We start from the raw sequence: 135,799 nt of genomic DNA on the forward strand, positions 1-135,799 counted from the left end.
AAGGTACAGAATATACTTAGCTTGAATACATTAAATTGTGCGTAAGAATGTGGATGAACCGCTTTTGGGGAATATTAACAGCCATACAGTTTGTTCAAGGAGCCGAATGAACAGCAGGCTGTGGGGACTGGACAGGGAGGAAGGTCGGCACTATGCAGTCAAAAGGCTGCCATTAACTCCATGCTGATGAGGGTGCTGGGATTTAGTGAAGCCTCAGGGGTGTTGGTAGCTGCGTGTTTCTAAGAGCTGTGGCTCAGGGAGGCACAGAAGCAGTGGTTGCTCAGTGCAGCTAAAGGATGTGGCTCAGGTTAGTCCAGGAGCTGTATTTTCTTGGAGCAAATTGGGGCTCGGGAAAACATAGAAGCAGTGTGGCTAAGAAGCTGCCTGTGTTTAGACACTGGAGAGCACCCTGGCAAACACAGATATGCAGTCTCAGAATTAGGTCTTCTCAGCTGTAAAAGAAGGCCAGGATGGCTGGATCTGGGAATATATCTAAGCAAGTGCCTAGTGGTTGATGATTATACCTGTGAAACCCGGATGGTGTAGAACTATTGTTGTCACCTGGGGATCAGGAAATGAGCTGAAATTATTCATGTTTTAAGGAATTTTTGTGGCTGATGTCTGGGTTCCTGAAATATCTGGGGACCTTTCAAGGTGGTATCAGCCATTTAATATGCAGTTTGTAGTATAGCCAACCACAGTTTATCTGTTAATTTATGTTTACCTCATGTTACAGCACAAGATAGATAGGATTGGCTGTTTGCTTTGTTGGCTCTTCCATAGTAAAATTTCTTCTGTTTGTTTCAAATCATGGAATTGCAAGACTTTATTCTCTGAGTAAGTAACTGGGCTTTTAAATTTCACCTACTTTATAGAAAAAGTTCCTGGCCCCTAACCAGTTCTTTAGAAGTTTGAGGGTTTTATCTGACAATTCACCACTGTTAGAGATCCAGATGATAGCAACATGGGCAATTGCTGAGTTATTGCAAAAGTATGCAATTCAGTTTCTGGAGCTGGTTCCAACGTTCAATGAGATCATAGCTGACCTATATCCTGACTCCATCCGCTTGTCTTGATTTTTATATCCTTTAATATCCTTGTTTAGAAACAAAAAAAATCATGGTTTTGTGCAGAGTATGCAAAGTGGTGAATAGAATCTGATTTCCATACAGGAACCATTTACATATTGAGAGAGATTTCTGTTAAGTCCATGCATTCTGTTTAATTATGCTGTAGCTCTGTGACAGATAATTAACAGAGCATGCAAATACTGATGTATCAATTTGACTTCTTGTCAAGCGAAGACATAACATTTAAATGGGCAAAGGGGATTGAAAATCCCTAGCTCTGGGTTCGGATGAAACTGATATGAAGGAACTTGCGGATATGTCCGATTGAACCAAATTTATTGGCAATAACACTGGAGTTGTAAAATGCTGACTTTTAAAGCAATTTAAATATTCACCATATATAACTATCAGATTTTTACGATAAGAAAAAGCACCTCTTTGGATTGTGATAAAATGTAATCAAAATTATAAGACCCCAGTGAGGGTTGTACAGATGAAGCTCCTTCTGAATTTATTTTTAACATTGCCAGTTAAAATGGTTTCTACGAAACAGGCTTTTGCTTTTCTTATGTGACAGTGAAATGCATTTTGGATCACCTCAGAGACAAGTTCAAATATTGCTAAATGTCACACTTTTTCCCATTTGCAAATCCATTTCAATTTGGTGTAAAATGTCACAACAAAGACCAAATCAAAACATTTAATCAATTTATACAAAAACACTGCTTGAGATAATCCAGATCCCGCCTTCACTCTACAGGAATGCACCCGTAATATTGAAGTAAGAAAATCTCAATAGTGGAATTCTAAAACCAGGTTAAAAGAGGTAGGAAAAATATAAAGTGGATTCTAAAGATTAATACTTTGGCTCGGTGGTTAGTACTACTGCCTCACAGCTCCAGGGAGCTGGGTTTGGTTCCTGGCTTGAGTCACTGTCTGTGTGGAGCTTACACATTCTCCCGATGTCTGTGTGGATTTCCTCCGGGTGCTTCAATTTCCTCCCACTGTCGGAAAGACATGTTGGTTGGGTACATTGGCCATGCTAAATTCTCCCTCAGTGTACCCGAGCAGGTGCCGCAGTGTGGGACTAGGGGATTTTCACAGTAAATTCATTGCAGCGTTAATGTAAGCTTACTTGTGACACAAATAAATAAACTTTAAAATTTGTATATAATATTTTAAATATCTTATATTTCTATATATTTGCTGTTTACAAACACTTACTTTCTGCTAACTTTATGAGAATTTCATAGAAGTATCATAGAATTCTACTGTGCAGAAGGAGGGCGTGTGGTCCATCGAGTCTGCATTGACACTCTGACAGACAAATCTAACATATTAACCTGGCCCATCTTGGCCTCTTTCCTTTCACCCATGTATTTGCCCCGCTAATTCCCCTAACCAACACATCTTGGGACATTTGGGATGGCATGGTGGTGCAGTGGTTAGCACTTCGCCTCACAGCGCCAGAGACCTGGATTCAATTCCCAATTTGGGTCACTGTCTGTGTGGAGTTTGCACGTTCTCCCTGTGTCTGCATGGGTTTGCTCCAGGTGTTCCGGCTTCCTCCCACTCTCCAAAAAAATGCGGTTTAGGTTAATTGGCCATGTTAATTTGCCCCTGAATTTCAGGGATTAGCGGGGTAAATACATGGTGTTACGAGGATAGGACTTGGGTGAGATTGTTGAAGGTACAGGATCAATGGGCCGAATGGTCCCCTTCTGCACTGTAGGGATTCTATGATTCAATGACTAAGGGTCAATTCAGTATAGCAATCCACTTAATCTGCACATCTTTGGGGTGTGGGACGAAACCAGAGCATCAGAGGAAACCCACACAGGCACAAGGAGAATGTGCAAATCCACACAGACAGTTACCCAAGACCGGAACCCAGATCCCTGGTGCTGTGAGGCAGCATTGTTAACCACTGTGCCACCAGGCTGCCCAAAGGGTAGTAGTGTCTCATCATACATCCTACTAAATCATTGAATCAGTTTGATTACCTTCAAACTCGATAGAATACGGCCCAAATTTATGCAAACTGTCCATAAGCCCTGGTGTTTTTTTCGTGAATCTGCATTGTACTTGCTCTGAGACTTTGCGATGTCCAAAACATCACACTATTCCAGATGGCGTGTAACCTCCCTACCTCTGAGACTATCAGGAAAGACCTACCTACAACTGACTATAGGGTAATGGAATATGACTCTCCCTCTACCCCTAACTTTAAAGTTAATGTTTATTTATTTATCAGTCACAAGTAAGGATTACATTCACACTGCAATGAAGTTACTGTGAAATTCCACTAGTCGCCACACTCTGGCACCTGTTTGGGTCAATGCACCTAAGCAGCACGTCTTTCAGAATGTAGGAGGAAACCGGAGCAGCCGAAGGAAACCCACGCAGACATGGGGAGAACGTGCAAACTCCGCACAGACGGTGACCTAAGCCAGGAATCGGACCCAGGGCAGAGGGTCCCTGGCACTGTGAGGCAGCAGTGCTAACTTCTGTGCCACCGTGCCTCCCATCTATAACTATATAAACCTTTTCCATTATAAGTTCCCACGCACACAACAGCAAATGCCCACGTAAATTTGTGACATTTTAATCACATTCTGCAGCAGTGATGACATTGTAACAATAATCAGATATGAGGAAGAGTCATTTTCGACTCAAAATGTTAACTCTATTTTTCTCTCTCTATCAATGCTGCACAGACCTGGAGAGTATTTCAGTTTTTATTTCAGATTCCAGCATCCGGAGTATTTTACTTTTATTATTTTGTGGTGTTGTAACACCTCAGTCGGGCCTCTCTCAGCTCCTTAGCTCTGCACTGCAGAGAAACTCCGACGTCCAATTATATTTAATTCTCTTTCTCCCAACGTCCCAGAAGTTTTGCTATTTAAGAGTAAATTATCAGTTTATAAAATTGAACTGCTTTATGTAACATAAAAACAGATTATAATTCAAGATGTGGACAGGACTATAACTGTGCACCCTCATCTATTTCTTCCACATTGTCTTGAAATCCTGGAGTGGATTTTATGGGGTGCTGGATTACACAAGAAGTCCGACAGTGTGCCAACCAGAAACCTGGCTGCCCCGCAGCGATAATACATTTGGTGCAGCCTTAATCGAGCCACACAGGGAGTTGTGAATCAGTGAAATTCCCTGCCCAGTGAAGCAATTGAGGCCACCTCATTGGATGTATTTAGGGCAAGGATAGATAAATTTTTGAACAGTAAGGAAATTAAGGGTTATGGTGAACAGGCGGGTTAGTGGAACTGAGTCCACAAAAAGATCAGCCATGATTTTATTGAATGGCGGAGCAGGCTCGAGGGGCCAGGTGGCCTACTCCCGCTCCTAGTTCTTATGCTCTTACATTGACCCAAAGAGTGGTGAGGCTATGGAATTCATTAGCACAGGAAGTAGTTGAAGCCAAAACATTGAATGTATTCAAGAGGTGGCTGGATATAGCACTTAGGGTGAATGAGTTCAAAGATTAAGGGGAAAAAGCAGGATTAGGCTATTGAGTTGGATGATCAGCCATGATCATAATGAATGGTAGAGCAGGCTTGAAGGGCCAAATGGCCTCCTCCTGCTCCTATCTTCTATGTTTCTATCACTGGGACTTCGGCCTCCGCCTGGGTGGAAGTTCTGCCTGAGAGAGCTGCTGGTCAATTTAATTGGCCAGCGATTCTGTAGTGGTCAAGAGCTTCAGTTCTTAGGCATCCAGATCATCAATGACCTGCCCTGGTCCCTCCACACAGATGCTATAGCTAAGAAAGCCCACCTCTACTTTCTCAGGAGGTTAAGGAAATTCAGCATGTCCATTACGACTGTGAGCAATTTTTACAGATACACCATAGAAAGCATCCTTTCTGGATGTATCACAGCTTGGTATGGCTCCTGCTCTGACCAAAATCGCAAAAAATTACAAAAGGTCGTGAACGTAGCCCAGTCCATCATTCAAACCAGCCTCCCATCCATTGACTCTGTCTACATTTCCTGCTGCTTCAGAAAAACTGCCAGCTTTTCCGAGGCAGCGGGAAGTGTAGATGGAGTCAATAGATCTGAGGCTGGTTTGACTCCACACACCCCAGACACACTCTCTCCTACTTTCTTCTGTTGGGGAAATGATAGAAAAGCCTGATTCAAGAACAGCTTCTTCCCTGCTGCCATCAGACCTCTGAACTGACCTGCCTTATATTAAGTTGATCTTTGCCTACACCCTTGCTATGACTGTAACACTACATTCTGCACCAGCTCTTTTCCTTATCCCCTATGTACTCTATGAATGGTATGCTTTGTCTATAGTGTGCAAGAAACAATACCTTTCACTGTATCCAATACATGTGACAATAATAAATCAAATCAAATCAAATCAAATTGAATTGTGGCCATTGCCGGGACTACAGACTGTTCATGAAGAAGAGTCATGGATCCCCAACTTCCTAACATTCCCAAAGTCATGGATTTGGTCGAGCGTGGCTGGCAGATCCCAGTGAGAGTTTGGGGGCGGGGTGGGGGGGAGGGCTAGGGCATGTTTTAGAGACCATGGAAGAAGGCTTAAAGGTGGGGAAGGGTGCCTCCAATGGGCAAAGAAGACCTCCCAAGTGAGATAACCTCTCCTTCTTGCCTGTCTGTAGGCCATTCAATGAAAATTGCTAGGTTGCTCACCTTGTTCCTGCCTTCCCCAGCCAAATGCCATAAATTGGCTACGTAAAGGTCTCATTAGACCTAAGGGCTGTCTGATGCCTTAGCTGCCTACCACAGAATGGGAGACAAGTCAGAGGTAGGTGGGCAGTCCGCCGTTTTATGTTATGAACCCCAGCCTTGAAGTATACCAGCAGGGGGTCATAGACTTCAACCCCCATTGTTCAATAGGAGATTGATTAGCTCCCTATTGAAAGAATTCTGCCTGCATACTTTTCTTGTCAACAAACCTTACTTCCTCCTATTGCCAGCACTTTCCGTCACATGCTTTCCCACTCGAAATTATATGTTCACCTTTCCCATTTAATTTTCCTTTGCCAACCCACATCTATCACTGTTCAATTACAGGCTCTAACCACTAGGTATTATTAGCTGCAGCCAAGTATTATAAAGATATTTCCAAATTTAGTTTATTCACAGACTGAGACATTTATGGTAGCAAGCAGTAACAGTGATTGCTGCAACCTATCCAGCAAACACAGCAACTTGAACCAATTCAGGGAAGGATTGAACAGGCAAGTAGTCGATCTCGGAGGCTGATTTTCTTTCCAGGTCTCTCAAAACAAACAATTGGAAAGCACTTCTTAAAAGGGAACACCTACCCAACCCGAGTCTTTCTCAGAATCATGGGCGGTACGGTGGCACAATGATTGGCACTGCTGCCTCATGAGCCGGGGACCTGGGTTCGATTCTCGGCTCGGGTAACTGTCTGAGCAGAGTCTGCATGTTCACCCTGTGTTTGCATGGGATTTCTTTGGATTCTTCAGTTTTCTCCCACAGTCCAAAAGATATGCAGGTTAGGGTGCATTGGCTATGCTAAATTCTCCCTCAATCTACCCGAACAGGCGTCGGAGTGAAGCTACTAGGGGATTTTCACAGTAACTTCATTGCAGTGTTAATAAGCCTACTTAATTAATACTTTAAATGGAGCTGTGAATTGACCCTCTGATAGTTGGGGTTGGGGTATTAAAACATGGGCAAATATTCTTATAGTGTTCAATTTGTGTGCTCATGAAATCTTTTGAAGTAAGGTTTCACCTCTGAGAAGAGACTCTGTGAGATATTAGCACTCTGCTCCATAAATGGATAGCAAATTCCATGGCACAAAACTATACCAGTGGTAACCTGTGAAACTCCAGAAGTGCTGTCTGCGTTCAAATGATCCTGACCAGATGATATTATGGTCTAATAAGCCAGTGATAAACATTAATTGTCCTTAGCATCTGGAAATATTCACTGATTGTTTCACCAGATGTAAACATCTGTTCATAATCAACACAGTTTGTTTGAATGGCTACTTCTTGACATACTCCATGAAACTAATTTCCCAGTATGCAGGCACAGATTTAAAGGATATCCCTGCCTTCAAAACAACCTGTTCTTAAGCTGAGAAATGCAGTCCATTAACAATGGACAAAAAAGATCACACTTCAGCCACAGGGATGTTTCCATTATAGAACTGAGTGAGGGGTACTCTCCTGTTGAAGGCTACATCTGAAATATCTAGGCAGAAGTAGCCAAGTGAGCAATGCACGCCCATAGGTCTTAGCAATGAATAACCACAGGATGAATGGCAATGGAAAAGTATCGAGAATATGCTTCCTCAAAGTATATCAAAGTATGTAGGGTGGTACGGTGGCACATTGGTTAGCACTGCTGCCTCACAGCACCAGGGACCTGGGTTCGATTCCCAGCTTGGGTCATTGTCTGCGTGGAGTTTGCACATTCTCCCCGTGCCTGCGTGGGTCTCCTCCCTGGTTTTCTCCCACAGTCCAAAGATGTGCGGGTTAGTTGGATTGACCATGTTAAATTGTCCCTTACTATCAGGGGGAACTAGCTAGGGGAGATGCATGGGGACAGGGCCTATGGGGATTGGGGAGGGCGTGGCTCACAAAACAGAATTCTCCATTGGCCTCAGCTATGATTTTACAAGCCTTGCCTGAGCGAGGTCGTAAAATACCAGCTGCTGGCATTGAAATATGCTTTTATTGCCACTAAATAGACCTTTCAAATTGCACCTTCAAGATATGCACTCACGCAAGTTATATGCAGCATTCACGAACCTAACTTTCATGTCTCCCTTTGTCAGTCCATGAAAATGCGGCATGCATGTGTACAATTTGAATCGGTTTATAAAAAGAAGCAGAGGAACTCCTCCGTAATGCAAACCCCACTCAGGTGCCTGTCGCTGCACTGCTGGAGTTTGCGGGGGAATGCTGTGACAGTCCTTCCTGAGGCCCCTCATCTTCAGACATGCTTTGGGGGCTTGGAGAGCTGCTGGGCTGACTCGCTGGTGAACAAAAGCTCAGCCTTAGTGGATCAGCTGAAACTGATTCAGAGTTCATGGCACTCGGTGTAAATCATAGCATTGGGTGAAGTGGTGGAGCTGAGATCCATAATAGGTTGTTGCAAGAGGGCGGCACAGTGGTTAGCACTGCTGCCTCACAGTGCCAGGGACCCGGGTTCAATTCCAGCCTCGGGTGACTGTCCGTGTGGAGTTTGCACATTCTCTGTGTGGGCTTCCTCCCTAGATATTGACTGGGGGATTTTCACAGCAACATCATTGAGGTGTTACTAATTGTGACAGTAATAAATAAATTTTAAACTTTGATTTCCTTCCCTTAGGGAACTAGATGGGTTTGTCCAACAATCAATAACAGTTGTCAAGGTCACCATCGCTGAGAGAATCTTTATATTTCAGATATATTTAATATAAATTTCACCTGCTGTGATTTGAACCCCTTCCCCAGAGCATTAACCTGGATTGCTAATCCAGTGACATTACCATGGTGCCACCATCTCCTTGGGCACTGCCATCCTGACATGGTACCTCCGAAAGGGTTTTTGTTTTAACCGAGAACTGTTTTGTCAGTAATTGTGCCAAATGGGACTTCCCCTTTAACATCGCTTTCCATGACTTTCTTCCTTTGCCACATAACTTGTGCATTAAATCAGTCTATGAATTGGATCTTTGTGGATGCAAATCAAAAGTTTCATTCTGAAAGCACTTACATTGCTGTTTAATTGCATTTCACCAATTTGATTGTTGCAATTACGATACAGATTCTGCAACAATCAGAAGTTGCGCGTCTGGGAATTGGTGCTGCAATGTTACATTTGCTACAAAATGATGTATTTTATTGGTTCCATGATTGTTCTGTCGGTAAGTGTTCTTGACGTGTAATACTGGGCCAAGCAGGCCAAGAAGATATCAGGTTCAGTTCCTGCTTTGTGATGGGTGGGAGAGCTCCGTCTTAGCCAGAATACTGGGAGGGAGGGGATACTACAATCACCATCAGTGTCCTTGGGGCTGGGAGTCATAAGAAATCAGCCAGGACATTTAACTCTGCTTGCTATCCCGTGATTCCTTCTCATATGTGGCAAAAATAAGTATAAGATTTGCAACATATAAGCCACTTCCGTTCATCATGTTTTTAACAGTGAGCTACTCTCCCAGAAATCTTACTGGTATTGCACAGCCCAGGATTTCCCATCCATTAAATGGCTGCACATTCATGGGTTCCAATCCCTTCAAGGTGGATGCCCTTGGTAGAAATAGCCCCCATGTCCCCATTTATGCTTGAAACATGACCACTGAATGGGGGGATCTAAAGGAGGCAGCGAATATGACATTGGATTACAACCTGTCACTACTTTCAGCTCAGGAATGGAAAATCGAGAAAGTTGGAACAACAGCGTCGCACCCATTTGTTTCATTTTAACTTCATATTCTTTAGCCATGAATCTCACCGCCTGGAAACCTTCAACAAATGGAAACTACTACTTGGAGAGCTCCATCATCGCTTTGAAGTTTATTTATTAGTCACAAGTAGGCTTACATTAACACTGTAATGAAGGTACTGTGAAAATCCCCTAGTCGCCACACACCGGCACCTGTTCGGGTACACTGAAGGAGAATTTAACATGGCCAATGCACCTAACCAGCACGTCTTTCGGACTCTGGGAGGAAACTGGAGCACCCGGAGGAAGGCCACACAGATAGGCGGACAGTGTTCAAACTCCACACAGACAGTGACCCAAGCCAGGAATCGAACCTGGGTTCCTGGCACTGTGACTGCAGCACTAACTACTGTGCTAATTGCCGTTGAAAGGTCTATTGATCTTGGGCAGGATTTTACTGTTTCAGGACGAGCGAGGCTGCAAACTCCCAGTTGTATTTCATTTCAGTCCATGGAAACGTTTTAGACAATTTCTTTCAAATTCAATGCAGAAGTCATTCTGTCCCATTAACACCCTCATGCAAGTGTCCCCATCTTCTAGAAATGGCACCAAAATGTATTTTTCAAACAATACATTTTCATTTCCTAAAATGTGGGGAAAGTCCATCCTGATGATATACTTGGTGCGAGCCCTGCTTCGGATAAAACATGGTTTATATAATGTCCTAACTATGTTAGGGATTGCAGGCTCTAAACAAAAAGTAAAGTGCTTTACAGTTGTATTTCAAAATAACAACAACAGATTATTCTTGGAGCTGTTGCCTGTATAGAGGACAAACTGAAAGTAAAACAGCAGCTTCTTCAACGCCCTAATGACACCACCATCAAATTATGTGATCAACTCTTACACAGAAACATAGAAACTAGAAGCAAGAGGAGGCCATATGGCTCTTTGAGCCTGCTCTGCCATTTATTTTGATCATGACTGATCATCAAATTCAATATCCTGATCCTCCCTTCTCCTCATGTCTTTTGATCCCTTTAGCCCTAAGAGCTATATTTAATTTTTTCTTGAAATCAAACAATGTTTTGGTCTCAACTACTTTCTGTGGTAGTGAATTCCACACATTCACCACTCTCTGGGTGGAGAAATTTCTCCTCGCCTCAGTTTTCAAAGGTTTACCCCTTATCCTCAAACTATGACCCCTAGTTCTAGACTCCCCCATCATTGGAAACATTCTTTCTGAATCTACTCTGTCTAATCCTGTTAGAATTTTATAAGTTTCTATGAGATCCCCTTTCACTCTTCTAAACGCTAGTGGATGTAATCCTAACCAACTTAGTCTCTCCTCATATGATAGATTGCTATCCCAGCAATCAGTATGGTAAACCTTCACTGTACTCCCACTATAGCAAGGACATCTTTCCTCAGATAAGGACACCAAAACTGCACACAATACTCCAGGTGTGGCCTCACAATTGTGGGTCTATACAATTACACAAAACATCCTTATCCCTACATTCAAATCCTCTCCCTACGAAAGCCAACATATCATTTGCCTTCTTCACTGCCTGCTGTACCTGCGTACTTAGTTTCAGTGACTGATGCACAGGACACTAAGGTCTCACTGAGTAGCCACCTCTCTCAATTTGTCCCCATTCAACTAGCAATTTAACTCTTAAAGCAACCTGCAACCACTTAAATATATAACAGGATTTGGATGGGACTCTTCGGTTTGTGTTGATTGAGGTCAGTAACAATTGGCTTCAGCATCTCCAGTCTTGGAAAAATAAATCAACTCAGCTTCCTGCTTTGGTTACCTCCTATGCAAAGTAGGTATGTGCCGATCAGTATTGTGGTACCCCTTACATGCATACAGCTCGCCTACTGGTACCTACTCTGTAGGTTAGCACGTTGAATTTGGCCATTTGGTTGAGATACAGGATGGAGATAGGGTGGCTTCTCTACCTCAGCAAGAGAAGCAGAATATTCCTTAGAAGAGCATAGAGAAATTTGGGATGCAGGGGTAAGGGAATAGTTAAGGTTTTAACTTTAAAAAAACTTTTCTCATTGTTATTTCAAAAGTTACATTGGAATATTTGCCTTACCTAATTGTGTTTTGACAGGAAACGTAGGTTCTAGAATGTTTTACTGGACTGACATGAAATTGATTTTTTTATATTTATTCATTCATGGGACATGGGCATTGCTGGCTAGGCCAGCATTGATTGCCCATCCCTAGTTGTCCGTGAGCAGGTGGTGGTGAGCTGCCTTCTTAAAACATAACTGAGTGGCTTTCCAGGTCTTTTCAGAGGGCATATGTGAGTCAACCATGTTGCTGTGGCTCTGGAGTCACATGTAGGCCAGACCAGCAGATTTTTTCCCCTAAAGGACATTAGTGAACCAGCTGGGTTTATCCGACAATCGTTTCATGTCATCAGTAGATATTTAATTCCAGATTTTTTTAATGGAATTCAAATTTCACCTTCTGCTGTGGTGGGATTCGAACTCAGGTCCCCAGAACATTAACTGACTCTCTGGATTACTAATTCAGCGATAATGCTACTAAGCCATTGCCTCCCCTCAGTAAGCAATCTGTAGCATCATCGAGATCCCTTCACTAGGGGAGTCGTGAGAAGAAAGAAAATTGTTATAATGTAGATCTCCCAGTTCAGCCCTTCTGAACAGACCTGTGCCTTGTCAACGTTAATTTAATCCAATAAATCATACTGATCCTTCTTGATTCATAAGCCAACACCTCTGAGAAAAAAATTCTAAAATAACTAATTATTAAACATCTTGATAGGAAATCTGGTTGTAAAGTAGACTATTTCAATTTACCACCACTAATGTTGGTTTCCCAAAGGAGCTCATTTCGACATTAATGAAAGTCATTAAAAAAGGTTTGTTTTTGTAGTTATGTTAATGCCCTAAAATATCATTAATGTATAATGAACTGCAAATTCAGGCGGCTGAAAAAGCTTATTGTACTAATCCTCTTTCTTTAGAAAAACAGAAGACACTGTTCTATGCAGTATAGCACTTAATTTGAGGGTTCTAATAGGGTTCTAATATAAAGGTCATTCTTTTCTTCAGCTCCTAATGTACTCGCGTGCCATGCAAGTGCCATACCTTATTAACAAACCAGATTCCTGATTTTTATTGATGCCATGCTTGAATGAGACCATATACAAAGTGGGAAGCTGATCAGTGATCTTTGTTCCACCCCTTCACCAATCGAGGCTTGCTGTGTAAGGAATATGTTCCTGTATTTGAGCATTCCACAACATTGTACTATGTTGGAGTGGCTACAGCAGACCGATGGTGTCTTTACAGCCATCACTGAGATTTATTCTTTATTAATGTCACAAGTAGGTCTTTATTAACATTGCAATGAAGTTACTGTAAAAATCCCCTGGTTGCCAGACTCCGACGCTTATTCTGATACACTAACCTAACCAGCACGTCTTTTGGACTGTGGGAGGAAAGCCATGCAGACTCAGGAAGATCAGCAGACCATGCAGATCAGCACGGACAGGGAGCCAAGCTGGGAGTTGAACCCCGGTCCCTGGCATTGTGAGGCAGCAGTGCTAACCACTGTGCCACCCACATGGTGCGCCAGAGATTAAGTCTTATCAGACATTTTGATGTATTTCCTTTTTTTTCAATCACAGAATAGATTTGTATGAAGGCAACTACTTCGGTGCATTTAGTCTCATTCTTCCACATCACATACTGCTGTTTCATTCAGTGTTTTAATGTCCAGCTGAACAGATGGGATCTGGCTTTTGCATGTTATTGATAGAGGGACATTCGCTGTGATCCAGTTATTGTTCAATGCTGCACTGAGAACTCGGAAGAAACCCACGCAGACATGCGGAGTATGTGCAGACTCCACACAGACAGTGACCTGAGGCTGGAATTGAACCCGGGTCCCAGGTGCTGTGAGGCAGCATTGCTAACCACTGTGCCACTGTGCTGCCCACTTGTGTGAGGTTCTATGGCCCTTGAAGTCATTGATGAAGCAGATATTGCCAGGTGCCACCACTTATATATAGTCAGGAAACAGACCATTAAAAATTCGCTGGTGGGGTACTTAATTTGCCAGTAGAACGTAATTCCGGTGAATCAGCCTTTACACGAGATCCAGTTGCAGTTCACGATATGGATCAGTGGGAAACTAAGCCTGCCCCATCAAAGTCAGGAGAACAAAATTCCAAACTCCTTTCCTGCCAGGGGGAGACTTTTTCTATCGCGCCAAATTTAGTGCCCCCACCCACCATGATTCCCACTGCAGGCGGGAGAGGAAAATTCCACCCAAAGGATCAGAAAGCCACTAAACTTGGAATAGGAGAATAGATGTCAATCAGGAAACAATAATGAGGAGATGTCAAGTTTTAGTTTGAAATGTAATCGGTCTTTAGCAGAGATGGAAAGAGGGCAGAAGATTAATAGTTTTGAGGTTCTAGGAGAGAAGGAATTGGAATCGGGAGTAATGCTTTCTCTATTTCTACCTTCATTCTCAGCATCACTGACTGACATCCGCAATCCCGCCAACATCTCTTTGGGCAGCACTAACTAAATCAGGCATGGCCTGCTGGGATGGTAGCCCTGATAATGGAAACTTTTAAAAGGAAGATGGGTCTTGAAGATTTCCAGATGGGGCGGTGACTATCTCCTCTGGCCACTTACTCAGGAATCCTCCTTGGGAAGAGTCATAGAATCCCTACATTCGGCCTGGTTCATTGACCTGAACCAATAACAATCCCATCCAGACCCTATATCTGTAACCCCATGTATTTACTCTGCTAACCCCCCTGACACTAAGGGGCAATTTGGCATGGCTGAACATCATAATTCGCACATCTTTGGACTGTGGGAGGAAACCGGAGCACCCTGAGGAAACCCACGCAGACATGGGGAGAATGTGCAGACTCCACACAGACAGTGACCCAAGGCCGGAATTGAACCTGAGTCCCTGGTGCTGTGAGCCAGAAAGATTGCTGATGTACTGGGCCTTATTTTATCACTTTGATTCTAAGTGCTAAGTGGACTTGAAACTGGGAGTGTTTCAGATCCAACTTTTAGACCCCGTTCTCAGGCGCTCCCATATGCACTCTGCCTGAAAAAATATCAGCAACTCCAAACTGCGCTGCAGAAGCCAGTGGGCGGATCTTAATATGTCCGAAATCCTGCAGTTCCGATCACCGTCTCCAACTGCACATGCACAAGAAGAAAAATAGAATAACGCTCCCTTGCCACATCACTCCCGGGCCGGATAATGTCTCCCCTGGCCTCCACAAACATTGTCCCACCCCCACAACATTACCGACTCCCTTATCCCCCCACCCCCCACCACCCAGACCGATCACGGCCCCCTCCCCTTTTCCCCCCACTGATCACAAGCAGAGTGGCAGCAGAACCCCCCTTCCCCCCCCACCGATCATAGGCAGAATGGCAGCGGACCCACCCCTTCTCCCTCACTGATCACAGGCAGAATGGCAGAGGAACCCCATTGCCCCTCACCCATGATAGGCAGAATGGCAGCAGACACCCCTGCCCTTCCCCCTCACCGATCACAGGTAGAGGGGCAGCGGGCCCCCCTTTCCCTCCCACTGATCACAGGCAGAGTGGCAGTGGACCCCCCCCCCTTCCCCCGCCTCACTGATCTCAAGCAGAGAGCCATCGGATGGTCGGCATTTACCTCCTCATGAACTAAGAGTGCCCAAATTGGACTTTTGTGGAGCATGTTTGTTTTACATTGACTCTGGATGGGCAAACGGAAATGCCAATAAGGTTGGGCGCGCAGCCCATTAAGTCAACTTAGACACATGCAAATGCATTTAAATGGCCGTCACACCTGTTTTGGGCGCGGTCCCGATCGTGGCCATTTTCGGGCCTTGGTAAAGGGGGAACTGGTGCGGTGGCTGGCGCAGATCACACTACTCGCCTCACACCCGACTTTACCAAGTTTTCACACCCAAAAATGGGCGCAACATGATGGTAAAATTGGTCCTACCATCTTGGAAACAATTGGTCTTTGTAGTTTGTGTAGGTGACAACCTCGTGTTTTGTCATTGGCAGAGGACACCATAGGTTCTTATTTCTGTCAATCCCCACCAATCCATTCTACATTTTATAGACCAAGACCAGTCTCGTTTTCTCCCCCATTTCGCTGTAGCAATTCCCATTCCAAATCTTTGATCAAAGATGTGACACTGGGGCACATCCCACACCGATTCAGGCAGCTCAAGACTTGATTTCCTTTTTACACAATAAGGGAGGAGAAACGGCACAAAAGGATGGCATGTGTCAAAATGAAGATAATTTTATGAGACAGGAAATACGGCAGCAAGAATTTTAGATTTTTATTTGGCACAAGGAAAGTTCATTTGTAGTCTGCAAACTCTTATTTTTTTGAAAGTAGCGTGACAGACAAAAGCAATTGGCTTCCCGCACATCTTTTCACTTAACTCTCTGTCAGTCCACTTCAGCACAAAAAGAGAGATTTCACAGCTCAGCATCCACCTTTGACAGCGGTAGTTTTAAACTTTGCTGCGAGTTATAGTTGTAAGCATAGAATATAGATCAAGGGCCACAGCCTGGCTTCTTGCTGCTTGTGCCCAGAAAGAACATGGAGCCACATGTCATGATTTACAAGCTCTGCGCACAGATAAAATACAATGAACTTCTCGGCTGCTCGTAAATTGCTAGCATTGCATTACATTCAAAACCAAATATTACAGCCTATATTGGAAAAGGACCCGACACTCCCTGGACATACTCTCTTCCACCTTCTTCTTTGGGATAAAGATACAAAGAACTGAAATCATGTGCCAACAGATTCAAGAACAGCTTCTTTCCTGTTGCCATCAGACTTTTGAATGGATCTACCTCGCATTAAGTTGAACTTTCTTTACACTCTATCTATGATTGTAATACTACATTCTGCACTGTCTCCTTTCCTCCTCTATGAATGGTATGCTTTGTCTGTATAGCATGCAAAAAACAATACCTTTCACTGTATACTATCCATAATAAATCAAATTAGATCTTGCTTAAAAGGCCTGTTAGGGACAGCAGACAGTTTGTAGGCACTTTCTACTTTTGAGTCTTAAACTCAAGAACCAATGCCAAGCTTATCCCATGGCCAGACTGCATTGAGTGAAATCCATCTCAATGGATAGTCGAGCTCAGTAGTCAATCTGTAAGAATTGACCAATGTGCTTACAGTGAGAACTCCCCTCCTCCATCACCTCAGACTGCTAGACTCATTTAAACAAATCAATATGAATGACTGTAACTACTACAGCATGTGATTTTCCAGTTTCTCTTGAAACTCAGAGCCTCACCGCACATCAACAGACTCATGTGAATGATCACATCATAATACATGAGGTCTTGGCACACCCAGTGACAACTGAATTCCAAAAAAAAGTCATCAGAAGCATGAGTAAGGTGATAATGACTATTGCACTCACTGCACCACATGTTACACAATAACTGCATTTTTTTGGGGCAGATGTTGGAGTAATGATAATGTTACTCGACTAGTAATCCAGAGACCCAGGGTAATGCTCTGGGGACCCAAGTTTGAATCCCACCATGGCAGATGGTGAAATTTGTAATCAATAAAAATCTGGAATTAAAAGTCGAATGAAACCATTGTTGATCGCTGTAAAAACCCATCTGGTTCGCTAATACACTTTAGTGAATGAAATTGGCCATCCTTACCTCGTCTGGCCTATTGGTGATGCCAACATGTGACTCCATACCCACAACAATGTGGCTGACTCTTAACTGCCCTCTGAAATCACCTAGCCACTCTGTTCAAGGACAGTTAGGGATGGGCAACAAATGCTGGCCCAGCTAAAGGCACCCATGTTCCATGAACGAAAAGGGGGGGAAAAAAATCACTAAATCAGGGAGCTCAATCACAATAACCTTACACATCCTACAATAAGGCAAAGAGAGCCTGAAAACATTTAATGTAAATTTGTATTATCCAAAAAAATCATAAATAAACATTAGATTTTATACATTTATCTTGGCTGCCATATTTCTAAATAGAAAATATTGTTTCACTTTGGGACATGTAGAGTTGAGACCCACAATCAATAAAGAATTTGGTCTAAAGAAATACTTGCGTTTATAAGATGCTTTTGTGCCCCTTGGAGGTCCTAAAGTATTTTATAGCTAATTGATTACATTAGAAATGTGCTCATATTTATTTAATAAGGCAACATGGTATGGAATATGTGCATAGCAATGAGATCAATGAGCAGATAATATTTTGGCAGTGCGGTTTGAGGAATAGATGTTGGCCAGAATGTCAATTGCATGTTTTTTAACAAATGTGCCTTCAGATCTTTATGTCCATCTGAGAAGTTTAGCATTGCAGCCAAAAGCCATCAGGGTGGCACAGTGGTTAGCACTGCTGCCACACAGTGCCAGGGACCCGGGTTTGATTCCTAGCTTGGGTCACTGTCTATGTGGAGTCTGCACGTTCTCCCCGTGTCTGGGAAGGTTTCCTCCAGGTGCTCCAGTTTCTTCCCACAGCCCGAAAGACGTGCTGGTTAGGTACATAAATTCTCCCTCAGTGTACCCAAACAGGCGCTGGAATGTGGTCACTTGCAGATTTTCACAGTAACTTCATTGCAGTGTTAATGTAAGCCTACTTGAGACACTAATAAATAAACTTTAAATTTTTACTCAGCAATGCAGCAACCTTTCTCCTCTTGCTCCCTTGCCACCTTCCCCGTTGTACTACGATGAAGTGACACCTGAATAGATAATGTTCAAATTATAAAGAAAAGTTAGGATCCACAAACTTTGGACTCAAGATAGGAATTTATGTTATAAGAGGTCAAGTGGAGGTCTTGTGTGTAGTGTCCCTGCCTCTAAGCCTGAAGCTCTGCATTCGGGTCCCACTCCAGGACTTGAGGGCCTCAGAAGGTGCATTCATAACACAAACAGGTTGAGTGTTAACCTGCAAATCCATCCAAACAGACCAATGGCTGGTGGTAAGAGCAGGAGAGACTCCTGGTCAGTAAAGCTTGATGTGGAGTGCTGCCCCTCAAGCTATAAGGTGCTGGTGATAAGACTAGTGATCTGTTCTTGGAATTACTAAATAAGTGGAAGCCTGACTTAGCGCACAACTTGATGTGGGAAGAGGATTGGAATTGGAATATTGTCAACAAAAGGACTTTGATCACTTTTAAGTTCTCAAGGAAATAATGACCATGTATCCATTTTAATTGTCTCAACCAGTAGCAAGATATTTTAATGTCTGTCCTCAAGATGAATAGGGTATGGTTATAATCTAACTGGAGAACTCTTGGATCCCAATTACAGATGATCAGTTTTCCTCCATCTTATGATTTTCAGCAACAGTAATTCCTCATTTGTTTCATTGTAACCTTATTGACAGAAAAAGGGAAACATATCTTTTCAATACCACCGTCCCCTCTGCCTTCTGTCCTTCAGGTGAGGTGCAGCTGGCAGACACTGTCCTCCTCAAGCCACTGCCAGAATGGCCTAGTGCCCAAGTCTGGCAGTCTCAGCTGCTCCTGCTTTCCTCCCATATCCACTCTGCTCCTCCAACCCACTCCTTTCTCCCCCCAGCCTGCTCTTACCTCTGCATATCTGGTGTCCGCCCTCAGTACCAAGGAGAACTCCTTCAGTTCCTCCAACACTGAAACCATCTTCTGCAGTCAGATGTAGCCCAGTCACTCTGAAACCAAGCAGCTAGCTCATCTACATTTAAATCGCTTCTATCTTTATTCATTTATTTTATTTTAAAAGTTATTTCATTCCGGAATGGAGGAATTTAGGAATGTACAGTATTTCAGCTCACAGTATAGTGCTTTAATGTTTATTTTTCCTGAGGAGAATTGTGCAGAAGAACCTAGCTACAGTTTTTACATTGGTTGCCAAGGGAAAAACTGATTTGTTTAACGTTAATAAAGTCATATGTTTCAATGACATAAAAACAACGTTGAGTGGGGATTTAATGTACTGTTTGTCTCCGAGTACCTCAAGCTGCATGGATTTGAAGCAGGGTCCAAAACAATCAATATTATAGGAGAGGCAGTGTGGCGTCGTAGCATTATCACGAGATTAATAATCTAGAGGGCCAGGAAAATGCTTTGGGAACCCGGGTTCGAATCCCACCATGGCAGATGATAAAAATCTGGAATTCTCAGGAGACAATAAAACCATTGTCGACTGTCAGGAAAAACCCATCTGGTTCACGAATGCCCTTTAGGGAAGGAGATTTGCCGTCCTTACCTGGTCTGGCCTACACGTGATGCCAGACCCACAGCAATGTGGTTGACTCTTAAATGCCTTTGGCCCAGCCAGCAACCCCATATCCCATGAATGAATAAAAAGAATATCCAGACAAGATTGGGATATGGAGGTCATTTCATCCGGGATACTTCTGCTACAATTTTGCGGGGTAGATGTTCCAGCAGCACCAGTGGAATTGCGACAGAATACCCACCCAGAGGTTTCACATTGATCTAGCTGCATCTCAAATTAGATAGCACCAATGTATGTAACTAGCAAAGCCAGAGCACATGACTTCCTGGTTTCTGTTGCAACTCAGAACACCACTGCTCATCCACAGACTCATATACATGATCATAGCATAGTACACAAGATCTGGATATATCACATGACAATCAAAAGGAAATATTGTTAGAATTATGAGCAACAAGGTAATGGCTATTGTACCTCACCACTATAGGCCTCGCACTGGGGTGGGGGTGTTGGCAGCAGTGGAGCCTGATGATACTTATCTCTGTAGGAATAGCAATTTGTCCTTCTGGGGTTAAGAACATAAGAAATAGGAGCAGGAGTAGGCCATCTAGCCCTTCAAGCCTGCCCCGCCATTCAATAAGATCATGGCTGATCTGAAGTGGCTCAGTTCCACTTTCCCGCTTTCTCCCCATAACCCTTAATTCCCTTGCCTACCAGAAACCTATCGACCTGTGACTTAAATATATTTAGCGAGGTAGCCTCCACCACTTCAACGGGCAGAGAATTCCAGAGATTCACCACCCTTTGAGTGAAGAAGTTCCTCCTCAACTCCGTTCTAAACTGTCCCCCCCTTAACTTGAGGCTGTGCCCTCTAGTCCTGCTATCCTTTCTGAGCGGGAAGAATCTCTCTACCTCTACCCTATCCATCCCTTTCATTATCTTATACGTCTCTATAAGATCCCCCCTCATCCTTCTAAACTCCAACGAGTACAGACCCAATGTATTTAGTCTCTCTTCATAGTCCAACCCCCTCATCACCGGCATCAGCCTAGTAAACCTCCTCTGCACTCCCTCCGAGGCCAAAATATCCTTGCGCAAGTGCAGCGACCAAAACTGCACACAGTTCTCCAGCTGCAGCCTCACCAGTGCCCTGTATAGTTGCAGCAACACCTCCCTGCTTTTATATTCTATCCCCCTCGCTATAAAGGCCAGCATCCCATTCGCCTTCTTGATCACCTGCTGCACCTGCAGACTGGGTTTTTGCGACTCATATGAAATCTGTTCAACATTTCTACATCAAGCCACTCTAAGATCCCACAATGGAAGCCATTCCTGTTGTCAACTGCCATTGAATCATAGAATCCCTACAGTGCAGAAGGAGGCCATTCGGCCCATCAAGTCTGCATCGATCACAATCCCATCCATGCCCTATTCTGTAACCCCGTGCATTTACCCTGCTAATCCCCTGACAGTAGGGTCAATTTAGCATGGTCACTCAACCTAACCCACAAATCTTTGGATTGTGGGAGGAAACTGGAGCATCCAGAGGGAACCCACACAGCCACGGGGAGAAAGTGCAAACTCAACACAGTGACCCGAGGCCAGAATTGAACTGGGACCCTGGCGCTGTGAGGCAATAATGCCACTAACCACTCTGCCACTGTGCTGCCCAAGGGGTTATTTGGAGCACCTCTACAAAACATTCTCAGGATACCATCATGCCTAAGTGGTGGGGCAAAGAAAGCATCCATTTCGGCAGGACCTCTGAAGAATCATAGAATCCTTACAGTGCAGAAGGAAGCCATTTGGCCCTTATAGTCTGCGCTGATTCTCTTATCCAGGCCCTCTCTGCTGCCCTTCCCCCATAATTAATCCATCTAACCTACACATATTGGGACACGAAGGGGCAATTTAGCATGGCCAATCCACCTAACTTGCACATTTTTGGAATGAGGAGGGAACCAGGGTGTAGATACTTGGTGCGCTTGGGTTCTTCATCAGAAACTAAACCTTCCCACACTTCCAGCTTGCATGATTTTTCTCCAGTTTGTATCAAGTAATTGTGATTTATCCCAATATCATGTCCACGTGCTATCAAGAAATAGCTGAAGGCACTGGATACTGCAAAGGCTCTGGACCCTGGTAACATCCCGAAAATAGAACTGAAGATTTGTGCTCCAGAAGTAGCCAAGCCCCTGAGTCAAGCTGTTCCAGTACTGCTACAGCATTGGCATCTCCCCCACAATGTGGAAAGTTGCCCAGGAGTACGTCCTGTACATAAAAAGCAAGACTAATCTAATCCAGCCAATTCCTGCCCCATCTCCTCTCAATCAGCAACAAAGTGATGGTGTTGTCGACAGAGCTAGCAAGTGGTATTTACACAGCAATAACCTGCTCACTCAAGCACAGTTTGGTTATTGCCAGGGCTACTTGGCTCCTGACCTCCCTACTGCCTCGACCCAAACATGGACAAAATGGCTGAGCTACAGATTGTGAGGTGAGAGTGACTGCCCGTGACATCAAGGCAGCATTTGACTGAATGTGGTATCAAGGAGCCCTAGCAAAACAGGTCAGTGGAAATTGGGGGACAATTTCCACTGATTGGCATGGTGACACAGTGATTAGCACTGCTGCCTCACAGCTCCAGGGACCAGGGTTCAATTCCCAGCTTGGGTCAGTGTCTATGCGGAGTCTGCACGTTCTCCTCGTGTCTGTGTGGGTTTCCTCCGGGTGCTCTGGTTTCCTCCCAGTGCCCGAAAGACTGGTTAGATGGATTGGCCATGTTACATTCTCCCTCAGTGTGCCGAACAGACACCGGAGTGTGGCAATTAGGAGATTTTCACAGTAACTTCATTGCAGTGTTAATGTAAGCCTACTTGTGACTAATAAATAAACTTTACTTTACTGTGGAGTCGTACCTTGCAACTCGCCAAGGCTCTTTCCACCTGTGACCTTTGACACCTAGAAGAAGAGGACAGCAGACGCATGGGCGCACCACTACCTGCAAGTAGCCCTCCAAGCCACACACTATCCTGATTTGGAACAGTTCTTCACTGTCCTGGGATCAAAGTCCTGAAACTCTGATCCCTGCAGGTGTGTGCGAGTATCTGCAGCAGATGGACTGCAGTGGAGTGGTTGAGATGGTAACTCAATGCTATCCTGTCAAGGGTAATTAGGGAAGAGCAACAAATGCTGGCCTTGCTAGTGTCATCCATGAAAGAACAATAATAAAGTGATATTATGGAGACTTTCAAACATTAAGAACAAGATTTATTTTTCTCCCCCATCAGCAGCTGGCCAGCCCACCAACCCATTTTGCAGCCTTCACTAAAATAATTTAAGTTTGGCTTTTCAATCTTTTTCTTCTAATTCCTTTACTAAAGTGATTAAAAACAAAATAATTCAGATACCATTTAATCACAAGGAGATCAAAGTCCATTTCCTGCAACAGTAACATTGCAGAAATCAGAAAGCAGTACATACAAACAAATGTGGTATTAGCCTGTAGGTGCTCTCGGCAGGTGTTTGCTGTTGTAAGAGCACATTCCTCTACAAAAACCAAACTAGATCCCCACCCCCCGTATTCATAGTTTATGTGCCAGTTGCTTTTAAATTTAAGTTTATTTATTAGTGTCACAAGTAGGTGTACATTAGCACTGTGAAAATCCCCTAGTCGCCACACTCCAGTGCCTGTTCCGATACACTAAAGAAGAGACCACACACTTTAGAAACACATTTCTCTAGGAAAACACTATAGAAATGATCCCCAAGAGTACAATCTTCACACGGCCAATGCACCTAACCAGCACGTCTTTTGCACTTTGGGATGAAACCAGAGCACCCAGAGAAAACCTGCGCAGGCATGGGGAGAATGTGCAGACTCCACACAGGTAGTTGACCCAAACCGGGAATCAAACTGGGGTCTCTGGTGCTCTAACCACTGTGCCATCCCCAGTTGGGGAACCTTCTGGATTCAAGTAGATTTTCCACTCTTAAAATTGGTTCCTTTCATCAGCAGAATTTTAAATGAAATAAAATAATTAATGGTGGACATTGAAAAATATTCAAAAAATTCAAAAAACATTCAAACATTTGGAACTGTGCAAGAACATCATAATTTCTCCTCCAATCTCATGTACGTGTCTTTTTTATAGGTTTTCAGGAATTGGATGGACAAAAATTGTGAGCATAAATTGGAATTTGCAATTGTGACGAGCGAGAATCTGACTAATCAAAGACCCTCGCATTAGCTTCCTTGGATTTAGATTGACCTGGGTAAGAAATGTGTTAACACATATGCATGAAATTCCTTTTGTCTGATCTTTTTAAAAGAGTGTGTTAAGGAGTTTAATTTAAATGGTGTATTAGCCTTGTTAGAACAGCAGACAGTGTAATTACAGACATGACATTAATGCATTTGTGCTGATATCGCACAGTGAAATTTCAATGCACAAAGAGGTAAACCTTCCAGTGGTGGATTTTAGCGGAAAGATCAGCGCCGATACAAAATGAGAATCCTATTTTGAACTTGTGACCTTTGTGCCAACACTTCATTTGCACAAAAAAATCACTTTTACAGTGATTCTGCAGCCGTAGTTTAAACACAGCCTCGACCCAGAGCGAAGGCCTGACTGGCATTGTGCAAAAACCACCTGAAAGAGGGATTGCATACCATGCTTCAGTCAGCGCAAGACTTGTTTCACACCTGACTTACCCCTCTAAATTCAGCAGGAGCGCAAAGTGGATTTGGCTTCAAACCAGTGTGGAACGTGAACATGTAGCAGATAACCGTGTCATCTTGGCAGTGAAGCAAATCGAAAGATGGGATCATTTGAATAATGCAATGTAAATATCATGGCAAAGTGACAACACAGAACTAAAACAAAAATCAAATTGTCAAGATCATTTGTAATAAATGACTTTGAATTAAAAGGAAAAAGCTGCAACAGTAAAGGCAAGAGGAATTTAACCCTCCCCAAAGTTCAGACTTTGCTGAAAGATTAATGCTCAGATCGATTGGCTACTGTGAGTGAGGAATGAAGAAATGAAATTTCCTCCTTGACTGACCCATTACTAAATCAACCCTGAAGCTCACAACAGAAAGGACACACCCCTCGAATCGAATCCCTTCCATTCGAGAACCATTTCATTCCCATTTGAACTGATTCAGATTGGCAGTGTCTCCTGATTAAGTTCAAGGGAAAGCTTTCAATGTGGAGCAAGCCTTTTGTAATTCAGGCACTTTGTCAGTCCTGCAGAACTCAAAACAACAATGGATGCGAAATAGTGCAGCTTTTGAACTACACCTTGCTTGTGATCAAGCAAGGTCAATGGTCTGACTCACGTGTAACACAAGGTCAGGGTAACTCAGAGCACAAAGCCATGGCAAGATGCGACTTCTGTGCACTTACTGGGATTTTGTGAAATCAATTTTAAAACCCACAAATTGAATGAATGTATTTTGCCACAAAGACATGAAGCTGTTCATGAGGGTCTATCTCCTATTGAAGCATAGAATCCTACAGGGCAGTAGGAGGCCATTCAGCCCATCAAGTCTGCACGACCGCAATCCCACCCAGGCCCTATCCCCATAACCCCATGCATTTGCCCTAGCTAGCTTCCCAACACTAGGGGGCAACTTAGAATGGCCAATCCACTTAATATCTTTGGACTGTGTGAGGAAACCGGAGCACCCAGAGGGAACCCACACAGACATGGGGAGAATGTGCGAATTCCGCACAGAGCCAAGCGGGGATTCGAACCTGGGACTCTGGTGCTGTGAGGCAGCAATGCTAACCACTGTGTCATCATGTTTCCTGTAACATATTTGAGAATAGATTTCCACACTAATCCAAAAGGATATCAACTGAAAAATAAACTGCGGCGGGGGGAGCAGCGGAGTCTTGTTTGAAGAGCGGAAACTTGGGGCGAGATTTTTTTCAGCCCCATCATCTCCCCCCTTCAGGGTGTGCTCTGCAGCCATGGAGGCGGCCCATCATTGGCTGGCTGGTGGGATCTTCCAATCCCGCCACTGTCAATGGGTTTTCCGCTTTTCCTCACACACTGCAGCTGGCAGAGAAGGGGGTGGCACCATCAGCGGGCCAGGAAGATCCCACTGCTGGGAATTGCTGGGAAACTTTGCAGTAGGGTGGAATTTTACAGCCTTGCCATGGTGGGGACGAGGCCAGAAAATGCAACGAACCATTCAAACGTCCATTGTCTTCAGTAGAAAATCCCACCTATACACTTGTTCTTCAGGGACAGGTTTATGATTTCATTTCAATTACCTCATAGAAACAGAGACTCCCTACAATGCAGAAGGAGGCCACTTGGCCTGCACGGAGAACAATTCTACCCAGACTCTATCCCTGTAACCCCACGCATTTACCCTACTGATCCCCGGACACTAAGAGGCAATTTAGCATGGCCAATCAACCTAACCTGCACATCTTTTGGAGTGTGGGAGGAAGCCGGAGCACCCGGAGGAAACCCGTACAGACACAGGGAGACAGCGCAAACTCAACACAGAAGGCCAGAATTGAATCCAGGTCCCTGGGGCTGTGAGGCAGCAGTAGCAACAACAGTGCGCCACCTCAAAGATAACTCTTCTTAATGGGCAAAACCCCTTCCTCTACCTGGGAAAGACTTTTGTTTAAATTGTCCTAATTTGGCACATGTTGAATAGGCAGGTGTTAGCCACAGGTGCTCTCCTCTGCAAACTCTGAAAGGGCTTGCAGTCCAGTTCATTTATCTTAATTTAAAATGTGCTCCAATTTAAAGCAGTGCAAATATAAACAAGGAGATGTGCTCTGTTTTCCCACTGCAAGCGCCAACAAGTGACTGTTTCGTAAGCTTATAATGAGTGGTTACCATGGAATGTATGTGTAGATGAGTCGTCATGCGCCACGGCTAATCATCATTGTGCTAAAGGGGAATATTCAAGCATGCGAAGAATAATAAATACCGGGGAGTGGCTAGATGCAAATCAAAGCTAGATTTCCTGCATAAACTGGAGGTGAGAAAGGTCAATCAGGGTCCCTGCACCCATTTAAATCTTAGCTGCTGCTGTATTGGAAGCTGGTCTATGTGGCTAGGAGCAAACCTAAGTTGGATGCTTCTCACATCCACCCATGGTGGCAGTGGTTGGCACTGCTGCCTCACAGTGCCAGGGACCTGGGTTCAATTCTCGGCTTGTCACTGTCTGTGTGGAGTCTGCACGTTCTCCCCATGTCTGCATGGGTATATTCCAGGTGCTCTGATTTCCTCCCATCGTCCAAAGATGTGCGGGTTAGGTGGACTGGCCTTAATAAATTTTCCCTTAGTGTCAGGGGGTCTAGCTAGGATAAATTTATGGGGTTATGGGGATAGGTCCTGGGTGGGATTGCAGTCAGTTTGGACTCAATGGGCCGAATGGCTCCTTCTGCCCTGTAGGATTCTATCCTTCTATAGGAGCTAAACCGTCATGAACAGCTTCATGTCTAGTGTGAGGGGGGGCTAGCTAGGGTAAATGTATGGGGCTATGGGGATAGAGCCTGGGTGGGATTATGGTCGGTGCAAACTCGATTGGCCAAATGACCTCCTTCTACACTGTAGGGTATCTATGATTAAGCCAGTTTACCAAATCCCATTGTTCAGGCTCACACACACAGACAGTAGACCATTTGGATCAAGTGCACCTGGGATCATATTGCGAACTAAGTCAGCACTGCTGGCCACTCTAATCCCAATTCCAAAAAGGAGGTTGTAACTCACTTCAAAGTTATTTATTGTAAAGAGAGAAAATGCTGGATATGCTCAACTATTGGTTATTTTATTGAAGGTGCATTTTGTTTCAAATAAACGATAGCTTTTAGCTACCATGCAGTATACAGTGAATCAACAGCGTGATGACAATGCTGAAATGTAGCTCCAGCCCTGGGTTCAATTGCCCAGAAAAATGCCCAAACATGACAGGAACTGTGAGACTATTACAAGAATCCTTTAACTGTTCTCCAATTGGTAAACACAGATCAAACGTTATTTAGAGAGTTATTTATTGTCAAGTTGCAAACACCAATGCAGTTGGAGCAGGAGTGACAGCACTCAGTCCGATATCAGACCACTCTGAGCGCTGGCATGTGTAGTCAGCTCCACCTCACCACATGCCCTTGAGGAGGAATGACAAGGTGGTTCGATACTCAGCTCAAGTGCGATGTGAAATGATCATACAATTTCATCCCAGCGGAGCAAGTCTAGAGAAGACTGTCACAGGAAGCTTAGGTTACATGCAAGGGTCACCTTTGTTTTTTTTTCCTCCACTTGCAGTTGTGCTACAGAAGTGCCCGCGGGCAAATGATAAAAATGTCAGCTATTTTAACCAGGAATTGTCCATGGGCTAACTCTGACAAATAATGCATTGGCTACTTAAGAGCTTTGTCTTCAGGAGGGCCATTTATCAGTGCCAGTTGCTGATACAAATGCAACCTTACGCCCCTGAAACTCAGAGAGTCTCTCGAAGGTTTGGACGAGGGGACAAAGTCATCGACCCACTGACCAGTTAAACTAATTTATTAATGCGGTATGTTCTGAGGTACTTCAGCTGTCTGGGTTGGGGCGCTGAGCATACAATTGAGAAAGCACAACTTGCCACATCTCTAGGGTTAGCTATTCAACTGAGGATTCCCGAATGGAAATTTCAATCAGTAATATTTTTAGTGTGATGCATGGCTACAGGAAATCTACCCCGATCACTACACATTTGGAAAGAGAACTAATTTAGAAAGAAACGTTTAGTGCTTTATTTCTGTAACGGAGTGCTTCAGGGCCTTTCTTTAGCAAACACTAGGAGTAGGCCCCCACATGTTGTGTCTCTTTACCATACCACAGCGTAGCCTGGTACAGGATCAGTATTGAGCCCACCATTACAGGGTGATGAAGGCACAGTTACACTAGAGGGAATTTAAGATTTTTTTTGTAAGTTCTTTATCATTAAAAGGAATGTGGAGTTTCCTGATGAATTAGAACGATAAGTGTGCATAATAGGCTCTATTCGAGTCCACGAAAGTTCCATAGAAATAACGGCATAATGCTATAATTCTGAAGATAATGAATCAAAATATTATATTTGGTGCGTATTTGTTAGAGTCCAATAGAATTTGTTTTAAAAGGCAATACCCCAAAGTGACTATCATATATTTTTACTACACAACACAAAATCTATCACTGCCATCAATCGTTCGCATAGTCCCTGTAGAAATCCAACTTTCAATATAAACAGCCCACATCTCCCTTAGCAACACAGTATCACAAACATTCAAACACTTGGTTAGTCTTCCTCTTCATTAGTTCCTTTCCACAAGAAGCCAACACAGCAACAGTCAATCTGCAAGCCTCATAAATAAGCAACAGCTCTCTGGATTCAGAAATAGCCAGATTTGAGGCCTAGGCTGAAGGAAAAGCCTTGGATACCGACCTTGGACTAGGCAACAATCCTGTTGCTTCTGTGCCAGTTACTGTACAAAATGCACAATAAATACAAGTAATTATGAGTCCGTTCTTCACATCACTGAGCAACTTTTAGCACGGTCCTTTCTAATCTCGGAGTCGTCCACCAGTATGTCAGTCCGCCCAGGCATTTGCGACACCCTCTTTAATCCTCGCTTGGAATTGCTGCGTTTCAGATTTTTTTGCATCTTGTTTACAGAAGCCAGGGTTGTAACGTGAAAGACATCGCGGACACTGTTCTCAGAAACTTTGGATGAGCATTCCACGTAGGCCGTAGCTCCTATTTGACGGGCCACTGTGCTGCCCTGCAAAAAGGAAAAAGGGGAGGAGGGGGAGAAGAAAATGCCATAATGTCAACCTTCACTGCATAAGGAAAAGCATGAAATGTGTGCTTCACATTTAATTAACCTTCATCCATTATGTTGTCCAACACAAGTAATTTGAGCACAGCATGAAATGGCATCCAAGCAGCATTAATTCAAGAGCATGTCAAAATAGCTGAAGTAAAGCTTAGGCTCACTGTGTGTTTTTAACACTGCTTTTGGAATTGGGTGACCTTTGCATCTTTTTTCTTCAAGAGAACAGAAGCTCGCTTGTGAGAAACGTATTATGGTGAAAATCTAGATTAAGTCAAGCTTGGTCTTTCCCTCCCAGCGTCCCATCACTCTTGCCCCACCTTCTGCACAATAAGGAGCGCTGAGCATCCCATTTAACGTTCATACGTGAGCGTAATTCCATGCTCTTGGGTGGGGAGGGAGGGGGAGAAGAGGGCCTTTGTGAGGGTGAACACCCAATTAAAGGTTCAAAACAGAATCATTGCCTTTTCCACTCGATTGGGTAAACTTTTTAATGACCACATTTTGACAGAACAAGTGAAAAGAACGAACGTTTATACACGGGAATCACTCAGTTTGTCAACAGAGGTTTTATTTCTTCGACAAATCTTGCATCAATCCAAGTTATTGCTTGAATCCTTTACGGGGGGGGGGTTCATGGCTGTTAAGGGAACAGCTATTCCGGTTCATACTAACGGTATGCTTTCTCTGTGAAAGAGACAGGAACATACTTTAATCCAAACGATGGGTTTGTGAAAAGCTGGCTGGTATATAAATAAGGCCAGGCTTTTCTGCAGAGAGATTTGTGCAGGGCGTAACAATATTAGTATAATTAGTGACAACCAGCCACCTGTGGACTATCATGTACTGTTGCAGCTGCTGGAATTAAAAAGCTGGAATGCAAAATAGCCACATGCTTTGTTAATTGTGAGATGTGATAGACCGGTTCTACAGTCAGTTTTACTGGCTTCTTGTTTATTTTGACGCCTTACAGAGGGAGACGTGAAGCAGCGAAAATAAAAACCATATCAAATGTGAGTAGAGATGTCACTGCACAATGTTTTGAAACTTCAAGAATAACAGTTATTGAGATGGAGTATATCGGTGTTACTTGCCAGCTACCAGCTGCTGTTTAACACTCAGTACATCAGCAGTCATGAAATTCGAATAGTCAATACTTTATTAAGTGTGCTGAGATCCAAATTTTGATTTGGTTTGATTTTGATTCGATTTATTATTGTCACATGTATAAGTTTACAGTGAAAAGTATTGTTTCTCGCGTGCTAAACAGAGAAAGCATACCATTCATAGAGAGGGAAATGAGAGAGTGTAGAAAGTATTGTTACAGTTATAGCTAGGGTGTAGAGATAGATCACTCTGATGTGCGGTAGGTCCATTCAAAAGTCTGACAGCAGTAGGGAAGAAGCTGTTCTTGAGTCAGCTGGTATGTGACTCAGACTTTTGTATCTTTTTATGGACGGAAGAAGGTGGAAGAGAGAATGTCCGGGGTGTGTGGGGTCCTTAATTATACTGACTGCTTTGCCAAGGCAGCGGGAAGGGTAGACAGAGTCAATGGATGGGAGCCTGGCTTGCGTGATGAATTGGGCTACATTCATGACCTTTTGTAGTTTCTTGCAGTCTTGGGCAGAGCAGGAGCCATACCAAGCTGTGATCCAACCAGAAAGAATGCTTTCTATGGTGCATCTGTAAAAGTTGGCGAGAGTTGTAGCTGGCATGCCAGATTTCCTTAGTTTTTTGAGGAAGTAGAAGCATTGGTGGGCTTTCTTAACTGTAGTATCAGCTTGGGAGGACCAGGACAGGTTGTTGGTGAACTGGACACCTAAAAACTTGAAACTTGAAAAACTTGGAAATCGCACCATGCATAAAAAATAAATGAACTCCAAGAGTTCAGGGCAGCACAGTGGTTAGGATTCAATTCTGACACTGGGTGACTATAGGTACAGAGCCTGCACATTCTCCCTGTGTCTGCGTGGGTTTCCTCCAGGTGCTCTGGTTTCCTCCCACAGTCCAAAGATGTGCAGGTAAGGTTGATTGGCCATGCTACATTGCTCCCAAGCGTCAGGAGAATTAGCAGGCTAAATATGTGGGGTCAAGGGGATAGGGCCTTGATACAGTTGTGGTCGGTGCGGACTCGATGGGGCATATGACCTCGTTTGGCACTGTAGGAATTCAATGATAAAGACCTGTATAATAGAGGGAGTGGGAATAATTGGTTGGCGTTTTCAAAGAAGAGGCATTAACATAATGGGTTGAATGGCCTATGATGTAAGATACTTTTTTTATATAAAACTCGCCAAAGTGATTACAAGAAATAATCTAATCTTAGATATGTCTCTTTTTAAACAAAAGTCTGATGTGAAGGAAATTGAAAGGTAAGGGACTGAATTTAGCCAAAGGGCAGGGAATGTGAGTCATTCATTCCACAAAGTGCTTACTGGAGGTGGGATGGGAGGCGGGCATGGTTGAGAGCAGCATGCAGTTTTATCAAATGGAGCTAGATTCACAGGGATTGAAAAGGCTACAATGGCATTGTGTTTTCTGGGATTATTCATTCAGGAACACAGCCGGAATATGTGTAACAGTGCCTGCACATCAGCTCCAGAAACGTATACACAGTTCTGACGGAAAAGTGATTTCCATGTCCAGAGAACTATAAGTACATTGTAAAATAAAAATTTACAAGCACCAACTGGGAAATGTCACTGCGTTATGGATTAGCTCTCAGTGCACTCAAGGTCCTTCACAGTTTTCAAAAGACGCACGCATTTTCTATCACCCAGCAGCTGAAATGGGGATGATTTATAACGCATTTCAAATGGTGGTGAAGTGCAGAGAACCTACGCGGGCTTCACTGGACTCGAGCGGACAATCAGCTTTCCCATCCACTTGTACAAATGGCCAATTACTTAGAGGTACACCTCATTAAAACAGGTTCTGACATTCCTAACAACCTGCCCCTGCGCATCGTCCATATGCTGTTCCTTGCTGTTTCTCCAGTTTTTTTATTTAATCGCAGCGTAGCTGTCTGCAAGAGCAACTCACCCAGTCCCACACCCCTGCACCTTTTCTCTTTTCAGATTATGAACCAAATCTCTTTTGAATGCCTCAGCTGTATCTATCCTCACCACACTCCCAGCCAGAGCATTCCAGAGCCTGACCACTTGCTACACAAAAACATTTTTTTTCTTGTGGCTATTGCTTCTTTTTGCCATTCGCCTGGCATTAATGCCTTTTGTTTTTAATCCTCCTGCCAACTGGCATGTTTTCTTCCTCTCTACTCAGTCCAGACCTGACATTGATTTTGGGAAACATAGTGAGGACATGCCCCTGTCCACATCAACAGTGATGAAATGGAGATGGCTCAGAGCTTCAAGTTTCTAAGTGTTCAGATCCCTAACAATCTGTCCTAATCCCTCCACACCGATGCTATAGTTAAAAAACCCACCAATGCCTCTACTTTCTTAGGAGGCTAAGGAAATTTGGCATGTCCACTACAACTCTTGCTAATTTATACAGATTCACCATAGAAAGCATCTTCTCTGGATGCATCACAGCTTGGTATGGCTCCTGCTCTGACCAAGACCACAAGAAACTACAAAGTGTCATGAATATAGCGCAGTCCATCGCACAAACCAGACTCTCATCCAGTGATTCCATGTACACTTCCAACTGCCTCAGAAAAGCAGCCAGCACAATCAAGGATCCCAAGCACCCCGGACATACTCTCTTCCACCTTCTTCTGTCAGACAAAAGATACAAAAGTCTGAGACTACATGCCAACCAACTCAAGAACAGCTCCCTCCCGGCTGCCATCAGACTTTTGAATGGACCTATCACATATTAAGCTGATCTTTCTCTTCCGCTTACCTGTAACTACAACACTATATTAAGCACCCTCTCCTTTTCCACTATGTACTCTATGTACAGTATGCTTTGTATAGCACACAAGAAACAATTGTATCCTAATACAATTGACAGTAATAAATCAAATCAAATTTTGAGCATCTCTATAGCAAATCCCCTAATAACCTTCTCTTTTCCAAGCTTCTTCAATGTACCCACGTTGCTGAATTTCTCATCCTTGGGACATTCTTGTGAGTTGTTTCTGCATTCTCTCTTGCCTTAGTGTGTGGGCCACACTTTTCCCTGGATGACCAACCTCAGACAGACAAATGTTGCCAGCTTGCCGCAAAAGTTCGGTCAACTTTATGTATAGGAAGATGGGGAGAAATAACTACTCCTGTACCTGTTCATGTGTAACTGGAATAAGCCGCTGCTTTGAAAGTTCCCGCAGCACATTCAGATCTGTCCTCATGTCGATCTTACACCCAACCACCAGCACTTTAGCACTGGGACAGAACTCTTGAGTTTCACTTTGCCACTGGAAAAGAAGAAACAAAATGGTTACATCAGACTGTTTAGTGCTGAGATGAAGTAAGCTCATCTCAAATCATTCACAAATTAAACTATTACAGTGCTCCAGATTGTTAATTGCTGATTTTTTTTTTGAAACGCCTCATTTTCAGAAAGGGGGTAATCTGATACTTGCAAGATGGATTGGAGTTTACTCTTCATAGTATCATAGAATCCCTACTGTGCAGAAGGAGGCCATTTGGCCCATTGCGTCTGCACCAAAACCAATCCCACCCAGCCCCTATTCCCATAACCGCACATATTTACCCTGCTAATACCCCTAACTTACCCATCTTGGGATACTAAGGGGGAATTCAGCATGGCTAATCTACCTACCTGCACATCTTTAGACTGTGGGAGGAAACTGGAGCACTTGGAGGAAATCCACACAGACACGGGAGAACATGTAAACTCTACACAGTCACCCAAGGCTGGAATCGAACCCAGGTCCCTGGCATTGTGAGGCAGCAGTGCCAACCACTGTGCCATGTGCCACTTTTGCCATCTCATTACAGGAATATTCTACAATGCACCTTCGAAGCTTTGAGTACGTTTGTGTGGGAGACACATGCTTAAAGTTAGACACTAAAAGGTCAGTCCCAACTCGGCCAAGGTTTCCTGAGCACAGCAGAACTCACGGGTGGGAGATTGGGTAAATGATCCGCCCATTACAAAACTTGGTGTGCAAACAATGCTGGATCAACATAACTGACAGGGGACGGCTCCCACAGGACAGAACCACAACAAGCAGCGAGATTGCAGAACACACTACTGACAAGGAGGAGTAGAAGTGAATAGCTTAGGTGCGTTTAGGAGAAAGCTGAACCAACATATGAAGGAGGAAAGAATAGAAGGATAATGTTGATAGGGGCAGATGAAGAGGGATAAGAGGAGATTCCTATAAATACTAGCATCGATGACGCTAATTGGAGGTATAGAGTTTGCAGTTTAATCAGCAACTTTGATTGTTGATTGTATTTGAATGGAGCCTTGAAACGAGAGTGAATTCATCTAAAGCGATTACACTGTCTATTCCAATTAAGACCTGCTCATATCCACAAGTGGATTTCTACACAGTTCCACTGGTCAGACCTGCCAGCAAGGAACACACCAGGCCAATTAACCCTCTAAATTGCAAAAAAAAAGCTTTTAAAATATCCAAAGCCACAGGAAGACAGTGGGATCGGTGTGGGTAGGTCAGATTTTAGCCATCTGTTCCAACAGACATTGCATGCGCTCCCAGCCCCTCCCACCCCCAAAACAAGCGACCAAGGCTAAAATCAGCCAATTTGACTCTCAAAGGACTTTGGCTGCTGCAAAATCTATAAGATTCCTTTTACACATGCACCACAAAGCATTCTTCCTGGTTGTACCACAACTTGGTACGGCTCCTGCTCTGCCCAAGGCTGCAATAAACTACAAAAAGTCTTGAATGTATCCCAATCCGTCAAGCAAACCAGCTTCCCATCCATTGACTCTGTCTACACTGCCCACTTGGCAAAGCAGCCAGCATAATTAAGGACCCCACGCACCTCGAACATACTAACTTCCATCTTCTTCTGTCGAGAAAAAGATACAAAAGTCTGAGGTCATGTACCAACCAATTCAAGAACAGCTTCTTCCCTGCTGCTATCAGACTTTTGAAAGGACTTACCTTGCATTAAGTTGATCTTTCTCTACACCCTAGCTATGATAGTGTAGAAGGAGGCCATTTGGCCCATCGAGCCTGCAGTGACTGTAACACTACATTCTGTACTCTCTCGTTTCCTTCTCTATGAACAGTATGCTTTATCTGTATGGTGCGCAAGAAACAATACTTTTCATTATATGCTAATACATGTGACAACAATAAATCAAATCAAATCAAAGACTGACAATCGGAATTTACACAAACATACAGTACTGGATTTTTAATGAAAAAGTAGTGAACAAACTACATAACGTTCTGCCTCTGTGTGGAAACATCCTAACTTCACACGGCTGATGTTAATGAGTGACCAAGTAACTGCCTCAGATATCACGCAATGCTATTTCACATGGATTGCCTTTGTTTGACATTACAAAAAGGGTTCAGAAATAAAATTATTCCCCTCAACAGTTACGAAAATGCCTGGGCATTCTCTTCTGCAGCACTACTTTCTCATAACACTAATTTTATGATGTAAATTGCATTATGTCTTCAGCCCTAGGGAGCCTTGCATAATGGACCATGACCTGGATAATGACCCAAGCTCTCAATTATCCTGCTGTTGGCTCCCATAAGTGTTGACAGTTCAGGAAGCTGGAAAGGGATTAGAGTTACTGTGACCCCCACCAGAAAGGGGCACTGGAGTCAGGAATTTGGCATGCTGGGTCACGGATCATTTATAGAGCAGTTGATTTGTGACTGGTGGGTGTCCTGACCTCTCTTCTCCACACGTCTCATCATTTTCTTTGAGTCCCGAGCATCTTGGGCCTCAAACAGCTACCCAGAGACTCTCATTCCATTGACCCATTGTGGAATTAGCAGTTCATTGGGCATTGTGCAGGAAAAGGCATCAAGGCATGTCATGGCGAGCGGTCATGTGTAATGACAAATGAAGAGATGGTGCAGGACAGCTGTGTCGGCAACTGCGAGCCCAGTTTACACAGCTCCGGTCACTTCCTGCTTACAGGAATATAGCTGATTACTGACGTCCAAATGCCACTACATGAAGAGTGACAACTACTTTCCTGATAAGTGTAGCAGAACCACAAAGAATTGCCAGACAATCAAAGTGAAACTTGCAGCATTTGAAGCACTGGGTTCAAAGGACCATCTGTCAATCAAACTCCCTCCTCATGGTTGGGTAAGAGTTCCTAGCAGCTTGCTAAGGAATGGGACAGTGGGGCGAGGGTAGTGTGTGGAAGAAAGAAGAAGTGGGGGACAGGAGAAGGGATTATATTAACACCACCCAATATATCCGGGTCATATCTTAACTCTTCCAATGAGTTATTATAACGGGGCATATTGCCATCACGAGCTAAACTTGGAATGAAACAGGAGGAAGAGACAATGAATTACATCAATTGTAGCAATCGGTCTCCCTCAGTTCTGAGCGCAGCAGAAGAAATGCAAAGCAGCAAGGTGTGGGTGGCACAGTGGTTAGCACTGCTGTCTTATAGCACCAGGGATCTGGGTTCGATTCCAGCCTCAGATAACTGTGTGTGGAGTCTGTACATTCTCCCCGTGTCTGTGTGAGATTTCTCTGGGTGCTCCTGGTTCCTCCCACACTCCAAAGACAAATTGGCCATGCTGAATTGCCTGTTATTGTCAGGGGGATTAGTGGGGTAAATACATGAGGTTAGGTGGTCAGAGAGTTGGTGCAGACTCTATGGGCCAAATGGCCTCCTTCTACACTGTAGCAATTCTATGATTCCACAGTGGGATGAGAGGCCACATTTCACATTCAGACCTCTGATGCAGTCAACATGCAACACTGAGTTGAGATGGTGAAATTTTTAAAGTTTATTTATTTGTCACAAGGTGGCTTACATTAACACTGCAATGAAGTTACTGTGAAAATCCCCTAGTCGCCACACTCCGGCACCTGTTCAGGTACACTGAGGGAGGATTTAGCATGGGCAATGCACCTAACCAGCATGCCTTTCAGGCTGTGGGAAACCCACATAGACACGAGAAGAACATGCATACTCCACACAGACAGTGACCCAAGCCGGGAACTGAACCCAGGTCCCTGGCACTGTGAGGCAGCAGTGCTAACACTGTGCTACCGTGCCACCCTGAAAGTCATCCCAGTGTTTATCCTTAGCACAGTGGAGGACACCATAGTCACTTATTCCTGCAACTGCTGCCAGGCTGTAAGCTGGGTTGCTAACTTTGTATGGAATTCCTGGAATCCCACTTGATAAAAACAAAATTAGATTTACTCTGTCACCATAAGTTATCAGTGCTGACTGTGACAGCTGACTGTAAGCAAATCATGTAAAGCTTGGAAAGACTTGCCAGTGAAGGTGAGTGACAGTTCCGAATTTTGAAACTCAAAAAGACTCAGACTTCCTAGGGAAGTAGATCAGTGATTCCCAACGTGTCCCCTGAAGACCTCCAAGTGTACCGTGAAAAAGCATTCAAAATCATTGAAAATTTGTGTAATTAAACTAAAACTAACCTTCATCTTCAGCTCTGTGTTTGGGATCACCAAAACCCAATGAACCTTGGGTCTCCCACACATGTGGCGGTTAGGAAAGAGTTGTACATTAGATTTTTTTATGGTGGTCAGGCCCATGCACATGACCAACGGGACTTGGAGCTGAAGGCAAAGGCCGCTATGTGCCCACACAAAATGCAAAAACTCAAATAAGGCACAAAAACCTTTGGAGACGTGAGAGAGACAGGGAGAGGATAAAAAACAAAGTTTCCCGTAAGGGAAGAATACAGGGACAATAGAAGGAGTGCCCCAAACTGCAGAGGTGTGCCATGACATAAAAGGTAGGGAACCATTGAAGTAAATAACAGAAGATTTTAACTGTGCAAGTCATTTCCTTGCTCTCTTCTGCAAGCAAAAGGGCTTTGTGGTTGGATGGTTGGCGATGGTACAGTTTAATTATACTGATATTTGTAATTCACACAAGCACAGTGGCAGTGGCTAGCTCTGCTATCTCACAGTGCCAGGGACACAAGTTCGATTCCCGGCTTGGGTCGCTGTCTGTGTGGAGTCTGCACGTTCTCCCACGTCTGCGTGGATTTCATCTGGGCGCTTCGGTTTCCTCCCACAGTCCAAAATGTGTGCTGGTTAGGTGCTTTGGCCATGCTAAATTCTCCATCAGGGTACCTGAACAGGTGCTGGAGTGTGGCAACTAGGTGATTTTCACAGTAACTTCATTGCAGTGTTAATGCAAGCTTACTTGTGACACTAATAAATAAACTTAAACAACTTAATTGGCCATTATTTGTACATATACCACAGCAAATTTTATTGGGCTATTTGACAGTAAAGGAACGGAGCCCAGTTTGATCCTGTGCTCAGTTGACATCCATGGAGCTGGAGACCAACAGCAATGCTGGCCAACTTCCCCCTCCCCTGATGTCAACTCATGGCACCTTCATCTTGATCTTGCCTGACTTCAGTTACTTTAATGCAGAATGGGCATTTGCAACTTGGCAACCTCCTTGCTTTCATGGAGCAACCTGGTATCAGGGGAGTCTTTTAATTGAGAAACTCAGTAAAGCGTCAAGGCCTAATGCGCAAGACATCTTAAAAGGGTCAAGTACTACAAAGAAGGCAGGGCAAAATATGGAAACAATTTCCAGGTAACTTACAACTTTAGTTTAAAAGTCTGAATTGTAGGGGAAATAAGTTAAGAAATTCCACAGTGCTGAATTGGAACAGGTCACAGTCGATAATTGACGACAATAAAGTAAGGGTGCCAGGAAGAGAAGTAGCTTCCTGTGTTTGCACGTTTAGGAAGGTTAAGAGGACTGATCATAAATATATTGCTAAACTAGGATTATTTTATTCACTCCTGGGACATGGGCGTCGCTGGCTGGCCAGCATTTATTGCCCTAGTTGCTCGAATGCCGTTGCGAGTCAACCATATTGCTGTGGCTCTGGAGTCACATGTAGGCCAGACCAGGTAAGGATGGCAGATTTCCTTCCCTAAAGGACATTAGTGAACCAGGTGGGTTTTTTTCCGACAATCGACAATGGTAGATTCTTAATTCCAGATATTTTCTATTGTATTCAAATTCCACCGTGGTGGAATTCCAACGTGGGTCCCCAGGAAATTTGCTGAGTTTCTGGATTAATAGCCCAGCGCTAATACCACTGGACCAGCATCTTCCCCAGAGAAATTTGATCAAATACTCTTGTCTTAACTACAGCAGTTGCTAGCAGTTGTTAGATAGGACAAGACCCATTTTGCTTCCAGCAGATTGAACTAAATTGAGAAAATGGATGTGGGAAAACAGATTTAGCCATTGTCCATTTCTGCCGTGCTTTATCACAGAGAACGGCTGAGCAGCAACCTCATTACTGAAGAAAACAGAGCTCACGATAAACCCAGAAAGTAACCCCAGCTGCTGAAAGAGATTAACACAGAGGGACAGGTTATTGACAATTACCGACAGAGGCTGGAGGAAGTAAATGCACACCATCCCTTTTCTCCACAGGGACTCTCTGCTCATTTCCCACATGTTGGCCGTACCTAGGCCCATCATGTCTAAGCTTCTAATCTAACCAGGTCTCAGGAGACCTCAACGAACCAACTCAGGCATAGGGGAGTGGAGGGGGTGGGGGGGTGGAAGGGGTGGAGAGAGACACTGGTCACGAACTGGATCAAACAAGCTGCTGACAGGAACTAACCTTCCCTCACAGTTGCCAAAGCAACAGTTTGAGTTTATAATTTATTATATTTAGTGCAAATGAGGATATTAAGGCCAACAAAAGCCACGGAAGCTCAGGTATGGACGGGGCCCATTGCAACTAGTCTTCAATCTTTCAGTGGCACATTATCAGAATTTGATTCACATATCAATTCCTAACTGTTTAAAATTAAGTGTTTTTCCTTTATTAAAAAAAATGCACAGCTGAACTGTCATCAAATGAACAAGTCACACAAATCTTTGAGGTAGTTTATTTTCAATTTTGAAATTTCAAAGTTGACTAAACTGCTTCACTGTCACATATTCAGTGACTTCAGCTCATCAACATAATTACATCCCACAAATCACCATCAATTATCCTTTATACCTCTTTTAATTTGTACCTCTGAGCAGCCGATACATAATACTGAAATCTCGATAATAAATTACTTTGTGTAATCTTCTCCAGGTAGAATCCTCAATTGTCTGAGGGTTGTTGAACTGTGCCATGATTTTATGAGGGGGAATGGTGAGGAAGTAGGTCCAAAGTCTATCTCAGTCAGAATGGGAATTGAACCATGTGCTGTTGCCATTATTTGGAACCACATGCTAGCCATCTAGCTAACCGAACTAAACTCCCTCCACCCGTCCCTACCTCCACCCCCCCAATTTAAGTGGTCTTCCTCATGTTAAATCTCCTGCATTGGTTAGCATTGCTGCCACACAGCGCCAGGGCCCTGGGTTTGATTCCCGGCTTGGGTCACTACCTGTGCTCAAGTCTGCACATTCTCACCGTGTCTGCAATGGGTTTCCTCCCACAGTCCTAAATACATGCTGGTTAGATGCATTGGCCATGCTAAATTCTCCCTCTGTGCCCGAACGGGCGCCGGAGTGTGGCGACTAGGGAATTTTCACAGTGACTTTATTGCAGCATTAATGTGAGCCTACTTGTGACACAAATAAATACATTTAAACAGTGTGAAATGGTAATATAGCTCCACTGGTGAGCTGAACTAGATAGTTGAGGCTGATTCAAAGACCTGAGTTGATGTGTGCACTATATTTACTGTGCAGAATATATTCCATAATATTTGCAATAAATTTTCAACTGATATAAGTGAAATAACTATATTGTTTTGTAGCCAGAGGATGGAACAGCAGAAACAGCATTATTAATTTTATATTTGTATCCGTTGTGCAAATAATAGTCTGCATCTGTACAGTGCTGAAATATTAAAGTTTGCTGCAGTAAAAACAATCGTGTTCATCTTTAGTATGCTGGTGGTATCATCACAGTTATACATGCAAAAGCTGCCAACATTTCTTTTCTCATCCATTTCAATAGAAGCTGAAGCCCTTTCAAATGAAGGCTATCCAGACCATTATCGCAGCTGGCATTTACAATGGAGATTCGTACAAAACAGTGGTTCTGTTTTTAAGTGGGAGCTGGAGGCAGTGGGTTGGTTTGTTTGCTGGACAGACTACAAATTTCTCAGTTTTTTCCACATGTACGCCCACCTTTGCCCCCTTCCCACCCCTGCAGAGAATGTACGAGACTTTCAAAACATGCCAACAATATAACTCAGCATCGATGAAAACCAGCAGCTACAGGAATTGCCATAACACCAGGCCAGATTTTCAGTTGCCAGCAGGGTTGGCAACACACTACAGATTTTCAAAGGGGAGATGAAGGGTTCTTGCCCCAAATGAGCAACTTATTATGGTCCCTGCGATGCTTCTGAATGGGCTGGGAGAGTGGGAGGGCAATTTTCAATGCAGGATTTGATGAACCCAAATAGTCCAATACATGGTGGTGCAGTGGTTAGCATGGGTCCCGGGTTCAATTCCCAGCTTGGGTTACTGTCTGTGTGGCACCTGCACATTCTCCCCGTGTGTGCGTGGGTTTGCTCTGGTTTCCTCCCGCACTCCAAAGATGTGTAGGTTAGGTGGATTGGCTATGCTAAATTGCCCCTTAGTGACAGAGGGGTCTAGCTAGGTTAAATATGTCATTGGGATAGGGCCTGGGTGCGATTGTGATTGGTGCAGACTTGATGGGCCGAATGGCCTTCTTCTGCACTGTATGATTCTATGCACATTTGTGCACAGCTGTTGGGTACAATAAACTGAAAGTTTGATTTTGTACAAAGAAAATCCTCGGGACATGGGAAATAATGTACTAGGTCATGTGCATTAGCTTTATTTTGGCCGCACGGCCATTTTCAAACGCATTAATGCTGCTAGCCCTCTGAGGGACTGTTTGCTCCAATCAGCAAAGCAGAGGCAAGCTCCATCATGGCTGTTGTCTGCATTTGATGCAAGCACTCTACAGGCAGCTCCTGCCTGCTGGAGATGCTCAGAGCCACAAACTGTGTTGTGAGCTGGCCTCTTGCCCAATTTGGCATTACCATTTCACAATAGCGCGGTGTGGCGGTATACAGTGTTGGCCAGAAACTATCTGGGATATCAGTTTCCTGCTCTGAATATCCATGTTCTTTTTTATATAATTGGAATCTGTCCATCAATCAATTTGCACAGTTACATAAAGACACAGAGATATACAATCTGCAAAGCTTTGGTTCAGAGTAAAGGTGACTTTTACTCAGAGTCCTGTGCTATGGGCATCTTTTGTATCCCACGGTTAAACGTATTTATTTTATGAAATTTTACATGTTTTAAACAAGTTGGTATAAAGACATTTGTCAGCAAAATTTAGGAAATCTTAGGCGGAAGCTTTCATTCACATACACTTTAAAGTTCTAAGTTTATTTATTAGTGTCACAAGTAAGCTTATATCAACACTGCAACGAAGATACTGTGGAATTTCCCTAGTCGCCGCACTCTGGAAACTGTTTGGGTACACTGAAAGAGCATTTAGCATAGCCAATGCACCTAACCAGCCTGTCGTTTGGGGCAAACCCATACAGACACGGGGAGAACGTGCAAACTCCGCACAGACAGTGACCCAAGCGGGAACTGAACCCGGGTTCCTGGTGCTGAGGCAACAGTGCTAACCAATGTGCCACTATGCTGTCCGCTTAGGACAAATCCTCTGTCTATTGCAGTTAGGGTGAAATTAGGAGAGGAAGCCAAACCTCTCAGTCAGTTATCTGAGCTGATTTGACGTCCAGTAATTCCTTTGTTTGGAATTAAATCTATTAACTGCAACATACTGCAATCTTAACACTCTTAAAATGTTGGTTTTAAAATATGGATTTTCTGATCACTTTGACATTTTTTTAGAATATCTGCAGGTGCTCCCTGTGTCACAGTTACTGCCTCTTTACACTTGATTTACCCAAGTTATAAATGCATCAAATGCTAACATAACACACACTTCGATGCTGTTAACAAAATCTAACAATGTTTTACTAAAGAGCAAAATAATCTTCAGGGGAAAAGTGGATCTCATAAAAAATAGAAAGTTGCATGATAATAAGATCTCAGGAACGTACTCAAATGTTCTTACAAGCTGGCTCTGTCAGGGAGCCTAGCACAGCTCAAACTATTAATCCTGTGATGCCTGTCAGGAGGGTGTTATAGACACTTATGTTTGAAACACTGTCGCATTGATCTGAACACCCTTTGTCCACTGTTCTGCTCTCTCAGCTTCGGCAGTTCCTTTGTAAAGCCCAGTGCAGCGGGAGTGATTGGGCAAGAAGGATTTTCTACATACTTAGTAGCTGGCAGGACTTACTGGGTCAACAGGCCAGAGACTGCTGCCTGCATTGCTGAGAAGCACAGAGCTTGGTTTGATTTGACTTCTAATACTTGCCATTTAAGGCAAGGTATTTCTACCCTTAACCAGATGTTTTTGAAAATGTTCTAAAATATAAAATCGGAACAAATAAAGGTCTGTCGAGTTTTCTTTCACACAAGGACACAGAAACATGTTTTAGTGAGGAGCTGAAGGAAATCAGCATTGGTAGTGAAATGGTTTTGGGGAAATTGGTAGATTGAAGGTGGATAAATCCCCTCCTGATAATCTTTATCCCAGAGTGCTTAAGGAAGTGGCCCTGAAAATAATAGGTCCATAGGTGATTATTTTCCAAAATCCTTTTGACTCTGGGATAGTTCCTACAGATTGGAGGGTAGCTAATGTAAGCCCGCTATTCAAAAAAGGGAGGTAGAGGAAAAACGGGGAACTACAGACCAGTGAGCCTAACACTGGTACTGGAAAAGTTGCTAGAGTCTATGACCAAGGATATCATAACTCGGCATTTGGAGGGTACAAAGTCAGCATGGATTTACAAAAGGGAAATCATGCTTGACGAATCTATTGGAATTATTTGAGGATGTAACAAGTCGAGGTGACCAAGGAGAGCCAGTGGATGTGGTTTATTTAGATTTTCAGAAGGCTTTCGACAAGGTCTCACATAACAGATTACTATGTAAAGTTAAAGTACATGGGATTGCAGGTAATGTCTTGAGATGGCTCAAAAACTGGTTAGCAGAGAGGAAGCAAAGAGTTGACATAAATAGGTCTTTTTCTGATTGGTAGTCAGTGACTAATGTGATTCCACAGGGATCTGTGTTAGGACACTGATTTTCACAGTAACTTCATCACTAATGTAAGCCTACTTGTGACACTAATAAATAAACTTTAAACAACTGCTCACATTATAAATTAATGACTTGCAAGGAGGAACTGAATGTACTATCTCCAAATTTGCAGATAATACAGGCAATAGAGAAGGCAAATGGTATGTTGACCCTCATAGCGAGAGGATTTGAGCACAGGGATAGGGATGTTTTGCTGCAATTGTATAGGGCATTGATGAGGCCACATCTGGAATATTGCATGCAGTTTTGATGTCCTTATCTGAGGAAGGATGTCCTTGCTATTGAGGGAGTACAGTGAAAGTTTACCCACTGATTCCTGGGATGCATGTCTGTCATATGAGGAGAGACTAAGTCTGTTAGGATTATATTCACTGCAGTTTAGAAGAGTGAGAGGGGATCTCGTAGAAACTTATAAAATTTTAATAGGGTTAGAGTAGATTCAGAAAGAATGGTGGAGAGTCCAGAACAATGGATCATTGCTTGAGGTTAATGGGTAAACCTTTTAGAACTGAAGTGAGGAGAAATTTCTTCATGCAGAGTGTGGTGAATGTGTGGAATTCACTACCATAGAATGCAGCTGAGGCCAAAACATTGTCCGGTTTCAAGACTTCACCCAGCTCATAGCCCTGTAGTTTACAACACGTAAGATGCAAGTCCAAGCATTTTTTTTAAAGAGTTTAGGCTCTCTGCCTCCACCTCCAACTCGGGCAGTGAAATCCAGACACCCACCACCCTTTGCGTAAAAAAGTTCTTTCTCATGTCCCCTCTACAGCTACTGCCATTTATCTTGAATCGATGTCCCCTGGTTCTAGAACTCCTCACCAAGGGAAACAATTCTTTCCCGTCCATGCTATCTCTTCCGCTCAATTTTGTACACCTCTATCAACTCCCACCGCAGCCTTCTTTGTTCCAAGGAAAATAACCCCAACCTATCCAATCTCTCCTCATAGCTACACTTCTCTAACCCTGGCAACACTATTGTAAACCTCCTCTACACTCTCTCCAGAGCAATTATGTCCTGCTTGTAAAGTTGTGAGCAGAAGTGCTCACAATACTCAAGTTGTGGTCTCACCAATGTTTTATACAAGTCCAATATTATATCCTGACTTTTAAATTCTACACCTCTCTCAGTGAGAGAGTGGATTCCATCTGCCTTCCTGACAATCTTGTCTACTTGAACAGCTGCCTTTAGGCACCTGTGTACTCATCTCTGACTTATTTGAGGTTTTACCTGTTAAATTGCTGTAGGGAAGCTTTGAATGGGCCACACCCCCAACTTCCTAGCCAGGGTGGGGTGGCAGCAGGTACCATGTGCACAATAAAATCCAGCCCCATGCTTTTGGCATTGGTTGAGGGATTAGTAAAGGACAGCGTACCCAACTAAACACTCTGCTCTTTTCCTGAGCGACATTGGGATCACGTATGTCTCCTCAGAGGTCAGATCTGGTTTTGCCATCTGTTTTAAACAAATTGAGTAACATTTCACTGTAGAAGCTTATCAGTCTACAGCACAACGTGGCCCCTCGTATTTACGCTGAATCTTGAATGGATTGAAATTGTACTGCCCAGCAATCTCCCAATATCCACAAAAACAAAATACTACAGTTTCTAGAGACCTGCAACATAAATGGAAAATGCTGGAAATGCGCAGCAGGTCAGGGAGCGTCTGTAGAAAGAGAAACAGAGTTAGTGTTTAGGTTGATGACCTTTCATCAGAACATGGTTACAACTCCATTTCTCCTCACAGAAGTGACATGGTGGCACAGTGGTTAGCACTGCTGCCTCACAGTGCCAGGCACCCGGGTTTGATTCCCGGCTTGGGTCACTGTCTGTGTGAAATCTGCACATTCTCCCCGTGTCTATGTGGGTTTCCCTTGGGTGCTCCAGTTTTCTCCCACAGTCCAAAGATATGCTCAGAACAGAAGACTATGAAAACATACCATTGAGAATGGCTTCTAAGCTTGCTTCCTGAAAGCTGTTGAATGACTGTATCGTGAGATCTAACCCTTTAATCATAAAAATGCATCATGTTTACGAGGTCATCCAAAAGCATGTTCTATTTTTATTGATTGGCTATGCTAAATTTTGGGCGCCGCACCTGCACAAGGATATTTTGGCCCTGGAGGGAGTGCAGAGGAGGTTTACTAGGATGATACCGGAGTTGAGGGGGTTGAGCTATGAGGAGAGGCTGAATAAACTAGGCTTGTACTCGTTAGAGTTTAGAAGAATGAGGGGAGATCTCATTGAGACGTATAAGATGATGAATGGGATGGATAGGATAGAGGTGGAGAGACTCTTCCCGCTCAAAAAAGACAGTAGGACTAGGGGGCACAGCCTCAAGATAAAGGGGAGGCGGTTTAGAACGGAGTTGAGGAGGAACTTCTTCACTCAAAGGGTGGTGAATCTCTGGAATTCTCTGCCCGTTGAAGTGGTGGAGGCTGCCTCGCTAAATATTTTTAAGAAGCGGGTTGATGGGTTCTTGATAAAAGAGGGGATTAAGGGTTATGGGGAGAGGGCGGGAAAGTGGAACTGAGCCACGACAGATCAGCCATGATCTTATTGAATGGCGGGGCAGGCTCGAAGGGCTAGATGGCCTACTCCTGCTCCTATTTCTTATGTTCTTATGTTCTTATGTAAATTGCCCCTTAATGTCAGGGGGACTAGCAGAGTAAACATATGGGGCTACGGGGATAGGGGCTGGGTGGGATTGTGGTCAGTGCAGACTTGATGAGCTGAAGGCCTCCTTCTATTCTGTAGGGATTCTATGAAGCTGTCTGACTTGCTTTAGTATTTCCAGCATTTCCCAATTCTTCCTGGACCTTCCTCAGCTTCAAACTTCTCGAAAGGCCATTCAAAAGCAATATTAAAAGTTACTCTGTGAAAATTATTTGCTTATGCATTTATGATGACATTTCCAACACTGCAGCGCTCGCTTAGTGATGCACTGAAGGATTGGCCCAGAAAATGGTGTTCACCTCTCTGGACTGGGACTTAGTCCCACTGTTTTATATTTAAGTGGCTGCAGGATTGCTTTAAGACCGGGTCACATTACCATGAGGTCATTGGGGTATTGCACAGGCTTTTGTCTTGGTCTCATTTTCTGTTCTGTACATAGAGCATCTCTTTCAATAAACCAATTATGTGTTACTTTGAATCTACATGTGCAAACTACATCTATTTTTATTTAAAACCCGCAATCTCTAACATAATTAGGACATTATACCTACAATCCTCATGGAGGCAAGAGTAATACCATTGAGCCAAGGCTCCAGCCCTTACTCTTTCTTACCACCCTTAGTGAGCTATTTGATTAACACAGGGTTGGGATTCCGAGCAGTTCTGTAGACACACTTGACCAAAAACCTTAAAGTACCAGAAACATAGAGCAGTCCACATCTGTAAGAGAGAAACCAACGTTTCTTGTCTGACCTTGTGTCAGAACTGAGCATTTTCTGTTATCCAGCACTTGCAATTTGTACCCTCAAGTACAATCATGAGTGACGTCTGAATGCCAGAAATGCATGGACTTGAATCAGTGAGCATAGAAAAATGCTCGGAACAGAAAACATACCACTGAGAATGGCTTCTAAGCTTGCTTCCTGAAAGCTGCTGAATGACTGTATCGTGAGATCTAACCCTTTAATCATACGAATGCATCATTTTCACGAGGTCATCCAAAAGCATGTTCTATTTTTAACCTCTCCTCTCTTGTGAGTTCACATTTCAGAAGGAGAACCAGAAAAGTTCAGGATTTTATTCATGGCCCTAAAATTAAAATTTGGACATTTTATTAAAGAAAATGAAAATCAATCCCAGAAGGGAGTAAAAGATTTACCTTGCGTTACCTTTGAACTTTACTCTTGACAGGTTCTGGAAGTATTTTTAAGATTTACTTAAAGGTTTACACATAAAAAAGTGACATTTAATATCAGGAGTATCACTTAAACACAAATGCAGTCTGCGATTATATTATAATAAGGCCCATCATATCTGTGCTGGCTCTTGAATGGAGTGATCAAATGGGTGGCACAGTGGCACACTGGTTAGCACTGCTGCCTCACAGTGCTAGGGACCCAGGTTCAATTCCGGCTTTGGATGAATGTGCAAACTCTACACAGAGATTCTACACAGAGATTCTCCCCAGTGTCTGCGTGAGTTTCCTCCAGTTTCCCCCCACAGTCCCAAAATATGCAGGTTAGGTGGACTGGTCATGCTAAATTGCCTCTTAATGCAATGAAGTTACTGTGAAAATCTCCTAGTCGCCACACTTCGGCGCCTGACCGGGTACACTGAGGGAGAATTTTAACATGGCAAATGCACCTAAACAGCACATCTTTCAGACTGTGGGAGTAAACCAGAGCACCTGGAGGAAACCCACGCAGACACGGGGAGAACGTGCAGACTCCGCACAGACGGTGACCCGAGCCAGAAATCAAATCCGGATTCCTGGTGCTGTGAGACAGAAAGAAATCCCCTGTGGGATTTCTTTCTGTTTTACCCCAGTCCAACGCCGGCATCTCCACATCGTGACTACCATTGACGCTGTGAGACAGCCATTGTGCTGTCCCGTAAAAAACTGTAGATGCTGGAAATCTGCAACAAAAACACAAAATGCTGGAAATACCCAGTCAGTCAGGCAGCACCTGTAGGGAAAGAAACAAGTTTAACGTTTCAGGTTAATGACCTTTCATCGGAGCATTGTTATTCGTTACAACTCCATTTCTCTTCACAGAGGTTGCCTCACCAGTTGGAGTATTTCCAGCGTTTTCCAAACCCAGTGTCTTCATCTTTCAGCTGCTTTGAAGGCCATTCAAAAGCAGTTCACTCTGCGGAAGTGACTTGCTAGCCACATTTTTTAAATTCATTCATGGGACATGGGCGTCGCTGGCTGGCTGGCCAGCATTTATTGCCCATCCCTAATTGCCCGAGAGCAGTTGAGAGTCAACCACATTGCTGTGGCTCTGGAGCCACAGGTAGGCCAAGCCAGGTAAGAAAGTCAGATTTCCTTCCCTAAAGGACATTAGTGAGCCAGATGGGTTTTTTCCTGACAATTGTGTTGTGGTCATCAGTGGATTCTTAATTCTAGACTTTTTTTTTAAGCCAAATTAAAATTCCACCATCTGCCGTGGTGGGATTTGAACTCAGGTCCCCAGCACGTTAGCTGAGTTTCTAAGATTTGTAGTCAAGCGATAATACCACTAAGCCATCACCTCCCCATGCACAGAAGATACACTACTTTAACTGGTGAAAAATAGCACAGACAGAAGTTTTATCCTGGTGAGCAAATTAAGTTTGTTAAACTGAACGCACAAGGTAATTCCTGCCCTCCAGCTGCGCCTCATTCTTTTCCTTTCAAATAGACACACACCCGACTTACTTACTTCCTTAAAAATGCTCAGAGACAGACACCAACCTTCTTTAAAACGCTGTCGAGAGTCTCCGGACGACTGATGTCAAAACAGATTAGCACAGCATCCGAGTCAGGGTAGGCTAGCGGGCGAACGTTGTCATAATATGCTGATCCTGGAAGGAAAGGAAGAAAGATGTCAGAATGAGATGTATAAGGAGAGTCATTTTACACGCCTTGTGAGAGTGCCTGTCAGGGCTAAACAATAGGCAGTTTCTTTTTTAAAAGAAGCACAGTTAAAGTGAACATAATTTTTGCACCAGGTCAGAGATCAGCAAAACAAGATCACCCAACGTATCTTTTGCCAGAATGCTTGGATTAGGAAATCCATAAAGTAGGAGGTGAATGGCTGATTGGATTATATATTTCGGTGGCTACAACCAACTAGTTATGGAGGGAAATGAGTTTGATTTTGATACAGTGTTATTAAAAAGAAATAAAATTCACATTGGGTGGTATTTTATGCTCGCCCCCATTGCTGAGCTGGGAAACGGGAAGAGCATTTAAATCAGGCAGAAGGTTAGCGGCAGGGACTCCACCACGTTCCTGCCTCTACCCCAGTTAGTCTGCGCTAGGGAGACTCATGGTTGGGCCTTTCTGCCCTGCTGCCAATTGAGGTCCTTGAGTAGGTAATTAATGCCCGATTAATCCCATTGTAGCAGGTATTAACTCAACAGCAAACAGCCAAGCCACCATACAGGGAGCACTACTGCAGCACAGTGGCACACTGCCTAGCACTGCCACCTCACAACACCAGGGACCCAGGTTCGATTCCCGGATTGAGTCACTATCTGTGCAGAGTCTGCACCTTCTCCCCATGTCTGGTTGGGTTCCCTCCGGGTGCTCCAGTTTCCTCCCAGAGTCCGAAAGATGGGCTGGTTAGATGCATTGGCTCATGCTAAATTCTCCCTCACCCTCCCGCCATTGCCACCAAACCCAATTTCTCATCCCCCGAAACCCCCATCCCCGTGTCCAGGAATGCAGTGAAGATCCTGGACCACCTATGGGCGTCTTTCCACTAGCAGTCAGTGCCTCTCTGGTAGCGCTATTGAGCAAAAGAGCTGCCATTCAGTGATGGACGAACAGGTCTTGAGATGTGGCACTTCCTGTCCTGGGATCTTTGATCCCATGGAGACAAAGATACAAAACACCGACATGTGAATTAGGAACAGGAGTAGGCCACTTAGCCCATCAATTCTGCTCCTCCATTCAATAAGATCATGACTGATCTGATTGTAACCTCAATCCCACAATCCTGCTAACTTTGATAACCTTTTGTTAGTGATTAATCTGTCTAGCTCTGCCTTAAAAAAAATTCAAAGATTCTGTTTTCACTACCTTTTGAGTTCCAGAAATTCATGATCCTCTTCTGCCTGAAGTGAGCAAATCCTTTATTTTTAAACAGTGACCCCTGGTTCTATATTGTCTGAAAAAAGAAAACGTCCTCTCCATATCCAACCTGTCAATCCCCTCAGGGTCTTAAAAATTTTTGATCAAGTCTCCTGTTATTCTTCTAAACTCCAGTGGATGCAAACCTAACCTCGCCAATCTTACCTCAAAAGACAACCTGACCATTCTTTGTATTAGTTTGGTAAACCTTCCCTGAACTGCTTCTATTTGCTTCAATAAGAAGGCCAATAGTGTACATAGTACTACAGATGTGATCTCACTAATGACCTGTTCAATAGAAGCATAACCTCCCTACTTGTGTAATCGATTCCTCTCACAAACAAGAACATTCTATTAGCTTTTCTATTTACTTGTTGTACCTCGATACTAGTCTTTTGTATTTCATGTACTAGGACACCCAGATCCCTCTGCACCTCAGTGCTTTGCAATTACTTACCATTTTGATAACAAACTTCCTTTACATTCTCCCTGCCAAAATAACAATTGCACATTTGTTCACATTATACGTTTTTGCCTCAGGGATGTTACAGTCTTTGCCTGTTTAATAATGAATTTTTTGTCTCCACAGGCATTTAAGTCCAGCAAGGGGCATGCATGCGGCAGGTTGTAGTGGGCTGCTCTTGGACGTTGCTTCGGGAGTTGCCTATTGCTTCATGTCGTTAGTGTGCTTAAACTGGACCATCTCGAGGGCAACATGACAGCTCAGAGACTATCTCTGTTGCTGTGCGGACACATGGATTTGGGCCTGTGTCTGTGGGAGTTTGCACGTTCTCCCCGTGGTTGCGTGGGTTTCCTCCGGGTGCTCCGGTTTCCTCCCACATCCCAAAGATGTGCTTTTAGGCTGATTGATTGATTGGGTAACAAATTGTCCCCATATTGGACCTCCCTGATCCTCCTACATTAGGCGTAGACTAAAATCATGAATAGGTCACTGAGACAGTGGGACGGCGGCGCGGGCTCGTTGGGCCGAAGGGCCTGTTTCCCGTGCTGTGTTGTTCTTTGTTCTTTGTATACGCCAGTTGCCAGATTTTTGCCCACTCACTTAGCATATGTCACTTTGTAGCCTTCTTATATCCTCTTCACAATTTACTTTCCCACCTCTTTTTATATCATCAGCAAATTTAGCAACTACACCTTCATCCAAGTCATTTTGAGAAATTGTAAAAAGCTGAGGCCCCACCATTGACCCCTTTGGCATACCACTCATTACATCATGGTGCACTAGTGACCTCTCAATGGCCAGAATGCCCTGTAATACAGGTCTTTCACTGGCTCTCCAGTCAGTGGCCAAGACCCCTGTTGCCTCCATAATTCTTCCCCCATTAAATGAGCTTTCTCTTTTTCAAAGAAATATTGATCAATATCCTTTAACATCACAGTAACTACAGCCAAAGATCAAATACCCACCGAGACTACTAAGAACTTTAATTAGACAACCATAACATTTTTTGATAATTAAAACATCAGGATTTTCCTTTGCCTATAATTGTTGTTCAAATTACACTTCAAAAATGTCAGAGGCAGATAAAAGTCTATCAAAGGCAATCCCTAGTCTAGAGGGTTGAAACTGGCAATATTTTCTTAGATTTCCACCTATAAATTATCAGGAATTGGGAACAAAATATAAGACACCTTTGTTGAATTTTCCACCAACTTGTACTTGACTGGGAAAACCAGTGCTCACTGTAACAACTCGAACAATAACAGCTTGCATCGGACTATGCAGTTACTCTCAGTAATGAGCACAAATTTATCAGCTATCATTTGTGGCCTATAAATTTCATAATCATATCTCTCTAATTAGCCATAGATACTAAAGACAACTGTAAGGCTACTAATTTCTGACTTTAGCTACCAAAGCAAATAAATGCCCGAGACAGAAAATGACTTTGACATGAAACGTCACTGTAGCAATTGGTCTCCAGCTACACACACAAACTCATCCAGTAGACATGAAGCAGTTGCAATAAAAGGCCAGTTCACCCTTCACAATAGTGAGGTGATGGATTCAAAAGCATAATTAGAGTTTACATTTGGCAGTTCCTTCCAACTGTGTCAAGCGTGCAAGAGTTTGGGCATTGAAGAGATGAAACATAGAAACTAGAAGCAGGAGTAGGCCATTCGGCCCCTTGAGCCTTTTCCACCATTCATTATGATCATGGCTGATCATCAAATTCAATATCCTGATACCCCCTCAAACTACGACCCGTCGTTCTGCATTCTCCTACCATTGGGAACATTCTTTCTGAATTTACCCTGTCTAACATTGTTAGAATTTTATAAGTTCCTATGAGATTCCCTCTCACTCATAAGAACATAAGAACATAAGAAATAGGAGCAGGAGTAGGCCATCTAGCCCTTCAAGCCTGCCCCGCCATTCAATAAGATCATGGCTGATCTGTCGTGGCTCAGTTCCACATTCCCGCCCTCTCCCCTTAACCCTTAATCCTTCTAAACTCCAGTGAATGTAATCCCAACTGATTTAGTCTCTCCTCACAGGAGTCATCCCAGGAATCAGCTTAGTAAACTTTCACTATACTCCCTCTATAGCAAGGACATCCTTCTTCAGATAAAGACACCAAAACTGAACAATACTCCAGGTGTGGCTTCGCAATTTCCCTATACAATTGCAGCAAAACATCCCTGTCCCTGTATTCAAGTCCTCTCACTATGAAGGCAAAACATACCATTTGCCTTTTTACTGCCTGCGCGCTTACTTTCATAGAATCCTACAGTGCAAAAGGAGGCCATTGGGCCCATCAAGTCTGCTTCAACTACAATCTCACCCAGGCCTTATCCCCACAACCCCATGCATTTACCCTAGCTAGTCCCCCTGACATTAAGGGGCAACTTAGCATAGCCAATCCACCTAACCCGCACATCTTTGGACTTTGGGAGAAAACCAGAGGAAACCCATGCAGACACGGGGAGAATGTGCAAACTCCACACAGACAGTGACCCAAGCTGGGGATTGAACCCCGATCTCTAGCACTGTGAGGCAGCAGTGCTAACCACTGGGCCACCGTACTGTTCTTTCAGCATGAGGACACCAAGGTCTCTTTGAGAATCCACCTCTCTCAATTTACAGCCTGCAAAATGAATTGAACATTATTTTTGTACTTGTGCTTTGTGGATTTCTATCAAAGCTTCTTTCCATCAGCGCAGAGCTATAGCAGTTATTTTCATTGAAATACATGGCTGGGATTTTGTGGTTCTACTCACCACGGCACCGGATATTCCCATGTGAAATCAACAGACCTCTGCTGGTCTGTCAAAACTTTCTGGGAAAATCCTTTTTTACAGTCTGCAATTCTATAAGAGTGGGGGAATAGGACTGGATGGATTGGTCAACAGACATGATGTGGAGATGCCAGCATTGGACTTGGGTAAACACAGTAAGAAGTCTCACAACACCAGCTTAAAGTCCAACAGGTATATTTGATAGTAAATGCCACAAGCTTTTGGAACACTGTTCACTTACCTGATGAAGGAACAGCGTTCTGAAAGCTTGTGGCGTTTACTATCAAATAAACCTGTTGGGCTTTAACCTGGTGTTGTGAGACTTCTTACTTGGTCGACAGACAACAGGAAGGGACACGGCGAACGTGCAAACTCCACGCTGACAGTGACCCAAGCTGGGAATCGAACCCAGGTCCCTAGCGCTGTGAGGCAGCAGTGCTAACCGCTGTGACACCGTGCCTGAAGCAAGCAATCAGGAAGGCAAATGCCATGTTGGCCTTCATTGCAAGAGGATTGGAGTACAAGAATAAACAAGCCATGCTCCAATTGTACAAGGTTTTCGTGAGACCACATCTGGAGTTGTGTGTGCAGTTTTGTTCTCCACATTTAAGAAGGGAAATACTTGATCTGGAGGCAGTATAGTTGAATTGTTCATTAAATTGGTCTCTGTCATGAGGGGATTGTCCTATGATGAGAGGCTGAGAACGCTGGTCTTATATTCTCTGGAGTTAAGAATGAGAAACAATCTCAATGAAATCTACAGAACATGAAGGGACGCGATTGTTTCCGCTGGCCGGGGAATTGAAAACATATGGACACATTCTCAGGAAAAGGGGCCAATTATTTAGAACTGAGATGAGGAGAAATTCTTCCCTCAAAGCACTGTGAATCCTTGGAATTCTGTACCCCAGAGGGTTATGGATGCTTAATCATTGAATATATTCAAAGCTGGGACATACAGATTTTTGATCTCTCAAGCAACTCAGGGATATGGGGAGGGGATGGGAAAATGGAATTGAGGTCCAAGGTCAGATCGTATTAAATTGAGGGGCAGGCTTGAAGAGCCACATGGTCTACTCCTGCTCCTATTTCTTGTGTGGACTTCTTCCGTGTGTTAATGACTTCAAACTCGGGGACTATTGTTGGAATTTTACACCCTTCCTGGGCATGGATTGACAAGTGGGGGGGGGCATGTAAAATTGGACGCTATGGTACTGGTGTAAAGTCTATCCATTACCTACAAGAATTTTGCCAGCAGCCAATTCTATGGTTTACCAGGCTGATTCCTGGCGTGGCTGATCTGTCATTAGAGGAGGGACTAAGTCGGTTAGGATTGTATTCACTGGAGTTTAGAAGAGTGAGATGGGATCTCAGAAACATTTGAAATTCCAACAGGGTTAGACAGGGTAGATTCCACAATAAATGGATAATTCCTCTAGTGAATGCCAAATGTCAAGGTCGGGATGTAGGGGTGGGTGAGGGACATGGTGCCTCCCATTCCGTCACCACACCAAAGTAGTCCCCTGCCCTACCAACGCCAGTACTCCCCAACCAGTCCCTAGCCTCTTCGCCTGGGCTGGCTAGCCTGGCCCCAGTGAGACCCCAGACTGATATTTACCCGGGCCCCATGCTGCTCCTCCTCCTTTGGACTGCCTGCAATCCCAGCAGTGGCCACCAGTGGCAATACTGGGCTAAGAGAGCTGCCGGCCATTTAATTGGCCAGCAGCTCTCAAGAGGTGGCACCTGCCCTCCTGAAAGCCCACCTCAGGACAATTAATGATCGCACGGACGTTAAACAGCTGCAAGGCAAACTGTCCAAACTCCTAATCCCATTGCTGCCAGAATTGATCTGAGTTTTTGGGGAGGCACAGTTGCACAGGGGTTAGCACTGCTGCCTCAGTTAGGGGCCTGGGTTCAATTCCAGCCTCGGGTCACTGTCTATGTGGAGTTTGCACATTCTCCCCATGTCTGCATGGGGTTCCTCCAGGTGCTGCAGTTTCCTCCCATGGTCCAAAGGTGTGCAGGTTAGGTTGATTGATAAATTGCCCCTTAGTGTAAGGGGGTCTAGGACCGTAAAAATGTGGGATTACGGGGTTGGGACCTAGGTGGGATTGTTGTCGGTGCAGGCTCGATGGGCCAAATGGCCTCCTTCTGCAATGTGGATTCTATGATTCTATGGTTTTGACTTTTCAGATGTTCATGACAATCTTCTCTGAACAATATTTTCTGCTTTCATTTCAAGCGTTTTCACCTTGACAAATATTCACTACTCGATTCTGGCTAATGTAGATAAGTACTGGGGATTTTCAAGCTGTGATTGTGACACAGCATTAATCCATCTGACAGTTCGAGCCCTGGTCACACTCCAAATGTCACACTTTGGTGTAAAACAGTAAATCACAATCAACAACCTTCAAAAAAATGTACAAACAAGCAAAATAAACCAGCCATTTCCTGGAGATTTTTACCTGACCTTGGGAGGTATCTGGTCTCTCCTTCATCAAGGAGCCAAACACCATAAGAACACAAGACCATAAAACATAGAAACAGAATTAGGCCACTCGGCCCATCGAGTCTGCTCCGCCATTCAATCATGGCTGATATTTTTCTCATTCCCATTCTCCTGCCCTTTCTGCATAAGCCCTGATCCCCTTATTAATCAAGAACCTATCTATGACCAAAACCTTGGTCATCTGCAGAAACTTCGAATAGTGACTACATTTGACATCAGCTCAGGATCTATGTAGATTGCTTGCTTTTTGGGAATAGAGGGACAATGACGTTCATAGAATTCCTATAAGGCAGAAAGAGGCCACTTGGCCCATCAAGCCTGCACTGACCACAATCCTAACCCAGGCCCCATCCCCACATATTTACCCTAGCTAGTCCCCCTGACACTAAGAGGCAAATTAGCATGGCCAATCTACTTAACCCACACTTCTTTGGACTGTGGGAGGAAACTGGAGGAAACACTCGCAGACACGGCGAGAATCGGTAAACTCCACACAGACAGTGGCCCAAGGCGGGAATCAAACCCAGAACTCTGGCGCTCTGAGGCAGCAGTGCTAACCACTGTGCCACCGAGTCTGCTCTGATTCTCCGACGGAGCATCTTACCAATGCACCACGCCTCCCACATTTACCCTGCTAATCTGCCTAACATCTTGGGACACTTAATGGCTAATCCACCTGACCTGCACATCCTTAGCAAGGGATAAAGCATATCGCTACCCAAATGCCACAACCAAGCCACCGAGACTGACTATCAGTGTACAATACCACAGCGGCTCAACTGCTATTCAGCCTGTTTATTGTTTGGAAAATGGATGGATTATGTTTTCCTCTTAAATTGAATAGCAGAATGAAACAATGCATAAAGCCACACAGGGTGCCAGGTGTAGTCACAGCATTGAACCAGGGAGGATTATTTTACTTTCTGCTGCAGGTGAGAAGGATAGACATTCCTCCCTAGTCACAAAACAAAACAGCAAAAAGACGACAAGCCAGTTAGCTGAGATGACCGCATTTTCTGCTCCACCCGTTGTCACGCTAGGTCTATTTTTGTGGTTCACAGCCCAATTCTTAACTAGGTCTCCTTCTCCTCACGTATACATAAAACGGAGAATGTGTTCATTTGTTTGTTTTAAACCAATGGCACCAAACAAAGACGGATTTGCATTCATTTAGCGCCTCTCATGATTACTGGATGCCACAAAGTCTTTTCTAACCAATGAAGTTCTTCTTCTAAATGTACTCACTGTTCTAATACTGGAAACCCCACAGCCATTTGTGCACAGCAAGCTCCCACTAACAGCAATGCGATAATGTTATGCAGTTTTTTCATAGAATCCCTACAGAGTAGGAGGAAGGCATTCAGCCCATCGGGTCTGCACCGACCATAATCCCATCCAGAGCCTGTCCCTGTAGCCCTACATATTTACCCTGCTAATCCCCCTAACACTAAGGGGTGATTAAGCATGGCCAATCCACCCAACCTGCTCAAATTTGGACTGTGTGAGGAAACCAGAGCACCCGGAGGGAACCCACGTAGATACGGGGAGAACGTGCAAAGTCAACACAGACAGTCACCCCAAGGCCGGAATTGAACCTGGGTCCCCGGTGCAGCAAGGCAGCAGTGCTAACCACTGTGCCACCATGGTGGTGTTGATTGAGAGATAAGCATTCACCAAATTGTCAAGGGGAACACTCATGTTCTTCCACGAAATGGCATTGTGGGATTTTTGATGTCCGACTGAAGGGTTTAATGCCTCACCCAAAAGGTGGCAGTAACAACAGGGCCATATTCTCTCAGTGCTGCCCTGGAAAGGCAACCTGGTTTTTTTTGTGTGCTCGATTCCTGGAGTTAGACTTCAATCCTGACTCAGAAGGCATAATTTCTAAAACAGAGTCACGGAGACCCTTTAATTCTGTGAGAGGCTGATAGCTTTTAGTAGAATTGGAGCCAATTAAGCAAACAGACCAAGGAATAACAGATTTCAACACAAATCTAAGTGTGAAACTTTGTAACATTGAAATAATTATATTAAAGAAAACAAATTTGCATTTACATGTGCATTTACATTTGCACGTGTTTCATGATATTAGGACATCTTAAAGTTATACAAATCTAATGTAGTGTTTTCATCTTCTTGCGTAGAGGCATCACTGATCCAAGGCTAACACCAAAATATGTAAGGAAGTAGTATTAGGGTGGCACAGTGGTTAGCACTGCTATCTCACAGCACCAGAGTCCCCGGTTCAATTCTGGCCTTGGGTGACTGTCTGTGTGGAGTTTGCACGTTCTCCCTATGGGTTTCGTCCAGATGCTCCAGTTTTCTCCCACAGTCCAAAGATGTGCAGGTCAGGTGGATTAGCCATGCTATAATTGCCCCTTACTGTCCCAAGATGTGTAAGGTAGATGGATTAGCCATGGGAAATGCACAGGGTTATGAGGATAGGGCGGAGTGGAGGGCCAGGGCCTCTTTGGAAAAGATGGTGAAGACTTGATGGGCCAAATGGCCTCTTTCCACATTTTGGCTCTGTTGGAAGCCAGTATTATCAATAACATCTTGCTGAATTCAAAATTACATTCACAACTCTCCTGTCATCAACCCATCCAAAACAATATCTCCTCAGCTAACAACTGATACCAAAACTTAGATGGGTTATATCAATTTCTTGTCGTGAGCTTTAATCTTCCTTCTACTTGCACAAGTCAGAAAATAGAAAGTTTTTTTTACCATATGGGATCCTGCACAAAGATGATAACTTTACCTGACACCATTAAAACTGCTGGAATGCATTTTCTCTCAGAAATGAAGAGGAAAAGCTATGTGTTATTCTTTCAGGTTACTTCTGACAATCTCTGGGGAGCCTGTAGCACAAAGGCCAGCTTCAAATGACCTGCCATTTACAGAGAATTATTGGATATTGGAAAACCTCTTCATGCCACAAATCTTATTCTGGGATTTGACACACATCTTGCTGCGCAAGCTAAACACATGGATCACTTCGGCACAGAAATATGACACTCGAGAATGTTGCTGGTGTTGGAACAACTAAATCGACAGCGCTGAAGCCCACCTTTGACGTGCGTGCCTATCTTTAGGCAAGTTATGAAATCAGTGAGATGACATGTCACCACTGCCTTGCACATCTTTCTCAGCTACCTACCCAACTGCATTACACAGGCCAGGGTTTATTTCTTTTATTCCGTTGCCATATGCCCATCCATGGGCTGCAGAGTTAGGAAATAGTTGAATTGAACAACTAGTCAACTCAGAAGGTTTAGAGGTGGATAAAAGCAAATTACTGTGGGTGCTGGAATCTGAAACCAGAAGAGAAAATGCTGCAAAATCTCAGCAGGTCTGGCAGCATCTGTAAGGAGAGAAAAGAGCTGATGTTTCAAGTCCAGATGACCCTTTGTCAAAGGGTTAGAAACGGCTTACCTTAGCGTATTTGGTAAATCAGATAATATTGTAAAATATGTGAATGACAGTATGGATTTATTAACTTTGACGTGCTTTGTCGCCATATAGATTTTCGCCTTTACAAGAGTCAGGTTGCTGGAAACTGTAGAGATTCCTTGGTGTATAATCCTAAAAATACTGCAGTCTAATAAACTGTCACATGGTGATTCAGAACCTGAATATTTGCTGAGAAGTGAGACATATTGTTGAAGCTTCTCATCTTGCTCTCAACAGGACAAATGCAGGAATGTCAAATTTCTCACAATCACTATGATTTGTAGGAGACATAAGGTGCTGATTTAATGGCAAGACAATGCCTAGATCAGGGAGATAAATTATGAACCTGGATGCTTCTCCTGTTTCCCCCATCACCCCTTACCTGCCCCCCACAACCTTTGGGTGCCCAAAATTGGAAACCATCTCTTTTTTAAGCAAAACCTCTTGGCTTTTGTATGCTACACCTCTATTTTTAAAACCCAGGTTTCAGTATGATGCAATTTATAACCATTGCCTTGGCAGACAATTCAACATAATTTGGTCATTCATATCATGCAGCCAATATCACTTCACCAAACTTGTCCCTATGTAATAACCAGACAGGAACATCCAAAAGACTTGAACTTCACAAGTATTACAAACAACAAGCCCATGCACAAATGAGAATATCTTGAACTAACAGTGATATATTCTGTTGACAAAAAGCGCCTGGTTTTACTTACAAGTTTAAAATTGGCAAAATCTCCCAATAAATGAGCACCAACTAATTCCCCTGCAGTAACCTTTTATTCTATCCACATCTAAGGGCCCCTATCCGCATATCCAGGAGTGGCATGGTGACAGAGTGGTTATCACTGCTGACTCACAGCACCAGGGACCTGGGTACAATTCCCAGCTTGGGTCACTGTCTATGTGGAGTTTGTACGTTCTCCCCATGTCCATGTATGTTTCCTCCAGGTGCTCCAGTTTCCTCCCACAGTCCAAAGATGTGTGGGTTAGGTGGATTGGTCTTGCTGAATTGCCCGTTAGTGTCAGGGGGACTAGCTAGGGTAAATGCATGGGATTATGGGGATAGGACCTGGGTGGGATTGTGATCGGTACAGACTCGATGGGCTGAATGGCCTCCTTCTGCACTGTAGGGATTCAACGGGCTTTGGAGATATTTATTTTCTCATGTTTAATTGAAATGAACCACACTTACAAATGCCCTAACATGTACAGCATACATATAATAGGAAGGTAAAGCACTATAGATTCTGGGAACCTGAAATACAAACAGAAACTGCTGGAAATGCTCAGCAGGCTAGGCAGCATTTATGAAGAGAGAAACAGTCAATTTTTCAAGTCTACCATTCATTCCCAATGCCTCCATGGTCACACCCACAAGAAATAACCTATTTTACATGCAAGTGCCAGTTCGAATGAAAAAAATAATTCAGCAAAGAGTCAAATAATTGAACTGGAAGTATAGTTGCTGAGAAAATTCCATGCAGATCATAGAATCCCTACAGTGCAGAGTGAGGTCATTTGGCCCTTCAGTCCTGCACCAACAACAATCCCACCCACATATTTACCCTGACAATCCCCTGCCAATCAACCTAACCTGCACATCTTTGGAGTGTGGGAGGAAACTGGAGCACCCAGAGGAAACCCAGGCAGGCACAGGGAGAACATGCAAACTCCACACAGACACTGACCACAGGTTGGAATTGAACCTGGATCCCTGGCGCTGTGAGGCAGCAGTGCTAACCACCGCGCCCACCCCCTAAGCATAATCGATCATTAAGGTGTACAGCATGAACTCCTGACATCGCTTCAGTAACACATCCCTCTTTTCAGCAATAAAATTCTCACAGTGGTATCCGAAGCCAACCATGTAAAAGATAAGGAAATGCAGATACGAATGTGAGTAGGGTACAGACTGGCACCAATGGTTGTACAATGCCAGAATATACACACTTATGGACAATCAGAATGACATTATAAATCATTACAGTTTCAAGTCCATGGCTAAATTGGATGATTCGCTAGGATGTGGCCAAGAATTCAGACATGGTGAAGGACAAAGATTAACTACACAGCAGCAGGCAACATTAGATGCGTCTAATCTGCTGCTTTGGTTTTGTTCTCCAGTAGAATTGTTTCCATTTTAAAAAAACACCGATTAAAGCAGAAATAGTGATTTTTTTTTAAATGCAAGTGTCAAACTTCACCAATTTTTCCACCACCTATGATACATGGGACTGGCTAGTGGAGCTTCTGAGTGGAATGAAAGCCTGGGTGAATACAAAAAAGGCTAATGAGTTCTTAGATACCAATGCAGGAATAAAGGAAATCAAAGCTGAGAGATAGGGACATTGTGATCAATGTATGTAAAAGAATTAATTAGTTCCACCAGCAAAACAAAGGGAAAATAGTTTTTCAGAAAATTGCATTTCCACTTGAAATTTAGAATCCTTTTTGCAAAATTATTAATTGGGACCATTAGGTTAGTATCTGATGTCCCTACATCAGTAAGGGCAAGAGGTCTAAGGATTTAAATAGACTGAACTAACTCAAAATGGCTGAATTTGAGCCTTACTTTCTGAAACACAATCAGGGATCCCTACAACTACTTTGAGTGAAAAGATTAAGGAATGTCATTGTGTTCAATGCGGTTTTAAGTTTTACTTAATAACTAGCATCAGAATTTATCAAAAGCAATATAGGTTGCAGAAATGAACCACAAGATTAAAAGAAAATCCTTAATTATTCAACAGATAAACAAATGCTTTAGACTCACAGAATCATAGAATCCCTACAGTGCAGAATAAGGCCATTTGGCCCATTGAGCCTGCACTGACACCAATCCCATCCAGGCCCTATCTGATGTATTTACCCGACTAGTCCATCTGACGCTAAGGGAAAATTTAACATGGCCTCTCAGCCTTACCCGCATGTCTTTGGACTGTGGGAAGAAACCTGAGCACCCAGAGGAAACCCACGCAGACACAGGGAGAATGTGCAAACTCCACACAGACAGTTACCAAAAGCCATGCCAACGAAGATCAAGTCCATCAATATCTGAGGTTAAAAATGTCTGAGAAGTAATCGACAGGTCTTTAAATCATTTTATTTATTATAAATCCATCGATACTTCCAGTAGAGAGAAATTTGAGCATATCTACAGTCTTTAAATGAGTTCAAATCTCTCCACTAAAAGACATTTACACTTCAGTGTTAATGGGTTTAAATTAAATTAAATAATTTAATAATAAATTATTTTAATACATATTATAGATTTTCTGCTGTAAGATTGGAGAGGAGAAGGAATATTAACACACCAAGTATTAATACAGTAGCAGTTTTTATCTGATCTTGTTTATAATTGTATGAATTTACAATGATGCCTGATTGTATACTTGTAAGGTGCTGTTAGGTTATAAATTAATGTCGCCTAAATATTAGTATCTTCTTTGATTAGCATGTCAGCCACGTTACTTCAATTCTGTTAATAATAGGATCACTACACTGCAGAAGGAGGCCATTCAGCCCATCGAGCCTGTACCAACAACAATCCCACCTAGGCCCTAAGTTCAAAACTTCATGGGGGCGATTCTCCCAAAATAAATTCTAAGTGCTGAATTTCACGGGAAAACTGGTGTAAATCACAGTTGTTTTTTCAGTTGGTGTTCAGACTTGAATCTCCCACATTCTGTGCAATGCAGAGGCCACAATCGTAGCATTAAAAGCTCGGGGGAGTGACCAATTCATGCCAGAGTTTGACAATCCCAGAACTCTGCGCGAGCACAGTGGCCCCCGAACCATCAGCCTGCAGATTGCTAGTCAGCTAGGACCCTCACAGTGCTGCCTCTCCAGGACCCCACCTTCCCCAAGGCTGCTCCCACAAGCATTCCTGGGCCAGCCTCACCCGCCCATCCCAGGATACCCCAATCTCCAGCCCCTCCCCCTGTCTCAGCAGTGACCTTCCTCCCCCGACAACCGCACCCCAGCGGAACCCCCCCCCCCCAAACTGGAAGCAGATCGCCCTGGCAGACCCCAGCCCCCACCTCCCAGACCGCCCCGATAGCCGACTCCAGCTCCAAACGATATCAATGCAGTGTGGCAGCGGGACACTCCACCCCCATCGATCGTCCCTGATCACTGCCCCAAGTCCATCAACATCTGAGGTTAAAAATGTCTGGGGTGGGGATATGCAAACTCTATAAAGACAGTGACTCAAGCCTGGAATCCTGGGTCCCTGGCACTGTGAAGCAGCGGTGCTAACCACTGTATCACCCTTACTTACTAATATCCTTACTGAAAGCATGACTAGTGAATTCCATTCATTCATCATTAATGGACAAAACATCAGTTATACATCTTTAACATAAAAAACAAAGATTACAGCACTGCTACTGTCACTAGAGTTTAGTCAATAAACAGGGAGAAACTCATTAACTCAGAGCAGATTACAAGATTCTTGCTAAATGGGTTAGACAGTGTCATGTTCCGCCTAGTGCACTTTTGCTTCTTGGATCCATGTTGGAATCTAACACTGATGGCCAGAAATAGAAATGGATTCCAACTTCCAGCATCTCTATTTAAGCCATTATTATCCATCAGGCTAATACAACGTGCAACATTTTATCAAAAACATGATTCAGTCATTGGTTCTTAGCTCAAGTACAACCTCCCTGAAAACAATCACTAAGGTTTTAATAAAAGGGATAGAATTAATTAGTGAGGGCTGAAGGGCATTCAGGGATAATTGGAACACCTGCATTTTGTGCGTAAGGGGTAGGAAAGGCGGAAAAGCAAATATGCACAGCTGCAGGTAATTTGTTTACTGTTGAGAGGCGGAGAATTGGAGGAGTGAGTTGACCCATTGGGCATTATATCATGGAACGCCACAGTGGTAAGCACTCACAACACCAGGGACCCAGGTTCGATTCTGGGCTTGGGTGACTCCCTGTGTCTGCGTGGATTCCTCCAGGTGCTCCGGTTTCCTCCCACAGCCCAAAGATGTGCAGGTTAGGTGAATTGGCCATGCTAAATTCTCCCTCGGTCTACCTGAACAGACGCCGGAGTGTAGCAACTAGGGGATTTTCACAGTAATTTTATTGCAGTGTGAATGTAAGCCTACTTATGACTAATAAATAAACTTTAAGTTTAGATGTGTGATTTAGATTAATTAGTCATGCTAAATTGTCCCTTAGTGTCAGGGGGACTAGCTAGAGGAACTACATGGGGTTACGGGAAAGGGTCTGGGTGGGATTGTGGTCGGTGCAGACTTGATGGGCCAAATGGCCTTCTTCTGCACTGTAGGATTCAATGGTTCTAAGCCCCACGCACACCAGACATTCTGTCTTCCACCTTCTTCCTTCAGGAAAAAGATACAAAAGTCTGAGGTCATGTACCAACCAACTCAAGAGCAGCTTCTTCCCTGCTGCTATCAGACTTTTGAATGGACTTACCTTGCATTAAGTTGACTTTTCTCTACAGCCTAGCTATGACACTACATTCTCTCATTTCCTTCTCTATGAATGGTATGTTTTGTCTGTATTGCGCGTAAGAAACAATATTTTTCACTGTATGTTAATACATGTGACAATAATAAATCAAAATCAAATCAGATCACCTGTATTAACAGGTACAGAGTAGTCCGTGTTTACTGGATAAAGTTCATGCACAAGAATTCTGACACATGGGGCTTTAAGTCCACCTTTGCTCCATCTGCACAGTCAACTGCCCCATACACTAATGCTGGTGGTCCTGGGTCTATTGAAATGTTAATAATCTTGGCATCCTTCAGTGGTCAGCACCATTCCTCAACCAGTGTGCTATGAATGTACAATTTGTCTTCTGGTGAGGAGAAAACCTAGCACCGGAGAACGTCACTCAGCACTACATGGTCCTTTCCTTGTGCTTAATCTTGTGAGCGAACCAAGAAAAAAATTGCTGGTGGCTTCAACTCCATAACTGGAAGATGAGAAGAAATACTGCAACTCCAGCAAAAGACTAGTGGGTTGGCAGGTAGATGACTGATGTATTGTTTACTTTTAATTTTCTAAATGCTTTGTTGAATGGCTCCCATTGTTTGTGCTTTTTCTTCACAGATTGTTGCACTGATTAGACATTTTTATTGATGGCACACGCTTAAAATATAGGACCTGCTCCATCCTGCAGCCATTCATTGTCGGTCAAGTTTAGAAAGGATAAACTATTAAGAGATGGCAATACTAAATTCATGAAAATTTGAAGCTCCCATTAAGCAGAAAATGAATCTATTTAGCCCTTGATCCATTAAAACATTCAAAATTTCATTGCCCAGACTATTGGGCAAAAGAGTGGCAGATGGAGTTCAATGTGGGGGAATGTGGAGCTATCCAATTAGGATGACAGAAAGATAAATTCAGATTATTCTCTTAATTGCGGGAAACTCAGAACTGTAGAATCATAGAGTCCCCACAGTGCAGAAGGAGGCCATTCAGCCCATCGAGTCAGGATATGGGGATAGGGCCTGGGTGGGATTGTGGTTGGTGCAGACTCGATGGGCCGAAGGGCCTGTTTTTGCACTATAGGGTTCTATGTTCTTGCACTGACAATAATCCCACCCAGGGCCTATCCCCGCAACTCCTTGTATTTACCCTGCTAATTCCCCACCTCCCCAACTAACCTACACATCTCGGGACACTAAAGGACAATTTAACTCAGTCAATCAACCTAACCCGCGCATTTTTGGACTGTGGAAGGAAACTGGAGCAGTTCTTGTTAATACAATCATTTCAGAAAGGATATAATTGTGCTTTTTACAATTACCTCCCTTAACCACTCTGTGTTGAAGGCACTTGTTACTGCTGCAGTTCTAAGGGGCAGGCCATCAGTACCTAAGACCATAAGTCATAGGAGCAGAATTAGGCCACTCAGCCCATCGAATCTGCTTTGCTATTCAATCACGCCTGATATTTTTCTCATCCGCATCCTCCTGCCTTTTCCCTATAACCCCTGATCCCCTTATCAATCAAGAACCTATCTATCTCTGTCTTAAAGACACTCAATGACCTGGCCTCCGCAGCCTTCTGTGGCAATAAGTTCCACAGATTCACCACTCTCTGGCTGAAGAAATTCCTCCTCTTCTGTTTTAAAGGATCGTCCATATAGCCTGATTCTAGTTTTTCCTACTAGTGGAAACATCCTCTCCACGTCCACTCTATTCAGGCCTCACAGTATCCTGTAAGCTTCAATAAGATCCACCCTCATCCTTCTAAACTCCAACGGGTACAGACCTCAGCAATAGACCATTCTTCAGGAACAGGCAGTCAATGTCAGCCCTCAATGCAATCATAGAGGGATGATGATAGAAGAGTCCAATTCAGTCCTTCAACATATACTGTCATGAAGGGACTTTATAGATAGCAATGAGATCCTGATGCAATGCAACTCTGCCACACAACACTGCAGTTTAAGACCATACTGCGTAGCACCAGGCGGTAAAGCACCACACATGCAGTGCTGCGCAGAATTATTTTATTCATTCATGAGACGTGGGCACTGCTGGCTGGCCAGCCTTTATTACCCATCCCTAATTGGCCCTTGAGAAGGTGGTGATGAGCTGCTTTCTTGAACCGCTGCAGTCCATGTTCTGTGGGTTGGCTCACATGAGGGAAGGAATTCCAGGATTTTGACCCAGCGACTGCGAAGGAACAGTGATTTATTTCCAAGTCAGGTTGTTGAGTGTCTTGGAGGGGAACTTGCAGATGGTGGTATTCTCATGTATCCGCTGCCCTTGTTCTTCGAGATGGAAGTGGGTTTGGATCAAATATTTAAATTACTGAACAAATATGTCCAATGTTCCACAAATTCTGATGCAAAATAATGTCCTGAAAGTTGTCTCAGGCCGCTCTCATGTCAGGCAATTCTTGTAGTGTTGTTTTATCCGCATTGGAAAGTCTAAAACTCGTTTTAAACGTTTCCACTTACTGAACGATTGTCTCACTGAAATCTATCTTCATAACAAAGAGACTGTCTTCTTTTCTCCTCGGAGCTGGGGGAACGGCAATTGTTCCATGGTCGCACATGAGAAATTCCTCCAAGCCTTTCAATTGTCAGTGTTACTTGGGAATTTGTAACACTTTGCACAGAGTGGAGCTGTGCCAGTGATGCAGTGCAGGACCTAACAGTGATTGAGTGGGATCATTTTAATCTCCTGTACAGTTATAACTAAACTATTCATTAAGTGCTTAAGCAGAAGTGGCTCCAGCAGCTCCAATGTGGAACAAAGGGTCAACACCTCAGCCATGGTCCAAGGACACAAGCCAATTTCATCCCCCTGCCCCGCTCCCCAGTAATTCCTTGCCAACCTTAAAGCAGAACTGTCCACCAGAACCAGTAAATGAAAGGCGAGAGGGAAAGATTGGTGCAGGGAGGAAAGCAGAATAAATTTCTTCCATTGACAAAATATTTAACGTCGCTACGAATTCATTCATTTTCTAACCTCCAGTAATTGAATTAAGAACATCTGACCCCATCATATTGTCAGCAGAGGGTTGAACTGCCTTTGAGTAGCTGAATTTCTTCTGAAAGGTAGCGTAGCAACACTCTTCCGAGCAGACGTGATGGATAAGATTGTTCCTTTGTGGGATGGTGGACATGAATAGTGGAAGGGAATCGGCAGAATGGAAAAGTAAACCCACAGCCAGAGGAAGAACAATTCCGCTGAATAATCACAAAAGCCGGACACCTCTTGTCATTTGGTGCATCAGCGATTGTGTGGACATGTCCCACTGCAGGAAGTGGCTGCAGCTTCTCTCGGGAATTTTGTAAAGCAGTGAAAGCAATAATGACACTATTTATTTTACAGTATGTTTGAGACCAGATTTCAGAAACCAGCACAATTCCTTTTCGAGAAGAAGGGAATAATGCAGCATGATTGTTATTGCATTACATTGCTATAGAGGAGCAGCTCTTTAACTATACAATGTCAGTATCATACTTTTAATTCCCAATTTACTGCCTTTTACTAAATTATTCCCAGGCCAAAAATACACCAATTTTTAAATCCTTTTTGAACCCCCTTCATGCACCTGCCCCTAACTCTTTGAGATCTCCACATTTCTCCAATACTAGATGCTCCTTGTACATCCCTGATTTTCCTGACAGTGATGCCTTCAAACACCTAAGCTGAAGTTTTGGAGTGCTTGAGGCGAATTATACTGATGCCCTTAAGGGCAAGTTAGAAGAAGAAAAGATTAGAAAGACATGCTGATTGGACCAGATCAGATGAGATGAGGTAAAGTGAATGGGGGCTAGTGCAGAGTGTAATCACCCACCTTGAATCAGTTGAATCAAGTGGCCTGTTTAGAATAGAATAGAATCCCTACAGTGCAGAAGGAGGCCAAATAATACAGGTGCTAGATTTAATAACTTTAATGTGGCTCACAAGATGGACCTCTTAGAATACAAATTCCCTGATTAAGATAGTTATGGTAGCCCAAACAGGGAACCCTGCCTGCGTATATAATGTGGAGTGTTCCCTCTTGGGGTAAGTCATTCTGCACAGACGACACTCCTACTAGAGATCCTATCCTCATAACCCAACGTATTTACCCTCCTGGTCCCCTTAACAGTAAACGGCAATTTAGCATGGCCAATCCACCTAATCTGCACATCCTTTGAACTGTGGGATGAAACCGGAGCATCCAGAGGAAACCCACACAGACATGAGGAGAATGTACGAACTCCGCACAGACAGTGACCCAAGCCGGGAACTGAACCTGGATCTCTGGCACAGTGAGACAGCAGTGCTAACCAGTGTGCCACCACACCGCCCAAATTCTGTGCAGTAAAGTCAACAAAAAATTCTGCCTAAATCTCAATGTACACCGTTTTGGGTGGCACGGTGGCACAGCAGTTAGCTCTGCTGCCTCACAGCGCCAGGGATCCAGGATCAATTCCCGCATTGGATCACTGTCTGTGTGAAGTTTGCATGTTCTCCCTGTGTTTGTGTCAGTTTCCACCGGGTGCTCTGGTTTCCTTCCACAGTCCAAAAGACATGCTGGTTAGGTGCACTGGCCATGCTAAATTCTCCCACGTGTACCAGAACAGGTACCGGAGTGTGGCGACTAGGGGATTTTCACAGTAACCTCATTGCAGTGTTAATGTAAGTCTACTTGTGACACTAATAAATAAACTTAATCCTTCCTATAGTGCAGTTCCATGATCGCTGGGCACACACTTGGTGAAGATGAACAGTGAGTGCTGGAAGGTTATTTCGCCTCATGGGGCATCACAGCTGAGAACAATCCTGTTCTGACTCACTGCTCACTCGTTCACTATCCAACAGAAGTTTCCAAATGGTATGAGTCACTAATCCTCCAACAGTTTCCCTCTAACCCATGGGGGGGCTTAGATACAATTGATCAGTGCCTCTGACCAACTGGCAATGCTAAATTGCCCATTAGTGTCAGGGGATTAGCAGGGTAAATATGTGGGGTTACAGGGATAGGGCCTGGGTGGGACTGTGGTCGGTGCAGACTCGATGGGCTGAATGGCCTCTTTCTGCATTGTAGGGATTCTTTGGGCAATCTTAGTGCCACTGGGACTCGTGACTAAGACCAATCAGCTCAACACCAACCAGGCAACTGAACCTGGCACCTTCATGGCCCACGTGACTCAGCTACCCTAAAACATCCCCTTGAAATCGCTCGTTAAAGCAAAGAGCTCATTCCAGTCTGGCAATTTCCTTCAAAACAAGGAAGGCACAGCTGAAAAATTTTCTGTGCCATCAGCAAAAACCTTTCCTGAAAGAAATACACTTTTAAAAAAAAAGAAATACAGGCCGGAGAAACAAAATTACAGCGGACCACAAAACTCACTTCCAATTTTTTTTTAATGATTTCACAGCTGATGGGAAAGCAAATCCCCAACAGAATCATTACTGTTCAAACCAAACGTGTCTCTTATTCCGAATACATGCGACGCCCACGTGATTTGGCAAGGAAGACAGAGTCAAGATTTAAAGACATCACTGACTGACGTGTCAGTCAACAGTTCACTACAGCATCCAACTGGCGTGCTCGGAAGTCTGCAGAAATCAATGTCAGATCATTCTGATTTAATACTGGGCCAGAACTGCCATGGGCTGGAGATGTGTGCAAGAGAAAGAAGTAGAAAATTACCGTAACCCACCGAGCAAGCCTATTTTCAAGCACGGTTTGGCCATTATCCAAGAAAACAGGATTTAATTTGGCCCTCCTTCTTAGTGCCTGATGGGACTGGAGACTGACGGGGTCTGCCAGACTCTTAGAAATACCACCCGAACATTTTGGGTAAGTATGGTCTTAATGAAGAATATTACACTGGAGAGCCAGCAGAGATGAAAGAGAGACCTCCTACTCGGCAAAACTGTTCCATAACAGCAGCACACTATTCTTATTTGCAACACCTTTGAAGACTTTTTGAAAAAAAAACAATTTGGCCAAGCTGGTGAGAGAAAGCTATTAAATCTAGAATGAAGCATCTGGAATTAGATAGCTTTCAGCATAAGAATTTTATAGGTTGTAAAGTGCAGCGTCTCCCAAGCTCGTTTGCTAACAGCAATCAGTCGTGTTAACACTCCCAAAGTAGCAGATTTGTTTTATAGAACTCAGGTAGAAAAACTACCACGCATCATTAAATGTTTCGAGGTTCAATACTCGAGGTGGTGCATAAACCAAAAGGGAACTTGAGCCAAGTTTATTAATAATAATTAAACAACAACCCAAAAAGTTGTTGAAACAGTAATGGTACTGCAACTCCAACATTGCGAGATTTTCCAGTTTGCTACTCAAAAGATTTTTTTTGTATGAAATACCCCATTCAGAGCAGGAATCGACCTTTTGCAGGCAGTGACATTCACCAATGTAGTCTCACCTCGTGGCCTATTAATTCAGTCTCCCCGACGATGGATTGATTGAATTTTACCATGGTAGACAGGTGCCAGTTTAATCTTGGTTCTGTTACAAAGTTTTGGCCATTAGAATGAGGAAAATGGTTCTCAAAGCAGCTGGCAGTCAAATCACATTAAAGCGGATTGTCATAACACGCTACGCGTATCTGCCTAAGAAGTCATTCTTCTCCTCTCCCATTCAGTGCACTTCTAAAGAGCAGCTGTCAGCATTCATGCTAGCCTGTCATTAAGAGTCAGATCTACAGATGATACCCCAAATCATTGCACTGCAGGCTGACCAAAATATATTTGCGATCCTCAATCTCTCAAAGCCTGCAATGCAACCAACACATATTCTACTCCACAACTGGTGACAAAGTCTTCATTCACCTTAGCCCAATCCTCTGGAACTTCCTTCCTAAGCCTCTCACGACACCTTTCTTCAAACGACAGGGGCGGCACGGTGGCAAAGCGGTTAGCACTGCTGCCTCACAGCGTCAGGGACCCGGCTTAAATTCCGGTCTCAGGTCACTGTTTGTGTGGAGTTTGAACATTCTCCCGGGTTTCTTCCGGGTGCTCCGGTTTCCTCCCACAGTCCAAAGATGTGCAGGCTACGTTGATTGGCCATGTTAAATTGACTCTAGTATCAGGAGATTAGCAGGGTAAATACGTGGGGTTACGGGAATAGGGCATGGGTGGGATTGTGGTCGATGGGACAAATGGCCTCCTTCTGCACTGTAGGGATTCTATAATTCTATGACCCTTAGTTAGGTTAGATATGTTCAAGAGGGAGCTGGAGGTGACCCTTGCAGCTAAAGGGGTCAAGGGGTATGAAGAAAGAGCGAGAGTGGGAGACTGAAAGTGCATGATCATCCATGATCATATTGAATGGTGATGCAGGCTTGAAGGGCCATATGGTCTACTCCTGCGCCTATTTTCTATGTTTCCTCCTCATCTCTCTCAGCATGGCTCCCAACAATTGCTTTCCACCCATTTATGAAGCACATTAGGATATTTCTTTAAATTAATTTAGGGTGGCACAGTAGCACAATGATTCACACTGCTGTCTCACTGCTCCAGTGACCTGGATTCGATCCTCAGCTTGGGTCACTGTGTCTGTGTGGGTTTCCTCTGGGTGTTCCGTTTTCCTCCCACAGTCCAAAGATATGTGGGTTAGGCTGATTAGTCATGCTAAATTGCCCCTCAGGATGTGTAGGTTAGAGGGATTAGTAGAGTAAATTTGTGGGGATAGGGCCCGGGATGGGCTTGTTGTCTGTGCAAACTCATTGGGCCGAATGGCCTCCTTCTGCACTGCAGGGTTCCAAGATTCTATGATTCAAAGCACTCTGCAGCCAATGAAGTACTTTTGAAGGGGTCAATCAGTTGTAATGTAAGACATGCAGGAGCCCATCTGCACACAGAAAACTGCAACAAACAGCAATGTGACAACGATAATCGACTTTCTTATTCAGTGCTATTGACTGAGGGATAAGTATTGACTAGGAGCCTGCAGATAACTTCACTGCTCTTCATCAATATAATGCCATGGGATCTTTTCATTAAGAGAGCAGGCCTCAGTGCACAGCCTCATCCAAACATCAGCACTTCTGAAGGTGCTGCATTGAAGTGTCAACCTGGAATTTTCTATTCAAGGCTCTGGAGTGGGATTTGAACCCAAAACCCTTCCCTTAAGAGATGAGAGTATCAACAACTGCCCGATGGTGGACACAGGCATTGTTTAGTCAGAATCACATCACTGTATGAAGAAAAACTCTAATGTCCCCATTGGGGAAAAAGGCAAAGCAGAGTGATCTGACCTTTGAGGAGTTTGGAGCAACCAGGACATTTTGTTTGGCACACATTCAAATAATTCGGACATTCCCTGTAGATCTACCTGCAACACTGATGAGCCTGATTGTGTGTAGACTTCTCACTCAGTGACATTGTGCAAGGAGACTGGAGAACAAATTTGATTATCCCTACTATGATTTAGCTTTCTGAGCTACAAGGGAGTCAAGTGTTATACTGGGGGCAGGAAAGAGTAACTAGACAATCGAATCTGCCGTGATCTTATTGAATGGCACAACAACTCCTTCTTCTCTTTCTTATGTTCACGTTTCCTGACTTGCTGTACAACCTACAGTAATGTGTCTCCACTTTTATCTCCCCACTTTCTCATGAGGCTAAGGAAATTCACCATGTCCACTACAACTCTCATCAATTTTTACAGATGCACCATGCAAAGCATCCATTCTGGATGTATCTCAGCTTGGTATGGCTCCTGCTTTGACCAAGACCACGTGGAAGTACAAAGGGTTCTGAACGTCCATCCAGTCCATCCACAAACCAGCCTCCCATCCATTGACTCCGTCTACACTTCTTGCTGCCTCAGAAAAACAGCCAGCATAATCAAAGACCCCACGCACCCTGGACATTCTCTCTTCCACCTTCTTCTGTCGGGAATGATATAGACTCAAGAACAGCTCCTTCCCTGCTGCCATCAGACCTTTGAAGGGACCTAACATATATTAAGCTGATATTTCTTTACACCCAATCTGTGACTGTAACACGCATTCCACATTCTACACACTACATTCCCTCTCCTTTCCTTCTCCCCTATGTACTCTAGGGATGGTATGTTTTGTCAGTATCGCTCGCAAGAAACAACACTTTTCACTGTATCTCAATACATGTGACATTAATAAATCATACCACATCTCCTCCGTCTCTGAAGCCACTGATTATTCTGGTGCTGCATTCTAGAAAAACCATCCCAGAGCACTAGCAATCTTTCAGCAGCTCCTCTAATGACCTTTCTTTGTAGACAATTGGTTTCAGCAGACTGTTTGCCCACAGGCAGCCTTGCAGTGAACCCCAATCCTATCTTGGGTGATGCCCACAAGTACAGACTTTCCCACGGTTGGAAGGGACAGGGAGAGCCTTGGTGGGGAGCCCTGCCTGATTTCCCTTCTCTCGGAACCCCAGGTAAGATTGTAGCAAAAAGTAAAGTTCCCGCTAAACAGTCAGTAAGGAACAAAATGACAGAGAGAGACACTGGTATATCATCTCTTATAATATTTATGATTATGTAGTAATTCATGTGATTACCACCAACACCCTGTAATTAAAGGATTAAACTGATACAGCACCAAGGTGCACAAATTGAGGACCCACCTTGCATTCAGTCAGCCTAATTGCAGGTGTTATTTTGCTCAGCATACTCCTGTTGGGTTGACTCCTGTGTGCTGCGTGCACATTCCAACTGTGGAAATGGGCCCACAGCTTACGGCGGTAGTTTAGATGTTCCAGTTGTGTCAATGCTAGTCACAGGTGATTGGTATTCTCAGCAATGAGAATTTGAAGGATGTCAAATGGATCTGGCTACATTAGGGGTACCATTCACATACACACGGGGCAGGGTAGGTGTAGGAAAATGCTTTGTTGAAATGGCGGCGCGGGCTCGTTGGGCCGAAGGGCCTGTTTCCCGTGCTGGGTTGTTCTTTGTTTCTTTGTTTGTTTTGTTTGTTTCAATGCACTACTGACTACTGCACCAGGAACTACAAGAAGTGGTTTGGGTTATAGAATAGGCAAGTATCATTTCTCCCACTGGGGTTTTTTGAATATAACATTTCCCCATATTTGTCTTTCAGTATTGTGTTGGGATTGTTGTGATTACTTCGGTTGCATCTCCTTCCTTCCCCCCTTTCAATTGGAATTTGCCTCGAGATACATTGTGAAATCCGATCACAAGGCACAAGGTGAAAAGAAGAAACTTACTCTTCCGTTGACAGCACTGCAGCAGTTTTATCACTGGGACATTGATTTCCTTGTTGGGAATTTCCTCAGGGGGTCTCCTGGCTGGCTGCATCAACTTTAGTGGGGTGGAGTCGGCCTTGGCTCACAGGTAGCAATCTATCCAGAGGCCCTGGGCTCAAATCACACTCCCAGGACTTGTGCCCTTACTCCCACCTAACACTTGAGTGCAGAGACTGCTGCATGGTTGGTAGCTCCCACACTTTGGTTGCAAGTGAGGCCCCGTCTGCGCAGACATAAGGATTTGAGAGAAGCACAGTACAGCTCGCTCCCAACATCCCGACCAATATTTATTCCTCAGCTGATTCCCAAGACAAGTTATCTGCTCATTATTTGATTGCTGTTGATGGGACCTGTCTCTATGGACATTGGCTGCCATGTTTCCTACATCACAGCAACAATCGCAACTTTAATTTCTATGGCACCAACACGTGTAGTAATATGTCCCAGTCTCTTTACAGCAGCGTCAAACAAACTAACAGCTCATAAATCAGATGACCAAAAGTTTGGTCAAAGTCATAGGTTTTTGAGAAGCATTTTAAAGGAGGAAAGAGGTACAGAAGCAGACAGATGTAGGGTGGAAATTCCAGAGTCAGGGCCTAAGCACCTGGAAGAACATATGAAATGGTGAAGCAATTAAAATTACAACAGTGGCTACACTTCAATTGAATATAAAGCACTTTGAGGTGTCCAAAGGCCATTGAAGGCACTGAATAAATGCAAGATACATCTTTTTTCCTTCTTTTTTCAGTCAATGGAAATGTATAAATTCCGTCAACCTTCCATAACAGTCACCATGCAGAGAAAGTGCAGTAGGAAATCCCCCAAGGAAACTTTTCAGTGATGTTTTTTGTCCTACAAAGCCTATCCATCCTGTAATGTTATCTCTTCAGACTTACTGGGGGCGGGGGTGGGGGGGCAAGGGGACAGGAGAGTGGCAAGGGAGGCACCAAGTGTACAATAGAGGCCCTGTATCATGGTACTCCTCCCCATTCTAGATTTCCTGTTGTCCTGAACTAGGTCCCAAATCCCTCCCCCCCGCCCCTCCTGGGGTTTGTGAGTCTGGCCCTGGGACAACCTCCTACTCACCTCTTCATCTGGATCCGTGGCTCCTCAGAGTGAGGGACTGGAAAGCAGCCAGCTACCTGTAAAACCCTCCCTTGATTCCTCCTGAATTGCCACTTCCTTTTCAACTCTCTCATCCTTCACTCGAGTTTCTCAGAGATTCCACAAAAATAAGAAGCTTAAAATATACATCAGTGCAGATGAACAGCGGAATGTGGAATTGTTTGCACAACAGGAGGGTGTGGTTATCCATAATGAAGCATCGCTTGATGACGGAGGCCATTATATTCTTTCTATTTTCGGCTGCTGCTTTCCTTAAAATAACAAAAGCGCTTTCATCACATTCTTTTAAAAAGATGTGCACATGAATAGCACCTAATGCAGCCAGAGAGGGCCAGTGATCACTTCTTGATCACAGACAGATGACTTCAAGAACATAAAATACTAAAGGAGCTTGATAAAGTGGACATGGGACAACCTAGAACACGAGGTCACAGGTACAGGCTGAGAGGCAGTGGATTTAAAACTAAGATGAGGAGGAACTACTTCTAGCAGTGGGTGGTGAATTTGTGGAACTCACTGCCTCATAGATATGCGGTGTTCAAAAGTGTGTCCAAAGATGTGCTGGTTAGGTGGATTGGCCATGCTGAATTGACCCTAGTGTTGGAGGATTAGCAGGTTAAATACGTGGGGTTACAGGGATAGGGCCTGGGTAGGATTGTGATCGGTGCAGATTTGATGGGCTGAACGGCCTTCTTCTGCACTGTAGGGGTTCTATGATTCCATATTGTGGTGGAATCATTAAATTCTTTCAAGGAAACAGATATATTTCTAATAAAAAAGGGATAAGAGGAAATGGGGAGGTGGATTTGAGACCAGAAAGAGATCAGCCATGATCTGATTGAATGGCAGAGCAGGCTCGAAGATATGAATTGCCTACATCCGTTCTAGATTCTGTTACTAAGTACCCGGAAACTATCCGAACATCCCTTCTAACATATACAACCATCCCTGTCACACCTCACTGTCAGTATAAAGATTTCTGCTGAATCAGAGCCCCGAGTTGAATTTTACTTTGATTTCCCTTCACAGTCATCTCCATCTTTCTGACTGCCAATATCAACACAGATCTCATTACTTGAGATCTGTGTGCGCAGCTTTAGGTCAGACAACTGAAAGCAGCACTTAGCTCCAGAAAAAAAACTGTCCGAAGCTACCGTCCCGCTCCTTAGAAACGCAGTCATGTTGAAGATTGCTCTTGGCAGGAAGTGTCAAAGGCAGATGGAGAACAAGTTTGTAGGCGCCTTGGAAATAAGATCTCAAAATCAGGTAAAGGGAGGAGAGATTTTGGCTATCAATCTTAGCAAAGCTGCTTCGGTGGCTCCAACCTCGCTCGGGGCTGGGATTATCCGGTCCCGCTGCTGTGAACGGAGATTTGGCTGAACGCCAGATTCTCCATTCTCGGTAGCAGAGCCTGCGAGATCGGAGAGTATTTTGGCAGAGGGTTGTCTCGATGACCACTGCGGGTTATCAGATGCAACTTCCACTTCATGCAAAAACTCTGCAGTCCCTCACAGTCACAAATACTGGTTAATTTTTTCAGTAAGGGTTTTGAAGGCTACTCGGTAATTAGCCATATCCCACGAGGGGCTGCAGATATCTTTTTGTTTTAGACAGAGAGAGAAAAATGTTTATAGAGCTTGAGAGGCACCAGTCTGAATCAAGCACAGTGCAGGTCCCTCACTATCTAAGCTGTAACAGGAACTGAATGCATGCTTTTGGTGTTATTCTGAACCAAGCGCTAGCCATCTAAGCTAATCAGCCCCCAAACCTTTATAGATCATAAATCATAGAACTCTACAGTGCAAAAAGAGATCCTTTGGCCCATCGAGTCTGCACTGAACACAATCCCACCCAGGCTCCATCCCCACATATTTTACCCGCTAATCCCAGGACACTAAGGGGCAATTTTAGCATGGCCAATCAACCTAAGTTGCACATCTTTGGACTGTAGGAGGAAACCAGAGCACCCGGAGGAAACCCACGCAGACATAAGGAGAACGTGCAAACTCCACACAGACAGTGACCCGAGCTGGGAATCGAACCCAGGTCCCAGGAGCCGTGAAGCAGCAGTGCTAACCACTGTGTTACCGTGCCACCCCTTTGACATGCAGATGCATAAAAGGCCATCAACTGTTCAAAACTAAAGATGTGTGTGTGATAGTTGACAAATAGAGGACAAACAGATGAGTTTTCTCAACAATAAAGTGAATGGATGATGCAGTCCCCACATATTGCAATTAACTTCAAAGCAGCAGAAATGTCATAGTGATGGATTCTCTATCAAACAGAAAGCCTGTCAGGAATACAGCTGAGTTTCCTCCAAATAGGAATTTATGAATAATTTTCTTCTCCAATTTTTTTCCACTTAGTCTGCTTCTCCCAGAGACGTGATGTGGGATAATATACTCACTAGCTTTCGGGGTTACCCCCTTCGTCAGGTGAATGGAGAGTTCTGGCCTCAGACAGAGCATATAAAGCACAGACAGTTTAGAGATTACTGATTAAAATGCGAATCCTTACACCTAACCTGCTGTTCAAGACCTGAAGTGGCTGACAATGTGAGTGGAAGGAGCACTGATCACAGTTTAAAGAGATGTGTATTGTCTCCAGACAGTACAGTAAGTGAGGTTTTGCAAACCCAGGCAAGTCATGGGGGTTACAGATAGTGCGACATGAACCCAAGATCCCTGTTGAGACCGTCCTCATGTGTGCGGAACTTGGCTATCAGTCTCTGCTCAGCGACTCTGCGCTGTCGTGTGTCGTGTGTGTGTCTCCCAGAGACAACGGAGGCACTCTGGAATATAGAGTTCTGAAAATGGGGTCTAGACTTTCTTCCATTTAATAATTCTAGTGACAAAATAGACAAAGTAAAGAGCACTAATGGACAATGCAACACTTAACACATGACACTGCTCCTTCCTTATCAAGAAAGAATTTGTGTTCAGCAGGAAAAAAGGAGGAAGAAAATGTGATTATTGCTCTATAACATTATGAGTGATAGAATCAGAGGCCATGACTTTGTGGCTCTGTCATGGGCAATTCAACAACCCATCCAAAAGTCCATTTAATAGGAACAGGTGATCCTGGCAGTGGACAGGACTGGAAAACCCTGCTGATAGAGTTATACAGCCATTCAGCCCATCACGGCTGTCAAACTATCAATAGAACTATCAATTTGCTCAGAGAATTGTAAATGTTTTAGCCATTCGAGTGTTTATCTAATTCCCTTTTGAAAATCACAACCTAATCTGTATCCACTATCCTTTCAGGCAATGAATTGTAGATCGCAACAACTCACCACGTGAAAAATATTTTTCTCATCTCTCCTCATGTTTTTTTTGCCAATTACATTAAATCTGCATCCGTTGGTTAACATCTCCTGCCACTGAAAGCACTTTCTCCTCATTTACTCGATTAAAACCCTTTGTTATTTTGAGCACCGCTATTAAAATTTGCATAGCCTTCTCAGCTTGAAGGAAAATAATCCCAGCTTCTCTGCTCTCGCTTTATAATTGAAGGCTTTCTTTCTCCACATCATTCTGATAAATCTTCTCTGCAGCCTCTCCTCTAGGCATTAACATTCTTCATAAGTGCCCAGATTTAGGCTGCCATTTCAGCATCGTTTTAGCAGAAAAATCAGAAATAGTGAGTCATTTACTCAATCAAGGTCAGGCCTGATGTCACCAAGTTTTGCAAAGCAAAGGTTTTTGAACCTTACCCTGACAGTGTGCTCAGCATGTACCATCGACAAGGTGCATTGCAGCAACTCACCAAGGCTTGGGCAGCAGGGTGGCACTGTGGTTCGCACTGCTGTCTCACAAAGTCAGGGACCCAGGTTTGATTCCCAGCTTGGGTTACTGTCTGTGCAGAGTCTGCACGTTCTCCCCATGTCTGCATGGGTTTCCTCCGGGTGCTCTGGTTTGCTCCCACTGTCCAAAGATGTGCAGGTTAGGTTGATTGGCCATGCTAAATTGCCCCTTAGTGTCAGAGGACGAGGGTAAATGCCTGGGGTTATGGGGATAGGACCTTGGTGGGATTGTGATTGCTGCAAACTCAATGGGCCAAATGGCCTCCTTCTGCACTGTAGGATTCTTTGATTCTCTGACAGCACCTTCCAAACCCAGGGCACCGACTAACTGGAAAGGGAGCACTGCCACCTGCAAGTCAAACACCATCCTGACTTGGAATGTACTGGCATTCCTTCACTGTCACTGGGTCAAAAACATGGCATCCCTTTCAAACAGCACTTACCACCAACTTAAAGACAATTAGGAATGGGCAATAAACACTGTCTTTGCTGATGACACCTGCATCCTGAGAACAAACAAAACAAAACACAAATAGCACAGGAAAGCTTTTCTTTCTGAATTCAAGGCTAGACATTTACCTCAGTAGTGGAAGAACAAAGAAAAACCTCAGGCATGGAATGTACCACAACAGAGGTCTACCTGGGTAAGGCAAGTCAACAATCCATAGGTTCACAAAGGAGATTTGAACTGAGGTCTGCCACTGATGCATAAACACCTGCATTCAGTATGAATCATCGCAAAGCAACTTTACGCTGCAGGGACTTTGGATAGACTTCAAAATTTCATAAAGGCAAATTAATTTGACTGGGTTGTTTTGATGCTGTAGTAAAGTAGCTTAATAAGATAAGATGTTCTTACTCCTTGGTTGTGGCCCATTTGCTGATGGAATAATAACTATTTAGGTGTTTCATTAACAATACAGATAGCCTTATGCACTTGTCCATACTAAGTATTGATTTAACATATGCAATTCATAGAATACACCATTGCTATAGTAAATATCAATGTGTGCCCATTCTGCATTCCCAGTCTTTTTTGGATTCTTCTATTCCAAATAAGTCCCAGATATTATTTGTTCCAATGGAGGTGTTCCAGCCATTACTACCCTGGGTGACATTGTTATATGTCAATACTTTCTTTAAATACAAAAGTTGTAAGGATGGAAGTCTGGTAATGTGGTTCCTACAGCAGTGAAGGTTCACCAATACCTTAACACTAAAGCTTCTTGTTTGAGCTGGCCCAGTTGCAAAAGGTTTCTTTTGATAGATTGCCGAGCATTCCCTAAATGCTTTTTCCACAGCTGGTATCTCTTAGTTACATCCAAAACCACACTATAAATTCACTATTCTTTTAATTGTAGAACACGCAAGTTCCTTACACTTAATTCCCCAGCAGACTTGCAGTATTTCCTGTCAGAGAACTTAGGACTCCTGTCTTCCATACATACTCTGAACTTCTTTTTTCTTCTTCCCCCTACCTTTGTGCATCATAGACCCCTATTGCTAGGCAACAGCAGTTTTTTTCTACCTAGTTTTCTTTCCCCCTCAAAATCACTCAACTATTAATCCCTTTGAAACCCATCTTTTCAATTCAAGGGTTGTAAAACCTCATTAGAAATGGATCTCTTCAAACAAATCCAAAAAAACTGACCATTTTAGTCGGATACCTCCAATTCCCAGCAACAAGCTCACAGCAAAAACTAAATGAAACTGAAACCATATTCCACCTTTCTTAACACACAAATATAGATTAAAGTTATACATTGAAAACAACTTGTTAGGAACAGTTACATAAAATCAGATTATTCATAGATGGGTTAGATACATTGATTAAATATGCTTATTTTTCTGATAAACCAACTTTCACTTGTATTAATTATGCTCCATCAAATTACCACTCAATTTTTGTAAAGCAAATTATTATTTTTTAAATGCTGCCCAATTGCGCTCATTCATGGCTAGTTTTATGTTTGCCAATATGCAAATATGTCTCCCAAACCAGCACGATTTTGGATGCAATTTGCAGCTGCATCACTGATTGCATCCAACATGAAAATTCTTGGCCCTAGCTAATTAGCACTGCTGCCTCACAGTGCCTGGGACTGGGATTCAAATCCTGGCTTGGGTCAATGTCTGTGCAGAGTTTGCACGTTCTTCCTGTGTCTGCGTGGGTTTCCTCTGGGTGCTTCAGTTTCCTCCCACAATCTGAAAGACATGCAAATTATCTAGGGCCAAGAATGGTGCTTTGGCCATGCTAAATTTTCCCTCAGTGTACCCGAACAGGCACCTGTGTGGCGACTAGGGAATTTTCATAGTAACTTCATTGCAGTGTTAATGTAAACCTACTTGTAACACGAATAAATAAACACTAAACTTAATATTAAATACAAGGGTTTCGCTAACATTTCTCTAATCAATACATTTGAATGAGAATAATGCACTTTAAATATCAAAGGTCTTTCAAGTGACATAGACCAGTATTTTAGAAAAAGCTTTGATTGGGATGGTCATCACAACAGGACACTTTTATTTATTCATTTGTGGGACGTGGACATCACTGGCTGGCCAGCATTTATTGCCCATCCCTAATTGCCTGAGGGCAGTTGAGAGTCTGGAGTCACATGTAGGCCAGATAGGTAACGATGGTAGATTTTCTTCCCTAAAGGACATTAGTGAACCAGATGGGTTTTTCTGACAATCGTAAGTGGTCATCTGGTTATCAGTAGATTCCAGGTTATTTTTTATTGAATTCAAATTCCATCATCTGGCATGGTGGGATTCGAACCCGGGTACCTATTACCAAACATATTCTGCTCACTCTTTCCCTCTCCCCAGGAACCGATACGAACACAGCTTGATTCTTTTCACCTTTTAAACCATAATTCCTGAGTTGAGAAATCAGGCATGCATTAAGGCTGCACTGAGTCTATTTATTGTTATTTTCGTTTTGTTTTTAAACGGCTGGTCTGAGCATCTACATTCTCACTGAGCTCTTGAATAAAGATTTTTTTAATTGGCCCACCATTTGTACTAAAATCTGAATGATTTGCCCCCTTTAAATCTGAAGTACAGACCTCAGCAACTTCAGAAGTTAATATTCAACAAATCACTATGTCAGCATAAAGAAAACCACAGACTATTATCATCCTTTCTGGGAACAATTCTTTGACATTAGCTAACTGCGAAATAGTTGCCAAATGGCACAGATACAAAAAAAAACCCGTCCAGTATTTGCTAGGACGGACAGGCAGAAGCAAAACCTACCAATCTGATATTGTTATCATTCGTATCTTTAAGGCAAATTAGTTTAGTCGCCCATTGTCTAACGATGCTGAACAGTTATTTGCCTGCGTATGTTTTGTTTAGTCCTGGAAACTGCTGCCATGTATCTGAATCTGTAAGAATGGGAACAGGAGGACTGCTTCACACAGCTTGCCCTCAAGAATTGAGGAAACCAGGACATTGCTAATGCTGCACTGACATACAGGCTACAAAATATCAGTACGACACAGATATGTATAAGTCCCTTTCGAAACAAAAACCAGATATAAAAGACTAGTTGGGAGCTGCAAGCAAAATGGCTGAGAGAGACAGATAGGATAGAGATAGAGAGAGAATAGAGAATGATGGAAAGGAGGGAGCGGAGGGTAACATTGGCATGTCCCCAGATCTCCGCCATCACGCAGCTTATGCCTCCAGTAAAGGTTTGGTTTGGCCAGTATCATAGGGCATCAAAAAAAGGCCATTCAGCCCATCGGGCAGGATTATCCAGCCATGTCTGCAGTGACTTCAACGAGACCTAGGAATTTGGCCTGTTGGAAATGAACTCCCTGATTGAGATCATAATTGCCTTCTCAATGTATATAAATATGGGAGTGTCAGGTCCACTGACACTCCTGATTCTAACTGTGCACCTGAAGCACCCTAGGAGTGGAACAAGGTTTATAAAGAAAGGCACATCGGCCTCTGAGGAGTTATTTCAACCTCTACCCAGAGACATAAAATTCCTGCCCGAGGTTAACAGACCTTTAAACGGTCTGTCAAATTTTCCGTCCCGCCTGCGACGATTCCCACAGCTGGACAGATGGGAAAATTTACCCAACGTGTCTGCACTGGCCGAGAGGGAGAAAATAAAAAACTAACTGCTGGTTCTAATCCCACCTTCCAGCGCTTGGTCTGCAGCCTCGCAGGTTACAGCGCATTAGGCATAGATCGTGTTGCAGATTAACCACTCAATTCTGCAACTGAAGGTTGGTTTCAAGTAGGAATTGTTCTGAGACTGTCTTATCTCAATTGGACAAATAACCAAACATTTTGCAATAGTGAAACACCGGAGTTGTTTTCTTCCTCATAAACAAATTGAGGTGGTGATGACCTTGCTGCCATTATGTGCAAGAGACATCCAGTCATGGAATACATTTGTAAGGTATGCAGCAGGCCAAAAATAATCATTTTCTCTAGTAATTATCCAGCCTAGTCTCATATCTGGAACAGTGGTACTCGATGACATTGTGGTGAGGTCGACATGCTGTGATAGTCAAAGATCCACTCCACTGCACATTACAATATCATCGTAGCATCTGTTAACAAGTTCATTAAATGCAGTGCTCAGTCCAGCCATTTAAATATTTCCAGGAACAATTGGCACAAGAGGTAATTCCTGTTACAGTTAATGCACGCATTAAGTGTTAGGCCTGCTGGGTTTTTCCACCCATCTGTGCTCTGCACTTTTTGTACAAAGGAGAAAAATATGCACCAAGCAATCAAATAACTTTACACTGTGCAATCTAAACAGCACAGTCATCATGCGGATCCCATTCAGACCGCGTCTCAAATACCACGGACAGTTCTGGGAGCTGAGAAACAAAGGAGACAAAAAAAAGACACAATAATCCCTGATATCAACAATTGGAGAAATAAGGAAAGACTAGGGACATTCATGCCTGATAGCCATAGCTCTAGCTATGACTGTAACACTGTACTCTGTACCCTCTCGTATCCTTCTTCCCAATGTGCTCTATGAATGGTATGCTTTGTCTGTATGGTGCGCAAGGAACAATACTTTTCACTGTTTACCAATACAGTAATAAATCAAATCAGATCAGCGAGCTCGGAGAATTTGGCAGCCAGCCAAATCTCCATTCACTGCAGCAGGATGGGAAAATCTCACCAACATAAATGGCCGCAAGATTGCAGCCTGGCTTTTCTCATATGGAAGTCAGAGGATTGACCGTATCTCAAATACCATGGACAGTTGTGCTGTTTAGATTGCATAGTGTAAAGTTATTTGATTGCTTGGCGCGTATTTTTCTAGTAGATCTGGTAGGCGTACATAAAATAGGCAACAGAATGGAATTATTGTGCTGTATTACTTTAAGTTAAAGTTAACATGGCCAGGTATTTTGGGAAGATACAAAAGGGGCAGTCCTTTTGCTTCTAGCTTAGGCAAAATGTAAAATTATAAGTATGTTGGCCCATTTGATGTCCAGCTGCCAACAGTCCTTTGATTAGTCTGCTCAGTGCAGGAAACAAATGGCTTCTGCACTGTGTACGCCCCACTTATTTTTACCATAACTTTGCAATCTGGGTCCTATAACTGGCATTGAACACTGATTTGCATACTCAAGCAAACTCCTGGAAGTTCCCGCAGGCAGGTTTTATCCACCAGGCCTGCTCAAAGAGACATCCTGTTGGATGTCAATGAGGTGGTCAAAAGGGGCCCACTTGACTTTCAATTGCTGTTTGTTGGTTTTTGGGTTGAAAACTGACACAACTAGTGTTCAATACACAGAATAACCTTCAAAGGAGAGTATCATAGAGATGAAAATGCTCCAATCCTTTCAAGACCAATTGGTGCTAAAATGGAGGAGTTTAAGGAGCTTTCCAGATGAGTGAGTAAAATGGTTTTTACTTGGACAACACTTACTAAACAATCCTGACTGTGCTAAGAATCATGCCAACAATCAATTTAAGATTATTGGGCTCACAGCGTGGCTCACTCCCACATGCTAGAAGCTTCATGTATTCATGCACAGGACTAGATACACGGACTCAAGGATTCATATGAACTTGAAATGTCAACTCAGTTTCTGTCTCCACAGCTGCTGCCAAACCTGCTGAGGCTTTCTAGTATTTTATGTTTTTATTTTGCATACAGTGCCCTGTGTTTTGCAAACAGAAAGAACGCGTCCACACAATTCACCTTTTCCCATCTAAAGGAAAGCTTGGGAGCAGCCATTCCTTGGTTCATTCCCCATGACAATTCCTTGACCAGAGACAACCTGCCTGATTTGAATTTAAACAACAGTTTGGCAGTTAACAGTTTCCCTCATGCATTCTCCACGGCAACACTTCTACCAATCAGAGCCTACTTGCTGACCAATCAGCACTCTCTTCTCACGTAACAAATACTGTTGCTCCCCTTGAGATTTTTGGTATTGCGAATTTGTCTTGATGAGCCAAGGGTAAAAAGCTTTGAAAGGGTGGCACGGCTGCACAACGTTTAGCACTGCTGCCTCACAGCACCGGGGACCTGGGTTCGATTCCCGGCTTGGGTCACTGTCTGTGTGGAGTCTGCACATTCTTCCCGTGTCTGCATGGGTTTCCTCCGGGCACTCCAGTTTCCTCCCACAGTCAGAAAGATGTATTGGTTAGGTGCATTGGCCATGCTAAATTCTCCCTTACTGTACCCGAACAGGCGATGGAGTGTGGCAACTAGAGGACTTTCACAGTAACTTCATTGTAGTGTTAATGTAAGCCTACTTGTGACACCAGTAAGTAAACTTTATAACTCTTTTTTCCACAATACAGAAATGGTTTTCCTCACTTCACTACAACTTAACTCAGGGTAAGCCATAAAGAAAACCCACAGAAAGTTAATGAGAACATTTGAGACTGGTTGAATACATGTAATCGTCAGCTAAATGTAGAAATAAAATTGGCTTCAATTGTTCACATCCACATCATTTTAGAATCTCCTTTTTAATGCTGCACCATATTCATTACTTCCTCTTGTGTTGGGTTTACAGAAGGTGACTAATCAATTTGAGTTAAGTAATCTAATGTACTCAAGCAACCACATCTGACATCTGCAATTATCTTTGATTGTCATCAGAGACCATTTAATATTTGGGTATCTTCATATATGACAGACTACATCCGTTCATTCCCTTCATTTCTCTGCTTTTCTCAGAGGCTGGTAATTTTTTTCCCTTTGGAGCTATCCGGTAGAATATGAGCTAAAGGTCCTCCGTGACAGCCTTTCAGTCACTGGGCAGTGTTGGACTGTCTTCCCACTCTGAAGACAACACTGTGCTGTGACGTCAGAGATTTACAAAGGCCGGCCCATAAATCTTGTTTCAAATTCTCTGTGCTCCCCTCACAGTTCTCTCAGAAACTGTGCACTCCAGTTGCACACCATCTCTGACGAAGAGTCATCCAGCCTTGAAATGTTGGCCCTATTCTCCCTCCACAGATGCTGTCAGACCCACTGAATTTCTACAGCATTTTCAGCTTTTGTTTCAGATTCCAACAGTTGCAGTATTTTGCCTTTACCATAAGTTACTTAGGCCTAGCAGTTGCACGGAGTAACAGTTAGTATCCGTAAAGTGGATATGAAGGGAACAAAACTTCCATCTTGTAAAATGCCTGTGAGCCAAGAGTCACCTCATCCTTTCAATGCCCCAGCACTTGATGCAGTATGGTGGCACAGTGGTTAGCACTGCTGCCTCACAGCACCAGGGCCCCAGGTTCAATCCCAGCCACGGGTGATTGTCTGTGAAGTTTCTCCCCATGTCTGAGTGGGTGTCCTCCAATTTTCTCCCACAATCCAAAGATGTGCAGGTTAGGTGGATTAGACACGCTAAATTGCCCCTCGGTGCCCCAAGATTTGCAGGTCAGGAGGATTGGTGGAATAAATATCTGGGGTTACAGGGATGGGGTCTGGGTGAGATGCTCTATCGGAAAGTTGGTGCAAACTCGATGGGTGGGATTCTCCCATCCTGCCTCCCACAGGAATTGTAGGTGGTGAGGGCATGGACCATGCAAAGGTCTGTTGACCTCGGGCAGGATTTTCCGGTCTTGGGTGAGCGCGATGGAAAATCCCATCTAGTGGGCCGAAGGGCCTCCTTCTCCAGTGTAGGGATTCTATGATTCCTAAATGCAGGGGCAGCATTAAACGTCTCCAAGAGTGCAAAAAGCTTTACGAAAACATCAGGATTTGACCAAGGATAAAGTTGACAGCTCCACATTTAGTCCCATCTTTTGACTCCTTCTAATTTTGAGAAACTGTGAGCACAGGGCACACAAGTCACTGAATGGGCTATCACCGTCTTCACGTTTATATTTAATTAAACATAACAAACGAGATCACCTTAAAAGAAGAAACGGTATTTGGCTGTGCCTCATTGTAATTTCTTTATTGATGTTTAATGTCTTTGAGCTGGGGAAATGAGGAGTCAATCATTTTCTGAACAGTCTGCAGTCAACAGGAAGACAGGCAACTTCTAATACTTCCTTGTACTCCAAAGTGGCTGTGTGAATTCACTCATGTTCCAAGCCTCTTAAACAATCTGACAGCACGGGCATTTTAAGGGTTAAATCTGCTTCCAAATTCTTAATGTTAGCCCAGTGAATGCAAGTGAAAGACTGTCAGCACAGTTATTAAATCCTGGACGATGACTTCAGTGAAATACCATGCTCAGCTTTCCATTTTTCCCAGGCCACACTATATATAGAGAATTGGTTGCAGCACAGTCTATTTCATTCTCATGGCATCCTGGAATACTAAGGCATTCAAAATCTCCAGTTTAGCATTTTTTTAGCTTAAGTGCATGCGACTCACAACGATATGATAGGAAAATAAACCATCGAACGGCGCCAAGCTTCATAAATTAAGAGCACTGGCACAAGGAGTTTAAATTGCTCCTATTTTATTCTCATTTTTTCAGCGATCCAGAGGCCAAAGAACAAAAGGTAATATTAGGGGAAACGTTTTTTTCCTGTTACACAGCGAGCGGTTCCAATCTGGAATGCACAGGCTCAGAGGCAGATTCAATCGTGACCTCCAAAAGGGAATTGGATAATTATCTGAATTGAAAGGATTTGCGAAGCTGGAGGGAATAGACAGGGGAAACAGGACGTGTTGAATAAAGCTCTTAAAAAAAAACCCAACAGGGACACAATGGACCAAATGGCCTCCTTCTGTGCTATGCAACTCTAGTTGTCATGGCGGCACAGTGGGTTAGCACTGCTGTCTCACAGCGCCAGGGATCTGGGTTCAATTCCTGGTTTGGGTCACTGTCTGTGCAGAGTCTGCACATTTTCCCCGTGTCTGCATGGGTTTCCTCCCGATGCTCCAGTTTCCTCCCACTGTCTGAAAGGTGTGTTGGTGAGGTGCAGTGGCCATGCTAAATTCTCCCTCAATGTGTCCAAACAGGTGCCGGAGTGTGGCAATTAGGGGATTTTCACAGGAACATCATTGTGGTGTTAATGTAAGCCTACTTGTGACACTAATAAATAAGCCTAAAAAAACCAGACTTCCAGGTCACTTGTCCAATAGTGGGCAACACGGTGGCACAGTGGTTAGCGTGCTACCTCACAGTGTCACAGGCCTGGGTTCAATTCCGGCCTTGGATTACTTTCTGTGTGGATTTTGCACATTCTCCCCGTGTCTGTGTGGGTTTCCTCCGGGAGCTCCTGTTTCTCCCCCACAGTCCCAAAATTTGCTAAATTGCTCCTTATTGTTCAAAGTTGGACAGGTTAGGTGGATTAGCCATGTGCAGGGCTGTGGGGATAGGACGGAGGGGAGGGCCTGACTGAGATGATCTGTCAGAGAGTGAGTGCAGACCTGAAGGGCTGGATGGCCTCCTTCTGCACATATGCACTGTTGTGTTCTTTACTCAGAGGGTAGTAAGGGCGTTGAATGCCCTGCCTGCAGCAGTTGTGGACTTGCCAACTTTAAGGGCGCTCAAATGGTCAGTGGATAGGCAGATGGATAACATTGGAATAGTTTAGGTTAGAGGGTCATTAGATTCGTTCCACTGGTTGGCACAACATCGAGGGCCGAAGGGCCTGTACTGCGCTGTAATGTTCTGTGTTCTATATGGTATAACCACAGTACTGTACCCAATGATTCTGTAACATAATATTTGACGTTTTCTTCTGCTCAGTGACAGTTGTGAGGCTGGAAGTTGGCAGAACGTGAGTGTTTTACTTTGAACGGAAAATGACAGAGATTCATCTTGACCCACTGTTATCAGCCTAAAGCAAATACCCACAGTGCTAATTGTCTCTCAATCTGGCAGCCACAAATTAAGATAGTCACTCCACATTTACAAACTCTACATGACTTGAACGAGGACTATTACTGCATATTTTCAGTTCCTGCTAATTAAAAGTGTCAAGAGGGACAGCCTGTTTACAGGAGGCTTTGTTGCTTGAATCGACTCAATGTTACTTCACTCAGAAGCAGAGTTTGGTGGGATTAAGGTCCAGGATAAGGAGAAAGGAGTTGAGAGCAATCTGACTGACATTCTCCTTATTTCACCAACAGCAAAGTATGTACTGATAAACAGGAAGAATCACAGATGCGGGACATTACAATCATATGTACAGTTTATTCTACTGCTTATGAAATAATGGTGTGAAGACAACAATGGAAGCATCTAAAGTGATAAAATACTCCAAATCTATTTCAATCACTTGAGTGACGATTCCTTAATGATCCAAGGAGATGCTTCTGCTGTTGTTCTTAAAAGGAAATCCAGCTAGTTTTATGATACACATCCTCCTCTTATAATAGGTATTCTTATGTTGCTTAGCATCTTCAAAGTGAAGTCATTAAACTTTTTTTGTGGCTTGAAGCGCATTGAATGGGATTATAGAACAAAGATAAAATGGTTCAGGGAATATTAGCATCTATCCTCTCATCTTCTCCGTATCACATCATTAATGAACAGCTCTTGACATTAAAATGGGAGCAATATTTTACACATTAAACCAAAATGCAATTGATATGCTCTGACGGAAAGTTGATTTTTGGGCAATTTTCAGATGTGTTTGTTTTACTCAAGGGAGCTTTAGGTTTTAATTTGACTTGGTTAGTGATATAATCCCTTCCAATTAACTTGCTGGGGAGTCGTGCTCGATAACCCAATAGGACTAGCATAATGAATGGGGCCAAGCTTAGCACGCTTTCCTGCAGCTGTGCCTTCCGGCCCACCTGCAGTTCACACCCCGGTTCCCAGGCAGCACATTACACAGCGACAGATGCATTAGGCTCCTCAGTGCAACTATCACTGCAGCTGATCCAAAACACAAGGTGGAAAGAGATGCGGCTGCCTGTGATTGAGGGGAATGCGATCCCTCATTATTATTTTTTTAAATAACAGCCTAATGCTCCCAGGAATGAGGGTATGTGCAAAATCCAAAAGAAAAACATACTATTTGTCGGAAAAAGTTAGCATCTAGTTTTAGTGCTCGAGTTTCTTTCGATTGTAAGAAGCGTCCGCAGAAAGCTTTTTGTAAATAAACAAAAGGGTACATTCAACTCAAGGGTACATGACACGTTCCTTGTTCCCCTATTATACACATCACCATATAAAGCAATGAAACCTGGGGAGAAACAATGAGAATGGGTACGTTCAGAATTGAGCACTTTTAACTTTTAAGTAAAACAGGAAGTGTTACAAATGTACAGCACTGTCAGTGATTCCATTACAAGCATTAATCTATTATTTCTCTTTCATTGTCACATGCTGACCAGGGTGGGGAGGGGGGTGAGGTGCATAGTGGCACAGTGGCTTGCACTGCTGCTTCACAGCGCCAGGGACCTGGGTTCGATTCCTGGCTTGGGTCATTGTCTATGTGGAGTTTGCACGTTCTCCCCATGTCTGCGTGGGTTTCCTCCGTGTGCTCTGGTTTCCTCCCATGTTCTGAAAGACGTGCTGCTTAGATGCATTGACCCGAGCAGGTGTGTGGCGTGGCGACTAGGGGTATTTCACAGTAACTTCATTGCAGTGTTAATGTAAGTCTTACTTGTGACTAATAAATAGACTTTAAACAACCCCCACTTTTCTGTTATTATTATGATTTCCGGCATTTGATTCTGCCTTCTTTTGTCCGCTTTCTGTTTAAAATTGGGTCTCTTTTCAGATTGCAGTGTCAAAGAAAGGGTAAACCTTGAAGGTCTCTTCAACACCTGTGATTACAAATGGATAAAATATAGGAGTAACAAACCGACAGCTTTCTGACAACTTGTCCTCACTAAAGTTAGCCTTATATATTGGGATAAGAAGCCTCCTGATTGCTACACCACATCACCACTGTAAATATCTTTTATGAAGGTTTTGTCTGCTTGGTATTTTTAGCAATATAAACACCGCTACACATCAGGCTGGAAATGACTTAGCTGCATTAGTAGCCAAACACTCAACATATGTTCATATTCAATCAATCTGTTTGTACAAGTTAATGCTTTACCAAAATATGATACAGAGGAAATGTTATGCAAATGTTAAGCGTTCATCCGCTAATATTGCCAACAGTCATTTCTACAGTGAACTACAGGGATTCTTGATCTATTGCTTTCAACCTGACAGGGATAAGCTTTAACACTCAGATTTGTGAGCGACACTGAACGCCCAGAGGACTTCCAACTCTATCCGAAAATAATGAGGCCAGCGGAAACTCCATTGGTCCAACCGAAACAGTAATAGAGGTTGTATTGTCCGAATGACGTTTCCTGTTTGGGTCAGGGTTTGGAGGAGCGTTGCTGTTTGAATTGACACGAGTGTCATTAGGCCCTGCCATCGGCCTATGATTTATTGAAAACACAATACAATCCTTGTGCAGCAAATGAAGTATTGATTGTGAGCGGGGCAACGTAGCTCGCACTGCTTCCTGTGCAATAATAATCCAGCTATTGTTCACAGGTTTGGTTCCTCTTTATTAATCTGCATCCCTAGCCATTGATCAATTAATAGGCTTTGCTAATCAAGAGGCCAGAGTCTTGGCCTGTCATCTGACCTCAAGAGAGAGGCAGGCCACATAGAGGGATCAAGGGGTTGCGACCTTTGTAAGTTCTCAAGCTGACGAGCAGCTTTGGCCCCGCCGTCCAGGATCAATTTGCTCGGAGGACAGGCTGTTCACACTCAGGTTTTGGGGCCCTAGATGCCTGAAAAGGTGAAAGTTTCAATAAAACCTATATGGCAAGTTCGAATAAGGGCAACGGGGGCTGTAATAAGAAAAGAATTCAATCTTTCTGCTCTATTTATACAGCCAGCTCAGAATTGAATTGTATTGGAACTACGTGGGAGTTAGTTTAGTTTATGAAAAAGGCAAAAAAAACAACGTGACAGACTTTGTCCTGGCAGGATTGAGCTCTGGAACAGCTCTTTGGCATAAATTGAATAACCGCCTGTACTTCAGAGATAACACAGAAGCTCATTTATAAAAGTACGTCAATGAGGCAATTGCAACATCTTCACATCAGGACAAAGTGTTGTCCTCCCACCCTCCCCACCACCATAGAAACATAGAAGATAGGAGTAGGAAGAGGCCATTTGGTCCTTGGAGCCTGCTCCGCCATTCATCTTGATCATGGCTGATCATACAACTCAATAGCCTTATCCTGCTTTCTCCCTTTGATTCCAATCGCCCCAAGTACTATATCTATACAATCATCACCTTGTCTTACTGGTATAACTACATGATTCCTTCCCAATCGACCCTCAGTGTAATTTCAAAACCAAAGTCAGTCTCCTCACTTGTGAAAAGAAGACAGCAAAACAAAGCTTAAATACCACCATTTCTACAGTGGTTAGCTGTCCCACAATGCTACAGACCCGGGTTCGATTCCCAGCTTGGATCACTGTCTGTACAGAGTTTGTACATTCTCCCTGTGTCTGCATGGGTCTCCTCCAGGGGCTCCACTTTCCTCCCACAGTCCAAATGACGTGCTGGTTAGGCGCGTTGGCCATGTACGCAAACAGGTGCCGGGGTGAGACGACTAGGGGTTTTCACAGTAACTTCATTGCAATGTTAATGTAAGCCTTCTCGTGACATGAGTAAACAAACTTAAAAACAGAAATTTTAGCATTTCCTTGTTTTCTAAGGAATTGTTAGGATATGTTAGCAGCCTGTGCACGGGTGGAGGGCATCAGATAAATTCCCAGTTTCAGCCTTGAGAGGTCCAACGGCCCTGCCCCATGGGAGAAAACAGACAAGGGTAATTGTGTCTGAAGTGTCGATAAGCATTTGCACCCTGTTACCTATCTGTTCCTTGGGCTGTATTGTCCAGCGAGTTCCACACAGAGAGAAAGATAATTAGCTTGGTGAGCGGAACTTTGAAATATTGGACAGAACCTTATGCTCTCATTAATGGCGTGGTTGGCAGCAGGATGATCGTTTAATTAGGTGGAATGGTGGCACACTTGAATCACCCCTCCTCCACCAGAAATAAATTCTGGGCAGGAAGACTCATGGTCAACTTTCCAAACACACCACCTATTGAGGCCCTTAAGTGGCCCATTAATGACTATTTAAGGGCCCATTCTTTCCCTGCTGATTTTAACCCCATTGGGTAGGCTTGTCACCGTGACAACAGGTAAAACTATGAGTCAGCTTGTAAATTCTGGGGGTGTGAGGGGGCATTGCCTCAATCAAAAGCATTTTTGTCAAGTTTCTCACTCAGATACTTGGTATAAGGAAGGAGGGGACCCACTGAGAGCTACCCCTGCCCTTGCTGCCCACCCCGCTATACCCCTTTTCCCAGTGACCCCTATCCAGTGAAAGTCAACTCTACCTTTCCAACCTGTGGTCTGGGTCACCCTAGGATTCTGGGACTCCAGTACCTGTCCTTCCAGCAACAGCCACCGCCTTCCAGTGGCGCTGCTGAGCATAAGAACAGACAGCTTCTGATTGGCCGGCAGCTCTCTGAAGGGGAGACATCTGCACCTTGGTTCTTGATTCTAGGGGAAAGCCCGCATCTGCCTCCTGCCACTGCCTGACTGGCTTGTACTTTGGCACACCTTCCCTAAAAGAGGCAATGTGGGTCTCTCACTGGCTCTCTAGCCAACAGGCAAGCCCCCCTCCATCCCCACATCTTAACAAAATTCTGCACATTTAGGAAAAAATGCTTTAAATAGTTTTTAAAAATATTGTCGTGTTTCAAAATCTAAATGCTGAAATAATTTTGTTTGGTATTTTGGGGCATCATTTTCTTCCGCCATTGCCTCCTTTCCTGTACACAATGACAGTGCTGAAATTTGATTCCAAGGGTTCTGGCAAATCTCTGGTAGTTTGTTGAATTATGACAGGACAGCAATGTCTGATCTAAGCCTGCCGAACACCCACACATTTTCCTGTAAGATTGTTGCATTGTGAGTAGTCCTAAGGCCAATTGCAATGTTCCTGCTTTAATTTTTTTTATGCATGGGACATGGACGTTGCCCATCCCTAATTGTCCTTGGAGGACAATTGAGAGTCAACCACACTGGCGTGGCTCTGGAGTCACATGTAGGCCACACCAGGTAAGGACAGCAGATTTCCTTCCTTAAAGGACATTAATGAACCAGATGGGTTTTTCCAACAATCGGCAATAGTTTCATGGTCATCAGTTCTGACTATCTGCACGGATGTGGGTATGCCGGCGTTGGACTGGCGTAAACACAGTAAAAAGTCTGACAACACCAGGTTTTAGTCCAACCTATTTATTTGATAAATAGTTATATTTATTTGATAAATTTATTTGATAAATACTCTTGTGAGTATATTATCAAATAAATAGGTTGGACTAAAACCTGGTGTTGTCAGACTTTTTACTGTATCTGCACAGACCCAGAAACAAACACATTGGGCCTTAGGTCCTATTTTTCGCCCTTACAGCCAAACAGATATAATGTTACAAAATTAGTGAGTACATGACTAAGATCAGTTCTTTGTACAATCCAAGACAACCATTGGAAACTTCTGACTCCCTCGCAGCTGGGATTCTCCGGTCCCGTTGCAGTGAGTGGAGTTTTGGCTGAGCTCCAAATTCTCTGTTCTTGTTAGCAGTGATGTTGAACAAGATCAAAGAACCCATTTCACTTTTAAACTAAAACTTATTCTAACTTCTCATTAGAAATGTAACTTTAAAAATAATTGATTTTATGATAAAGAGGATTAGTAAAACTGATAAAAGCTCATGCAGTGTCTAGATAAGTTACTGCAGCTCAAAATACACATCTTGCAAAACCTTCTCAAGTTTAACACTGATAATTTCAAATAATAAGCTACAAAATGATTTTGGATTTTTGAAATAAAACAATTGTTTCCATTTAAAATGACGACACAAGTTAGGAGAAATGGAACTAAAATTAAAGTTGTGCTTCAGTCGATGAATTTTCTATTGACACAGGGTACTTATGTCTCTGGGAACCAGCGAGGGGTCAGAATTAAACCCTAGGCTATTCATGTACCAAATCTCATCAACATTCCTCAAGCACTCTTGCTGAAGGGGGTGGGGAGGAAATTTGTTATCAGGAATCACAGGTTCCCACACTACAGACTTCTGTGAGGGGATAAGTTCCTATTCCAAGATACTCTGCTCATTTACAGAGAGAGGAAAGCACATTCAATTATTTGCCCATTTTATAAAGAGGCACAACTCACTCCAGTTGTTTCCAAATCCCCTTGTGAAACCTCGAACCACATTTCTAGTTTAACTACACCACTGTAAAGTTGGGCTTGATTCATCACAATGCATAAAGATTCAAAAAAATAGTCACAGTAATGGACTTTTCTCATTCTAGAGAAAAATCCCATTAAAAAAGACATACAATTTATAACAATATAATTGTACTTAAAATCATTCCGAATGCCATATGGTGAAGCCTGTAATAGGAAATTATGAAGAGTCATACAGACTTGAAATATCTTTATATTCATTGTGATGAATGAAGTCTCTCTCCACTGATGCTGCCAGACCTGCTGAGTTTTTCCAGCATTTTCTGTTTTTCTTTTCAGATTCTCACTTCCTCAGTATCTTGCTTTTATTGATACAATTTTCATTGTATTGGGTAAAGAGCCAATGGTTATCAAATGCTTTTGTTGAAAACTACCCAGGGCAGCAATGTTGCCTTATAGTACCATGGACTCGGGTTCAATTCTGGCCTCGGGTGACTGTGTGATGTTTGCACATTCTCCTCGTGTCTGTGTGGGTTTCCTCCGGGTGCTCTGGTTTCTTCCCATAGTCCGAAGATGCGCGGGTTAGGTGGATTGGCTGTGCTGAATTGCCCTTACTGTCAGGGGGACTAACAAGGTAAATATGTGGGGTTACGAGGGTAGGATTGTTGTCAGGTTCAATGGGCCGAATGGCTTCCTTCTGCACTGTAGAGATTCTATGATTCTGCCACAAAATAAAAGTGTAATAAAAACAGAAGGTGCTAGAAATTCTCAGCAACTCCACCAGCATCTGAAAGGAGAAATGATGATTCAAGAGACAAGTCAAAGAGCTTCTCAGTCAGAACTTACCAACCTTTTCTCCTTTCAATGTCCAGTCAGACATTTCCAGAATTTTCTATTGTTTCAGATTTATATCCTATATAAGAGTTAGAGTTACTTGATTCTGATCATTTTCCCTTAAAACATTAATCCCAGTTCATGGGGAAGCAGTGGCGTAGTGGTATTGTCACTGGACTAGTAATCCAGAGACCCAGAGCAAGATCTGGGGACCCAGGTTCAAATCCCAGCATGGCAGATAGTGAAGTTTGAATTCAATAAAAATCTGGAATTAAATGATCATGAAACCATTGCTGATTATCGTAATAACCCATCTGGTTCATTAATGCCCTTTCGGCAAGGAAATCTGCCATTGTTACCTAGTGGCCTACATGTGACCCCAGACCCACAGCAATGTGGTTGACTCTGAAATGGTTTCACAAACCACTCATTTCAAGGATAATTAGGGATGAACAATAAATGTTGGCCCAGCCAGCAACACCCATGTTCCCTGAATGAATCAAAATAAATTCACAACATGGGGCAGCAAAGTGCAACAATGGTTAGCACTGCTACCTCACAGTGCCAGGGACGCAGGTTTGATTCTGGCCTCTCATCACTATTTATGTGGAGCTTGCACGTCCTCGCTGCACGAGGTGCCCTGGTTTCCTCCAAAGATGTGCAGGTTGGATTGATTGGCTATTTAAATTTCCCTTAGTGTCAGGGGATTAGCAGGGTAAATATACGGGGCTACAGGGATAGGGCTTGGGTGGGATTGTTGCTAGTGCAGGCTCAACAGGCCGAATGGACTCTTTCTGCACTGTAGGTGCTTCTACAATTCAATTATTTAACTTCTTAAAAAAAAGGAAAGATCGGAAACTGATATCTCACTGCCAAGTGGTACCAAAAACTGAATGTGGCAGAAACAGGTACAGCACCTAGCTGTAATTGGTTTAACTGAAGACTATTATTGAAAATAAACCATGTAGAGTCCCTTTATAAATCTATTACATTTAATTGGAACCTTGCTTTATAAATCAATTACAACTGCCCTAACTTGCCCTATTAAGCATGCCTGGGTAACACAGTATTTCCCTTCTGAAGGTCTAGCAGATTTTATGGTCACCGAATCCAAGTAAATCGATGCAAATCCTCGCAGTTCATATTTCCTGAAAATGAAATCCTCAGGAGACAGAGAAGCAAAACATGGGAAGTGCAACCTTCCTTTTCAGTGCAACACATATCGGGCACTTTAAACATGAAAGATGATCCTCATGTCAAAAGCAATGGTTTCAAGCTCTCTTTGGGCTATTGATTCAGGAATTTGGCTTTGGAAAGGCTCATTGTGGCTTCAGACAATACTCCACATGGGAAAGAGCACTGAAAGGGACAGCAGGGAGCTGTTAGGCTGGAAGAGACCTCCGCTGGGTCCTAATTCCTGTCCAACTACACTGATGGCAGGTCCCTTTTTATAAGAAGATTCTCTAAGTAGCAGCAGGTGGAGGAGAAATGCATTCTCTAGCTCACACCGAATAAAAATGTCCATTAATACAAACATAGAAAGCAATTATAATTTTGAAAGGAACTACTGTAATCTGTAAGGAATGAGATTTTCACTACAGAAATCAGCTAATATACTGACTTTGCCATCAGTGTACATAACGCAATGGCCGGTTCAAATCATTTTACTGCGAACCCAGGGTGAAGGGTCAATGCCCACAATGCAAAGCATCCTCAAGGTTGAAAGCATTAGAAGAGAGAAGTTCGATCAATAAATTCCAAATAGCTGACGCCAAAGTTCAGAATTTGCAGTGGGAGGATTGTATTTCCTGGCTAGGAACAGACGCACCTCCAACTCTTCTCCAGTGTAGCCTTTTCTTTTTTAACTCCAGAGTGAGAACTGGAAGTTCTCACCCCATTGCAGCCCACTCCTGTTTTCATACCATCCTGTGATGGCGACTGACAAATTTCTGCTCATTTATATATCAATCACTGAGCCAAGAGCATCAGAGGGTTAGAGGAGCCAGTGAATTGCAGCATTATAGAGAATAAAGGCAACAAACTGTGGATGCTGAACTCTGAAACCAAAACAGAAAATGCTGGAGAAACTCAGCAGATCTGACAGCATCTGTGGAGAGAGAATAGAACCAACATTTTGAGTCAGGGTGACCCCTCATCAGAGCCAAATGGTGCTAACATTTCAAGTCAGGATAGCTCTTCAAAGTTCATGTAAAGGAAACCTAGTTAAACAATGTGATCCATTAATTATAGTCATATGAATACATGACCATCAGTTCACCTCCATTTATTCACCTGCAGTTAAAGTGCTTTAGTTCAATGTTGAACCAACATCTAATGTAAACACTTTGTAATCAAATCAAAACTCCCTGTCTGCCTCAGCATGTGGTAGAGGGATATAAAGTTAGGTCAGTGGCCTAGATTGGCCCTTGAAAGTGCTGCTGAACATCAGGGCAAGCTGAACAACCTAAATATCCCATGTTATTATCAAAGCACAAATACAGTGAAACACCGCCATGGTTTAATAATGAAATTCTACCAAAGCTCCTGTGCAGCACCAATTTATAGGAGGTAAAACAAAAATAGACCTTGACCTCTATATCATCTCCTTAATCTGCAGCAGCCTCAGCTTGTAAGGCCACTGTAACCTTCCGCCATGCCTTTTACCTTTAGGCTTGACTATTCAAAATTTCCCCTGGACAAACTCCCAGCTTCCACTCAAACAGGCTTGAGGCCAGGGATAACTCTGTTGCTCATACCCTAACCCACACCAATCACCTTATTGCATTCTGACACCCCACCCTTCCCCCCCAACACACACCCCCCCCCACACCCCCTCATCTTCCCCTCACCCCTCCTCCCCCCCCCCCCCCACCCACCCCCGTTCCCAGTCTGGAAGAGCCTCAATTTTAAAAGTCTCAACCGTATTTTCAGATTCTTGTCCCTCCCTGTCTGTGTAACCACCTCCAGCCCTACAACCACAGAATCCCTACAGTGCAGAAGGAGGCCATTCGGCCCATCGAGTCTGCACCAACAACAATCCCACCCAGGCCCTACCCCCCCGTAATCCCAACCTGTAGCTTGTCAGATTTAATCAAACTTTCTATTAAATTCTCAGTGCAACCCTTGCAAGGCAACTTTGGGATGGGCAATAAATGTAAACTTGCTAGTACAAGTTCACGAGTCAAAATGGCACTTTCGTAGCCTCTTATGCACCCACCCCCCCCATAATTACAGATCTGAATTTACATTCTATAAGGTTAGCTTTCAAAGGGGAACCAGTACATCTAATCCCCACAGAGAGGACACATCCCAGTCACTCTTCCCCAGAGGAAGAGGCAGACAAAAGTGGTGAAGGGCTCCACACAGTCACTCGAACGCCTCCAAGTGACCAGTTTCAGAGCTGCAGCAGTCAGACCCAGCAGGCAGCGTGGGCACCTCTGCAGTTACAATATCTGAAATCTCTCGCTGTGCCCCACAGCTGAAAGATCTAAAACAAAAGATATAGTTGTTTAAGTTTTTTTTTCATTGGAAAGGAAAGAAAGCGTTTGACAAAACCCATTGTCTGGGGAAGGGAAAGCGATGTGGGGAAGATCCTTCTGAATGACAGCGCGCAATTGCACATGTTACTGTCACACAAGAGAGAGGTTTGGACAGGGTTTCATAAGAGATGCCTTTTAAAACTAGTTTCTTTAAGAATGTATCATCGGGCAATTCCCCCCGAAGGGCGTGTGAGACACATTTCCTCCCAAGAACCTGAATGAACCAGCAAGCGCCCACGGGGGAGGAGGACAGACACGGCATGGGTCTGTCTGCATCTCAAAGCAACCTCACCACCTTCCAAAACCCTTCAAAGTTTTATTTTTCTCGCGCGTTTGTGATGAATTAAGTATGACCCTTCTGGTTCTCACCAGCTTATCTGCAATGACACTTTCCATCTCAAACTGCCCAGGGATCTGTTGAACTTAAATCACAGCCCGATTAATAAAGTGGGGGGACGGGGGGCGGGGGGGGGGGGCGGTGTTATTAGGACATGTCCCCATTTCTCCCCAGCCTGGTGGCTAGCCCTCCCCTCTCGATTCCCCTGATTACCAGAAGCAAAACGATGCTGCATTTTACTCTGGGCTGTCAGAATTTGCACATTTCTTCGCTGAAGCTGAAACTGCCTGGGTTCAGGTGTTGTATCGGATTTGCGCATTGGCGCACAGTTTGTTTGGGGGGGAGAGGGAGGTGGAGGTGGGGGGGGGGGGGAGAGGGAGGTGGAGGGGGGGGGGAGAGGGAGGTGGAGGGGGGGATGATGGAAGCGGGGGGGAGATGATGGAAGGGGGGGAGAGGACGGGGGTGGAGAGGATGGGGGGACGGTTCTTGGTGTCTTCTTCCCACACCAGGGGGCCAGTCATTCAGAAACACAGCAGCAGCGACCCAAAAATAGAGGGTCGCCTTATTCCAAACAGCAGCACTCACCTGAAGTATCCCACATATTCAGTTCGATTCTTTGTTTGTCGATTTCGAAACTCGCTGTATAATTCTCAAAGACAGTGGGGACGTAATTCTGGAATTTAAAAAAAAGTGATCGATTAAAGAATGCATGTTTTGGAAAAAAACAGGTTTTTTAAAAAGGAGGGGATAATATTTGAATGGCAAATTATTTGACTGCAGTTAATTGGACAATTTGCCGGTGTGTCTTTTTTTAAAAACTTGCTATAGAGTGTTCTTAAACTGCTACAACAAAAACAGAAAAGCTGTTTTTGTTTCGGATTCCAGCATCCGCAGTATTTTTGCTTTATTTCTTAAACTGCTAGATCATTTGCAAAACATGCTCAGGGAAATATTGCAATCTAAAAATCAATATGAACTTTCATACTTTTCAGCGACTCAAGCCCGAGTTGATCTTTAGAAATATTTTAAAAAGTAAATATTGATAGGAAGAATGGGTGATGTTTGGAAAGAGATGCTCTAGCTAGCCTGTGTACGGGTAATCGGTTAAGTAAATACAGATTGGACACAAAACTTGACACAAATGGAAAATGAGTGGTTTCTTACTGGGATAATGCGGACGCGGAGATCTTAGCAAAATTAGGAGTTTCCAGCAGGTCTGTTCAAATTTTAGACTAGTGTGTAGAAGAATTCTAAAAGAAATTATATTTACCTCGGGATAACAATCCTTGGCAAATACGTGTAATAAAGTAGTTTTTCCACACTGTGAATCCCCAACCACAACAATCTTGCAACGAGCGATTTGATTCTCCATGGCTTGATTCTGGTCCTGATGGTTAGTCCCTTCTTTCATCAACGGTGTGACGGCTGTAGCTCCCAAACAGTAATCCCGAGTGCGAGAGGAGATTTTCCCTCTGCTGCCCTGTGTGTCTCCCCGCTCCCCTGTGCTGCACTGTGTGCCTCCCAGCTCCCCTGTTCTGCACTGTGTGCCTCCCAGCTCCCCTGTGCTGTGTGCCTTCTTCAGTCTGACTGCCTTGCTTTCTCCAGGCTGTTTGACTAGGAGCCCGGCAGCTCCTCATTGAAGATAGAGTCGCCAATCAGTGCAATGGTCCTGGAGATATGCAAATACCCTGGGAGGGGCCAGCAGTTGGCAAACAATTCAATTAAAAATGAGTGAATTAAGTCAAATCGAGTCGAGCCTGTCCTCCAACTTCACACCAAAGTGTGAACGGCACTCTATAAAGTACTCATTCTGAAGAGAGATACCAGGAGAGACCATTTTTAGAAAGATTCAGATAAAAAATGGGCTGGAGTTTTTGTAAGAATGGACTGGAGCAAATTGGTAGTCTTTTTTTGTGGTGGGGGGGAAACTTACCCCTGAAATATTAACTACAAAGAGGACGGGCATTTAAAACATGTAACAAAATTGGGGAAATATAAGTAGATGATATCATTTGACAATCCTACTGTGTGGATACATACAAAGCATGTATAAGGATAGAAAGTGCCAAATGGTTCAACACCAACATGCAGTGCCACAGTGTGGTGAAATGTGGGAATTCCTTTCAGTGCCCATTGTCCAATTCCAATCATTTTTTATTTTTCAGCGGCATTTAGATATTGCTAGCTAATGCCAACATTTATTGCCCATCCCTAATTGCCCATGAGGAGGAGGTGGTGGACCTTGGCAGTCCCGGTGCTGTAGCTACAATGCTGTAATGGAGGGAATTCCAAGATTTTGACCCAGTGACGATGAGCGAGCAGTCATATGGTTCCATGGCAGGATGGTTTGTAACATGGAGGGGAACTTGTAGGTGATGGCTTTCCCATAGGTTTGCTGCCCTTATCCTTGATGGCGGTAGAAGTCATGTGTTTGGGAGACGTCTTCAAAGAAGCTTCAGTTACTTGTAGCACCTTGTAGATGGTACACACACAGCATTCACAGTGGGCTGTTAATAGAAAGAGTGAATGCTAAACATTGTGATAACATAGTTAACTTGAAACTAGGTGGTTTTTGCTCTTAAAGGAGAAATGGTAGGTGGAGTAGTAATTCATCTCATTCATAGAATCATAGAATCCCTGCAGTGCAGAAGGAGACCATTTGGTCCATTGAGCCTGCGCTGACAATAATCCCACTCAGAACCTATCACCATAACCCTACATATTTACCCTGTTAATCCCTCTGACACTAAGTGGCAATTTAGCATAGCCAATCAACTTAACCCGTACATCTTTGGATTGTGGAAGGAAACCGGAGCACCTGGAGGAAACCCACGCAGACACAGGCAGAACATGCAAATTCCACACTGACAGTTACCCAAGGCTGGAATTGAACCCAGTGCTAACCACTGTGTCTTTTGTGCCACATGAAAAGCATGTCTAATCCATGCTTCAGAGGAAATGTCAGTGTTATGTGATGTATCTCTGATGAGCACTCAGTATGAAGATAACAAATTCAATCAAATTACTGGAGATCAACATATACCTTGGAGTATTCTGTTGAGAAAAGGAGAACCATAGCATCAGCATCAGCTTAATAAAAATGCTGTGATAACGGTTTGCATTGGTGGAGAACTTTCAATTTAAACATATCCCATAGTGTTTCAGAGAGGAAGAAAAGGTACCAGAGAATTTTGATATCCTATCCCTAGGCAGATTACTAGCAACTTTTACACCTGCTTTGGGATCTACTTGCGTCTATGATACTTATTAGAATTAATATGATCTTATTTGACTCCCATCTGGGTGCTTGCTTAAATTGGATAAGCAGAAGAATGGGGGTGAAATTGCATTTTAGCACCATTAATATATGAAAATGTATCAAAACAATTCTCAGAAGGAGAACAACTGAATGTTGAGAGTTGGGCTCACACTCCAGTGCAGGAATGGGGGAGTTCTGCACTGTTATGGGTGCTGTCTTTGGATGAGACAGTAAACTGAGGACCCCATTCAGCTATTTGGGGGATGGAAAGAATCCCGTGGCTTTATTTAGAAGAAAGTCATGTCAGTTATCTCTTATGTCCTGACAGATAGTTACCCCTCATTTGATTTGATTTGATTTGATTTATTATTGTCACATGTATTAGGATACAGTGAAAAGTATTGTTTCTTGCGTGCTATTCAGACAAAACATAGAGAAGGAAATGAGAGAGTGCAGAATGTAGTGCTACAGTCATAGCTAAGCTGTAGAGAAAGACCAACTTAATGCGGGGTAAGTCCATTCAAATGTTTGATAGCAGCAGGGAAGAAGTTGTTCTTGAGTCGTTTGGTACGTGACCCTAGACTTTTGTTCTTTTTTCTGATGGAAGAAGGTGGAAGAGAGAGTGTCTAGGGTGCGTGGGGTCCTTAATTATGCTGGCTGCTTTGCCGAGACTGTGGGAAGTATAGACAGAATTAATGGGTGGGAGGCTGGTTTGCATGATGGATTATAGTTCTTGAGGTCTTGGGCACAGCAGGAGCCATACCAAGCTATGATACATCCAGAAAGAATGCTTTCTATCGTGTATCTGTAAAAGACACTCAAACTGCTTATCGGCTCATTACCACATTGCTGTTTATGGGAGATTGCAGTGTGCATATTGCCTCCTGTATCTCCTACAAGACAACAAGTGCTTCATTATCCCTTGGGACAATAATTGCAAATCTTTTGCTTTAGGGAGAGAATGCCAAAGTGTAGGACCACGATAGCTGAAGATCTTGTGGCTAAGGATGAAATAAAGAGAGGGGAGGATGGGAAGGAGATCTGAGTTTTTTTTTAATTCATTTGTGAGATATGGACATCACTGGCTGGCCAGCATTTATTGCCCATCCCCAGTTACCCTTGACAAAATGGTGGTGGGCTACCTTCTTGAAACACTGATACAACTGAGTGGCTTGCTAGCGCATTTCAGAGGGCAGTTGAGAGTCAACAACATTGCTGAGGCTCTGGAGTCACATGTAGGCCAAACCAGGTAAGGACAGCAGATTTCCTCCCCTAAAGAGCATTAGTGAACCAGATGGATTTTTCTGACAATCGAGAAAGGTTTTACAGTCATCAGTAGATTCTTAATTCCAGACGTTTTTATTGAATTCAAAGCATCTGCCATGGTGGGATTCGAATCTAGGTCCCCAGACCATTTGCTGAATTTCTGGATTAATAATCTAGCGATAATACCACTAGGCCATTGCCTCGTCTAATGTTGATGGGTCATGGCAAGGAGGGTGCTAGATTAATTGATTCTGGAGGTAACAAAGACAGGAATAGGTTTTATCAACATATGGATGAGGTAAAGGGGTAATACAATGATCAGGCAGAGAATGAGGCTCGCCCATTGCACTGGGGTGTGCTGACGCCTGCGATTGTGGTTTGTCCAGGCTGGGGTAGAGTGAAGGATCAGGGTAGCCAATGAGGTTAAACCAATTCTTTACCTGATGCAATTTTTTAAAGTCTTCTTGATCTTTTGGCTGAGATGAAGCGTTAGATCAAGCCTGGGAGGGAGTGCAATGCCTCGTCCTGTCAGCTTGGATCTCGATTGATCGAGGTCAAGATGAGATTGTCTTGTCTTGTCTTGTCAGCTTGGGTCTGGTTGTTCCTCATGTGGGGTCTGTGATCGGACTCAATTTGAATTGGCCTTTTTTGATTAGAAATACTGAAAGGTACCAAAAAGAAAGGGGGAGGTAGGTTGGGTAGTGTTTTGAAGATGGAAATAGGTAGTCTTGGTAACAGCTAGCAATGTGGAGCTTCAAGCTGGGCAGTGAGGCTGTGTGTCATAGAAATCAGTCCAAGTGACCAACTAGTGACAAGTCAGAGCCTAGGTTCAGAGATTTTGGGAACTGTAGAGAAAAAATGAAATGACCCAAATGGAACAATAATTCAGAGGGATTGTAGATGAAGAAACTAAAGGAGAAGAAGGCCAATAAAAGCAGAAACAAACAAAGAAACAGACTGAATTCTAGAACAGAGGCAGTGTAGGGGAAAATTTAAAAGTTTAATCAGCGCAGATAAGAAAAGTAAGACATGAACAATGGTAACGAGAAATAGGATGATAAAAAGGCTGAGATAATGCTGACAAAGTATAAAAGAAATGAACAATTGTAAATGGAAATGTCAAAAATGAAATGCTGCAAAAGATGGTGTTTGTAATGAAAATAATGATAATGCAAAGCTGTGAATTAAATCGCTGAACTGAATGTAATAGCGGTCATATTTCTTGTATGAAAACTCAGAAATGAAAATACAAGATGTGAAAACTGGTTTGGGGGCCAGCTGGAACATCCAGATGTTAGTTTTTTAAATTATATTGCACTGTACACTAACTAGTTCTACAAAAACCCCTCCCGCAACCAGCTTTAACCCACAACGTGTTTGCTTCTTACATTTTAATTGAAAGTTTTCATTTTTACCTTCCTGAAAACCACTGCCTCCTCTTTGAAACCACTTCCCAAACCCTCTTTGACCAAGCTTTTTATCAGCTGTCCTCCTATCTCCTCATGTGGCTCAATGTCAAATCTTACTTTGATAACACTCCTGTGAAGCGCCTTGGGATGTTTTATTGCCTTCGAGGTGTTACATAAATACAAGTTGTTTGTGGTTGTTGTTGCTTCATGCTGGGGTGTGATTCCATTGGTGGCAGCTGCCTTCTCCAAATGGTCACAAATCTGTGAGGCTCAACACCAAGTGTGGGCAGACTAAGAATTCACACTTTGTCTGGAACAGATTGTTCTTCACTGCACCACTACTCTGATCACATCTGCATCAAAGTCAGGGTTTGTGTCACTGATTAATGAATGGGGCATTCACCCAGTGATCCATCAGAAAAATGAGTAAACTGATTTAGAGCAAAAACAGAAATTGGTGAAACTGCTGTAAACAGAGTGATTGCTTCGGATCAATCAGCTTTTGTCAGAACATTTTGATCAACTGGCATTAGCCTGAAACATTGGTCAAGATTTTCCAGTCCCCCTGCGGCATGTTTTCCCGTGGTGGAGGCAGCTCGCCATTGGCCACCAGTGGGATCTTCCAGTCCCACCAAAATCAAGGCAGCACGGTGGCACAGTGGTTAGCAGTGCTGCTTCACAGCTCCAGGGATCCAGGTTCAATACTGGCCTTGGGGGTAACTGGCAGTGTGGTGTTTGCCCATTCTCCCTGTGTCTGCGTGGGGTTTCCTCCCACAGTCCAAAGACGTGCAGGTTAGGTTGACTGGCCATGCTAAATTGCCCCTTAGTATCCTAAGATGTGTAGCTTAGATGGATTAGCCATGGGAAATGTGTGGGGTTACAGGGATAGGATGGGAGTCCGGGCCTGGGTAAAATACACTGTCAGTTGGTGCAGACTCAATGGGCTGAATGGCTTCCTCTGCACTGTAGGAATTCAATGGCCAGAATTTTACCACCCCACGGGAATCGGAGCGGGCGAGGAGTGAACCATGGAAAAGTCCGTTGACCTCAGGCGGGATTTTACTGTTTTGGGACAAGTGTGATTGTAAAATCCTGCCCTATAACTCTATGAATGCCGATTTGTGTTGCTCACTTGTCTGCCACTGGAGAACCCACCACAGGAGGTCACCTTCCGTGGGACTGAAGGACACCTTAGACACTGCAGCACTCCCTCACTACTGCACTTACGAGTTAACCAAGATTGATGTGTTCAAGTCCTAATGCAGAGCTAGAGCCAACCTTCTGACTCAGAATTTACTGCTGTCATTGACACAAGCTGATACTAATATATCTTGCTCTCTGAGATTCCTTGAGGTGGGACTTAATTAATAACACTCGGGTAGAAATTGGTAGGCTTCATGGCTGCAAAGCATAGCAATTTAACAGCAGGACAATCTGCAAAAGCTTAGGTGAACTACTGTGCTGTTGTAAACAGTACCTAAAAGGTTGAGAAAAGCCCAATTAGAACACTGCGAACTCATTTATTTGAAACTCATTCGTTATTAAGGCCAAAACTAGTTATAAATTCTTGGCTTCAAATCAGGAGAAGATATGAAATGAATTCTTAGAGGAACATACATTTCAATCCTTGCACCTAAAATTACACTTTCACTGCAATACTTGTCCTGTGATCAGTGCAGTGCAAAAAAATACTGTTCAGTAAATCACAATCTTTGCTGTTCCTAATTATAATGGAAGATTTTCGATAGTGTAAACAGTTCATTGGATGATACAAACATCCTTTGTAGGACTTCGTAGGTAAAGTGCTAGCAAAGGACTTTACTAGGCCTTTGCAGTAACTTGTACCATCTACAAGTTACTCGCTGTATTAGGCGCACTTCGACTGAATGTTAAATTAATTTGAATCACGCAGCATGTGATACAGCAGTTCACTCAGGTAATGTGATCTATGACGTGGTCAACTACAAAGTCTGCCCTACACCCAGGAACTCAACCAACAGGAGATAATGGGTAAAATGGTTAAGACAATGGGTGGAGATAAAATGATTTCAAATGGTTCTTGTCAATTTGTTTAAGGCAGTTCTTCACTTATTAATGGTGAGCAGTTGAATTCTATAATCAAAGGTCAAACTAGTCTAGGTATTGGCTGAATGAGCAAAAACACAGTCCTTTGACCAAATTACAGCTTGCCAAGATAATTGATTGAAATGTGGCTATAATGGGGCCATTGTCATAAAATTTAAATTACTTGAATTATTTCTCAAATTTCCACTTGCATGGAGTTAAAAATTAACCCGCTGTCTTCATTTACTAAAGCTAATATTGGAAAGGTATTGAAGTGACACAGTAGTTAGCACTGTTGCCTCAACGCCACAATTCCCGGCTTGGGACACTGTCTGTATGGAGTCGGCCTGTTCTCCCCGTGTCTGCGTGGGTTTCCTTTGGGTGCTCTGGTTTTCTCCCACAGTCCGGAGGGTGTGCTGGTTAGGTGCATTGGCCATGCTAAATTGCCCCTTAGTGAACGCAAACAGGTGCCGGACTGTGGCGACTAGGGGATTTTCACAGTAACTCAGTGCAGTGTTAATGTAAATCTACTTGTGACACAAATAAATAAATTTGATCACATTAGCTGTGGTACAGAAGACAAATGGAACATTCTTGGAATCATACTGTTCGGCATGGAATCTTCTTATCTCCCTCAGATTAAAAGAATGGTAATGATAAAATTTAGTCATAATGATGATGTTTAGAAACAAATTAAACAAAAACAAATATTTTATCAGAATCAGGGAAAGTAGTTATTAGATTAATAGAGTTAGGTATAAAGGTTAATGTTGACAGCAACAAAACCCACTCTCAGTTTAACCAGCAGAGTAATGGGAAAAAGGATTGTGGATTGACGTAGCAGGAATTGTGTGGATTTGTTTTTAGTTATGTTAGAAGTCAAAGACCACAGAGGGACTTTCAGACCTGGATAAAATCCCAACATCTGCCAAAGGTGCCAAGTGGTTATGTTACATCTATTTTAATGACTGAGTTGCTGGAGTTATAGATATATGTGATGTGAAGTCAGAGTGAGTATCCTTGACGTCAGGCGGCATTTGAATTAAGGAATCTGAACAAGGCCAGAGTCAGGAAGTGACTAACCGGCCTATAGTTCCCTGCCTTTTGTCTGCTACCTTTTTTAATTAAGGGCCCCACACACCCTGGACATTCTCTCTTCCACCTTCTTCTGTTTGGAAAAAGATACAAATGTCTGAGGTCACATACCAACCATCTCAAGAATAGCTTCTTCCCTGCTGCCATTAGACTTTTGAATGGACCTATTTTGCATTAAGTTAATCTTTCTCTACACCCTAGCTATAACTGTAACACTACATTTGCATTCTCTTGTTTCCTTCTCTATGAACGGTATCTATATAGCGCGCAAGAAACAATACTTTTCACTGTCTGCTAATACATGTCTCAAAGTAGGTGGAGCTGGCTGTAATTGCGTCAATTACCTTCAGGGGTCAGAGAGGAATTTCCCACTTTGTTTTCTAAACTAGCCTGTGTTTTGTCCCCTGCACTCTGTCCCAGGAGATAGAGTGATTGGAGGAGTGCAAGCATTGTTGATGATGCATCGACATTGACAAGGACAAGCTTTGTCCTTCATAGCGAGGGGGATTGAATATAAAAGTAGGGAGGTCTTGCTGCAACTGTACAGGGTACTGGTGAGGCCGCAACTGGAGTACTGTGTGCAGTTTTGGTCGCCGCACTTGCGCAAGGATATTTTGGCCTTGGAGGGAGTGCAGAGGAGGTTCACTAGGCTGATACCGGAATTGAGGGGGTTGAGCTATGAGGAGAGGCTGAATAAACTGGGCTTGTACTCGTTAGAGTTTAGAAGGATGAGGGGAGATCTCATTGAGATGATGAATGGGATGGATAGGGTAGAGGTGGAGAGGTTCTTCCCGCTCAGAAAGGACAGCAGGTCTAGAGGGCACAGCCTCAAGATAAAGGGGGGGCAGTTTAGAACGGAGTTGAGGAGGAATTTCTTCACTCAAAGGGTGGTGAATCTCTGGAATTCTCTGCCCGTTGAAGTGGTTGAGGCTTCCTTGCTAAATATATTTAAGATGCGGGTAGATAGGTTTTTGGTAGGCAAGGTTATGGGGAGAAGGCGGGAAAGTGGAACTGAGCCACTTCAGATCAGCCATGATCTTATTGAATGGCGGGGCAGGCTCGAAGGGCTAGATGGCCTACTCCTGCTCCTATTTCTTATGTTCTTATGCTCTTATGTTCTTAAGCTGGATGGATCAGGGGAATCCTTCACTGCCTCACCTTTTCAGACGTTCCCATGTTTAGAAGCAATTAAAAGTTTGCATGGTGATCAGCATAATAAAGTTAGTTTTGTTCTACAGTCAATAAAAAATGGAGCCTCTCACCTTTTCTTTCTAGTCTCGGTGTCAGAAAACCCATTTGCGGTTTCAGAGATACAGCTGAGTCCTAATCGCATTATTGTGTTTACAATCGGGCATCGTTTCAAAACCATTTTTGTTTAGATGTAGCTGACCAAATTAGTAGTGGATAAACACTGGTGAGAGTTAACTTCATTTATTAAGAGTTGTTCCTAATCTGGCGCCATTGTTTGATCAATATACCTTCACATTCCCCTGCAGGTGATAATTTTGATTTCTGTGAGTTAAATAATCATATTTCATTTGATTTGATTTATTATTGTCACATGTATTAACATACAGTGAAAAGTATTTTTTTGCACGCTATACAGACAAAACATACCGTTATTGAGTACACAGGGGAGGAAAGGAGGGGGTGCAGAACGTAGTGTTGCAGTTAGAGATAGGGTGAAGAGAAAGATCAGTTTAATATAAGGTAGGTCCATTCAAAAGTCTGATGGCAGCAGTGAATAAACTGTTCTTAAGTCGGTCGGTATGTGACCTCAATAAGAAGATGGAAGAGAGTATGTCCAAAGTTCGTGTGGTCCTTGATTGTGCTAACTGCTTTTCTGAGGCGGGAAGTGTAGGCAGAATCAATGGATGGGAGGCTGGTTTGCGTGATGGACTGGGCTACGTTCACAACCCTTTCTAGTTTCTTGTGGTTTTGGTCAGAGCAGGAGCTTTAGCAAGCTGTGATACATCCGGAAAGAGTGCATTCTATGGTACATCTGTAATAATGGTTGAGAGTTGTAGCGGACATGCTGATTGCCAAATTATTTATATAACCTCTGGACTGTGGTGCAATAATTGTGACGGCAAAAAGTTTAAGTATTTATTTATTAGTGTCAGAAGAAGTGGCTTCAAGCTTGTCTCTAAACAGTACCATCACAATACCACTGTCAGTCACAGGGCATTGAAGACAGCTTCTTAGATGATAAAAATCATAAGAAAAACTCAATGTTTTGCTATAAGGGGTATTGGAAGACACAAAATAAAAGGGATAAATAAAAAATGAGAAATATAAAATGTTGAAGCCAATGGAAAGTAAATATCAGGAGGAGTCCAAAATAGTCTGGTTGATTCAATCCCCATGGGTGGAAGGATTAAAATTACCCCATCGAGTTGATTCAATGCTGATTCACTGGGGGTCTGCCTGGGATGGGGAAGTATATGTAAGAAGAAAGACTTGAAAAAACTAACCATTTGGTTGTGCAGGATTTGAGTCTCACTAAAAAAAACACACGTCAAAGCTTTTTGTCATGCACTCTTTATCTAAACACTTGATGATTTTAAACACCTCTTTCAAATCTCCTCTTAGCCTTTCTCCATTCCAAGGAGAACAACTATAGCATCTCCAGTCTATCTACATTGCTGTAATTGTCCTCCCTTGAAATCATTCTAGGAAAACATTCACAAGAATACCAGATGTGAAGGAAACATTTCTATGCCTTTACCAGTCAGAGTCCACTTGTCAACAAGTCAGCACTCTCTTCTCATGAAGTATAAATTATTGTTTGCTTCATATTTGGCATTCATACATATGTCCTAATGAGTACAAAACGCTGTTTACAGTCAGGCTTAAAAAGAAATGTAGAGGTTTTTGTTAGAACAATGATCAAAATATTTCAAATTAAGGAAGGAAATATGACAGGGTAGATAGAAATAGACTGCAATAGTTTACATTTATTCATTAGTGTCACAAGAAAACTTACATTAACAATACTGCAATGAAGTTACTGTGAAAGTTCCCTAGTTGGCACACTCTGGCCCCTGTTTGGGTACTCTGAGGGTGAATTTAGCATGGCCAATACACTTAACCAATATGTCTTTCAGACTGTGGGAGGAAACCAGGGCACCCAGAGGAAACCCATGCAGACACAGGGAGAAAGTACAGACTCCACACAGACAGTGACCCAAACCAGGAATTGAACTCAGGACCCTAGTATTGTGAGGCAGCTGTGCTAACCACTGTGCCATAATGCCCCCTAATAGTTGAAGTATCTAAAATATGGAGACTTGCTAGATAGAGTTAGAGCAGAGCAAAATGAAATAACTTTCCACAGGGATTTATGAAGCTTCAGAGTTCACGTCCAGGGCTTGAGGCAGAGACTCCATCAATGTCCGCTAGGATCATTTATTAAAGAAAAAGTAGATGAAGAGATATGGGAACAGAACAAGTGAAATCAAGACTATTTGATTGTGTGGAGGATAAATGCTGACATGGGCTAGTTGAATCAAAAGATCTATTTCTACATTATAGCATCTGTGAATTAAAGCGATGAACATAAGAATATGAAAATTAGGAGCAGGAGTAGGCCATCTGGACCTTCGATCCTGCTCTGCCATTCAATAAAATCATAGCTGATCTTTTTGTGGACTCAGTTCCACCTACCCGCCTGGTCACCATAACCCTTAATACCTTTACTGTTCAAATATTTACCTATCCTTGCCTTGAAAACATTCAATGAGGTAGCCTCAACTGCTTCACTGGGCAGGGAATGCCACAGATTCACAACCCTTTGGGTGAACAAGTTCTTCCTCGACTCAGTCCTAAATCTGCTCCCCCTTATTTTGAGGCCATACCCCCAGTTCTAGTTTCACCTGCCAGTGGAAACAACTTCCCTGCTTCTATCTTATCTATTCTCTTCATGTTTCTGTAAGATCTCCCCTCATTCTTCTGAATTCCAATGAGTATAGCCCTGTCTACTCAGACTGTTCTCATAAGTCAACCCTCTTAACTCCGGAATCAACTTAGTGAATCTCCTCTGCACCCCTTCCAGTGCCAGTATATCCTTTCTCAAGTAAAGAGACCAAAACTGTACACAGTACTCCAGGCATGGCCTCACCAGCATCTTATACATAATGAAAAGAAAGAAATTGATCTTTTCAATTAGGATATACTGAATGTGTTTCTTTAGAAGTGTAGGTACTGCTGTTAAACATGTAACAAACCTAGCAAAATTCCTCAAACAGCAAATAAGATAAATAACCAGGTAGTCAATTGTGGTCACATTTGTTGATGTTGGAATGTTTACTACGTTACTGACAGACGCCTTGCTCTTCAAATTGTGCCACAGGATCTTTATTAGCTAACTGAATAGATATACACATCTCATCCAGAAAGGTGACACCTTTGACAATGTTACACTCCCTTAACACTAAACTGAAGTGTCAGTCTAAATTACGTGCTGAAGTCCTGGAATAGGTTTTAAACCTACAATCTTTTGACTCAGAAACAAATGAAAGTGCGGAGTCAAGGTGACACTTAGTAGAAGCCAACAAGGTACGCTGCCAGTTCTGTACGAATCCGTATTCAACCGAGCCCGTTCACCACTGTTGTGATGCCAGTGGATTTGTTTAATGCCTTGTTAGCTCTTTACCAACATTCAAAATAGGAATTTCTTGCGTTGTGTGTTCAGCAGTTTCTGACTATTTTTGGGTGTTTTATGATCAATCCCTGGCTTTGGTTGAGGTTTTGAAAAAGGCCTGCGTATCTTTAATTAAAATGAGCCCATCTGCCAATGTGGTATGGCATTGAGTCTGAACGCAAGCTGCAGAAACCGGCTGCTCTGACTATTTTCTGCAGCACTGAAGCTTTTTAAATTACTTGTGGCTTAGAACTGAGTTTTTGTTCACCCCTGCTTGGTCTTTTGACTCTGCATTCTGCGGGCATTCACAGAGGCACTCCATGAGATCTTGTAGAGCCCTCTGCTGCACAGTGGAATATTTTCTTGGCACTTCTGCCTCCAATCTTGCAATGGAGCTTCTTTCAAGTAACTTCCCTCCATATCTACACTTCAGTTGTTATCGGTCAAGTCAGAATACATTTATTTTCCAGCTTTCGAATTTCTGCTCCAGCTTCTCTGATATTCTGGGTATTTTTTCCATTCACTGCCACCACGTTGTATGTTAAGTCTGTTTGAGTCTTGTATGGTGGAACATTAAGTGCGGAATTTTCCCATCTCGCTTGCCACGGGAGTTGTAGCAGGCGGGAAACTCACCATACAAAGATCCATTGACCTTGGGAAGGATTTTCCAACCTTGGGGGAAAATGTGGCTGGAATATTCCACCATAAGTGTTTATTGCCAACATATGACTATGTACATATATGCAGGGGCTGGGAGCTATCTCCATGCTTGCTTCTATACCAGTCTCTGTCCAATCCACAACTAATCTATTCTCAAGTCTCTTTATATCACACTGTGGGCTGTATTGTTTCCTGGTCCCACATTAACTCTTGCTATGATAGATACCCAGATACCCTGAAACTACACCTTGGATTTTGTAAACTTTGAAAGTAAATATTTAAAAGATGAGTTTGAATTCACAACAACAATGCTTCAATCAGAGTGAAGGTTGAGTAGGAGAAGCAGCCTTAGCTTCTTGAAGTAATTTTACACTTGCCAAAATTCAAATTGCCCTCATGTTTTGCAACACCAGTGATAATGTATTTCCAGCAAGGAAACTGCAATAGAACTGATTTTCTCACAGAAATCATCCCTACAGTGCAAAAGGAAGCTATTTAGCCCATTGAGTCTGCCCCAACTACAATACCATCCAGGCTCTATCTCTGATCTGCACATATTTACCCCGCTAATCCGTCTAACCTACACATCTCAGGACACTTAGGGGCAATTTAGCATGGCCAAGGCACCTAACCCACACACCTTCGGACAGTGGGAGGAAACTGGAGCACCCGGAGGAAATCCAGGCAGAAAACACGCAAATTCCACATAGACAGTGATCCAAGCCAGGAAGCAAGCCCAGGTCCCTGGATCTGTGAGGCAGCAACACTATCCATAATGCCACCGTGCCGCCCTAAATCTCCCACGAGTGAAATATAGAAACATAGAACAGTACAGCACAGTACAGGCCCTTCGGCCTTCAATGTTGTGCCGAGCTAAGTCCAAACCCAAGATCAAGCTATCCCACTCCCTATCATTCTGGTGTGCTCCATATGCCTATGCAATAACTGCTTGAAAGTTCCTAAAGGGTCCAACTGTTTGAGTGGGTCAAACAGCATTATTTAAAATTCTTTGGAAAGAGCATAACCAGAGGACATCATTATAGGATAGTCACGCGGAAAGAAGAAGAAACTTCTTTACAATCCTGAGGGGTATTGACAGGGTTGATGTGGAATGCATGTTTCCACTTGTCAGAGAATCTAGAACCAGGGATCACTGTTTTCAAATAAGGGGTCATTCATTTAAGATAGAGATGAGGAGAAATGTTTTCTCTCAGAGGGTCCTGAGTCCCCTGGAACTCCCTTCCCCAAAAGACAGTGGCAACAGAATCTCTACATATTTTTAAGGCAGAACTAGATAGATTCTTGATTAACAAGGGTTCGAAAGGTTATTGAGGGGTAAGTAGGAATGTGGATTTGAAGTTACAATCCAATCAGCCATGATCTTATTGAATGATGGGACAGCCTCAAGGGGCTGAATGGCCTACTCCTGCTCCAAATTCATATGTTCATAGGTACATTAAGAGTGGGGAGAATGTGGAACTCACTGCCACGGACAGTGGTTGAAACAAAGAATATAGATGCATTTAAGGGGAAGGTAGACAAGAAGTTGAGGGAGAAGAGATTAAATGGTTAGAGTGGTAGCTTCAGAAGAGGAAAGGCTCAAATAGACCATGAACTTGTGGAGCCAAATGGCCTGTTTCTGTGCTGTGTATCCAGTCTAATCTCATGTACATAAAATAGGAATGATGAAATAATTAAACACCAGCCTTTCACATTTAGCTTCTGAATCTTAATCTATCCTGATTAAATAGAATAAATTCCTTTAATTGCTGTGAGTGACTCTAATACTAAACTTAAAAATATTAATATTTTCTTAGCACTGGAAGTCAACACTCTTCCTACTTTGAGACCATTTGGGCAAAAGTAGAAAATAGCAATGTTACACTTGTACAGCAGAGGGTGCTATTCTGAGGCTAGCACAATGCATTCAGGACTCAATAATATACTGTAAGAAGTGAATATTGAGGTAGCCTTTTCCAATTCTTTATTCGAGTAATCTTAGTGCAGCTTTGTTGGAATCAGTCAGAGCATAGAGAATTTTAATTGTAAGTGTGCTGTGCCCAAATCCAATTATGTTTATGCTTTCCACAGTCTCTTTCCACTGGTTCCAGATTTGATTTCTTTCGACCAGGCCCTGAAATCTGTGTTGAAATTGAATAATTCCAGCAATTATACTGGTTAGAGAAGGCTCTACAAACAACATTCTTTCTCTGAAGGGCACTGGCACTAGTAGATCATTTTAAAATTATTTTGTTATTAAAAATATTCAATTTTGGTATACATCACACAGCTCCTGTGACACATAACCCTACCTCTGAGCCAGGATTCCCGGGTTCAGATCCCATTCTATGATTTCATGATCAAGGAGATGCGTTCGCCATAGCTCAGATCCCCTGTTCCTGGGGAGGACACACACACACACCAGTGAGCTACCCAGAAAATGTGTAGAGGTTCCCATTTAAGAACTGCATGAGAAGGTCAAACTACTAAAAGGACAAAAAACAGTACAGCATACGAACAGGCCCATCAGCCCACCAAGCCTGCGCCGACACATGACACCTTTCTATTCTAAAAACTTTTCGCCTCTACGCAGTCCGTATCCCTCTATTCCCTGCCCATTCAAGAATCTAACAAGATGCCTCTTAAACGTTGCTATTATATCTCCTACCTCCACTGGCAGCGCGTTCCAAGCACTTACCACCCTCTGTGTAAGAAACTTGCCTCTCACATCTCCTTTAAATTTTTTACCCTTTTACCTGGAACCTATGTCCCCCAGTAATTGACATTCCAACCATTCATTCTATCCACGCCTCTCATCATTTTGTAAACTTCTAAAAGGTCGCCACCCCAGCCTTCAATGTTCAAGTGAAAACAACCCAAGTTGGTCCAATCTTTCCTCATAGCTAGTACCCTCCAAACCAGGCAACATCCTGGTAAATCTTTCCTGTACCCTCTTCTGATGGGCAATTGTGCTACATCCTGGAACTGTCTGATACACTGCAACTGATCCAACTCACTGAGCAGAACAGTTACGGATGAAAAATTACTTCTAACTCCTGGGTAACCAAGGTACTGACGCACCCGACCACTTGAGTACCCCTGACCCATCCAACAGACTTATCTTCTCCTGCCAAAGTGGATGGGGCCTTTAAACATATTGGTGTATGGCGACAAGTGGGATAAAAAGGGCGCATGGATTCACTTGCCCAAACCTGCTGCCTGGCACCTGGGGGAGTCTGGAGTTATTACACTGCATATTTCTCACTAGGTCTGGATCAGAATTCTGGGTGAGAAGTGTGCAGTTTCCAACTTTGACAAGTAAAAAGGAGCAGAGTGACAGTCTGATTGCCACTCCATTTTGGGTCAATGTAGCCAAACCAGTTGATTATCAATCCTTCCAATCCACCATGAGACAGCACACTGGCACAGTGGTCAGCACTGCTGCCTCATAGCGCCAGGGACCAGGGTTCAATTCTGGCCTAGGGTAACTGTCTGTGTGTAGTTTGCACATTCTCCCTGTGTCTGCATGGATTTCCTTTGGGTGCTCCAGTTTCCTCCCAGGATCCAAAAACCAAAAGAGAAAATGCTGGAAAATCTCAGCAGGTCTGGCAGCATCTGTAAGGGGAGAAAAGAGCTAGCGTTTTTCCAGCATTTTCTCTTTTGGTTTCAGATTCCACCATCCGCAGTAATTTGCTTTTGTCCAAAAATTATAGACTCATAGAATTCCAACAGTGCAGAAGGAGGCCATTCAGCCCATTGAGTCTGCACCAACCACAATCCCACCCAGACCTTATCCCCATAACCCCCTGCATTTACCCTAGCTAGTCTCCGTGACACTGAGGGGCAATTTAGCATGGCCAATTCACGTAACCTGCACATCTTTGGACTGTGGGAGGAAACCGGAGCACCCAGAGGAAACCCACGCAGACACAGGGGAACATGCAGAGTCTGCACAGATAGTCACCCAAGCTGGGAATCAAATGTGGGTTTCTGGCACCGTGAGGCAGCTGTGCTAACCACTGTGCCACCATGTCATTGTAAATGATGTTCAGATTATGTGTGTTGGCCATGCTAAATTGCCCCTTAATGTCAGGGGGATTAGTAGGGTAAATACGTGGTTTTACGGGGATCGGGCTTGGGTGGGATTGTTGTTAGTGTGGGCTCGGAGGGACGAATGGCCTCCTTGTGCTCTGTAGTGATTCTATGATTTGACAAGTGATATAGACTGGAAGAGCAGGAAGGTCCTCTGATCACCCATGCTTGGTGCAAAGCTGTGCCCATCAAGCTATATAGCCTCTGGCAACAGATCAGCGACCTGTTCCAGGAAATATCGTCATCGGAAACAGATTTAAGCACGTACTTTGTCTACCTTAGGTGCCACTAAGCATGGCAAGAGAAAAGAAGAGTGGGACAAGACATGGGAACACCACCACCTGCAAGTTGCCCTCCAACCCACTCACTGCCCTGACTTGGAAATATATCGCCGTTCCATTGCAGTCGCTGGGTCAAAATCCTGGAATTCCCTCCCCAGTGGCATTGTGGGTCAATCCACATGAATTGCAGTGATTCAAGAAGGCAGCTCATCACCACCTTCTCAAGGGCAACTAGGGATGGGCAATAAATGCTGGCCAAACATTGACACTCATGTCCCACAAATGAATAAAAAAAACATACACTCACATGCCTTGCTAAGGAACCCATTTTCACTGCATTAATGTTAAAAGTTTACTCATTTGTCACAATTAAGGCTTACATTAACACTGCAATGAAGTTACTGTGAAATTCCCCTGGTCGCCATAGTCTGGCACCTGTTCAGGGTCAATGCACCTAACCAGCATATCTTTCAGACTGTGGGAGGAAATGGGAGCCCCTGGAGGAAACCCATACAGATACTGGAAGAACGTGCAGACTCCACGCAGTGACCTGAGCCGGGAATTGAACCTGGCTTCCTGGCACTGTGAGGGAGCAGTGCTCACCACTGTGCCACCGTGCAATAAAACTGTGCCAGGTTAACACCCTTCAACATATCATTTTAAACAGAAAAAAGAAAAGGAAATAGCCCCATCCTATTACAAAGCCCAGTTGTGATAGCTCATGAAACATTTAACACTTGCAAAAGCATTATAGTAGAAATGTGAACCAGAAATGTGTCCCGCAAAACTATTGCCTTAAACATTAATAGGATTTAAACACTCTACAAACACTTGACCAAATGATAGTAAAAAATGAGACAAATCGCATTTATCTGAAATAAAATTGCCTTTTGCTTCAAAGCTCAGATTCAAGATCAGTGAAAATCTATGGGTAGCAGACACATAACTAATGTTAGCTATTATACATACTGAGGGCATATAGTCAGGAGCAGCAGGAGTGCATTCGTCCATTTACACAATAGGCCGGTTTAAAGAATTGAACACTTCATTTATTATTCCAAAAGACAGTCAAATTCAAATGCTAATTTGCTGAATCAAACATCCTTTTTGAATGCTAAACAATCTCATCTTAACCACTGTGCCCCTTCGCAACCATTTGTTCTCAGTTTCACTCAGTGCTGTGCCTTGGTTAAGGTACTCAAACGGAGATCCTGACCTATGACCGTCATTCTCCCTGTTATTGTTCACATTGTGCAGCCAGTCCCCTCTGTAGGATGAAAACATGATAGCCCGATGGCAGCTTTCAACAGGCATGAAAACTCACGCCGTGGACTGTCTCACAGGCCTCAAGTTCACTTACTCTCTACTGTCTGATGCCATCTGCAGTGAGAGGACCATGTGGGTGTAGATAACAGCAAATAAGGGGGGAAAAAAATAAAGCAGATTGCTGCCGCAATCATTCACAGCAACCGGGAGTCTGGAGTTACATTGCTTGTTTTAAAAAGGCCAAGACTGCGCTGCCAAATCTCACGTCCCTAGAGACAAGACTGTTGTTTTCCTAAATCACTCATTTATTCTTGCAGCTGCTTCACAACCTTGTTCTGATACTCCTTTCCTTCAGTCAGTTCTGTAGGGACCAGATAAGGAACATTACAGTTTCGACTGTAAAAAGGTATCATGCACTGCACACAAATGCAGAAACACACAGAATGTAATACACACATAATGATATACTGACACACACACACACACACACAGATATACTGACACACACACACATATACTGACACATACACACACACACAGATATACTGACACATACACACACACACAGATATACTGACACATACACACACACACATATATACTGACACACACACACACAGATATACTGACACACACACAGATATACTGACACATACACACACTCACAATGATATACTGACGCATACACACACACACAGATATACTGACACATACACACACACACATATATACTGACACACACACACACAGATATACTGACACACACACAGATATACTGACACATACACACACTCACAATGATATACTGACGCATACACACACACACAGATATACTGACACATACACACACACACATATATACTGACACACACACACACAGATATACTGACACACACACAGATATACTGACACATACACACACTCACAATGATATACTGACGCATACACACACACACAGATATACTGACACACACACATATACTGACACATACACACACACACAGATATACTGACACATACACACACTCACAATGATATACTGACGCATACACACACACACAGATATACTGACACATACACACACACACATATACTGACACTACACACACACAGATGTACTGACACACACACAGATATACTGACACTACACACACACAGATATACTGACACATGCACACACATGCACACAGATATACTGACACATACACTCACAGAGATATGCTGACACATACACTCACACACAGAGATATACTGACACATACACTCACATACACAGTCACACTGAAATATATACGCACACAATGATATACTGACATATATATTCACATGAGTTTTAAGTTTATTTATTAGTGTCACAAGTAGGCTTATATTAACACTGCAATGAAGTTACTGTGAAAATCCCCTAGTCACCACACTCCGCCACCTGTTCGAGTACACTGAGGGAGAAGTGAGCATTGCCAATGCACCTAATCAGCACGTCTTTCTGAATGTGGGAGGAAACCGGAGCACCCAAAGGAAACCCACACAGACATGGGGATAACGTGCAAACTCCACACAGACTGTGACCCAAGCTGGAATCAAACACAGGTCCCTGGTGCTATGAGGTAGCAATGTCAACTACTGTGCCACCTGCACATATAGAAAGACACTGACACAGAAAAAACATCAACGGCTCCTTGCACATGCGCAATGTGTCGATCAACTTTCCTCTAATGGCCACTATGCTACATCCAATATATGTAGAGAAAAGAATGGCTGTGTGGGATACAAACTGCCCACAGAAAGGAAAGAGTGACTGAGAAGGGGAAAAAAAATGACAATTCTAGAAGAAAGAATGCTGTACAGCATATACAAGATTTAATTTGCAAGTTAGAGGGAGTGAGGCATGGGGAGCAGAACCTAAGGAAATGAACCCCCAAAATCTGACGATGAAAACTTGATTGGGTGTGTAACCTGCATGGACTGGCAGTTTACAGACATTCGGACAATTAATAACATACCACCTCATACTGTACAAAAATAATCATTAAAATGCAAAACCCCAACTTCCCTGATGTCTTGGTGAGTCTATCAGGTTAGGAGCTGAAACATACAAACAAGGAGGGGACAATTAGGCCACAATGAGTCCACAACCCAGCTCAGTCAGTCCCTGTCCGTCCACCACCAACACAGTAACACAAGCAGTAACGGGGCAACAACATTACATTTAGATTACAGTACTGTCTGTATTTGACATTCTACTGGTATTAGTCTTAGATTCTGTTTGTTGCAACAGCACAAGACCAATACTTCCTCTTGGAGTAAGCTGGTTGCCATGGTGCCAGACAGTTCTAATTCCCTTGGGGATGCTCTGACGCATCTTGGAGAACTCCTGTGACAAGTTGTCGCCCCTGGTCATTACCTGCTTTCTTCTATCATCATCCTCACTTCCTAGCTTTTGCTAACACCCTATTAATTTCTGTGCTGCTTATACCATGGTAACACAGCAGTTAGCACAGCTGCCTAACAGCGCTGGGGACCTGGGTTCGATTCCTGGCTTGAGTGACTATCTCCGTGGAGTTTGTACATGCTCCTCGTGTCTGCGTGGGTTTCCCCCGACACTAAGGGGCAATTTAGCGTGGCCAATCCACCTAACCTGCGCATCTTTGGACTGTGGGAGGAAACTGGAGCACCTGGAGGAAACAGGGAGAACATGAAAATTGCACACAGACAGTGACTGGGCCAGGAATCCAACCTTGGTCCCCAGCGCGAACAGGTAAGTGTGCCAACCAGTGTGCCGCCATGCTGCCCCATTGCAGTATTAATGTAAGCTTACTTGTGACACTAATAAATAAAATTTAAAGTTTAAGTTTTACCTCATTTCTCTCCATGTTTAAAGCTCATAAACTGCATCAATACACCCCAATGAGCTTTGCCATTCAGGCAAAATTTGCATATGTTTTTGAATGTCTGTTATACCTCAGTGCGCGAAGACACCACGTTTTGAAAAGTCCCCAAGTCTGTTCCAGATCTAAGTCCTGCAAAACCATCTGACTTTAAAAACCTGCTGGCCTCCCAGAAAGGCTTCTGAATGGGGCTAAGCTCTACACCACCTAAACTATTTTAACATATCGCAAAGAAATAATAACTAAAATGCCATGGCCAATAGATAGGGGAGGCGATGGCCTAGTGGTACTATTGCTAGACTATTATTCCAGAAGCTAATGTTCTGGTGACCTGGATTCAAATCCCACCACGGCAGATGGTGGAATTCAAGTTCAATAAAAAAATCTGGAACTAAGAATCTACTGATGACCATTCGTCAATTATCTGGTTTGCTAACGTCCTTTTAGGGAAGGAAATCTGCTGTCCTTGCCTGTTCTGGCCTACATGTGACACAGCAATGTGGTTGACTCTTAAGTGCAGTCTGAAATGGCCTAGCAATCCACTTAATTCAAGGGAAGTAAGGATGGACAATGAATGTTGGCCCAGCCAGCGATGTCATGTCCCACAAATGAAATCAAAAAAAAAAGACCAATTCCAACACTTGGGTTCTTTTCCATGGAATCACTCAATTGAAGGAAGTTAGGTCAGACACTGTAATTGCCAAATTTCAATTAGTCTGACACACAGCAAATTCCAAATGAGGCATTTTGCTCCTTTTTTTCGAAATGCTTGGATCAGGATAAGAAGACGTGCTTTCTGATCGTGGTTCGGTTCCAACATCTCGTTATCTTGTTCATATACCACGTTAATCACTCTTTTATATTTGAATGTTGGCAGCCTTGCTCAGGCTGGTACAAGTGTGTTAATTAGGAACACCTGGCTACATCAGAAGGTGCGAACACCTTTTCTGTTTTCCTGAGATTTCTCCGAACGCAAAGATGAAGCATTTTAACCCAGGTCCTCTCCGAGTACCTCCACCGATCACCTCGACAGAACCACGAGACAACTGGCAGCAAAGTGAGTGGCAGCAGGCTGCAGGAGAGTTGGCAAGCGTGAGAGTGGCACAGCTCCATGAGAGCTGGCAGGTGTGGCAGGGGAAGCAGCAGAATGAGAAACCTGGCACCATCAGGAACGGGACAGCCTGGAGGCTAGGGGTGAGAGAGGCAACGCAAGCACTTGATGTAGTGGCAGACAATACAATTATAGAACTGGCAGCAGCATGAGAGATCCAGAAGGAGAAAGGCTTACATCTATATCGCGTTTTTTATAACTAGAGGATGTCCCAAAGAAATACTTTGGAAGTGTGTTTGCTGTTGTAACGTCGGGGGTGCAGCAGCCAACTGGTGCACAGCAAGATCCAACAAATAGCGACGTGTTAATCAGCAGATTTTTTTTTTGAGTGATATTGATTGAGGGATAAAAATATTCTCGTTTGGAATAGTGCCATGGGATCTTTCAGATCCAGCTGAGCACCTCATCTGTTAGATGAAACTTGGCGGCTGACCAGGAAAGTCAGCATACAAAATTTACAAGACAATCCCATTGTGCCTCATTCCTATTCCAGATGTTTGCCCCTCTTGCACCGTGTGGTCATCCTAACATTCCATTCCCTCTGCAGCTAGGGAGAAATTCCACTGAGGAGGTGACTCAGGCAAGCTTTGGCGGTGTTAGCAGCTGCCAAGATCTAAGCACATGCTTGTGACCAATATTAGAGTTCATTTTTGCTATGAGCGCAGTATCCGTGCAAGGCAGAGCCACTTCGCTTGAATGCTCTGTTACAATTGCAACTTGAATCTAGCTACAGTTCAGTCTGACATGGAAAAGCAGAGTGAAATCCGATTTACCTTCCCTCTGCAGTCATTTTGTGACTTAATGGCATACTTATAACAGACAAGCTTGTCCAAAACAACTGATGTCAGACTGATAGTCAAGTATGTTCTGAAAATGGATAAATGCATTATACCTGTACTGCTCACCTGCAATCAAAGAATCCTCTACAGTGTAGAAGGAGTTATTCAGCCCATGGAGCATGCACTGACCACAATCCAACCCAGGCCCTATCCCCATAACCGCATGCATTTACCCTGCTGGTCCACCTGACACTAAGGGGCAATTTAGCATGGCCAATCCACCTAACCTGCACATTTATGGACTGTGGGAGGAAACTGGAGCACCCGGAGGAAATTCACACAGACACAGGGAGAATGTGCAAACTTCACGCAGACAGCGACCCGAGGCTGGAATTGAACCCGGGTCCGTACCATTGCGAGGTAGCAGCGCTAACCACTGTGCCATCCCTCAGGTGGGATTATATGGGATTGACCAGACCACCGAGAAAGGCATTGAGGATTGACTAATCTTGAAATTCAAGAGAGAATCGGTGGATGTCTGAAGAAACATTTGGAAGAAGGATGCAACTTGTACTGTGGAATATGTATCCCAAAGGCTATAACTGACTGTCTATTTCCATCAGTCTTGTTGTTTTCTATGTTCCAGTGTTTTGTATCTAATTTAGTCTCCTGATTACTGCAATGCTTGTTTTGGGGAAATAAGCAAAGGAAAATGTTCATATCACAGATGATGTGAACACTGAAATAGCAATATTATTCACCTCGTTGTAGCTGTTTTATTTCATAAAAATGTATTGCAATATTGTGAAGCAAGTAAGAGACACAGAAGTGCCTAGAATTATAATTTTATTTCATTTAAGCAGCGGCTGAGAATAACTAATTATATCATGAATAAACATCTACTATTCGACACCAACTAGCAGTAAACACACAAGGGACAGAGTGGACTTTTATCTAATCAAATTCTTGCCTTTTTTCTGCATAAATTAATCTTTGAAGCTAAATTTCTTTTCTCTAAACTAGCGGGAATATTATTGCCTCGAGAGAGTACAGGGATAAATAACAAAAATGATTCAGGGTATCAGGAAATTCAATTTATGAGATAGTGAGAAATGGAGCTCAAGCCAGTACATTTTTACAGTGCGCAAATACACAGCTTGTATGGTATGATTTATTTGTCAAGTCAAATTGCTCCCATCGCCAATGGCAGACATGTAACCAAGGCTCAAGAAACTCGCCGCAGAAACGGCTCAACCTTGGAAAGGATAAGGGTTCACGAAATTTGCAGAGAAAACTGGAGTGGAATGCAGTGCAGTGGAGTGGAGTGGAGTGGGATGGAGTGGAGTGCAGTGCAGTGCACTGCAATGGAGTGCAGTGGAGTGGAGTACAGTGGAGTGGAATGGGGTGAGGTGGAGTGGAGTGGAGTGGGGTGAAGTGGAGTGCAGTGGAGTGGAGTGGTGTGGAATGCAGTAGAATGCAGTGCAATGGAGTGCAGTGCAGTGGAGTGGAGTAGCGTGCAGTGGAGTGCAATGGAGTGGAGTGGAATGGAATGGAGTGGAGTGGAATGGAGTGGAGTGGAGTGGGGTGGAGTGGAGTGGACTAAGGTGTATTTGGATGGAGTGGAGTGGGGTGGAGTGGCGTTGAATGCAGTGGAGTGGAGTACAGTGGTGTGGAATGGAGTGGTGTGGAGTGCAGTGGAGTGGAATGGAATGGAGTGGAGTGGAGTGGAATGCAGTGGAGGTAGAGGGTAATTGAAATTTGATTTGTTTTGATTTATTATTGTCACGTGTATTGGAATACAGTAAAAAGTATTGTTTCTTGTGTGTTATACAGACAAAACATGCCAATCATTGAGTACATACGGAAGAAGAAAAAGAGAGAGTGCAGAATACGGTTTTACAGTCATAGCCAGGGTGTAGAGAAAGACCAGCCTTATATAAGGTAAGTCCATTCAAAAGTCTGATGGCAGCAGGGAAGAAGCTGTTCTTGCGTCGGTTGATACGTGATCTCAGACTCTTGTATCTTTTTCCCCATGAAAGACGGTGGAAGAGAGAATGTCCGGGGTCTGTGGCGTCTTTGGTTATGCTGGCTGCTTTTCTGAGGCAGCAGGAAGTGTTGACAGAGTCAACGGATGGGAGGCAGGTTTGTGTGATGGACTGGTCTATGTTCACAACCTTTAATAATTTCTTGTGATCTTGGTCAGAGCTGGAGCCATACCAAGCTATGATACTTCCGGAAAGGATGCTTTCTGTAGTGCATCTGTAAAAATTGCTGAAAGTCATAGCGGACATGCCAAATTTCCTTAACCTCCTAAAAAAGTGGAGGTGGGCTTTCTTAACTATAGCATGTGTGGAAGGATCAGGACAGGTTGTTGGTGATCTGGACACCTAGAAATTTGAAGTGCTTGACCATTTCCATTTCATTCCCATTGATGTAATCAGGGGCGCGTCTCCACGCTTCCTGAAGTTGATGACTATCTCCTTCGTTTTACTGATGTTGAGGAAGAGATTATTGTCATCGCACAAATTCCCAAACGTTCCATCTCTTTCCTGTACTCCGTCTCATCGTTGTTTGAGATCTGACCCACTACAGTGGTATCATCAGCAAACTTGAAAATCGAATTGGAGGGGAATTTAAAGTAATATTTATTTATTAGTCACAAGTAGGCTTACTTTAATACTGCAATGAAGTTACTGTAAAAATCTGCTAGCCGTTCAGTAGGTATACAAGGAGGCTGAGGACATGGCCTTACAGGGGCACCACTGTTGAGGATAATTGTAGAGAATGTGTCATTGCCCATCCTTACTGATTGCAGTCTGTGGGTTAGGAAGTCTAGGATCAGGCCAGAGAGGGAGGAGCCGAGCCCTAGGCCATGGAGTTTGGAGATGAGTTTTGTAGAGATAATGGCGTTTAAGGCTGAATAGGAGTCTGACATAGGTGTCTTTGTTACCTAGGTGTTCTAAGGTTGAGTGTAGGGCCAGGGAAATGGCGTCTACTGTGAACCTGTTGCAGTAATAGGCAAACTGTAGTGGATCCAGGCAATCTGAGAGGCAGGAATTGATTTATGCCACGACTAACGTTTTGAAGCACTTCCTTGTGATGGATATCAGGGCCACCGGGCGATAATCATTAAGGCACGCTGCCTGGCTTTCCTTTGGTACAGGGATGATGGTCATCTTCTTGAAGGAGGTAGCGACCTCAGATCGGTGTAAGGAGAGGTTTAAGATGTCTGCGAATACCCCCACCAGCTGATCCACACAGGATCTGAGTGCTTGTCTGTGTAGCCCATCCAGGCCAGTCGCTTTCCACTGGTTAACTTTCAAGAAGGCCGATCTGACATCTAGGATGGTGACCTTGGATATCTGTTCAACTGAGGCTTCTGGGGCAGAAGGCACGTTCTCGCTGACCTCTTGTTCAAAATGGGCATAGAATGTATTGAAATTGTGTCACGCCTACAGTTAGTTCTGTAAATTATGGTTAAAAGTTTACAGATGGAGGGGATTCATTAGATTATCACTTCAGCACATATAAAGACACACTGCAGGTGGGTTGTAGAATTAGGAGCTGTACATTACTAACGTGAATCAATCCAAAGCAGACTAAAGATTGACTTCTGATCGTCTCCTTCGCCGACTGTCAAAGTTTAACTTTATTTTTAATGTTCAGGTTTATTCCCAAAGTGAAACATTACAAGTGTATAACTCTAGAACTCACAGCAGTGTCAATAAATGTCTCTTTATATGTGTTCATATCTAATGAATTATCCCCACCTTACTTTCTATAATTAAAATCACTGTCGTGACATTGATCTTGTCAGAGTTCCTGGGATCAGATTATCTGAAACACTATGAATGATAACAAAGAAGCCAGTCTGACCAGGCTAGAACCAAGGGGATGTGGGGGCTGGATGGGTGGGTAGTGGCAGGAATTTCCCTGCAGTGCCAGTGCATGAGCCCACAAAGCTTCAGAGACTTACTGTCTCCTTCTGCTATTTCCTCCACACAATTGGTGATTCTGGTTTGGTGGCATTATGAAGCTGGTCTTAAAAGCTCTGCCAAATATCCCTGAATTCACAGGTGCCCTTGGTGACTAACATCTTCCTCAAAGCCCTTCTTAAAACCAACCTTTTTGAACAATCTTACATCCTTTTCCTCCTCCTACTGTTTGGGCGGCATGGTGGTGCAGTGGTTAGCACTGCTGCCTCACAGCGCCAGGGACCCAGGTTCAATTCCCGGCTTGGGTCACTGTCTGTGTGGAGCTTGCACATTCTCCCCGTGTCTGCGTGGGTTTCCTCCAAGTGCTCCAGCTTCCTCCCATAGTCAAAAGATGTGTGAGTTAGGTGGACTGGCCATGCTAAATTGCCCCTTAGTGTCAGGGGGACTAGCTGGGGTAAATGCATGGGGCTATGGGGATAGGGCCTGAGTGCAATTGTAGTTGGTGCAGATGTGATGGGCTGAATAACCTCCTTCTGCACTGTAAGACTCTATGTCTATTCTATCATAACTTAATTTCTTTCTGATATCAAGGGGTAAATCAATGGAACAAATACTTCCAATATAGACAGTTGATTTAAAGATATATGGTAGAGAATGCAGCCAAAGATGTACGTCAATCCCTTTTGACATTGCACTCAGAGAAAATTGTATACATCTATTTGGCTTCAGAATGACACAGGCAGGATGGTGAAATCCTGACAGATGATTCTATTTTATTCTTTCACAGCATGCGGACATTGCTGGCGAGGCCAGGATTTATTGACCAACTGTTGGGAAGATGATAGTGTGTTGCCTCCTTGAATTGCTGGAATCTTTGTGGTATAGGTACACCCATGGTGCTTTTAGAAAGGGAGTTCTAGGGCTTGGACCCAATGACAGTGAAGGAATATAGTGATACAGTGCCAAGTCAGGATTATGAGTGATTTGGAGGGGAAATTCGTCCCATGCTGCCCTTGTCCTCCGACATGGTAGTGGTTACGGGTTTGGAAGGTGCTGTGTAAGGAGCCTTGGTGAGTTCCTGCAATGCATCTTGCAGCTGGTGCACAGAGATGGTATGTAGAGCCTTGGAGGGGAAATTGCAGGTGATGGTGTTCCCATGTAGGTGACAGTGTTCCCATGTATCTGCTAATCTTATCCTTCTAGATGATAGAGTTCAATGTGGAGAAGTGTGAAGTGATGCTCTTTGGGAGGACAAATATGGAAAGACAATAACATGATAAATAGCACTGTTTTGAAAAGTATAGAATAGCTGAGAGGCTTTGGCATTCACGCACTAAAATCTTTAATGGTGGCAAAGCAGATTGATAAGGTGGTTAGAGAAACACATGGGATACTTGGGTTTCTGAATAGAAGAATGGAATCTAAAAGCAAAGAAATCACTTTAGAACTTTCTAAATCACTGGTTCGGCCTTAGCCGAAAAGTTCTGAGCAACAAACTTCAGGAGAAATGTAAAAATCTTAGAAGAGCTTCAAGTGTTGTTTACCAGGATGTTGCCTGAGAAGTGACTGGGAAAGTTAACACAGTCCTCTTTAGAACAGGCAAGCATTTTCAAGCTGAAGAGAGGTTTTGATAGCGTAGGTAAGGAGTTTTTAATTCCCTCCGGCCATCGATCAATAACTAGAAGTCATAGATTCAAAATCAGCGGCCAAAATATCTGGAGTGGAGATGAGATAATTTTTTTTCACATAGAATTGTTGGAAACTAGAACCACCTGCTGCTACCTGACAAGGTGGAGAAAATTGATTCCACATATAATTTCAAAAAGGAACGGCGCAGGTATTTTACTGATGATCAGGAGCTTACAGGGTTACAAATAAAAAACAGGGATGTGGGACTTAAGCACAACTGTTCTTTCAAAGACCCAACACATGTAAGATGGGCTGAATGGCATCCTTTTTTTGCCAGAAGTTTCTATGATTCAGTCAATATTCATGTAAGGTATTTTGCTAGTTCCTTCCCAGTTCAATTTACTGATTAAACCCATAGTTTTCTAATTACAGATCTTTTGTGTTATTCTTAACCACAAAATTTGCTCACAGCAGAAACCTTGCCAAAATTTTTGATTGAATTGTATACACTTTGCGCTGCCTCAGCAAAGCAGCCGGCAGAGTCAAGGGTCCCACACACACCCTGGTCATACTCTCTTCCACCTTCTCCTGTCAAGAAAAAGGTACAAAATTCCGAGAATGCGTACCGACCGACTCAAGAGCAGCTTCTTCCCTGCTGCCATCAGACTTTTGAATATATTAAGCTGATCTTTATCATAAAATCCCTACAATGCAGAAGGAAGCCATTTGGCCCATCGAGTCTGCAGTGACAACAATCCCACCCAGGCTCTATCCCCATAACCCTACATATTTACCCCATTAATCTCTCTAACCCATGCATCCTGGGACAAAAAGGGACAATTTAGCATGGCCTGTGGGAGGAAACAGGAGCACCCGGAGGAAACTCATTCAAACAGAGAGAACAAACTCCACACAGACAGTGAGCCACGCCAGGAATCAAACCCAGGTCCCCTGAAATGTGAGGCAGCCGTGCTAATCACTGTGCACCTTGTCGCCTTTTCTCTTCACTCTATCTGTAACGACAACAGTGTATTCTGTACCCTCTCCTTTCCTTCTCCTCAATGTACTCTATGAATGGTATGTTGTGAAGCATGCAAGAAACTTTTCACTGTATCCCAATACAATAATAAATCAAATCGAATCAAAAAGTAAAACATGATTATCAATAGACTTACTTGTAAACTCCTAATTCCCGAAACCTAAGGGCTCAAAGTCCAGCCTGCTGGTTATCAGTGGCCCTGACCCAGACCCAAAACCTGGAATCGGATTATTTACATAACAGGAGTGGGTGCCTTTGCCTTTTCTAGGGTTTCCTAGATGCCTGCCTTATGAAGAGTCAGGAATTTCTGAGCTGTCTTCATTGCAAGCCTACTTGTGACACTAAAATATTTATAGGATCAAGAGAAACGAGAGTCTCCTGCCACTCTTTGAAGTTCCAGTTGGGAAACTGGTACAGTGTGCTGCAGTTGCATCAGAGTGCTCCCCTAGTATCCAGTGTACCTGATCATACAAGCAGGCTTCGTATTGGAGGGATGGAAACTACATGCATTTATATAACACCAGCAACAAACCCTGAGAAGGTTCTAAGCACTTTCCATCCAATTAAGTCTTCTGAAATGGCCCCACTGTGGCAGAGGGACCTCGGGGTCCTTGTGCATGAGTCGCAAAAACCCAGCCTGCAGGTGCAGCAGGTGGTCAGGAAGGCGAATGGGATGCTGGCCTTCATAGCGAGGGGGATTGAATATAAAAGTAGGGAGGTCTTGCTGCAGCTGTATAGGGCACTGGTGAGGCCGCAGCTGTAGTACTGTGTGCAGTTTTGGTCGCCGCACTTGCGCAAGGATATTTTGGCCTTGGAGGGAGTGCAGAGGAGGTTTACTAGGCTGATGCCGGAGTTGAGGGGGTTGAGCTATGAGGAGAGGCTGGATAAACTAGGCTTGTACTCGTTAGAGTTTCGAAGAATGAGGGGAGATCTCATTGAGACGTATAAGATGATGAATGGGATGGATAGGATAGAGGTGGAGAGACTCTTCCCGCTCAGAAAGGACAGTAGGACTATGGGGCACAGCCTCAAGATAAAGGGGGGTGCGGTTTAGAACGGAGTTGAGGAGGAACTTCTTCACTCAAAGGGTGGTGAATCTCTGGAATTCTCTGCCCGTTGAAGTGGTGGAGGCTGCCTCGCTAAATATTTTTAAGACGCGGGTTGATGGGTTTTTGATAAGCGAGGGGATTAAGGGTTGTGGGGAGAGGGCGGGAAAGTGGAACTGAGCCACGACAGATCAGCCATGATCTTATTGAATGGCGGGGCAGGCTCGAAGGGCCAGATGGCCTACTCCTGCTCCTATTTCTTATGTTCTTATGTTCTTATAATGTAGAGAACGCAGCAACCAATTTGTGTACATTAAGATTGCACAAAGCGCAATGAGACCATGAGCAGATGATCTGTTTCAGTAATTATGGTTGAGGGGTAAATAGTGGCCAGGTCACGGA

General features: G+C 43.5%; 1 protein-coding gene across 1 annotated transcript; it reads right to left on the reverse strand.

The window, feature by feature from the left end:
- Positions 1-27,519: 27,519 nt before the first annotated feature.
- Positions 27,520-104,613, reverse strand: rnd2 (Rho family GTPase 2). The gene is made up of 5 exons (XM_080213480.1): positions 104,210-104,613; positions 103,525-103,612; positions 50,296-50,405; positions 33,816-33,950; positions 27,520-29,518 (listed from the first exon to the last, which is right to left on the reverse strand). Exons 1-5 carry the CDS (start codon positions 104,348-104,350, stop codon positions 29,267-29,269), a joined length of 726 nt encoding a protein of 241 aa, XP_080069606.1. The 5' UTR covers positions 104,351-104,613; the 3' UTR covers positions 27,520-29,266.
- Positions 104,614-135,799: the final 31,186 nt, after the last annotated feature.

This window comes from Carcharhinus amblyrhynchos, chromosome 27 (genome assembly GCF_965287045.1).
Source record: "Carcharhinus amblyrhynchos chromosome 27, sCarAmb.v2.hapA, whole genome shotgun sequence".
Classification (NCBI taxonomy): Eukaryota; Metazoa; Chordata; class Chondrichthyes; order Carcharhiniformes; family Carcharhinidae; genus Carcharhinus; species Carcharhinus amblyrhynchos.

Bases quoted from the DNA above. Each gene is read 5' to 3' on its own strand.
- rnd2 (XM_080213480.1), bottom strand. From the start codon at position 104,350: ATGAAAGAAGGGACTAACCATCAGGACCAGAATCAAGCCATGGAGAAT. The intron at 50,406-103,524 runs GTGAGTGCTGCT...CTTTCCTTCCAG, and splicing joins GAATATGTGGGATACTTCAG to GATCAGCATATTATGACAAC. The intron at 29,519-33,815 runs GTACAGGAGTAG...TCCTTTTTGCAG, and splicing joins TTCCAGTTACACATGAACAG to GGCAGCACAGTGGCCCGTCA.